This window comes from Scomber scombrus, chromosome 6, assembly GCF_963691925.1.
Source record: "Scomber scombrus chromosome 6, fScoSco1.1, whole genome shotgun sequence".
NCBI classification, from domain to species: domain Eukaryota; kingdom Metazoa; phylum Chordata; class Actinopteri; order Scombriformes; family Scombridae; genus Scomber; species Scomber scombrus.
This window is the reverse complement of record NC_084975.1, coordinates 21462543-21606721: the sequence shown is the minus strand read 5'-3', so window position 1 is coordinate 21606721 and position 144179 is coordinate 21462543. Positions and strand designations below refer to the sequence as shown.

Genomic DNA, 144179 nt, shown 5'->3' with positions numbered 1-144179 from the left:
ATCTTGATTTGTAATAATATTGCCAATATTTACAGTTCGGATGCCTTATTACCTTGCAGAGAGAAGGAAAATTGTATCTGTCAGTGAAATGTGCCTTTGGGCGTGCATTTTCTTGGTTAGCATGCAATCTCTTTCTGAAATACCAGGTGGGGTTGCAGAGTGCCTTAATAACACCATGGTCCCAGACACAATATTGATTTCTAGAGCATTTCTCATCAAATAATAAAATACACCCTGCATGTCATACATTAGATTTTGTGTGTCCTTATAGTGACCTCTGATTGCTTACACGATAGCTGAGATATACCTGAATGTCACATTGATTAGCCTGATTTTTTTCTGTGCATCTCACTGGTGAAATAAGGTGCCGTCGCTGCTGTCCATCATGATTATGTAAAGGATTTCACAGTAAAATGATGGATGTGTGGAAAGCTAAAATACACTCCCAGCCAATCCATAACTTACAGAGTGAGAAACCTTGATCCAGCCAAGAGTTCATTTGTGAATTAAATGTGAGTCAATGATTTTTTTTACAGTAGCACTTTTCACTGTGCAGTTGATCGCATTCAGCTTTCAGGTTGCATGTGTAAATATAAATGCAGTGTATGTTTAATTTGTGCATGACTTTGTGTTTTATTAGAACTGCTGCAGAGTACAATATATAAAATCAAGCTGTGGGTTTATTATAGAATATTGAAAAAGCAACCACAAGTTATTTCATTAGAAAAAAATGAACAGTTTGTCCTACAGTGAAATTGTTGAGCAATTTATCCTAATGATATCACTTGACATTATCTTAACTGGGTGACTGAAACGTTCCATGTCTGTGGTAGTTTCGAAATCGAATTATGGCTTAACTGCAGCTAACCTCAACACAACAGGAGCATATCCAATCACATTTGTGTGAAAAATGAGACAGGCCATATTTTCAATTACATTTCAGCATAAAGGGATTGTTAATCCTGTCTCCCATGCTGCCAGAAGCTGTTAATGAATTTGCTTATCCTCGAAGATACTGATGTCATTGCTTCTGCTTGAGAAAAAATAGAAAGCAGTCTTTTTCTTTGTCCCTCTCACACAATACTGAGTCTGACTCTAATGGATGCAAATCTATTCAGAGAAAGGTTAAACAGTTTGTTTTGCTGAAGCTGCCGCTCTGTTTATGTACAAAGTTGTATCGGATGATCTCATATGCTAAAGCCCCGAGCCATGATTTGCAGAATGCAGAAGCCTCCTCTCCTGACTTTGTCTGCTTAGTGACTTATTATTGGATTGAAGATATTTTCTCATTCAGAAATATTTTTTCTTAGCTTCCACCACAAGGAGATCAAGGATGGCATTTAATTAGTCTCAAAACCCGCACACAGAAATACTAGGCGCATACACACGATACGAGCACACAGAACAGTATCTGCGAGCGGGAAAGCCTTCTCGCAAGGGAGCATTTCAGCTCCATGGGCACAAATGTGGTCCTGCGAGCATGGGGGCTGTGACGAGCGAGCTTGACCCTCTCTATAAAGTCGCAACTGCTTATCACTTTTTCGCTTGTCAAGTTGACTTTTGAGACTTTGAATGTAGGGATGGAATAGACAGTCTGCTCCTTTGACTGGTCACTTGGAAAACTGAAAAGATGATGTGGTAGCCACGCTCATCTGGCATAAAAAAGCAGGAGCGGGACCAAATAACTAAATCTGTAACGGGAGAAAAAGGTCTGCACACTGTAGCTCCCAATGCAGGTATCATTTATTGGGATATCAAGAGTTGGAATACTTGGGATACTGACCGCGACCTTTGATTGGCTGTTTGGCTTGATCAGTCGAAGAAAGGCAGTTACCTGAGTGAACAAAAGAAAACATTATTAATGATACATAGTAGCTGATTCTCCTTTTTTACCACTTACTGCTCATATTTCACTTGTATTTCCGCATTAGACCATATCCAAATAAAAAACAACTATACATAGACTTGTCAAATCTTGATTAGATTACTGAAGACACTCCGGAGTCTCACCAAAACACAATTTCAGATTTGTGAAACCTTTATTGTATTTGAAAAAAACACAAAAAGGACTATTTCACTGATATTTCTCCATCTGGACCACAGTAGACCTGGCATACATTCCAGAAGAGTCTAACCCTTAACTGAGTTAATGAACCCTGAGATGGGAAAGTCTGAGTTTCCAGTTCCAGAGCAGCTGACCTGTTTGTTCAATCAACTCTGAGTATGCTCAGTCTTAGTTAATTATGTGCGTAGTGAATGAAAAAGGCCATCATCAATGGCGCTCCACTAATATGTCTCTCCATTTCTCACTCAACCTACGTTCAGCAGCCGTCGGTCAGCTGCAGCTCTTGGGGAACTGAGAGCGGCAAGACAAACTGCTTTAACCAGGTTGACTAATAGCAGAAATTTACAGAACCCAAATAGTTTTCATGTCAGCTTCATGGAAAAAGCTGACTAACCCTAACCCTAACCATTAAAAAATGCATTAGACAGTTACTGATTCAGTGTGGATTGATGCATTTAATAAAATGGAAGTGTATCTGTGAATTGGTTCAGCCTTCCCCCACCATTCAACAGGAGACTGTCCTGTCCTCACATAGACAGCTGCTCTGATGACTTATTCATGTCCTGTGCACAGGCATGAATGCCACTTGTTGATTGGCTGGAATAGTGTTTTGTGGTTCAAACACTCTCCCATTTACAGAGCCTGTGCTGTGTATGAACACCAGATTTTTTTCAGCGCACACACAGAACAGACAGCTAACGGACCGTGAGGTGATACTCACTGAATTTGACAAAAAGTGTATTGAACAATCTTTCCCCAGAATCACTGACTCTACCTTAAATGGATGATGAAGTGATATAATGATGATGAAGTGTTGGAATCTGTATTCGACTGAAGCCGAATACAGATTTGCGCTATTTTTATAGCGCAAATCTGACCAGGAATAAATCAAAGGAGGCAGCAACTAAAGATGAAAAATATAGTTAAAGATTCAAAAATATATAGTTCAAAGACATAGAGACATGAATGTAAGCTCACAATCTGATAATCCAGCAATAATGTGTTTAATGATAAGCTCTTGAAAAGGCATCAAGGTTAAAAGACAGTAGATTTTACAATTTTAGACATGCTGTTCGTATCCACATTCAGTGATGCTACTCAATCCGGTTCACTCAGAAATATTAAAACATAATCTCCAATATAATATAATTAATTACGATCCATCAGTGCAAGTAATCCCATCATGAGTAATAGAGATAATTATTCATTAATCCTATGTGTCTAAAGCCTCATACCGATTTTTCAGCATTTAAGCTGAGATTGTGCATTATGTGCAATAAACATTTCAGTGCAGGAGCTGCTCTAACAAAAAGAAAGCTGTCTTGTGTGCACATAGTCACAGTGTTTAAAAAAAAAAGAACATGCAGAGATTTTATTTTGAACCGGGGAGCAAAAATCGCTGTTCAAAGAAATGACTGATGACTGTGCATTAAAGTGGTAAAATTATACAGTCCTTGTAACTTAACATCCAAGAAAGATTTTGATTCTGACATATAGTTAACCTTTGCTAATTAATACACTGAATCAAACAGCATGTCTGGCTCTGTAAAAGGGAGGAAATTCAGGGTTTGTTGAATAAACTGAGAGTCACTTACCACGGCAACTGAGCCACAGTTTAAAAGTTACCTCTCTTTCTGGAATTGAAAACTCAGAGTTTCTCCTATCTCATGGTTACCAAACAAGGCAACCTGCATTTTTCCCATCCAGATGACACTAGACAGATTAGAAAATTTACTGTAGAAAGATATTGTGTGATTGTATTTCATAATGTCAAAATTACCTTTCTACCTTTTGTTTTTAAGTGAAAAATAGGAGCTATACATGGTTATAACCAATGAAATAGAGGAATTGAGCTGTGAATTTTAAGCTTCGATATTAGTGAAATCTGCCTTTTTGTGTGTTTTCGCAAATAGATTAAGGTTTCACAAATATGAAACTGTGTTTCAATGAGTCTTTGGAGTCTGCTTGGTAATGTGTGGGAACAAATCTATTTGGGAAGGTCCACAAATAAATTCTGTAAACACAAAATGCTTTTTCCCCTACCATTACTCAAACTCTTTAAGAACATATCACCCAAATGGACAATGAAACAGATGTTTTGTTGTTAATTTGAGTCAAGGCCAGTTGATGCACAGATTGCTGTGATGCATGGACCAGGTCTGGTTCACATTAGGGAGCAGGTCTGGTCCATCTGAGGCCTGAAGCAGTCAATAGTTAGCGTGATGATGGATGGTGTATTAACGCTCTAAGTCCCTTTCTATTGTCACTGTGCATTACACAAATTAGGGCAAACAAATGCCCGCCCCCCGCCAGTCTACCCGCCACCCACACAAACATTTTCCCCATACTAATAATGCTAATAGGCTTGATGTGTATCTGTGAATATGTGTGTGTGTGTTACCTTGTTGTTATCTTTATGTTGAGCAAAGTTCCATTAAATTAACTCCGATGGATCAACAGATGCGTTACATCATCACATCTGGCTTACATCACCAGCTTTTCACTTTTCTCCTAAATGACAAATGGGATTTTCATCAGCAGTGCGATCCTCTCTGCTTGCCGCTTTGTTCTCTTTTCTACACAAGAATAACTAATTTTGAAGTCTGTGAAATTAATGGATGAGATGACTCCTATGTATGCTGAAGGTTTGATACTTGGGTGTTCTTTCACAGTCTGGTGTGCCGTTTGGGTGAATGCGTGGGTTGTCTGTCTGAGACGTTTGCGGCACATGCACACATCATGCATGTGCATATAGACACACACACACACACACAGAGGTGACACGGTCACCGTCATTAGACCTTCACAGGCATCTGCTCATGCTTGCAACGTGATGTGATCCTTCACCTTCTACATGACAGTTGGCCATTTAACACTAAATTTATGCCGCCCATGCCCTTTATCAATGCATTCTGAGGAGGGTGGGGGCAGATAGAGGGTGTCACTCTGCGTCCTAGCTTTGATTTGTGTTACTGCTTTTATTCAACCAGACACTGTAATGACACGTTGGGCTTTTGAGAAGTTCTGATGGATGCCCAAGTAATGCAGATGCTCTGTGGGTACATCAGATAACATCTGAATACATCCCAACTATTTCCATAACATAACGGCCATGTTTGATACCATTTTAGATTTCAAAACAAATCCAGCAATTCAACAGAAGTAGTCACAATCATCGCCTTTCATTTGATCTGGCTGATACTAGATTTTTTTTTTTTTAGAGCAATACCAATATATATATTTCAGAGTTTTAAAAATAATTGTTTATTTACAATATATCTGCTATTTTTCTACATAAATGCTTAACCTAAATTCCTATATCTGGGGATTCCTGAACAAGATAGACTAGCGAGCAGGACATTTTACAGTTGAAAAAGAAACTTCTATATGCAATGGTGTGATTGAGGACCTGTATGTTAGCCCCTGGAATTGCATTTCCTCAAAAGTTAATCCAGACTCAACATTTTCACTGGATAAAACAGATTTTTTTGCTGGTGCCCGTTACATTGGCACCTCCAAATGCAGTGGACACATATTAAAATGAATGAAGGAGCTACAATCTTTCATGTACTATATTTGTGTGAAAAGTTGTGAGAAAAATTCAGGGTCACCATGTGGTTCATTCTTACTGCCATTAGACACATCATATGAAATGATGACAAGCAGTTATGACTTTGTTTGCTTTTGTTTGTTTCTTTGGGAATTAAAACCTTTTCATTATTCAGAGTAAGAGGTTGTGGGATAGGATTCTGAGATGGAAAAGGAAAAGGAAAACAAACACCTGGTGAAGCCTTATTATTTTGTTATCATTGCTGCATGAAGTCCGTGGAGACATTAACAGTTTTTGCTCAAAGACTTTGTAGGTGTCTGAACAGATACTTTTTAAATTTTCCCTGGTGGTTGGACTGACTTTGGCTGTGAATAATATTATAGACTGCCCACTTAGAGAAGGTTTCTTCCCCCCATTTGTTGTCCTCTAAACTCTTCGTGTAACCCAATCTTAAAGGGTTAGTTTGCCCAAATGTTAACCCCAAACTCCTCTTAAACCCTTGTGTTTTTGAGGCACAGTTTACAAAACTTTCTCCACTGGGGAGTGTCAGTGAACTATCTTCAGTTTTTCTTTGCTGAGGTCTCGCTTGAACTGAGCTCAATATCACTCATACAATAGTAGAATTTAAACAATATTATATCAGATTAAGTATCAATACAATTGTCAAGTGTCAATGTGATCATCAAGACATTTAGACACAGGCCTGACACACAGTTTTCTGCATAAATGAAGTCCATAAACATCAGATTTATTTTATGTGCTGTTGTATAGAAATAAGCTTCATCTTGTGTCACTTATACCACTGTCTTCTCTTTTCCTTTACTCTTCTTTGTCTGTTTGGAGCCCTCTTCACCTCTTAACTGAGGGGGAGAAAGTGGGAATGGTAATGGAAACCGACTATCATTGCAGGCTAACGCTGCCATTACCTAACCTCTGATAGATGGGGCCATTGGAGGGTGTTATCAGAGCCAGCTGTGAGGGCTGAGGTATGCATTATACATGGGCAGTAGCCCTGACACCAAGTGGAGACACACACAGAATTACAGATGAGCGTGGCACAAACGTATTTTTTTCCAGACAGTGAGTCACATGCAGTTAAAGCACACATAGATATGGTCAAAGGATTGTTTGACTAAATTTGACACTGGTTAGAATAACATTCAATGTTATATCACCACTAGCATTAGTCAGCCAGGTATCAAGGGTTAGGGTTAGGGTTAGGGTTAGGACCCACCACAGCAAAGTTTCTCAGCTTTGGGTTCAGGACCCCATGAACGCTCACTGGACATATAGGCATGGTCACAGGTCATCGCTAATGCTGATATATTGATATTTGGTGTATTATTGTACTCTGTTTTAAGAGCAGGGAGGGAACATGTAGCAGGAAAAAGAGTGTAGGCCTTTAACACATGCATATACAGGATATTTCGAGTTTCTTAGTTCATACACATTTGGGGATCTAAAACTGGGCTCATAGGCCAGAAAAGGCTGAGCAACCATTGCATTACAGAACTGCAAGAAAATTGAGAAAAAGAACCCACACAAGTACCGAGCTCTCATTGAGGAGAAACTGATGATAAAAGAATAAACACAACACCCGGACTTAACAGTTAATTGGGAAACACGCATGCAGTATATGGGTCAATGACGTATAAGGATTTATTTAAAAATAATAAATATGGGAATATCTATTGCAGTAATTCAAACATTAAGAAAGGTTGAGTACACATAAATACATATGAAAATAGTAAATTAGGTGTTTTATGTGTTTTTAGAACTGACCTTAAAAAAGTCATGTGGTGCGACCATGATCTATCTTAAAATAAATGAATTTAAGTGTTTAGAAAAACAAATTATTTGCATGTCTTATTGTAAATAATAATCTCATATTTATGTTCTATAATGTCACAGTTGCCTTCTTAAATGTATGTAAGACGTATTTTTCCTCTAAATTGCTTAAAAATGATTGAAAAAAATTAAAAATACAATTCAGTTAAGCATACTGTATCAGTGATTAATATTAAAAGTGATATTTTACTCTGAATTGAATACAGTTATTGGTATTATTGGTCGCACCACATGATATTTTGTCACTTTAAATAACAGAAAAATTACTAATAACTTGTGATTTTTGAAAAGTTAAAGTGATTACATATAAAGGAAAGGTACTACATATATATGGTATTTTTTTAATCAATGTAAACCTTTTTCTAACTGAAAAAAATGCAGTTAGACTGAAAATGTCATAGTCACGTCATTGACCCATATACCTACAGTTTATGTGGCAGTCAAATTCTAATAACAATGCTGCATCACTACAACATCCGTACAGTCTCCCTCCATTAAAAATTGTGTTTTGCTTTCTTGTTACTTCACCTGAATGTTTGAGCTTCACTGTGCAGAATGATGTATGCATAGAGTTTGACACTGGAAGGTTGTTTTCATATTCATCTGTTGTTCATCTGTGGTTTTCATATTCATCTGTTGACTGAACATCTGAGTTGAAAGGCACATATGTATGCTACTTACACAAGTGTGATGTGGAAACTTCAATCCTCCAGAGCACATGAACAGAATGGACTTTTCAGTGAAGTAGGAGACATCTTCTGTCTAGCAGTCAAACTTTTTAAACTAAATACATTTGCATATTTATAGATTTTGGATTTTTCAGTCAGGTAGAAGATAGAGATGCCATTTAAATTATTGTAATAATGTTGTAACCTTGTAATTGAAGTTTTTTCTGAATGTCTGGAGGGGCTCCTTAATATTGTTGCTCACTTGGTTCATTGCTACACAGCTACAGTCTCTTGTCAAACAAATACTTCAAGATGTTGTTAAGTCTGAATAGTGAGTTTTGCTGTTTATACCTTTCTGCTTAATTCCAACACACTGGATCAACCTGACAAGGCTCCTTTGGCATGAGGCAGTACAGGATATACATGTGCCACCAGAATAATAAATCTGAATGAATTATTAAGTCAGCATATAGTATTTTAATATGCCTTGTTGAATATACAGTATACCTTGAAGAATTCAAGCATGAAGAGAATAAGGAGTTCCTGCGTGTTCTTGGCTGGTTGTACCTGATAAAGTGACTCGAGTTTCAGTTAAATTAGGTGCTGGTGTGCTTTGATGGGCCACTGGATTTATCTGAACCTTTACCAAGACTCAATCCCTGCACCACTTGCTATTACATATGCATGTGCATGAAAGCACATATTTTAAATAAACGTATAGACTGTAACAGTTTTATTTTATTATTACATTTTGCATTTAATAAATGCAACTGTATTTTTATGGTTAGGGTTAGGTTGAAAATAGGAATTATTTGATAAATAGGTTTTTGGGAGGTATCTTTTTATAAGTCACTCAATGTCTGAATTTCCTGAGTGTAAAAAAAAGAAGTATGCACTCAGTTTTCTATCTCTGCGTTTTGAGTACCCCCCACTGAGAGCTCTCAACCTCCAATCCTGCTTGTAAAGGCTGGAGTGGTGAACAGGGAAAAGTGATATTCAAATCAAAGCTGCCTGAGCGTAATATGGAAATGAGGTCTAGTCATTGACAGGAATTCATATCCAGACTGACATATCACACACACACACAGTGATATCCAGCATATCTTGCAGCATGTGAATACATTGGCAACGGATGATTAGAAATAGATAATCAAATATAACAATTTGCTTCCAGTAAATCAGTAAGTGAATGTTTTAACATATGGGACAGACAGAGGTGTTGTTTGCTGTTTGTTTTGAACATTCAGACTGTTTGGATCATAGCTGCAAGCTTATCCACTAGCAATAAAATTTCAGTGATCAAAAGATAAAAATGGGATTGTTTTCGTTTTTAAAGTCATCAAATGTGCGCGATAAGGACCACAAACATCAAGCCATTTTTATGTCAAGAGCTTTGTAAGTGACTGATTTTGGTGTGAACAAAAGACCTGAACTTGTGGGTCATGAGAATTTGCCTCTACTTTCTGTTTTCTGGGCTGATTGCTTGCTCATTGCTTCTGTGGTCCAACATTTTTTCTGCTGGTTCACAGAAAGCCTTTTGACATCAAGCCAGGTCATTCAGGGCAAAGAGGTGTGTGTCAGCAGCAATTACCAGGCCTTTCAGAGTGCATTTCAATTTGTTTTACAGCTTTAGTTGGCCTGTTGGACACTTTTCTTCAGCTGGTTTACTAGTTGCCAATCTGTTTTGCGAAGCGTGTGTTGTTATGGATGACATTCCCACACCATTTTCTTTATTTTTTCTTTTTTTCTTGGAACATAGATTCCCTATGCAGTGTGGTCCTTGTCACTGTTTGCAGGTTGTCACTGTTTTACCAGCTAGTGGGTGATTTACTTGTGTTCTTTTATTTTCCCCTCTTGCTCTCCAACACTTATTGCAGTAAGAAGGACGTGAACCATCACCAGTTTCCCAATAAACACTGATCGTCATTGATGTTCATTTGATTGCCATCAGGAATTGAACCCCTGGTGCGGTGATGGGCAAGAATTCTGCCCCTGTGCACCATGACATCTCCAGTCCATCTGACCAGCTTGTTACTTTAAGTATTGAACCAAGTATTACATTTACATTTGCATTTAAATCTACTCATTTGGCAGATGCTTTTATTCAGAGTTATGTACAAATTAAGTACAATCAAAGGCATAGTAGATCTAGAAAAATGTTTGAGAAAAAGTCCCTGAGCATTCAGTTCTATGTTACACCTGACACAAGTGTCACAAGCTTGCACGTGCACAGAACCACTAGGGCCAAGCTAATTACTTTTTAAAGTCTTTATAAAAAGAGGTAGAGCATATTTGAAAGCAAGAGAGAGAATGAGCATATTACCTCTCAAAAGAGGTAGGTCTTCAAGCTGTTTTTGATGCTAGAACAGGATTCAGCTGACCAAATCCAGTTTGGTAGAGCATGCCAACGTGGATGGGTTCCTCAGTATCTGGAGCCTTACCTTGCAGTCACATTCTATGAAAGTGGTTCAACTAACTGGTGTTTTTGCTTCAAGACTTAAGTGCAAGCAACATAGAGAGTAGAATATCCTGATATACCTTTTGACTTTGTGGTAACAGTATATCTCCCTTGTCAGTATTCACTTGTCAGGAAAGTGGACTGCCAATGGAGATGAACAGCACGAAGAGTGTCTTTGACAGTAATGCCCAGCTTCATGAAGGGCTTTTGAGCAGGATGGTACATAACATCAGGATTTAGCAGGACTCAAAGGGCGAATTGCTTATCGTTATAGCCCATTGTGAAGATGAGTCTGGCATATTTAGGTTCATTCAGGGAAACCATTCAAGAGTGAAACTGTGCAGCAGACTGAAGAATAAGACTCTTTAGAGGGAAATGTCACCTGAAATGTGGGTGAAATCTTCTTTATAGAAAAATAAGAAAGCCGGAGAGAGAGAGACTGACATAGAAAGTTTGAAAACTGGCTGTGTCGTATGAGTTGCTTGCAGTGCTCACTGTTCAAAGGACCCAGAGGCCGGGGTCATGCATCACTAGATAAGGAGGTCATGTGTAGTTGAAGTTAACCCTGAGGTGAAAAAGACCAGATGGACTGCCCCAAAAACCACTTTCCTTTGTATACCAAGTAGCTGGCATTAATACTTAAGTGACCTCCCTAAAGACAGAAAGTCTGTCGGATTTTTTTACAGAGCTTCTGTCCTCATTAATTGGATCCAAACCTCTACTAAACAAAATAGTTGGGCTGCAACTAACACATTTCAACAGATTTCTTCTTAATCACAGTCTCAATCAAGTGGCATGTTCATAATGCCTGTTTTAGCCTAAGCTGGCCATGCCCACTTAAGGTGCACTGACCTTTAAGGTGGACCAATTATTCTCATTTTAATGTCAATGTCTGGCTGCTGAGTATCTCAGTTTGGCCCAGCTCTTCGGTCCTGCAGAGTCAAGCTGTGCCCTCTGACAGGTGACACCATTTTCTGACCCTGACCTAACAATGCCCACAATGCTCTCTGCAAAGAGGAATAGTGCCACTACACTTGCAAGCTGAAGTGGAACACCACAGTAGAGTACAGTTAAGAAAAGATCTACATTTAATCAGATTTATTTTAGCCATTGAAATACCCCTGGACCGGCCTGACAGAGATCCTTAGGATCGGCTAGAGACATCGCTACCACAAGTCTTCAAGCGAAAGGTCTCTGCTTGCCAGTCTTTAAAGGAGAAGATTGAATGATCATAAATATAAATCAACATTTTGCAGCTTTGGGAATCCATCCATGTTGGGTTTGCTGGACTGTAGCAAGCCTTAAAATACAAAACATGCTAGTTTTTATACCATGATCTCTGTTTGTTTTGTAGGTTTGTGGAATTTGGATGTACAGTAAATGTATGCACACACATGATCTATAAAAAAATCTGATCTGCAACAGATCTACAACATTTTTATTGAACTCACAAATTTTATTTATTGCAATAATATACAGTTCTGCATGTTATTGATTAGATAATGTGAGATAATTGGTGCAAAATGGTTGTTAAGAGGACCCAGCCACCATGGAAGGTCACCAGGTAGAAGAAAATGACCCAGCACAGCTGCAGCCTGTAATCATCTGTATTAATTCTGTGTGAGCTGTTACCAGAGAAAATACATCTGTCCAGAGTGACTTATTGATTTCATAAAAGTGTTAGTAAAGCCAGCAGTGAAGCTCAACAGCAGCAAGCTACAAGTCCCGTGACCAAGATGAACTGTCATTTAGAGAAAAAAAGGACCTGAGCAGAAGTGTGAAACCTTTCAACGATTCTCAATCCCCTAATGCTCCGAGGAAATCCAATTTCACATGGCTGTAATTGAAATTTATTTTGTCAACACAAAGGCGAGTCGACATCATTTATTGGGGTCTGTCTTTCCTGTGCCGGGGGATATGTCTCACACTTCCACGGTGTTGAAGCTGTAATTTGTGTTAATCATTTTTTTGGTCTTCTTTCTTTGGGTCAAAATTAGATAAGATTTATTCAGATTGTAACAGATATTCTAGACCACAAGAAATCGGCAGCTACGACAAATTAATTTGGGTTTGCAGTGTTGTGAAATTTAACCAGCAATCCATTCATCAAACACTTCAATTTTGACATTTTATTTTACAGTTTAATTTGTTACGTTTTCATATATGGTTACATATACCAATAGTGTATGAAAAATCAAAGCCCAGTCTAATACAACCATCACACTTCATCTTGATATATCAACATTAACATTTCTACTGCTGCCTTACTCTCTACGGATCCCAGAGTGTGATGTAGAGGCAGCCATAGGATCGCCCTTCATACCTCTCAGCCATGCTAGGAATGCACAGCATGAAGAGGTCCATTACCTCTAACACCGTACCTCCCCCTCCTCCCCACCCTCTTCACACAGCTCAGAAATACACCAGTAGAAATAACATGGAAAACATTCAGCCATGCTCAAACCAAATGTAGAGCTTCTCAGAGCTTTGGTAGAATTATGCTGCAGATTAAAAAGTGAATGAATCATATTCCAAGCTCATGATGGTTAAGCAAAAGCGATCAATCAAATTAGGGGTGAGACACTTAGCAGAGGGGTTATTGCATATTCTAATATGGCTATTTCCACTCAGTAATTGGATGACTTCGTTAGCAAGCATAGCATGATGGAAAAGACTTATGAAAGCAATCTTAGTCATGTGTATGGATGTGTGTATTATCCAGCTTATTAAAATTGTTTAGACCCTGTTAACCTTGCGACAGCTTGTGCACAGTAAGATTTAAATTTCTGATTTTGTTTTCATCTTCGCCCTTTAATTAGAGTTGTTTTTTTAAGGGTTTCATGACAGCGTTGGTTCAAAATTCTCTTTTTGCTCAGACTAATTGAGAGTTACTGCTCCTGTGTGCATCCTGTGAAACATTGGAAAGGCATGTGGGTACTTGACAGGTGGGCTCATAATGGCTAGCCCCTTGGGGGGGGGGGGGGGGGGGGGGGACATGTGAAGTTGTTGCTGTAATTGCTAATGCAGTGAGGTGGCCTTCCCTTTTGTCTGCATGGGTCCGTCAGAGACAGTGGGGGGGGGCTTCCCTCCTTTGTCTGTGCTGATAACTCGATAGGGAAGTCATTGTGCTTTGTTTTCCACAGCCTTACTCTACATGCGAGGTGTTGTGTATTCAGAAGTGGACATTCCCTTTGTCCAGCAGGCCTAATATTGAATTTAGTGTTCAAAATATCTATTTTTCTGCTATAAATTTTGTGTCTTTCGTTTTTTTTTGCAAAAAAGGACAATACAATATATCACTTTTTTTTATTAACACGCATACATGTGACATGGTTTCATTATGACTAACAATGGCAGCTTTCTGCATGTGTTTGAATGTCAGATTGTTGTTTGTGTGTGTTTTATGTTTGTGTGTGTATGTGCGCGCAGTGCTTTGGCTGTAACATCTGGCACTGGTGTGATTGGTGTGGTGAGCCCTCAGGCCTTTTCATAGGTGATAGATGACACCTATCACAACCTGTCAGCAGGAACCCAGCCATCCAACTAGCCAACCAACCAGCAGCCTGCCCTCCTTCATCTTTCCCCCCAGTTTTTTACTGCAGAGAGAGATGGAGAGATGGCGGGAGCAAAGAGAGTGACTCATTGCCTTTTATGAATATAAAGAGGCATGCAGAGGTGTGCTACTTTTCAGCATTAAGGCCCTAACAGTATATTTTTATATATCGTTTCTGAAATTTCATGGTTTAACTAATGAAAAAAAAGTTGCATTGGAGTAGGAAATGCCAAAAAACAATGTTTGAACTGTCTAGACAGTGGTAAGTTTTCAGCAGAGGACACAGCAGTTTACATGCTTTCTGAAGCTGCTACATGTAAATGAACATCACAGTGATTGTGAATGAGAAATCCATCATCAACCATTCTTATTTCTCCAGATGTCCATTTCAGTGGTTTCCAGGAACAGGCTGTGTTGTAGCATAGTCAGAAAACCTGCCAACCACCTTCTCTCCTGTTTTCTTTGCTTATCTCTTTCTAATTTTCTCTTTTCATCTTTCATTTCCTCCGTCTACCATTATTAGAGATGCTAGTACTGCAGGCAAAGAAATGTGTCGTGAACTGAAGCGAGACTGGTCAGCTTGAGCTACTTGTTTTCTCCCTCAAGTTTCCAGAGCGGTGGGCATTTTTAAACTGCACACCTTCTGCTTGCTGGTGATCGCAGCTCTGCATCATCCAAATGAAAGAATGTAAACACCGTTACTTTACCAGGTAACAATGGCACAGCAATAGCCTCCTGTTCAGTGGTGAGACAAACAAACTTCCCCATCATCGCCTCATATCAGTAAGTGACTGAAAGAAAGTAAACACAATCACTTTGGGGTGTGTAATTAAAGCACAGCATAGCCTGACAGTTTATGACACATTCATCTAGTGTTTCAGCGATTCCAATCCAATCCAACACTGAACTATAAATCAAATCTGACACTGAGGGCTCCTACTGTATGGTGGCCACTAGACACTGTGATGTAGTGTAACACCACCTTGAATTACTAATTTTTGGTATTGGCCTATCAGCCAACTAGAGCTGCAATGGTTAGTTTATTAGTCGATCAACAGAAAATGTATGTTTTTTGGGGGTTTTTTTGGCAATTGATTAATCATTTGAGTCATTTTTCAAGCAAAATGCCAAATAATTCATGGTTTTGGGAACTCAAACGTGATAATTTGTTGCACTTCCTTGTCTTACATTGTGGCAAATTGAATCTATTTTGACTGTGTTGGTTGGACAAAAAACAAAGACATTTGATAATATGACATCGGGGTCTAGGAAATTGTGATCTGGGTTTTTCAATGTTTGCATGTGTTTTTTAGGGTAAACAATGAATCGATAAAGCAATAGTCCTACAACCAACTGTTCCCTTATTTTTTACTGTGTGTCACTACTTGTTATTGTAATGCTGGTTACTCATTAGGAGTTGGGGCACTACAGCTTCATCTGTGAACCTCTAGCTCTGACAACAGAACTCTGACAGGGATGGTACTAGGCCACTTCTTGTGTCGTGTGGAGTATCGCTCTGCCAAGCTAAGAAATTACTAATAGGTACAGGTCAGATGCACAGTGTTACTAGCTCCCATCAAAAACATTGTAAAAAATAATACATAGAATATAATATAGATTGATAATAAATAAAGTGGCAATATAAATAATCTACTGTATATATAGTTATGTTCATCATCATTGTAAACATCAGTAATGAAGTGAATCTACAGAATTAATTGCTTGCTGGATTTTGAAATGCCTTCACTCTGTTATATACTGTATATTCCAATTCACATTGGAGAGCTTTTAATATCATATTAAAGCTACACACACACACACACACACACACACACACACACACACACACACACAAAAGGAGCTACAAGAACACAGTAAAGAACATTCACGCTGCTAAACTCACACATGTTCATGGATTAACCAGGGAGCCCTGGATGAGGTTTGACAAAGTGCCGGCTCAGGGCCACAGTGGCTTTCCTTGTGCCTGATAATAATTGATGGATGACTCTGGTGCAGGACACTGACAGCCTGGTTGCCTGGCCTTTACCCTCTGCCAGCTCAACCCTTACATGTGTGAAATAGCCAATTACTCCGACGCCTATTGAAAGTAATAGGCTGATGAGCAAATGGCTACTGTGGGACATTGTGGAACCTTGTAGAGGGAGGAAGAATAGGATAAAGTTCTAGCAGGAACAGCTGCCACTTCCCCAGCCGGACCTGCCAGACACTGTTCAAGCTGCAGCGAAAAGGGTCAGTTAGGTATTTTCTCCCTCTAACCACAGTATTCACATCCTGTATTGACTTAAAGTTTATGATCCATGATACACCCATGTTATACAGGAGCTAATTTACAGAAATAAATGCTCCTTTTAAAGGGCTGTTAAACGGATAATGGAAACAGCAGCAGGCATACATTCTCAGGGAAGCATTAAACACAATTTTTGCTGGGGAATGGAAAGTCATATGCTGCGTGGCGAGCTAATGCTAGCCAGCCATAGGATATTGACAGAACAATTCGTCTTTATAAAAGACAGTGAACAATTCCAATCTATTTTCTGGAATCACATTATCAGAGGCAATATATGACTGCATCTAAACATACACAGGAGATGTACAGTATATATGAGGAGTGAGACGGAGGGTTCATCTAGAGTAAAGCATCCCAGATAGAAAAGAGAGCAGTCCCTCTTCATAATTGGACAGGTTATTTGTACACGATGCTGATGTCTTTGGCTGCTCCTGACATGTTTAGCCATATTTCTCTGAAGTATTCTCTCTAATTCTCTTTCGCTGTCTCTCCATGCCACCTCTGTCTCCCATCTTCACGAGCACTCTGCCCTCCCACCATCTCATCTCTTTGTTTTTTTTTCGTTCATCCTCTCCCTTTCATTCACTTTTACTCTCTCAATCCTCAGTTCACCCTCATCTATAGTTTTTCCTCTGCAGCCTTTTCCATCTCCCACTATTCAAACAAAGCGTAATTGACTGATGCTTTGGAGGGTCTTACTTGGAAAAGAGACACTGATTGGACACGGCTTGTTCTTCATGTAACCAAAGCCATTCACTTTGTGCTAATTCAATTCCAGCTGGTCTTCCACCCTAATCTATTGGTGTTCCAATTGGAGGCAAAAAAAAAAATTGAATCCGGATATTGGATATAATACAGCATTTTTTATTTATTTCTTGTTTACTTGTCTTTCAATATCAAGCACACACATTACTGTGGATATCTCATCTTGACTAAATTTTAGTTGTTTTTTTTTAATTTGTCTCATTATCTCCCAGGTCTTGATAAGCCAGATTTACATGTGCTTTCAACAAAATAAGCTTTTTAACTTCATTTCCCCTGTGCACAAACTCCTGGAGGCATTTCAAGTCTAATCCAATCATGCCAATATGAGCTCTGTTACCTCCACTAAACAGTTCAAAGACAGCCTCGCCTGCCCTTGGCGTATGTTTGACACATGGGTGTATCAGGCGCTCCTCTGCCGCAGGCCAACCAATGGTGATGGATCACCTGTAATACATCACTGAGCTGGGTGGGCGGTAGACCCTCAAATATTGGCCTCTCCATAAGTAAAATGGAGTTTTAAAGAAGAGACCACATCACTGACGCATATAAGACTACTGCATGTGGTGGTAAGGCTGGATGATATGGTTGGAAATTTATAGAACAATATATTGTTCTTCAGCACACAATGATTCCTTTGTAATGCTGGTCTAGTTTTTAGACAGCAGCTTGGGTCCGGGGGGGGATGTTTGGTCAGTCACAGCTGAAACATTTCGACAACTTTTGGATACATTGTAAATGGTAAATGGACTGTACTTATAAACAATAAGTACAATACATCTCATTCACCCATTCATACACTGATGGCAGGGGCTACCACGCAGGGTGCCAACCTGCTCATCAGAGGGAAACTAGCCATACACATTCATACACCATTGGCACAGCAACGGGAGCAATTTGGGGTTAAGTGTCTTGCCCAAGGACACAACGACATATGGACTGGAGGAGCCGGCAACTGAATCGAACCGCCAATCTTTTGATTGGTGGACGACCGCTCTACCTCCTGAGCCACAGCCGCAACCCTTGCTGTGACATTTGGTACAGATATTTATGGTACCCATGAGATATATGTTTGGTTTACCCCCTGACTTTTCCTCCAATACCACCTTCAAGTCAAAGTTTTCACTAATCCAGTGAAATATCTTCACACCTATTAAATGGATTGGCTCAACACTTTGTAGAGACATTCATTCAGTTTACCGGAGCATAATGCCTGATGCCTTGATTGACTTTTTGCCACCATGAGGTTGATATATGTAGTTTTTGGTTAAACATCTATAGATTGCCATTCAGTACAGACATCCATGTTATCATCAGAATAATTTGTAATAACTTTGGTGATCCCCGACTTTTCATCTAGGAGCCTCATCTGAATAAAATTTCAATTTGTCCAACACTTTCGTATATGACCAAACACCTGCAAAACTACAGCAATAACTCTCCCTCCAGCCTTAGTTGTACTTTACATTGGCAACATGTTGTCATAACATACTAAACTATGTTGGGGACCATGGTAAACATTATATTTAATATATACTTAATATTAACATAACATCAGCATGCTAGTATTGTCAATGTGAGAATGCTAACATTATTGTGAACTCAAAGTGGCCGGTTTAATTTATGCACAGATGAAATTGGTTGTTGTACTCATTCTCAGTTTAATTACATGGAATTCAGACTGTTTATTTAATCAAAAGAGTTCACAATGTAATCATATACATTCAGTGTCTCATTCAACCCTACTTTGTACTATCAAGACTAATATAATGTGATGTGTTGAATAAACCAACATGATAGAGTGCAGTTGCAGAAACATAATTTCCCTGTATACAGTATTTTGATGGCTTGTAAGCCTTTTGGCAGCGTTTGGCTGTACATCATATCTATTACTGATGGAGTGATTGACACAAGCAATGGGCCCTGGGATTGGAGATGGCTGTGCAGAGTATTGGTGTGAGGCAGAGTTGTGTTCCCTTCATTAGACAGGCCAGGGAATGCCCCGTTGACCCCACACTGACCCCTCCAACACAATTACGAACCACAGGCCTGGCGCCGGTTATTGATGCCCATCACTGACATGAGCAGCTGCACAGGGTTACGGTCTCACTCACTAATGTGAGCCACAGCGTGTCAGACTCACTGAGCTGTGGAAACACACATTAAAAAGAAAAACAAGAGTGTATATTCTGTGTGTCTCATTGATTTGAATTCTGTTACTGTGAAAATAATGTTTTTAGTAACAATTTTTGTTAATTTTCTGTTTTGTTCACCTATTAAGGTATATGTTACAAGTAGACCGGGAAAAAATAGAGCATTTTATAGATGAAGAATAAACATGACAGTAGCCTAAAGCTTGTTAACGTCAATAGATTGAACTCAAATCAAATTGTGTCTCCGGCATTTCATCCCAAAGTCCACAGAGACTGAAAGATATTTCATTTGTGTGAATGTAGTAAAAGAGTGAAAAGCTGCTAATCCTCACATTTGAGAAGTTTAAACCAGTAAATGTTTTGTTTTTTTTCTTGATAAATTACTCTGGCGATCAATTTTCTATCAACTAATTTATGTAACTGTTGCATGAATATACATGCTGTATAAAGCATAGTGCCTTTTGGAAATTGGATTGTTCTAAATTCTTAGAAAGATACCACATGATATTGCACCATGATTTAAACCAACACGTCTGATATGGTAGAGGATTCTCTAAAACAAGAAAAAAAGTCCTATTTTTTGGATCTCACATCTCTAATGTCTGCCTCTGTGTGTCTCTCCACCAGCTAGAAGTGTGTGTGTGTGTATGTGTGTGTGTGTGTGTGTGTGTGTTGGTGCGCTGCTCAGCTGTACCTTGTTGTTGTGTTTGTGATGTAATATCCTGGGCTGCCAGTGTAGTGTAAGGGAAAAAAAACCTGCTGCTTTTGGTTATCTACTCATTTTCCCTCAGCAAGTTGGCAATAAGCCAACATTCAGCCTATCGATTTTCTCCACCTCCTCTTGTAAAATGAAACCTGAAATCGTCCCCCCCCCCTCCTCCTCTCTCACTTTGCAGGTTGTAGCTCTCGACCAACTTTGCAGCCTGTGATTTATATAATGCTTCTCTTTTTCTACTGGGGGAAAACAGAAGGTCTATTTTCGCCACAGTCTTGTTTTCATATTGTTGTATTACTGGCCTGGTGCCATTATACCTGCATGTTGGCAGTACCTCTGCATATCTTATGGCCCTTGATTCCAAATTGACCTGAGGAATCCCTATTTTCTACCTCTCGGGGGTAATGGTGGGGAGGCCCCGTTAATGAGCCTTTGTCCCTGCTCACTGATGGAGGGCGTACAGTCCTGGGAAAGTGGCCTGTGTGATTAGTAAATTGTGGTTAATTAGGTAGATGGAAGGGTCAACAGCAGTGATAAAGTCAAGGGAACCACTGAATAATGGGGGTGTCAGCTGATGCTAATAAAGGGAGAGTGCTCAGAATAGCATGTCTGTAGTAGCCTTTAATAGATAGTCATTAAGAGCTATTAAAAATAACCAGACAAAGGCAAAACTGTTCTTAGCTGTCAGTTAGTCCTCAGAACCACTCTAGTCCGTGTGGGAAATGGTGAGGAGTGTTAACTCTTCAGTTCCAATAAGAGGGGTCAATGAGGTGGACAACTAGATATAATACAAGTATGATCTACTGGAAATGTTAATGTGAATGATCTTCTGAATACCACTCTAGTTGGCTTGATTGTTGATGTTTTTTATTATCCGTCCAATCAAAAGGAGATTGGTAGGAGGTTATGTGGAAAGACAGGGGGCTGATGATATGGGTGGAGGGGAAGGAGAAGATGAATCACAAATACGATCCAAAGTGAAGAGATTAGATCCATATCAGGAAGAGCATGCAGCAGATCTATCTCCACTATCACAAGTTCACCTCTTATCTGACTTTGATTTATGTTCCAGCAACATACAGTCGTGGGGAACAAAAAACAAAAAAAAAGATTTGGCGCTTGTATATCTCCAAACAATGGACTGCAGTGTGAGGAATTACATCCGACTTACTTTATATAACTCAAGGAGATTCCTGGTGCGGTGCGTGGTGTCTCCAGCTGTTTGAGGGGGTTTGTGTTGGCTATGGCTGACCTCAATGCACTAGGATCGGGCAATTAGTCCACAAAATGGCTGACTGTAAATCTCCTGCGGGAAGGGTTTGGCAGGGCCACCCTGAGGTGAACACCACAATGAGGAATTAAACACACAGTATTAGCTAACAGCAGTTTTATGATGTGAGGAGCAGAACGGGGTGAGGCAAGGAGCGAGGATGCTGCTGTAGAGAATCATCGAGGGAACTGTATTGTGTACTGTTGTAGTGCTTTTAGAGGTCTCTCTGTTATAGGAAATGTACCATATAATGAGGTTAATTATAATAGTCTGAACACAGAACTTGATGGGTCAAGGCAAGTATACACACAACACAAACTCCTTACAGTAAATGTGAAAAAATACTGTGAGGAACAACATCTAGTGTCGTTGTAGTTAGTGGTGTAGAACACTTCAGTTCATTCACAAAATTGTATTCATTTGCTGTCTTTTCATTCCATCCATCTTACATACAGTATACTCACAAATACAGGATAATGCTAGTTATGGCCAAAATGTAACATTTATATAAACAATTTAAAGATATCCCCTTCATTTGCAACCTTGTTAGAGCTGCAACGATGAGCTGATTAATCGTTTTTTTCAATCAACAGAAAATGATTTGGCTTTTTCTGTTTCACCATCTCAAAGAGAATCAGCTCTACCCAGTGGACTCTTAATTTCTAAAACTTTTCACGTGAATATCAACTCTTGTAATACAGTAGTGTTGCTGCATTCCCAACGGGTACAGTGCTGTATACTGTAAGGCAGTGTCATGGGTAGTGACTTTGTCTTCCTTTACGGTGAAGTCCTTATGAATCCTTTTCTATCATGAAACATTTTTATATACTTCCAAGTATGCATAAATCTCACTTTTTATATGAATTTTTGGCCTCACATCCTCACTGTCAACCTCCTGGAGGTTGTCAGGAAGATTTTCTCTGACTGTTGACATTTTTAGGTTGTTTTTGGGGGGGTCACCCCCTCCTAACATGACATTCTGTGACTTTCTATTTCTTGGCTGCTTGACAGGTGAATTTCTATCTTTCACTGGAGGAAGATGTCAGGAGAAACTTAACACTGATGTATTCCTTCTGTGGTACCAAAACTCATAACATTAGCTAGCAAAAAACTAAACTGGGCAAAACTGGCATACTGGTCACTTGTGTGGCTCACCAACTTTAGCAGACACACTGTAGTTGGACAGATGGGAAACAAGTAGCCTAGCAACATCAATGTTATAAACAAACCATTATACAACCCTATTTAAGCCATTATACACCCCTGTTTAAGTCACTCACATAATGTATATCCCCTTGTCTTAATTTTTCTGTAGCATTGAATATCCAGGACTAAATAAATAAGAGAAAATGAAAACTAACAGAAAAATACATATTTACATATTATCTATTAGAGTTTAACAATCAAAAATCAGCTAATCCGCTTCATCTGGACTGTGTGGGTGTAGTTGTATCAGATTTGGTTGACGGCAGCCTGGCAACATCAGCAAACAATCCACTAACTGTCATCACAATGGATTCAAATGGTGTTAATCAGATGTTAAATGGAAGTATGCAACATCACCTTTTTCAAACTGTAGCTCATCCACTTCAAGCCAGTCAAAAAAGCCCAGACAAAAACACAAATATTGAAATAATCACAATTGTTCTATCTTTGTGTGCCCTTTGTGTGCCCATCACTTAGTGTAAAAAAACAGGTGAGGAAACATGTCTGAAACAGTTTCTGCTATTTGGAAATAGTCCTGGAATAAAATATAACTCATTCTTTTTCAAATAGATTTAACCATAAAAATCTGTTGTACTGTATTCGACCCAGTTTATAATATACAAACAAACTATGATCTGAAATTCAAATGACACACCAGTGATCAATATGCTGCATATACAGTGCAATATTACAATAATTTAATAGGCATGTGTAGGAACAATACATTTCCATAGGAACACTTCCATGCATTACTGTGATTTGATAGCATACGATCCCTCTCTCTTGCCTTGTCAAGAGGTGACATGAAAAATGTATTACGTCCCCTGAAAGAAGAATGGGGGCCCTACCAGTACGTCTCTTGGTGGGTAGAATTTAGATGGTGGTGGTTTCCTAGGACCAGAGAGTTTATTGAGGGGGGTAGAGCGCTCCCTGACAGATAGTTTTGCCTGTTCCCTCATAACCACTGGCTGATTTGTGAATATTGTTTCCCTTTGGTTTAATCTGCAGTGTGCTGTGGGGTGAAAACTATTCCCAGAAGGCTGCTGGAGGGGGCTGTTAATTTATCTTCTGTGTATTAACAGTGTCTTGGCAGGAGAACGTACCCCGACCTTCTCTTCACCAAAGTAAACAGGGCAAACGTTGACCTGTGTTGACCCAAAACCTTGAGATGGACTCCATTAAACGATGAGCCAGGCGATCTGGGGGCATGTGTGAGTTTTTTTATGAGCCACCCTTCCACATTCCCCAGGCCCTGACAGACATTTATCCAATGATACACAGTCCGTTATTCCCTTGTGTGTCGCTGTAGGCCTACACTGATGGGGGTCACCCTTGTAGATTCGATACAGCAATATCTGATCAACAATAAGCTGAGCTGAATTCTCAAGGGTTAGGGTTAGAGTTATTTTGGGTCATTTGTAAAAGGGTGTGAAGTCCTCAGTTCAGTGATGCCTCAGTTCAGGGTCATAGAAGATTTGTTGTCCCACATGAGAGGTGAGGATGCCCTGCAGCTATCGGAGGTCCATCAAGCAGAACAACAGGCAAATCAATAAAACACAGTGTTCAAGATGTATAATCTCATTGGATGTCTGCTACTAAGAAATACAGCCTTATATGATTATGCAGTCGTTTTTATCCTCACTTAAGATTTAGAGCTCTGATTTTATTGCTTGTTGACCATGGTTTGTCTCTCCTGATCAATGTTTTGTTGCTTCAGCTGCTGTGCCAAATGAGTAACTCTAAATAATTTTTGTGGATTTCAAATAGTTTCTCTTCTCTTCTGATATAAAACTTTCTTTTAGTGGCCCACAGTAGAAAAGTCCAGCTTTTTTATTCCGTGTTCTCACAATAGTGCAGTCAAATACTGAAAACCTCTTTGTAAGGGTCATTGGTGTGTGTTTTAACTGGGGGGTTGCCTGGCTCTGCCTCCAGCAGAAAGGGCCCAGATAAAGATGAATTTCTGCAGAACAGTTCTTTGTCTTAAGCTCTGTCAAACAGCCGGGGTTGCCATGGAGACACAGCAAGGTTCAGAAAACCCCTCATTGAGAAATGCCCACAGACCCTCACACTTTATCATCTGACATTCAATAATTTGGTGTTGATTATAACTGAAAAATCAATCCTTTGGGATATAGAGCACTGGGGAGACAAACGGTGACATTGAGGAGACAGGGCTGTTTGTCTGTTTATATGTTCAAAAGTGCAACTCCACAGGGATATCATACTTCTTAACATCCAGGTTCAGTGCAAGTGAGGGTACTCAATGTCAAAGAACAGTTTTAAATTAACCACAAAATCTATTTATATTGGTTTTCACGGTGTATAAATATGAGAGGTAACTGTGTCAGGTCTCAATTGGGTATTCTGATTGTGAATCTTATAACCGTGTGAAATATTTACCTCATTTCATATACTTTGATCAAGATCCAGTCTTTCTAGACTTAGATTTGCAGACTCTTTGTTCTGTCAGAGATAACGGAGAGGGAAACAATACAGTGTTTGCAATCAGACGTTTCAGTGGATTGTGAAATTGTTTTTGCTTGTCTTTTGTGGACACCCTCTTAAAAAAATGCAAATGCATGTTCTTATCAAACTGTGATTTTCCTCAAACAAAGATAAACCGCAATGACTTGTTCAAACCACAAAGGAAAGAGAGTGCGTGTGTGTGTGTCGCTCGTGGTCATTGTTAGAATATAAAGTCAGTCCAGCACACCTATCTATTTTCTGATTAATCTATGAATTGTTCAAATGCCAAAAAAATGTGAAAATGCCATTTCAGAGCCTGATGTGTAGTTTTCCGTGGGCATACGTGGGCCTGAGCCCACCCATTTGGCACACAGGAACACCCAATCAGAAGGCTTCCTTTATGTCTGGAACATCAAGTGAATAGACAGTGAATACTGTTTCAATTATCTGACTACACAACCAGTAAAAGTAAAAAAGTTCTTGTTCCTTGTTAACCATATGATGATGTTGACTGATCAGACTTTTTGAGTGGCAGTGCATTTTGCAAATGTCACATTGTGAACAGTGAGCAGTCCCTCCTCTTTCACTCAGTGTACAGCCTGCGCATTGCACAAAAGGAACAGAAGTCGACTGTCCGCTAGCTAGCTGCTTATAATGTCGTTTAAGATAGAATACCATGTTGAACAAAGCAGTCACAGAAAGATGTCGTGAGGAGCAGGATGAAGAGAATTCAGCTGAAGTTCAGCTATCATTTTCAACCCAGACACCTACTCCCACACCAGTTTTTCCTCAGCAAGTGCCAAGTAAGTAAGCAATGATATGTACGTGGCTGCTAATTCATCCCTTTCCCCATCAGCAGCAGCAGCAACTCTGTACTGTTGAAAGACTCTTTTCAACACTCAGTTGGATAAAAACTGGCATCAGTGCATTAATGATGACACACAGACTGAACTCTTTGTCTCTGTTTTACTTTGAAAGAGAACTGACTGAAGCGCTGGATTATAATGAAATAATTTCAGTGTTCTGCACCAAGCCCGGTTACCTCCTGCTGTAATTATCAAAAGTAAGCAAATTTATAAGTTTGGACTGTAGTAGCTTGTTGTTGGCTATTTCAATATTGCTGTTTATTTGATATCGTTTTTGGTGGGTGAACAATTGGATTCTATACTGATGTTGCTGTGTCTGTTCGTCACGTTCAAGGACACATACAAGTGTTTGTGTATTTGTGTGTATGTGTACGTGTGGTTTATGTTGCCGCTGTGCCAGGCTGTGTTCAAGTGTCATTTTTAATGTTACTGAGCATGTTGGTGCCAGTGTAAGTCTGTCCATATGCTGAGCTGTGTTTGTGTGAATATATGGCTGTGTTTGAGGCTATGCGGTGCTGCTAATGTTTGTCTTGTTGCTTGTAACATTACTGTTGACGAATAGGACTTGTGTGACAAAACTGTGGTGCATTCAGGCAAGTATAGTTGTATTGTTCCATTTCGATTAGCATATGTGTTTAAGATACTATTAAGTATAACTTGTCTTGGACAGACTAGGCCCACCTGATGTTCTCTGTGCACACCCACACTGATTTCTACCTACGCTACTGTTCAGAGCTTGAAATTATTTCAAAATATCTTATTTTGTCCATCCCACAGTTCATACCCAAAATATTTTTTCATACCCAAAAATGTCCGAGTTACAAAGATGTAAAATAGAGAAAAATAGCAAATCTTGAGAAGCTAGAACCAGACAATATTATTTTGCTTGATAAGAGTAAATCTGTACTGATTGAATAATGATTTGAGCACTAGTTTGTTTACATCAGGCAGTATGCTGACCTTCACATTTTGCTCAATAACTCCCTCCTTCATTACTTATATACCTCTTTTTTGCTAATGGTAACAAGTGCACACTCACATCATCTAGATGTGTTATGTATGAAAAGAGCTTTTGAGATAAAGACACATGTAATTAGACATGGTGCTATGAAGTGCCAAATGGATGCAAACACGGCAGACTCAATTGTGCTACAGGACATGAAGCTGTATTTTTAGGAGCCAACACTGAAACATTACCCGTCAGACACTATCTGATCCAGTCCCCTAAATTGGAGTGCCAACACACCAGCATGCGGCACAGCGTGTTAAATCACATACATCTCCCTCTCCCTTTCTTTCCTTTTGGTGGTCGTCTGCTCTTGTTTTCTTATCGGGTACAGAAAATAAGATTCCTGCCCCCTGGGTATCATCATAATTCCAGACTAATCTGTGCACTGAAAAACAAGCGCATGATCCATCTGCAGGTCTGTTATTACCACTGGATATGTAGCCATTCTCATTCTGGGGCATTGCAGTTTAGGTGAAGGTTTTAAGCTAATCCTCAGGCACACCGATGACTTTCTCCCAACCTGCACAACAAGAAATAGAAATCACAAAAAACAGAGCATAGAGGAAATGGAGGTGTGTTTGTGCACCAGGCCAGCTGAAGCGCTTGGAGGAGCACAATGAGCAAGCCTGTCACAACACAAATTATAGAGTACATGAAGGGTGCCAGTGGAGGCCCGCTGCTGCATCGATGTAGAGCAAACACAAATTACTGTGCTGCTGCCAATGTCTGACTAGATTGAGAGTTGTTTTTCAACTTTCCTAAATTGCGTTTGCCTCCCTGCTTTGCAGCAATTGAGAAAACGATATCGGTTGATTTGAGTAAACCTTAATACCAAGGTCATATTACCAGTGCACCACAAATTGCATGATTACTTTAAAACCACAGATTGAAATAAAATGTAAAATAAATCAGTTCATCAGTAAACATCTGTATCAGTTTCCCCTTTTAATCTTTTTCTGTCAGCTTGTTACTTTTATGATTCAGTTGTGCTGCCAGGAGCTCACAAAACACACAATTACAAATGTGTTTATTTTGCTTTGATTGTAACCATTATAATGAGGCTGGTATCAAGCTGTAGACCTTATAAAGTTAGTTATGCAGGAGTCATTGTCAGTGATCTGCAGATTAAAACCATGGCTACTTGGGGGCAGCTAAAAGAAGTCCCCATGAAATGACCTCACATGACTTCTACTTCCTGTTAAACATCATTCTGCACTTGAGGGTGTACATTAAAATTTCAACCAATAAAACCTTCATAAATCTTTTAACTGAAATGTATCCCTTCCTGTGCACTATGTCCCGCACCAACATCCTGTGTTTCAACAAGAAATACATAAAATCGAGGAAGTAAGAGTGTCATTTTGTGGGTGCTTTAACATTCCATTGGAGTTGTGTATCTAGCCAGCTGATAAATGCAATTCCAGTACTCTTTTCCTTTTAGTTCTGTTTTGGTCTCTACCAACTCTTGATAGAAAAATGCATCTCTTAACTGCTTAATTCTCCATTATAACTCTGTCTCCTGTTTGATGCTGGCAGGGTAGTATACAGTACTGTAGGTTTATCAGAGCTTTTTCACCAGAAACAGGTGCCTCCTCGGAAACAAGATTGATGAGAGTTTGAAGGCTAGAAAACCAAAATAAGTAATAATAAAGGCTCAGTAGAGATTTAGAAATGTGTGATAATTCTCTGTCGGTAAACATTTTGAGCAACACCTTTTACATTACAAATCATTTGATCCTTTGTTAATTTGACAACATTGGTTAGTTCAGCTTACGGTTGCGCAATTGCATGCTTGAAAATGTTCTCTCCACATTTGGTACAATATCCTAATGGTTTCCTAATGGGAAAGCAAAATCATCAAACAGCCGCTGAATGTGCTTTATGTGACTTTGTCTCAACATGACATTGGGGAAAAAGAACATGAGGTCACTGGTATTGTGTCCCTGAAATGAGATGACCCGTCTGTGACATTGCCTCAAAGAGGCCTCGGTAGGACACAATGAGAGATTGCATGTTTTTTCTGTTTATGCTAGAATCAGCATAGGACTTAGATGGAGCAGAGTAGATGGAGCAGAACAGGTTGGTATGGAGACTAACCCAGTTGCCCTCTGAGCTGATTGTCTCTATAGATTCGCATTCTCCCTTCAGGAGCACAAAACTCTCATCCACAATCAACGGTGTATTGACTGTATATTGACGAGTACTCGGTCAGCAGTGGGCAAAGTCTGAAATCAATGACACGCCTGTTGTACGCGTTTACTGTTTGTTGTCAGTGTGAATTGCCACCTTGAGCTTCCGTGACAATACGCAAAATTGATTAACCTTCGTTATTTGCTCTTGAACATACATGTTTTGAATATTAAAACACTAAATAACGCGTTGTGTATTTCTGGTTGTCCAGTTATTGAACTTAATGCATGTATTTTAAAGGCAAGAAGTTGAGCTAATAAATAAAGAGGATGATGGAAGGCTTTATTGTTCACTGACTGCACCAAAAGCATTTTTACTGAAAACCAAGATGATATAAAACACCTGCTCTGCTGTTAACTACACTCCTGCCTTTCTTCAACATGGAGATACAAGATCACATATCCAATCTTGGTAGGTGTAAGATCTAAGACCTAAGAATGTATCACTGTATGTCCTCGTCAAAGTATGTATTGTAGTTTTTTTTTTGTGATTCAGTGTTACCTCACAAACCTTTTCATACAACTGCCCAGTGGAGGTTCATACAGCTTTGGGTTTGTTACTGTGTGTCAGATAATGAAATAATAAAGGGTAGAGCCTGATGCACAGAGGGCTTTTATCTGGTCACAAATATCATTAAACACCTCAGGCAACAGGAGCAGAAGACCTGTGGACCTTTAATATGTCTGTTACAGCTACAGATATACCACACAAACTTCAAAGCTAAGCTGTATTTATGCTCGAGTGCTTTGTGCATCTGAAAGGAATACTATTCATCACAGGTTGGCTGGGGAAATTCAACAACCATCAAGGCTAAATGTAAGAGAGCTGACATTTCCCCCTTTTTGCTCTTTTCCTTCGTTTCTCTTGAGCTGCAGGCAGGCAGGCTGCTGCAAGCTGTACCTGACAAGTTGCAGTATAGTGCTGGATGTCCTGAGGGTGTCTTGCTACACGGGTGGTGTCGGGGTCACGGTGTTATGTGGTTGTGAATGTTTCACAGCAGCAGTTAGCAAAGGCCACACACTTTGCAGCCTGGGGTTAGATGAATATGAAAGCAGACAGGTATGTCCAGTGGAGAAAGAAACAAGAGTGTCTTGTCTTTCACTCACTGCTGCTGTCATTCCCTTGTTGTCCTGCAGCATGAAGTGTCAGACTGAATTTTTCCTCTCTGAAAAGGTCACTGCTCTCACATGTGTTAAACTGATGCAGCCTTCACTTACCATGTGATAGGCATTTCTGACAAGGTGAAGAAATGGAGTAGGGCTGCTCAATATCCCAAAAGTTCACAGCTATAATGTGATGAAATTGTTATTCCAGTTAGGGGTGGGTGATGTGGATAAAATCTATATCTAAACCAGTATAATGTAAGTAAAACCACTGCATGTCACAATACAGTATATAGCTGCAATGATTAGTTAGTTAATACTGTAGGTTAGTTGATTGACAGAAAACTAGCTAGCTAACTAGCTTACTATTTTGATGAAAATAACAAAATTCTCTGATTCCAGCTTCTCAAATGGGAATATTTTCTGGTTTCTTTTGTCCTCTGTGACAGCAAACTGAATATCTTTGGGTTATGGACTGCTGGTCTGGGCCAAAAATACATTTTAGGTTGCATCTTGGTTTTTTGGCAAACAGTGAATTATATTTTTCACCATTTTATAGACCAAATAATTAATCTATTAATAAAAAAGATAATTGACAGATTATAATGACAATCATTGTTAGTTCCATCTCTAATATAGTTACAGTCCCCAAACATTGAGTAGATTGAAAAAGGCAGTGTTTTGACCCTTGTCAGGCAACCACCAACCTGTTTGCCTATGATTACCTGGCAGGGTTCAAACATTACTGTTTTTTAATCCAGTACATTTTTTGCAGCTCACATCCAGTGTGCGGATACTCTGATTTCTGCCACGGAACCTATTATCCCCCACATTGCCTAAATATAGGGTAAGATGTGCACACAACTATCTTTCTGCACAATTCAGTAAAAAGCTGAAAAACTATGGCCCTTTATTAGACTGATTTAAATTTCATTACAGCAGCTGCATAGTCCCGCTCATTGACTTGCAGCATTTCCTGTCATAACCTTATACCACCAGAGATATTAAAGGTATGGCAAGTCAAAATTCTATCAACTCACAGTATGTGCAATATAGACATATTTTTCAACCCTTATTTCAATCATTATTTCACCTAGACACAGACAAAATCTCAGATCTGATCTGTAGGTACAGGCAACACCCACTCATGACTGGTATTTCATCCTGATCTTACAGACAGACATTTTCATTTTAGTATTTGACTTTTTTCCCCGACTTACCTGAATGTTTGGCACATGTCATCACTTCGCCATGTTCAAAGTCAAGTAGAGAAAAGCTGGAGCTTCCAGTCTGATGTGCATTTCGTTTCATCTTCACACAGGCAGGGGGGCATCGGGGTTCACCCGATTTCATGTAGAACGTCAGCATCGCGTGGCGTGTGTATGTCATGTGCTGCTTTGTACAGTAGGGAAAGGAAAACTCCATGGAGATGGCGGGAGGTCTCGGTGAAGAGGCTCATTAGCACTTTAGTTAACATATGCCACAAACATGATATTCATAAGAATGTCAAGCAAAATGCCAGTACAGACTTTCTCAATGTCAGGTAAGCTTTGTTGAATTTTACGTTTACATGTCACTATAAATTCATCGGAAAAGTCAGGGATTTTTTTTGTTTTGTTTTACTCATAATTAAATAACGTCATGATTACCAATATCTTATTGCTTATTATTAAGGAGTTAGATAAATAAATACTGTCATATTATCAACAAAAAATGCTAATCAGGGTCATATAGCACAGTAATTCATAATTAATTGATGTAATTTGCATTGTTTAAAAAAAAAAAGCCATACACACTTAGTGTGGGCAGAAATATGCGTTTAAATTGCTTTTCAGGCTATGAATTACACAGTGATTATGTTGATTGCTTGAAAAGCAACATTGCATGTGTTATCATGCAAGACAGCCTGCAATGTGCTATTTATATCCATGGTCATGTTCCCACATGAATTAAAGATGCAAGCCTTTTTAATAATTTATTGTCATTGAGAAAGATGTTTTGGTTGGCTTCCCGCAGTTTGACCACACTGGCTTTGAAGCACCCACCTGTGCATTCGTGTGTGGATGCTGGACCAACTACCGTCAAAGCTGTCATCAGAGGAGCAGGCTGAGACGATGATTCATTCATAAAAGGGCCTCATTTAATTATTCCCAAATCAGGTCACATGGATACCCAGGAGGAGCGGCTGCTTTACAGCGGCAGTTGGCGATCAGATCTGAGCCACGCGTCACATCACAAACCACTCTCAGATCCCCACAGCTCTCCATTCACGTGAACAGGATTTAAATCTTCAGTGCTTACACTGAAGAGATTTCTGCCCACCTGGTGTGTCAGAGCTGGCCTGTTAAACCGGTTTATGTATTAAACACTGTGGGGACACTTGATATTCCTGACAGACATTGCCATAGACCAGTAATCACAGCAATATCTGCTTCTTATTAAATCTCAGGCTCTTTAAGGATGCTTTCTTGTTTGTTGTCTCGGTAACCATAAGCTCACATAAGTGTTGGAATAAAGACATCTCCTCCATTAGCCTAGGATGATCCCCACTTTTCTGTCCCAAACCTAAACTTGGTGTCTGTTAGATGTAATAATATTCATGTTATATGTGCGATATGTGAAATATCAGCTTCTCAGATGATGAGCATCTTCTTTCACATGAGCTGCTGCTAAGAGCTTCCCTGACAAAAACAGTGATTGGCAGCTACAGACGCCTTGAAGAGTTGCCGACAGAATGGAGATGATAAATACACTCCATATTGCCTATTTTAAGAGTAATTCAGATGCGATGCATGTCAGCCTATTGGACCAGATGCAGTGGAATATTGAATTGATCCAACTTTTGTGCTGTGGTGAGTCTCGGCGGTATTTATCCCACGACAAGAAATCGATACAAATATATTTGCGTGTGTGGGTGATTTCATAATGCACACTGGCAGCATTCTGATCGGTTGTGTTTTTGTTGCTCATTTTAATGTTTGTGTGCCTGTCTGTGCTTTGCAAATGTGTGATAAGGCGTACATAAAGAAAGCCTGTGTGAGCATTATGCAGGCATGTTTAAGGGCATGAGGGTTTAAAACTTGGCCATATACGTGCATTACACACTTGGCTGAAGGTTATATCTCCAGGTTAAAGGTGAGCTTAAATATCAGTTTATCACAAATGCAATTGCAGAAACCTCAAAATGCACCCATCATGGTGAGGACAGATCGCTTCTCCATGCCCCATGATGTGAGGCCCATTAACTGAGAGAATGAACACGATTGAGGGCTTGTTTCTACCTGAGCAGGCAAAGAGCAGAGCAAATGATAAACGACCACTGGACAGTAGGAAAGGACAGCCGAAAGGACAAGAGAAGGAGACAGAATCACTTGTCATCAGCATGAAATACACACTTTATACACAAAAGCTACTTTAATCTTATAAATGTTAAACAATACATTTTATTGAGCGGGTATCCTATATTTTTAACAATGATCATAACTTCCACTGAAGCGGTCTACTGGGGACAGGAAGAAAGACAAATTATACATCCAGCAGAGCTTCACCTTGTCAGAAAGTAAATGGTTTTTACTAAATGTAACTATGATGTGCCAATCTGGCCCAAAGGTCGCATTGGAAATGCAGTCTCAGGTAAATTCACCCTGTCACAATGTAAAACCCTCAGCCATAAAGCACCTCAGGAGAGCTTTTATCAGTCTTAATGCACTCTTCAAAGAACATTCTTCACTCTGCATGTCCCATGGAGAGGTGCTGCTTGACCGCAGGCAGAGGCTACTGTATCGGTCTCGCTTCACAGATGATGAGAAAGTCCATTTGGGTGACCGATGAGCATCTTAACCTTTAAGGGTCACTGAGTCCAACATCTAATGGTCGTCCAGACCTAAACACAGAGTACAGTACTTCATGTGTACTACCGAGATTGGTTATTGTCAGTTCATACTGAATCTAATATTTGTCTTTTTATGCAGAAAGCACATTGTGTTTGACCCTCAGTGTTTTACTTTTTCCATCTCTGACAACTAGAAAGGCAGCCCTACTTGCTTACAAGCACTTCATACCATTCAGTCCTTGATATACAATTTCAGAAGACTGCCTCACATTTTTATTTTGTTCCATTGTACCGCAAGCAAACATAGCACCCCTGTTCTTCAAATGCAGTATTATATCCCTGCTCCCCAGTCTCCCAACAAGATCCTTTGATGTCAAATTGACACTTTAGTGAACAGCACTTCATGGATTGATATTGCCTGGCAACTGCAAAAAACCCACTCCTTGTGGATTCTTCAGGTTGAGGAGCGGATGGTAGCGAGGATGGTTTTGGAGGAGACGAAGAGGGAGAATGGTGGATGGTATTAACTGTAATGGTGCTGCATGATGTAGGTTTCTGTTTGGCTTGCCTCCAGGCAGTGGAGCAAAATTAAAGCCCTGAAATCGGATTATGGAGTCCCTGGGGTTGGGATGCCCAGTAGCCAGCTGATGAGCGCTCATCTACTCTTAGCTGTATTCTGCACGACGAGCCCCGCTGTTGGCTGGGAGGCCAATTTGTTAACAATTACTGCTCGTTAGTGTTGCTTCCTGCTATTGAAAGGGGTTCCACGGCTGAGACAATAGTCAAGGTCTACTGTCTTGCAATTATCTCAGTTTGAGGGAAGACAGTAGTTGATATATTGTCTCTGAAGTCTCTGGCTTTGCTGATTGCCAATTTGCTGCAACGACCACCATTATCAGTGACACCTGTAGTGTCTACTGACATATAAACATGGAATAAATTGTTTTTCCTCTTATATTATGCCACTTGTCTTCCCAATAAGTCTGTCAATTCATATTTAACCATTCACATAGTTGGTCATTGCAACATGGAGGTACATTATTGTATGCTGTAGACCAGCCTTATAGCCTGATTTATCATTTCATTGTGAATTAATTAGGAAATGCTAAAAAATCTAACGAGGGCTGTAACTTACAGCTATTTTCATCATTGTCTTAATAGTGGAAATTGTATAACAAACAAATATTTTGTATATACTGTAGTGACAAATCTGAGAAAAAGCAGTTAATTGTTAGATTTCTAAGTACCATAAAATTATTAGCATTTTTGACAAGTTACTTAAGTGACCTATTACAATTGTTTTAACTGATGTGAATGAATCAAGTTATCAATTTCTTAGGCACTAAACCTATTTCTATTATGTCTTTTAATGATATTTACAAATTGATATCTCCTTGGCAAATATGACCTTGTTTCCATTAACAATAAATACACATGGCAACATACCCTCCACTTACAGAGCAGCTAAACATTCGATGAAGAGCCCAAGATGCAGTAGGGTACCCATATGTCTAAGAAAACCACCTCTGCCCACAGTGTCTCTCCTCAACGCACTCTGCCCTGCCCAGGCTCCACAGAGGAGCAGCTCACACAAAGGAGCTTATTGTACAAATGTGCCTCAGTTGTAATGAACCAGCGCTCCTGGTCTCTCAAACTCCTCCCTCTTACCCTGTCTCCTCCTCTGACTCCGCCTCCCTCATGCATATCACAACGCTCTGCCTCATTATTCATGAGCTGGTAACAGCGTAGTCATGTGCGCCAAGACCGAGTAGGAAAAACGGGGGAGTGTCTCTTTGAGCGAGAGTCACAACTACAGCGTGTGAGTGTGTGCGCTTGTATGTGTGTATGTGTGTGAGAGAGAGAGTCTGTGAAATAGAGGGAGCAGGAGAGGAGAGAGGAGACACACCGGCTGATGCTGAAGCTGCTGCTACACAGTTCATGTCTGAACCTTCATCTGTTAGTCTGAGCTGGAGCTTTCGGTGTCTCTAAACTGGGGTTGTTTATGACTGTCTGAATGTGTGAATGGGATGCCTGAAAGAGATGCTTGCTAAGGAGTGACTGATGAGAACCAGCGCTCCAGTGTGGAGGGTGACCCTCTGTGTCCGTACCACTACTAGAGGAGAATTGGACGCCTGGCGTTTCCACGACGACTATAATGGGCTGCAATCTCTGCACTTTACAGAAGCGAGAGGAACACTACAAGCTGCTGTATGAGATTGCACAGGTGAGCAGAAGCACGGCTGACTCTGGCATCGATAGTGTGTGTGTGATGTGTATGATTGATTATGCGTGCTGTGCAGAGAACAGTTCCAGGCTGCTGCCCCTTGTTTTTGGAAAGAGGTTGCAAACCAGTGCAGCAGCTTTGTTGGGAGTCTTTTAGGGAGAAGGTATGAATGAGAGATTAATACACAAAATGAAAGTGAGGCAAAGAGGCTTCTTACTCTCTGGCAGATGTGTTTTGAGTAATGAGCAGTTGCTTAGAGAGCGGCTGGTGTGCAGCCCATTCATCCTGCCTGAGGAGCTGTGCTGAGGGAGCAAGTTTCTTTTATAGAATGGGAGCACCTGAGGACTTGAAGAAATGTTCACATGGTGTATTTGTGCCAATTTCTGAGTCCTCGGATGATGTTCAGTATGTGTTATATTTGGTCTTTTATTAAAAGTTGGTGTTGCTGTGAAACAGCTCAGTGTTGTGCCAGCAAATTTTCTTTACTTCGTAGAGGACACTCTTGATGTTCTTGATCTTATTGTCTTATACATGTATGCAACTCTTGTAGAATTTGATAATAAGTACTTGTTAACTACAAGGTTCACATCTAGCATGTTTGGATTTTTATATATAATAAATTGAGTGTGTTAACAGACAAAAAGGCAGAGGACATTACGTCACAGACTAAGGAGAAGCAGAACACATAAACAGCTAAAAATTCACCTAACCACCTCCAGCACCCCCCCCCCCCCCCCCCCCCCCCCCCCAATCAGCCCTCTTCCTGACAGACTAATAAATGTGAAGCTCACTATCTCCTAGAAGTGGAGTAGTGCTCATCCCCCTCTTCCAATAACGCCTGCCTTCACGCCAATGTGATCACAGCCTCATTAGCCGTTTTATACAACCATCCTGTGCATTAATTAGACGTGAAATGTCTCTCTTTACCCTTGTGAAGCGACAGTATGAAAATACGAGAGGGAGGTAAACTAGCTTGAGTTAACTACTGTCTGTGGCTTTCAGCTCGTGTGCAACTTGAGATGCTGCCAAACTCTAGTGATGGACATTGTCAGTCAGATTTGGAAATGCATAAATGGGTGGAGAAAGCTGTGCTACAGGGTTCTAGATCAGCAATAAACAAGGTTGCAATCACTAATGGTCTGTTTAATATTAGCAAACAGCCTGCATTGTCAAGGGATCATGATGGATGAGTTGGTAGCCACTGCAGCGCCCGCCTCTCCCCAGAAGGACCATAAAAATTGTGCTGTCTTGGTGCTTATCTTGGCTTTTGTGCCTCTCTTCGCACCAGTTGTTAAGAAATAGTGTTGACTCTTTTGCTTGGTTTAACTGAGGGGATCAGTATCCACCAAGTGGGCCATTCTCCAGGGCACACTCGCTGTTGACAGGAGCTCTCTGGCATGTCTGTCCACCCACTGATATACCGAGCTGGTTCAGGCGGGAGCTGCAACATCAGCACCTACTTTCTGATCACCACTGTGGGAGGGAAGGTGGGAAGGATATGGAGCATGGAGGATAAAGACTGGGATGGGAATAGAGTGTAACCGTTAGAAAGGCAGTTGTTAAGAGAAAGTGATAGGGAGGGGGGAAATGTAAAAAAGAAAAAGAGATTAAGGACAAAAGTGGGAGTGAAACTTCACTGATGCACGGAGAAGAAAAAACAGAGGAAGAGAAAGTTAACATGTGGACTTTTGGTTATGAAGTAATGTTTATTGATAAAAAAACAAACCTCATAGAAAAACCACATCTTCTCACAGTCTTGCATGCATGTCCTCGGAGACAACAAAACAAGCAATACGCCCCAGGCAACAGTGCAGCAACTACATAAAAACAGCAACTCAACAGATGAAAAAGAATAGGAAGACAGACAGAGAGGAGATTCTCCTGTGGGTAGCAGAACTGTCCCTGCAGCGACAAAAGTGTGTCACTGTGTCTTTGTGGTCAGGAAAGTGTGTGACAGCGGAAAGCTGCGCTCACCGCTCACACGACAACCTAATCCTCTTTCTTACATATCTCATCTGTCTAGCTCGCTCAGCTCTCACCCTCACTCCATATTTTTTCCACCCTCCTTACTCCTCCCTTCTCATTTCTTTATGCTGTCTCTTTTTACCCCTCTATGTACTGTGCAGAAGCACACACAGACGTACACACATGCTTTCTCTCTCTCTCTCTGTCTCTCTCTTTTGATTATGCAGAGTCTGTGAATGTTTGTATGCAAATGAGATAGAAGTGGTTTGCTGGTGTCACAGCGTGACTGACCGGCCTTGCAGCGGGTTGATTCGAGGAGCAGGAGTCAGTCACAGTGGTTGGTTAGCCACCTTCCTCCCTTTCCCTTCACACTCAGAAACAATTTTGACACTCTCCCCGTCTGTCTGACCCCACTAGCTGTGGGAGATTTATGAGTAGCTGGCTCACTCACTCTCTCTTCATTCCCTCTTTCTCTCTGTTCTCACAGCTGCAGGTGTTCTCCATGGAAATGTGCTCACCTTCCTCAGCTGGGCTGCAAAGCTATCTCACAAAGCTGACATTTTTTATTTATCGTAACAGCTTTCTTGCCTGGACAAGAGGATACAGGAATTTTCCTGTAGCATTGCTCTTTTTCTTACTTTCCAAACTTCCACTGTCTTATTTTTACATCTACTACTGATCATCTCTTGTGCAGTTCTCTTTCTTTGTCTTTCTATTTGTCCTTTTTTCGTCCTTTTTTATTTCTTGATCCTGCTTCTTCTTCTTTGATTAAATTAGTTTCACCCTTGGCTCCAACAAGCTCTCTGTTGGATTCCACTCCAGTTAACCTTCCAATGATTGTCCTCTGTGCGGAAGAGAAGCAAGGCGTTTTTTTTTCTTCTTTTTTTGGTCAACAAGGATGAAACCTTGTTGAACCTATCGACCCAAAGTTCAGCAGCTCTTTCACTGCGGTCAGCCAGACTCTTACAGCTTGCACTCTCCATCAGGCTGCTGCTCAGGCCATTTTCAGCAGACAAAAACATAATGTAGTTGTTTCGCTGTGTGATCCTGCACAGCTTTGTAATTCCCATTGTGTCCGTGAGCTCCCCTCATGAGTGTCACACATTGTCTGTGCTCCGCTGAAACCCAGCGATGTGTGGCTTTTTTGGAGCTAATTAGCAGGATGGCAGATGTTGATGAGTGGAGCAACACAGCGTAGCTCATAGTTATGTGGGTAGAACGAGATTTTTGCAGTCTGCAAGAGTGTGGATGCATTAATGGTCTGCATTATCTTTCAACTAAAGCCTTCTTTTTTCAAAAACAGTTGCGATCAAAACAAAAGGATCCAAAAGAGTAGTCCTTTAGGAGTCAGAACGTAACAGTTAGAAGTGATTGGGAACCACAACTAGGATGTACTGTAGCAGCTAGCCATGCTTTATGTTGTTGAATAATGAGTTTCATCCTTCACAGACCCTGTGAAGAATACACACCCTCCATATTTCATTATCGTGTTTTGTAATTTTCCAATGAGCCTGGCTTTCTTTTTTTGTTAGTAGAAGTTTCGAAAGCAGTATAGCCAGTTTTATTAGACGGGAGCAGAATCACTCTCCACTGCATTTGAGAAATAAATGGAAAGCAGCTTCCCAGCTCAATGAGGCACAGCAGTCTCTGATAACTTGCTGATGCATATGAATGAGAATGAGGCACTCGGAGCGCGCGCACACACAGATACACACACACACACACACACACCTTTCTTCAGGAAACCAAAACACAGTCTTTTAGTGAATATCTTAACTATAAAACCAAAAAGCTGCGTTCATGAATTTTAGAGTGTGACAGCCCTCATAAGTCCAACTGTAATGGAATCTTAGAGTTTCCCGATGTCACGTCTCGAGGTGGCACCAGGTTGACAGGATGGGACAGACCGAGGTGAAATGAAGCAGATCTTGAATTAATTTGTTGCTGTGGTGAAGTGCGATTCCCAGGAGTTCGGTCCTGCCGTCGGGTGAATATTCTGTCCTGTGTAGTACCACCAGATGTGAAACCTGTGGACCGAAGAAGGTCTACGGAGGACACAGCTGACTTGCTGCTGCTTCTACGACACCCTTGGCCATGTGTGTAATGGATATTCAGTAAAAGGTTGAGCAGCTATCACAAGAAGCCAGGCTTTCTGAGAAAAGGGTTGGCAAGCTTCACCGGGCTGCATGGATCATCACATACATAAAACCAGCTCCAGAGGGATGCTGATGTGGTGTTATGTGAGTTTGAGTTTACGTTTGTGTTGTTTGTGTAAGCCAAGGCATTAGTTGTGCTTTCAGTGTATAGAGATGTAAAGTGGGAGAGGACAAATTTTAAGGGTCAAAGTTAAAGTTAATTTTATGCTTTGGCAGTGTTTGTTGACTTATAGTTGGAGCACTTCCGAGGCTTTGATGTTAATGAAACTCTCCCTGTTTAATTATCCCTCTCCCTGTTTATCATTATTATTTTTATTATTATTAGTAGTAGTAGTAGTAGTAGTAGTAGTAGTAGTAGTAGTATTATCATCATTATTGTTATTAATATAAGAGGTACAGGCCTGCATACATGAAAATATGAAGAGTGAGACTATAGCATTGTGGTAACATTCCATCATCAGACTTAAAGTTAATGATCCCATTGTGTGGTGTTCCCAGAATTGTTGTGAATTTGCTGCTGATTCACACCTGGTCTTCTTTTCTCAGTAGAAAAAGTGTCTGATGCTTATGGTTGTCATAGTACTAAGAGCCATCTACACCAACAAAACAGTCGGAAAAAACACAATTTCTTTGACTCCAAATTGAAATAATAACATAAACCCATAGATTTGTTAAATTATCCTTGAGACCACAGTGTTTTCATGTTCAGGGACAATGAAATGAGAATTTACCATCAAAAAAATACTCAGGAAAAGCAGTGCTCCAACTCTACTGCTGTATGAGTATGCATGTGCCTCTGATGGCTTTTGATGGTACATTAAGGCTTTTGAACCTTGCTCTCACGCCCCACCACATCCTCTGCACTATCTCCAGACTGTTAGCTACAAATGTTCTCATCCATCTTCTTGTCCCATTATGATTTTTTGAAAGATGTCCCTCAACCATTAAAATTGATAGGAGAGAAGAAAGAGGTGGAGGAGAGGAAAAAAGACATGCTGCTTGATTGATCTTGTGTCCACCCAGGAAAGATTAGCCTGAAATATAATCTGGGTTTTCAACGCTCCACTCTGTCCATTTCCAAGAAATATAAAAGTCCATATTTTTGAGGCTCACATGAAGTTTTCAGGTAGACAAATGGACAAATGCATATAAACACAAATGATCATTGCTTGCTAATATAAATAACCATATTTAGGAGTCATTCCATCTTGCTCCAGTGCTCTTTGTGCTCCAGTGCTCTTTGTGCACTTCATCCTATAGCTTCTAACCAGATCTGATCTGTCAGCCAACCATGATTAAAACACAGCTGGATTTCTGCAAGCTTCTCCGCTGTCTGTCTCGGGGTTCCCAGCAGCTGAAATTGAGATCTAAATATGCTGAGATGATATTTTTCCACTTAGACTGTTTACAAAGCATCAGTATTTACCTCCTCAGTCTACCAGCTCCCCGCTCAGCATCTAATGCTATTCCCATACTTATCAGGTTGAAGATGCTGCAGAGAGTGTTGCATAACCATATCCTCACACTGACTGTATAATTAAAGATTTCATCATCTAATTCTGTGTGAATCTCAGTCAGTTGCTTGACTGCGTCTGTATAGTGGGTTGCAGCAGCTCAAATAGTTACACATTGGTGTCTGAGGTAAGAGGCAACTAAAAAGGAAGTTAAAATCCAGTTCACATGTTGGGTCATTTTGACTCAGAAATATGCCCTATACTTTTATACATTTGATGCCACATTTTCCATGAGACATGAAGTCAATGGGTTTTATCAGTCAGTCCTCTAAATCTCACTGTGGAGTAGCAGAGGGGATTTAAGAGGGAGCTGATGAACTGACCTTTTCCTTTTCATCTGTTTCTTATCTCAATAAGAACCCAGCTGACCTTTTCAGGCATATATCAAGCCTCTGGTCCCGCTCATCTCCTTACACTTCTCCAGCACAACATGAACATTGCTCTTCAAAATGAGTTTTATCTCCTGTAGGTGCATCCTTCTGCACAAATTTCTTTCATCTCACTCACAGCTCACCACCAAGGAAGAGCCACACAAACAAACCATGACATACCTTTTTCCTGAGGGAACCAAAGCTGTTTAGCAGAGTACAGTTTTCTCTATGTCTCACTGCCGGGTGTCAAATTTGGAGGGCTTGTTTTGCAGTTTGAAGGTATCCAGACGGGGGCTGATGTAGGCACTGAGGTTCATCTCATGTACGTGCACTGAAACAACAAGAAACCAATTATAGAATCTTACAAGGTCCTAGAGGTTATTAAACTTATTCACCTTGTTTTTTTAAATTTCCGTCACCTCATTAATTTATTGGGATGAAAGGAATCTCACATTGGTTAAATTTAACTTTTTAGTGGATGAGGATGACATCAGCGTGGCGTCATCCGCGAGTGATACTGAACCTTGTCTTAGTGCATGTTTTATTTCCACATGCTCATCAAGATCAAAGGCTGTCAACTTCAATCAGACTTGAGGAGCAACGGAGTAAATGAACTACATGCCTGAGTATCTCAATGCCGATCCCCAGTGAACCAGAGCATCTATCTAATGAATTGAACCCGGTGTAAGATGACTCAGTTGTGTCTGTGTATGCGTGTGTGGCTGGGAAACAGCATTACACTCTGGCTTGGGGAATATACAATATTTTCTTTCCGAGTCTTTTGTTTGTTACCATATCTCTTCCAGTAAACAAAGGACAAAGGAGGCATATTTTTCTGCCCCCATTATTATTAGCCATGACTTGTTGCCTTCAGTATAACTCAGAACATGACATTATGCATTTTTTCCTTTACACACACCCATCTCTAGTGAATGCATGCATGAGTGTGTATGGAAGTGTGCGTGTGTGCACAGAAATGTTTGTACGCACAGAATTATTTGTGTCTCTGTCTAAATTGGTTTGTGTCTGTGCTTGATTGCTGGAAGTATATATGTGTGTGTGTAGTATGCTAATGTGTGTGTCTCTGTGTGTGGTTGCTTTCATAGGAGATTCTGGACTGTTTTCGCTCCTAACTTCTGTCTGTTTGTGTGTGCGTGTGATAGTGTTTGTGTGTATATTATGTGTAAAGTGAGAACAGATTTGACAGCTTGTGCTTTTCACTACAAACATTGGTGAAAACAAAGAGCTATGGGATACACACAGGGGGCTGTGCATCTGCATCCAGGGTGCCTCTTAGCTGATTATCTGTGTTTAAGCAGACAGAAGGGTCCTCATTAATTTATTGCCATTCACGAGAGCGCATCTTTCCGTCTCCTCCCAATTAGTAAGGATTGTACACTGGGAGTAAAAAAGAAAAACATTCTCTACATTTGTGTAATAACCATAACAACAGTGAAACGTTAGGTAACTCTGTAAGTTTAAGAACTTACACATTTTCTCAATCAGCTCTTACTATGAGTGATGGAGTCCCACATGAGCAGACAACCAAACTACCAAACTGAGAAGAGATTTGGCTATGACACATTAGAGTTGCTGTTTTGTACCGTGCCGTTCCTAGTGGTTTGAAATGGAGTTCTAGTAATTCCAAGCACCAATCAGTGAAAATTGTGGGGTTTTGTTACCAATGTTAAGACATCAGTAGCAGTGCAGCAATCATCATTGTTACAGCTACAACATTTATTTCCCACTGTATTGTAGCATCTGCTTTCAGACAGTCAGCCATTTAATATTATAGAAAAATAATTAAGATTTGGAACTAGGATTTCAGGTGGGCTTTAATAATGTCAATACTTGCACTTTTTGACTCTAATTCTTACCAACTAATATGTATGACAAGATGACAAATGCAGGCAAAATCACATGAAAAATAATCAAACTTATGTTTTCATTAATTTGTTCAATAGACAATATATTATCAGTTACAGTTCGCATGAAATCAAGAATTTGTACAAAATCATTTAACAAAATGAGAACACAGATATCACTGAAATTAATAAACCGAGATGTCCAAAACATTGCAGATATGTACAGCATATTGTCTAATATTTCATTGCTCAGAATGATGAAGACAACATCAAATTTTCAGATTTACTTGTAAATCAGAGACCTGCATCTTTCTAACTGTGGTTGCTGGATGGTAAGAAAAGCAAGGTCCCCTTTGTGCTGCTGGTGAAATAAGAGGGGACCTGACATAATACATAAGCTTTCTCTTATCTGCGCAATACAAATCAGTTCAGCGTCTAGTTTCCCCCAAGCCGTAAGATATCAGCTCCGACATCGCAGCTGACATTTGGAGAAATAGGCTGGTGTCATGGCAGGTGCTGCCTGGGTGATCTATAGTCGATAAAAGAGGTGGCAAAGCCTCCAGTTCATGTGCTAGATTCTCTCTGTAATGCTTCTTTTTCGCTCTTTGTCTATCATTTACTCTTCCGCTCTCCTTCTTTTACATTGCTCTTATAATTGAACCTTTGCATGAGTCCTGAGACTCAGAAGGTGTGGATTGTATGTGACAGGTGTGTGTGCGTGCAATTGTGTGCACACATACTCCACGCACCTCAGTTAGTGAACAACTGAGGCTGTCGTAGGTCAGGGGATCAGTCTGTGCACTGGGGGTGGAGGAGGAGTGGCATCAGGGGTGTCAGGGTGACACAAAGCCCCCCGGGTGAGACAGCCATGCTGGTGTCACTCCACAGGTCAGGGAGCACCCCCTGCAGCTCCCCTGATAAGCCCAGCCTGACAGGAATTTGATGGGAAGGGCGATACACACTCACACCTCCCCACACCACAGTTCACATGTCCAGGCCCTAGGGGGGAAAGCGTTAAGACGCTCCATGAATGCGACCGCTGCAGTGACAATCGCTATCTAACAGTAATTTCAAAAGGCTCAAATCCAGACAAGACTCAAAACATGAGGAACCAGTTGTATAAGTTATTATTTGCTAGAGTATAATAACCAGCCAGCATGGTCTGAGCTACCTTTTAAGTAAAGCTTGAGGGTTTCTGTTTTCAGATTGCAGTCCTCTTGAGTGTTTAAGTCTGGCATGATGAGCGGAGCCGTGGCTTCATTGTTGCTGCTGCTGTCACTGACACACTGACACAGTTCCAAAGGCCTCGCTTTTAATGAGCTGCATTTGCAATGAGAGCATCACAATGGCTTTTTAAAAACTCCAGCCTTTCTGAAATGAAATCAATGCCATCAATGGAGGGTGAGTTCCATTTGAAACCTCAGTGTAAATGTAATTTAATTAGATTGCAAAATCTATTTAAAAGTCCAATAGCATTAGAATTTGAGGTCAGAAGGTCTGTGGGTTAATTGATTTGCAGATACTCTTAAGAAATGGTTCATATGGAAGAGTTTGTTGAATTCTAATCTCTATATGATAAATTGTGTTTGTTGCAATAGAAAGCAAAATGAAGGTGTCATTTTGCATAGAGTCACATGAGCATGTGAGAGAAAGGAAACTATTTTTACAACACAACACGTTGTTGTGAAACAGCAGCTAGCAGAAGTTCACAGTAGGAAGTAGATGCGATCTTCGCAAGGTTGGAATGGCGACCGTGTTTTCTCCCCCGCTGCACGGCAGTCAATCCAGCACCTCCTACACAACCCAGATCCTCTCACAGTCTCATCACGAGCAGGCAGACTGACACACTAAGGAGGGGGCCATGTGCCTCATCAGCTCCTTGTTCTGCAGACGTTCTGCAGAAGTTGTATTGTAGTTGGTAAAAGCTTGAAAAAATCTATTTTCTTTTTGCTCATAAGTTATCATAACCTTAACATAGACCATTAAAATACATGGGTGTAATCCAAACTCACTATTTTGGTTGCAATCTCAACGATAATTGTATTTTATATTATTGGCAATAGGCTGGTAAATTATATGGATTTGCCAGGCAACACCAATATCCTACATGGCAGAATTATATATATATATATATATATATATATATATATTCATTCATATACTGTACAGTGTATTTATGTAATTATACTTTTTTTTAATAATCTGGTAAATCCACATAGTAGTGGTTGGTCCTGTCCTTTTGGATTTAACCAGAGCAGGTTCTACTGTTGCAGACTAAGTCAATAGATACTCACCTGGGAACTCCCCTCTTGAGCTCCAGGCAGGAGGGCCATGGTTTCCTTAACTAGGGCTAAAATATCAAAATCTGCTTGATTAATCGATGAGTCCATACAATTTTGTCACTTTTTACTTAAAGAATATCTAAATTGGCTAATTGACTTATAGTTTCAGTTTGAATTGCTCTCGATCTGATATTTCATTCGGACAAATATGCCCTTCATCATGAGAAGGTAGTGATTCACAATTAACATGCAACCCCAAGTGAAGGTGTTGAGGTATTGCTTAAACGGTTCAATAGAAAGTGTAGGATCTGGTGCAGCATGTTGGACATTCAAGATGAGGAGAAAGTTGACCTTGAAGATAAAAGCTCTCAATTTATCAGTTGGTTTGTGTTTGAACCATCAGCTCTGGTCATGAGCTCTGAATGCTAGCCAACAGAATGAGATTTAAAATCAGATTACCCTCTTGGGTGGATGGACTCATCCTTTGGAGAAGGGTGATATCTTGTATGGAGTAAAACTACTGCTCAGCTGCATTGATATGAGCCAGTTGAGGTGGCTCAGATGTCTGATTCAGAAGCCTCCTGAAAGCCTTGGTGTAAATGGTGAGCTAACTCATAACACACTAGAGTGATTACATTGCCTTGCTTTGCGTGCCAACACTAAAATCTGGATCGAAGGTAGATAAATGGATGAATGTAGAGGACATACAGTACCAGTCAAAAGTTTGGACACACTTTCCCATTCACATCAATGAGAAAGTGTGTCCATCTTTTGACTGGTACTGTACGCTACGATGCATATGAATATGAAGACTATTTTGACAAGCAGATAATAGACATAAAAATTAATAATGACAACTATTGCTTTCGATTTGCAGAAATATATGTTTAAATAAACTGTTGTGGATGTGCAGACTCCCTCTTGGTCGACCCGCCTATCCTCTGAGGTGAATTGTGTATGTGTGAGAGGGAGAGAGGCACAGATAAAGGACGACGAGACAGCGACTGGATAATATCAGGGGAGTGCTGAGTGGTAGTGCATTAGTGTCACTAGCTCGTCACTAACTCTGAGTATCATCGGTCTATGTCAATGTCTCTCAATGGCCTGTCAAATGTGAAGTGGGAGTGGCTGCTGTCATGACACAGACACGCTAAGAGCTCCCTGAAAAATAACAGAGATCAGTGTGAGAAGACCACAGTGAAGTCCCACAGTTTGCTTCAGCCAAACATACTCAGCAGAAAATTATGCTTTTTTGAACTGTAAACAAGATCTGTGATTTATACAAGTTATATATACACTTTGAAAGGACTGATATTGGCTTGAAATTGCCACCATTTTATAGCAATAGCAGTTAGACAGAAGTGAATTAGATTCAGAAACAGTGTTTTCCTTGGAGGCATGCCTTAGAAGGGAGGGAGCCTGAGGGAATAGCACTGAGATAATCAATACAGGAATGTCTGTTTTTAGACACTGAGTACATTTTAGACTGTTTGTGAATTAATCAATAGCAGAATATGTTTTGAGATAGAGAGAGAGCAAAGGGGGAGGGATGAGGATGGGCTACTTCCTCCTCCTGAGGGCTGCTATTCATCAGGGAACTGACAGAACACGGTAAAAACAGGACAAGGAGCAAGTAGATAGTGCCAACTTGACACTGTGTTTCTGTGTGTTTGCGTGTCTGTCTAGTCTGGAGGGGGGTTTATTTAGGTGTGTGTGTATGTGTGTTTGCACACCAAAACATCATATAATGCTTTTTCAGTTTTCCACTAGATTTCCCTGCTCTAGGGAGAGAGTTGTATTTCAGGAAACACAGAGTCTGGAAATATACCGGTTGCTTGGGGAAAATCTATCATGCTTGCTGTTCTTTGTAGAGGAATGAATTTGGCAGTCACATAACTGAGGGAGTTCTGCTATTGCTCTCTTTCTTTGTCCCACATGTCTACACTGCAGCCCACACCTTAGTGATGGCCCCAGGTGAATCCAGGATATATATGCCAGAAAATGGTCACTATAGCCTGAAGCCTGCAGCAATTGAGAAGTCTCCGGTCTTGTATATGAAACATTATAGAATACAGATGTTGCTTGTTGCAGAGGTTTACTCAAACTGATCAGAAAAGCAAAAATATGTTTGTACCAAAAGCAGGCTATATAAATGTTTAACATGAATACACAAATAAATCAGTTAAGTTCAAATTTATAGTTAGGGTGCAAGTCACTGGTCTCAACTATGTTCAATACTGGAGGTAACATTAAAAATAGATAGTAGGTGAGAGAAGTGGAGCTACATGTCTGAGGTGACAAATCCAGGTTGTAGCATGTGCTAAATTGCTAAAGCAGCATATTTATTAATGGATGCTGTATCTGCTGGGTGAACAGGTGGGCTCATTTGAAAGTCAATTACAGTCAGTTCTTCTGTTTAATCCTGCATGCCCTAAAAAACATACGCTGAAAGACACAGTAACTTACTTAATACTGTTTTCCATGAGGTACCAGAAGGCTAAAATTCACCTACATACATACAGAAAGCCTTTTAAAAAATGAAACTGTCCAAAGAAAAAATTTAACTTAATTCAAACAACTTAAAATTATATATCTGAAAGTTCATTCTTGAACTTGAAAAGAGGAATGGACAAAACAACTTGACCACAAATTAAGTAGCTGTTCTGGGTGTTTTTGGTAGTCTTTGTCAGCAGCTTTTTAGCACTTGTCATCCACGTTGGTTTAAAGTTTAGTCTGTAATTTCACTCTTGATCTTGGAAACAGTAGATGACAAAGCAATTTCACCACAAGGTCAATTTAGCTGTTTTGGTGAGACATTGTAAGCAGATAAAACATTAAAATTGTTGTGAGATGGTTTTGTCATGTAGTTTAACTTTCAAATGTTAAGCAGGTACTAGTAGAGCATTCTTATAATGCAGTGAAGGTTAGAGTGTTGAAGGAGGTGTGGTGAAACAGGAGGTGTGGTGTCATCTGCTGTTTTTTTTCTTATCTTTTTTTTTCTTACTTGTACAACTGAACTTCATAGAGCCATAATTAATTAATATTTATTGATTACACCTGTGCTTTTCCTGCTATGACAGGTGAAACTGTGTGTTTTTGATAAAGAAAATGCATTTCGTGTGAATCAAGTGTTTCCATGAGGCAGTGCTAGAAGTAAGCAGGCTTTAACAGGTTACCCTACTGCTGCTCAGGACCAATTAGCATTTGTCACGACCAACCTCCACCCCACCGCCAGTCTGTATGTTTTGAACACAGATTCCTTTTCACTTGCAATATGGTTCATATTTTATTACCGTCACTAATTGTCTAATTGTCATATACAGCCCTCCCCCACCTATTTCCAAGTCATAGAATTGATATCAGAAAATCACAGTGCAACAGACGCTTTGCTCCCAAGCAGTTGCACTCATCTAATTATAAAACAGTAGGTAAATGTTGAGCAGATGCCCTCCACCAATACACCACCCTCCCCTCTCTGCCTTCCAATTGAGAGAGCCATTTGGTCTCATTCTAGTGTTACATTGGCTCCACATGGAGCGGCGATCCTTGCCAAGCGGCTTCCGTGGTATAAATGAACCTAATCGCTTGCCAACTCTGCACACCGTCCGGCAAACAAGAACAAAAGAAGAACTTCCACTTCAGCTAAAGTGGTCTGCTGCACCCTGCTGTTGCCTGACTTCTCAGCCTTCCTCAGCTTGTGATGTCTGGTTTAGGAGCTTGTGCCTGCGGAGACGGGGAGTGGATGTGATGGTGTCAGAGCACATTGCACTACTTCCTAAGGACAGGATAGGCTTATATTTGACAGGGCCACACCACAATTGAGCATCTGTTAGTGGTGGTAAGAGAAATAAAAATAAGGAAAGTAGACAAGAGGGAATGACTTTTGATGGTTAATGTGGCAAACCTGTGACCTGAGACTTAGCATAACCTTGGAGCATTACAAAACAAGCTTGCTGGTGTATTGAGTGGATTGAGTTTGCTGTGCTGTGATCCTTGAATTTTCCATAATCTTGTTTTTATTCATATTTCCCCTGCACTGTTTTGGCAGATCTCATCCCCAATTCTCACAGTTCCTTGATACATCTTTTCATTTCTTATATTTGCTTTCTCTTCTTCTAAATGCTTATCAAGGCTTTAACATCATGATTCTCCAATTTTTCTTTTTTTTTTTGTTGCTAAAATTACACTTGTCATTGCAGATGCAGCAGTCAGTGTTGATTATTGTTTTGTCTTGTTGTTTTGACCAGTCATGATAAACAGCATTGCTAGCACTGCTGAATGTACCTGGAACTTGGATTTAGAATCAATGTGTGGGGCCAAATGGACAAAATTTGGTTCCAGGAACTTTTTGCCAAAGCAGGCAGAGAGCATAGAAATAAAAACAGAACCCATGACAGTGCCTACATGTTACATTACATTTCATTGTATCAGAACGCTGGCATCAGGCTTCAAGTCCGGTGTCATGCTCTCCCTTCTCCTCCTCCTTTTTCACTGCTCACATCCTTTTCCTGGCTTCATTATGCCTCGTACCACACACTCTGTGCTGGGGAGGCAGAGCAGCTGTCATCTTTGTCTGGCAGGAGTGTCTCTCCTCTCCACTACAGCCACAAGTGACCTGTTCCTGTCTCTGAGCCAGGACAGATGACACCCTTTGCCGCAGCCTGTATGGTCCAGGTGTGGGCGCTGGCTTTAAATGTAAGCTTCATTGGTATCCAAGCCATGCCTGTGATTGGGTTTAATAGCTGATTAAAATTTAATCTTGGCCTTGCAGTTGTAGGGATAAAGCCTTGTAAAACAATACCGACTTTGTGTGCAGGTAGGATGTGTTTGAAGTACACACACAGAGGAACAATCACAAGCACGTGCATACAGAGCATCCATTACACAGTCGGACTATAAATCTACATTGGAATTAGCCAGTGAGTAGAGGCTGATTGCTGTAGCGGCCCCCTCGCACTCTCAGGAATGAGAATAAATGAGCGGCCCTTGGCATGAACAATCCTTTATTATACCCATTAGCCAGAGGAGCCTGAGCCTTATGAAACAAGGGACACCAAACACACAGCCTGGTCGTCACATACGTGGCCTACTTATGGTTCCCATGACAGTGTGAACACCCCCCCTACACCCATCATCACCACTGCCACCACACAGGAATACCATTACCACATTATCCACCACCCCAATCTCCCACCCTCTCGCACAATCAGCGGATGCAGTACAGTTGCCTGCGTACTCCTTGTGATGTCAAAATATTTCTGAAGTGCCAGCTAATAAGTGCAGCTCTGGAGTGCCTCCACAAGCTCAATATGTTCATCAACACATTTTTTTTTTCATTTTGGAGAAACTTCAAGAAATGGCAGATTCATTCATCAGGAACTTCGCTGTGTATTGCTGTGTAAATCATTGCACTCATTCCTGGATGCACTCTTCAAACAACAACAGTGCCAGGTGTTCTTAATCAAGATTGGTTTGTTTGCTTGTTTTTTTTTGCATACATTAAAAGTGCCAGGTGGACTATTTTTTCATTAATGTATTCTCCATCAAAAGCGAGGTAATGTTACAGCTCATTTACTCTGCAAAGCTTGAGGTCATATAAACATGTTTTGACAGGTGTTTCATTACAATCTGAATAGACTGGCTGACATAGTTTGCTGTGTTTTCTATTAGAGGTTACTTAATTCCTACTGTTACAAAGGGACGAAGGGACTCCTGTTGGTCTTTATATCATACATTCAGCAAGAAAATCACTGAAAACTAAGATTTTCTGTTTAATGTGAAGCTTCATTTGTTCCTTTCAGTTATTGCTTGTTATTTGTAAGAAATCTTATGGAATGCAGCTCTATAAAATACTGTTTGCTAATGGTTACCCAAATGTAATTCTGCAATGAAACTTGTCTGAAATTGGTTCAGTCCATTAACATCAATAGGACTGCGGCTATACGCCGATGACTCTCAACATTGTTCAAGAAGCCCCTGAGTCAAATCTGATTGTGTCAGTCAAATCCTTGCACTTTCTTGTTTTAGCTGTGTCATTATACATAGAGAACCAGCAGCAAGATAACAGCTGTAAACTAGTCTTTCCATTCGATGCGTCAGTGCTCCGGTGCTGAATGATAGCTAAGTTGATAGCTTACTTCTGTACCAGATGCTGGCATCGCTTCCTACTATCCAGTGTGATGAAGAGGTTGGATGGCTGTGCTGTCAGAAGTGACACAGTAAAGATGCTCCTCATTGTGTTACTGAACTATGATCAGAGCACACACTTTTTTTTATCTCTGATGTTTTCATATCACAGATGACAATCCCAGTCTTGAGTCTTGTGAGACTTGACATGTTGGATATTATCAGAGTTTAACATACTGTATGTGGGGTGGCTGCTTTGCAGGTGTGCAGGACTTTAGTTGGGCTGCAACCATATAATACAGTTACTTTAACTATTGATTATTTTCTCAATGAATTCATTGTTTAGCCAGTAAAATATAAATGAAGGGATCAGAATGCTTTATAATCCATGTATCATTATAATTTTAATACTGAAAGAAACATTTAATTGTACCATTTAATGTTTAATTGTAATATTAATATTTTAGGTCTGAACCTCTTCTGAACTCATGTGAATGTGTGTCTAAATGTCCCTTTGGATAGTTGGAGAACCTATTTTTTTCTGTGTGATTAAATGATTTAGGAGAAATAGTTATGAAGTGGAATGGCTTTGCAAGTTTGTATGTGATCTTTTGATGGGATTGCCCCAAACATGATGTCAAATTAAGTAAATCTTAAATCTAACATTAGTAACAAAATATCTTATTTTGTATTCATGAGTATAAGACCAAAAACAAGCCAAAAAAACCCTGACTTTTATGTCATATCCACATATGCAATTGATAGACATTGTGTCAAGACCTGAAAAAAACGCTCCTTGACCTACTTAGACCTACCAGCTCTACCTGTTGTGACCCAAACATGGAATACTTTATGTCTGGCAGTTTTAAGCAAAGGACAGTATTTGTTTTTATTAAGTTACTGTATACAGTAGCTCCTCTGAGCATCATTTCTGTCTCCACTGTTCAACACGTGCAATCAGGACACAGTAGGACACACTGAAAATGCATCCAATTTCCTCTCACTTCCCTTTGTGTATTGTCTGTGGGACCTGACAAGGAGTGAGACTCGAGTGGTTTGAGAGAAAACCAGAGACATCGACTCTCCTAACCTCTTTCTGGCACTTTCAATGTGCCATGAACAACACAGCAGGGAGCCTTGAAGTAGATTGATTACACTTACATTATCTCTTTTGAGATAATGTCCTTCCTTTTAATCATGCATTGTGCCGCTGCTCTTTACAAGGATAAGATTATCATCAGCAACTTCATCACTGTCTCATTGTAAATGCCGTCCTAATTGGACAGCCCTGGCTTTCATTGGAAGTTTTGAGGTACTGCTGTGTGTCCTTCTCTGAAATTGAATAACTTTTAAAGAGCCATTTTACTGTCTTTTGGTCTATATGCTGTCCGCTTCATCAAACAGTGAAGTCTTTTAGGTTGTCTTTGATTTCTAAGATCCACGCTCAAGGATTTGTTTACTGCCAGGTGAACGCAATTACGCTACAAAACTCCCTCGGACTTCTAAAACTGCTCTTTGTAAAATCAGAAAGCTTGCAGTGTCTGCAGTATGTTAGTTTGATCCCTGTGATGTAGAGCTTTGCTGAGTGCTCTGAAGTCAATAAACTCGTATTTACTCATTGAGCACCAAAGAGGCTTTGAAATCCTGCAACTCCATAAACCTGATATTTCAGACATTTAACAGCTTTCTCTGAAACATCTAAAGTGCTTGAATTAAGATATGAAGATGTGAATGAAAGTTCAACCCTCGTGGCCAAAGACAGTCATCTATAATCCTAACCTTTGTTCCCTTTGAGATGGGCAGAATTGACCAGATCTGCTCGCTGTCTGTCTGTGAAGCGGTCTAGATCTTACCGGTCCACTCTGTTGTCATTTTCTTTTGTGGTGGTTGACATTTGTAATGGGGCACTAATTACTCTATGTGCCTCTGGGGAAAGGGTTAAAAAGCATCCTGAGGCACAAGATTACTTGCAATCACACACACAATATGTGCAAAATTTAAAAAATTTAGAGTGACTTTTTTCAGACATTTCGTTAGGAAGTAGACTGGAATTTAAAATATCCTTTAGATGAGATTTGCTCTCCTTCTCTTTTTATTATACTTTCTATTCTCATTTTCCATCCTCTTTTCTTTCCTTGACATCACACCTGACCTGGTTCCCAGTTAATGGCTAACAGGGAGATCAGTGGCCAGCTGCAGGGGTCTTGACTGACCTTTCAAACCCTCCCAGTTTATTATTTGCACTGTCAAAGCTCCACGTGCCACCGTCTGACCTCCACACTCATTCCCAAACCAGCAAGCGTGCGACAGCCTCGTAGACAAAGAGCCAGTTGAACAAGCGAGGGATGGGGAAGTCGGACCAGACGCCTTTGTTGTGATCCCAAGTGTGTCTGGAATTATGTAAATAGTGCTTATCCAGTGTTAATTGCCTTTGCTGCTAGGATGAGCATATTAAACGTGAAGGAAACAATTTACTGCTTTCAGATTCTCCCCAGGCCACTATGAATAAGACCAGCCCTGGCGTTCATTGGCATAGCTAGTCCCATCTGCTACCTGTGTCATCTACCTGTGTCATCTCTTATTCACTTTAACAACCTAAAAGTAAAACCCAAGTTGTACTGTCATGAACCAGAATGTTATTTCATCTATGTTGGCTCCTTTTTCTTCTGTAAGGATAAGTATTGCACACAAGGGGGCAACATAAATGAGCTACAGTTGAACAGACAAAGTCAGGAAAGAGCGTTTGTTGTATTCTGCGCCTTTATGGTGTTGAACACTGCCACCAGGAACATTTACCTCCTTTCTGGCTCACTCTCAGCACATAAAGAGGTGTTCCATGACAGTACCCACTTGATTTTCTTCAGTCAGCATATGGATGGCACCATTACTCCTTACAACATCTTTTCACGCCAGCCAGACCATTTTGCTGATCCGTACACCACATAGCTTCATCCAGCTACCCCCCCTCCATTTCCCGCTCCTCTCCTACCCCCATACCAATTACCAGTTATCACCAAGGAGGAGGCTGTTCATCCATTAGTTATTCATCCACCCAAGTGCCGCTTTTACTCTAATTTGATTTTCTCCCTCCGTTTTACATTAAAACTCACTCCAAGATGGCAAAATCTTAAAAGTTAAGCACAGAGATTAAATGCGTATCTCTAAATCTCTTCAACAAATATACCCTGCATGTACCATTAACCTTGAACAAGCAGATTAACCTAGCACTCACTTTCTCCCAACAGTCCCAAATCATATTTAGATTCTAACACAGAATTTCATAATCCAGAGAAAATAAGATAGTACTAATTATCTCGCATTCAGTCGTAATCTGTTAGTGATGAAGATGGAATGCTGTATTGATCTTATTTCATGGGAAAGTGATCTTAACCAGAACAGGAGGATACCGTGGATATTATTAACCGCACAGCTCACAAACAGGGCCAAGTACAATGAGAAATCTGATGAAATGTTTAGCCAACAATCCTTCATGTGTAGCATTGCGAACACTGCATGTGAACACTGCTTTCTGTGTGATTGTGAGTGTGTGTCTGTCTATCTTATATGTATCTGTATGCACATCTTTGTGTGTTCTGGTCATTGGTGTGGCGCTTATTTATTGTATATGTTGTTGTTGTTTATCTATATTATGTATGAACCACGACGCAGCAGATTAGGACGAGCATGTGGGGAGAGGGATGGTGGTGGTAGTAGATGGTGACATTGCACAATCCATTCATGAACTCCACCTGTGCCTGCTGCTCAACACTTGAGTGACATTGAGTATTCAGAGTGCTATGATCTCTTCTTCCTTTGTCCTTTTATAGCAGTTGTTCTTGCACTGAGCGATTACAGCAACAGATAAAGATAATAAACATTATGTAAAAACTTGGTCAATGAATTTTAGAGCAGATTGAATGAGGTGATACACTTTGAATGAGTTGCGCAATAAAGGGAGTACTCCACACAAGACTGATGTTCAGAGAAGAAAATTGGCAGAATTCATCAAATGTTCTGTGGGCATAAAATCCCAGCTACAACGTGCAGGGCCTTTAATGTGAAAAATAGCCCAGGGGCCTTGTGAAGTGTGTTTTATGTGGTTGGAGGGGTTAAAGGAGGCCTGTACATTGGTTCTTGTAGAGATGTTGAGAGGATTGTCAGATTTCCCCAGTGACATGCTTCTCTCTCTCTCTCTCTCTCTCTCTCTCTCTCTCTCTCTCTCTCTCTCTCTCTCTCTCTCTCTCTCTCTCTCTCTCTCCCTCAGTTTCATGTCATTGGAGCGTTTCTTGAGTCGCTCAGACAGTAGCGCTGGTTGCCATGGAATGATTTATGCAGTTATAAGGGCTGTACTGTAGCGGACATTGGGCCGTATTTTATTCTGACACTTATTATTGAAATGAGACATTTGGGCGTCAAGAGGAACCTGAGCGGTTTTCTCACCAAGTGGATAAGGTGGCAGTTGTGCTCACATCAGATCTCAATCTTCCACCATTTTCAATTTCAAGTGATTATTATTATTGTTACTAGGCTAGTCTATATGTCTGAGTTGTGTGAGGTTTCTCTTCTATTAGTACTAGGTTGACCAGTAGTAATATGCCCTCTTGCATTTGCAGAGCATAGCTGTAGCGACTATGCTATGTCCCCATCTACCCCACCTCTGGTTCAGTCACCAGTTCTCATTCCCCTTCCGTTTATTTATCTGAGGGCTCCACACAGCTGACTGGACTCTAACGCTGAGGGGTCATGCTGCCTTTTCCCAAAAGATGAGGAGATGGAACAGGCATGTAATCGACGGCTGTAAGCACCACACTCCCGAGGCTAGATGACCTACATGTTATACTTCCTCCATCTGCCTGCATACACTTAACACCCCACAGGCTGCCACTCAAACCAGCAGGTGACTGCACACAGGAGATACAGACTGTGTGTAACAGAGGCTTGTTGCACAGAGAGATGTTAAGCACAAAACCCAAGGTTACATGTGCTTGTTAAATATGAGCCTCTGATGTTCTTTCTGCTGCATCTGAAAGCCTTGTTTACTTGTCAGTGCAGCTTGAGTAGAAAGTATGACCTTGCTTCATTCATTTCAGTGCATTTCCAGTTCAACCAGGATACGAGTAAAGACACGTTCTTCTTGTGCACAACATACTCTATAAAATTGAAAACAAAAACATTTCATTAAGATTCAACGTGCTACATGCAAGCCATAAAGCAATATATGCAGTTAATTCAAAAGCATAAAAAAGCTAATGGACTATTAGAGTCTACTGCCTTAGGCTGCCTTTTCTCCTTGCAGAAGAAGTACATCAATCACTTCTATCAGTAATCCCCTGCAAGCTGTTGGCAGTGTCTGTGCCTCCTGTCACAGAAACGGTCCCTCAGCAGAAGCAGTGTCAGATGTGGCTGAGGTTGACATCTTAACAGATAAACTGGCCCCACTGTACTGCCACTGTCACTACATTCTGCCCTCGGTCTTTGGCGATATTGGTAGGGGGCTGCAGCAGTCGATGAGACAGAAGCACTGACAGAGGAGAAGCCCGAGGAGTCGAGCTAAGATGCCACTTGTTTGTTCTTTCTTGGTTGTCCTCATACCTGGAGGATAAATTGATAAGATGGGACACAGATGAGAGCACCTTCAGGATTGTGCTTTGCTGTAGGCAGATACAGGCTTGTTTTTGTAGAAACAGTGACTTTTGGTGAAGTTTTCAAGTAAGTCTGTTTGTTTGCTTGTAACAGCTCACAACAGCTTAAAGTGACAGGTGATATTTACTGGAGCGGAGACTTAAAGCACTCAGCTGCGTCACAACTACACAGTTTTTGAACGTCTCTGTCAATATGGGACTCTGCCACAGAGAAATTGAAAGAAAGAGAACGGGTTTCATCCTTTGGTTATACTCCACTAAGCTGGTTTACTGCATTTGTTGTGGGAAAGCTGGTGGTCGTCTCGGGGGCTTTAAATGAAAACACATTTCTCCTCTGGCTACAGCTGCTGCATATCCATGCGCAAACAGCCAGCACATGTGTCTTGGTCCAGCTACTCCATTCCAGCGCTCATTTCCTATCCAGCTTAACATCTCCTGGCCCGAATGTCTAGCAAATGATCTCTCATAAATGATCCCCATCGTTTTTATTCCAGACAAATAAGATAATTTATGTTGACTCTTTCATCACAAATATGTATGATGAAACTTCAAGCTGCTACAGGCTGTAGAAGTGGAGTCAATGAATGTGAGAAGAAATGGTGACAAGATTAAATCTACTATGGAATTTCGCCAATTGCAAAAATTATTCACATAAAATCTCACTATGTGAAGTCACCTTCACCATCTTCAGGTATGCAAGCTGATATTTATCAGAGTAAAGTTGTCACAAGACATCTCAAGGACTGTGCTGAAGGCAGATCCTCAGTGTGAGAATATCTGAGGATTTCTGGCAAGCTGCAGCCAGGCTTAAAGGTACCCGCCCCATCTGTCAGATAGGACTTTGGTGTGCAGATCCCCCACAACTAACTGAAGAAGTGTGTTTAGCTGGATAGATATCAGCCAAGGAACAAGGATGGAAGTCCCTCATGTAGGAGTTAAGGCTACTTAATATTCCTATGTTGATTGGGGATTAATTGTTCCATCTGGCTCTCATGAAAACCAGCGAAGAGAATTAAAAAAACACTCCCTCCTCTTTTTCCTGACATGTTTCCTCTTGTTTTATTATGGTCATGGTGTGCGGCTAGCAAGCGGGGAGGCTTGGAGGAGAAGGAGGAGCCTGGACCGGACAGGCTGTACCAGAGGGAGAGCTGGGAAATGTCATCATTTTTCTCTGGGACTGTCATACAACATAGGCTGCCTCATTTGTCTGCTCCAACTCCTTTGTTTCCACCAGGCTCCCTGTTCCAGGATTAGGCTGCTGAGCGAGAGACAGAGAGAGAGAGAGGGAAACTGAGTGAAAATAGGACAGTCAATGGAACTGTACTGTATGAGCTCATTGTTATAGTGCCCCCATGTTTGTTTAATACAGTATTTACGTCTAATGCACGTGCTACATTACTTAATAACTGCTTAGTGTCCAAAAACCAGAATGAAAGAAGGTTTGTAGTGTGAGGGAAGGATGGATGAAAGATGCTTTTTTTTCCTCCTTCAAATTGCCCTGCAGTTCCACAGGAGTGTTGTTGACCCAGTTTATCTCCTGCTCAGGTGATTAATGCAACATGGCTACAAACAAAGGTCATGTCAGGAGGCAGGGGAGCAGGCCAGAGCACAACAAGAGCTGAGGGAGTTATATATATCGCGACTGTTATCGCTGTGAAAATAAGTTGTTTGTTGTTTTGTAGGGCATCACTTCGTCTCTAAGGACAGGCATCGAGGAATGAAAGAAAATAACTAATATAAACACACATGCACAGAGAGATGAACCCAGAACAAGAGGTTTTATTGTATCACCACTAATGTTATATACATATATATATATATATATTTAACATTATAAATATTCAACTGTTCTGTTATCAGGTAGTGAACATAGGGGGGAAAAACCATCAAACATGTCTTTCCAGTAACAGATAAAAACCAACCCAAAAAAATAGTCCCTAAAAACAGTTTCCAGTAAAACCTTTGGATAATCCATCCATAACATTTCTGGTATGAGATGTTATTGTTAATCTTGTAAATACAATTTGGTGCTTTTGAGGACCACAACCAAATTATATTTACCTCCATTGTTTTTGGTTGGTCATAGAAATCACAGACATAGATCTCCTAAAAACAAAACTGAGAAAATGTTTTATATAATTTGGGTGAACCAACCTTTTAAATTGTGTAATTATATTGGTAGTTGGAAGGTTAGGACATAAGCTAACACAAGGACCCAGCTGAAAAGGGAATATTTAAAAAAAAAAAATCCAATTTAATTTGTTCACATAGTGCTTAAACAATCACATACTTTGTATTATGCTATGCCTGCTGAGTTGAACGACATGTGTTAAAAGACACTAACTGACTGTCATTCTATACAGTATATCTCTGATAGGGAAACATGTAGGCCAACATATCATATATATGAGACAAAAAAACCCATCCATACTGAGCCTGACATTATGGAGAATTTTGTGCTGTCAGATTCTATCAATTCTTTCCTGCTGCTCAAAAACATGTTGAGTCATTTCTCGAAATGCGCTGTGTCAAATTCACTAGGAGTGTGTCTCATAGTACACAGTCAGTCCTCAGCGCTAGAATATCTGAAGCTTTCTCTGTTGTTCCCCAGTGGTTTCTGTGTCTTCAGTGTCCATTTAGAAGCACCACACACACACACACACACACACACACACACACAGCGAGAATTACTTGAGACTGTTGACTGCTCGTGAATTTAGGTCATTTTGTAAGAATTAGGCTATGTGTATTTATTCCTACTTGTGCATTGCATTTTAACAAGAGTTTGCGATTTGAGTCATGAAACACTGCTGCTTTTGACAACTTGGCTAAATTTGTCCACGGCTGACACTGGCGAATATAAATGCCCTCTTTAACTTTCCTAGTTATCATTTTGACTCATTTCAGCTTGCCGTGCAAGCAAAATGCTCCCCTCCAAAACCAAATTTAAATACAACTGCAAGTGTAATTATTCTGCGTCTACATTTTTTCTGTGGTTATCTTTCTGTGGTTATCTAAATTATAATCTCTGGTTTTAGCATTTATACCAAAGTGCATTGAATTCCACAGCTATGATTTCTCTTCCGGAGAAATTACTGGTGCTAAATGAAGCGATGATTTTCTTTATATGTGCCAGCTGTAGTGCAAATGGTTATTAATCTGCCAGAAAATTCAGTCCATGTTGTGGAGATGAGGTTGAAGATGGACTGAGGAGGCTATTTGGGCTTTGATCTAACATTCTGATAATGTTGGATCAAACTGTTTTTGTCTGTATGTGCTCTGTGTTGTCAAAGGGTGCATTCATAAAGATTTCTTTTTGATCATGTCTCTTGAATAGAGAAAAATAGCTATCTGGATGGATCCACACTGGTATACCTATAGATCTGTTGTAGCAACATGGGAAAGTGGTACTGAGGTATTTATATTGGTGAATTTATTTGTATTTCAATTTAAATATTTTATATACTTATTTAATATGTGATTTGTATGTGATATTGTTGTGATATGTGTGCCTGACAAATCCATTTGTAAACCAGTATATTTAGATTAGAGTTTTACATCCATTTATCAGACCCCGACCTGCATTCTGTCACTTTATGAAAAGCTAATAGGAGTAAAATGTAATATTAGCTGTCCCTTTGCTTCCTTTTTTTCATTTTTGCTGGTCATCTGAGTCTGCACACTAAAGCTTAGATGAACCTTTGAGATAACATTTAACCCAAAAGCATTTCTGCTTCCATGAAATGCTTCTACAGCAAAAGCTCAACAAAATACAGATAATAAAAGAAGCACATTGACTTTTCATGTCACATACACACACACACACACACACACACACACACACACACACACAATATACGCAGTATACAGTATATTTGTCTCTGTCCTCCTCAGGTGAATGGGAAAGAGTTGTCCAAGTCCATCCATGAGGAGACTGTGGAGACCTTTCGCACTGCCAAGGACCCCGTCGTGGTTCAGGTCATCAGGCGGACCCCCAGTGGCCGACCCCATGGCCCCCCTCAGGAAATCCATGTGGTGGATGTGTGCACTCAGACTGACATCACCTTTGAACACATCATGGCGCTGGCAAAGCTCCGGCCTTCAACCCCTCCTGTGCCTGACGTCTGTCCCTTCATGCTCTCTGACAGGTTTGTTTGATTAATAATTATACACTTCTGTAAATACATAGAAACTTTGAAATTCTTTGCTTTTCCCATATTACATCAACAATACTTACTAAGACACTGAGTCTTAGTCATTCTTTCTTAGGCCAAATGAATGTGAATCACGATACATAATGACTGAAAAAAAGACAATTTTAAGCAGGTCAGTGATTTGATATATTACATTTATTTCAATTTAATTTGATATGATACAATTACAAATTATTTTGGTTCAGTGCCACAAAGAAAAATGCAGTGTTTGTTTTTGTGTCCCTATTTTGACTTTGGCTGTGACTGATGGAAATTATAAAGGAGGAAAAAATGTGGTGAGGGATGTTAATGAGCTATGAAGCAGAAATATCAGTGTTTGCAGGATTGGCATTACAAGTAAGAAGGTCGCCTCTAAAATACAAATGAACTCTCTAACCTGCTGCTAAGTTTATTCTGACAAATATAGATTTGTTTGATAAATTAGCTTCTCATTGTCCTTCACGTCTTAGCAGACATTTCCCTTTTAGCAATAGGACCCACCAAGTACATACAAAATAAATAAATAAATAAATGGGTATTTTATCCTAATTATAATATATTATACACCACACTTTACAATATATGTGTAAAGTGTGGTGTATAATATATTATATATATATATATTATGTAAAGTGTGGTTGGAATTTCAACATTTGGTTTGTACTTAAATCAAATGTATTAATAAATACAAAACATTAAGTTAGAAAAAGCTATATGATCAGCAATTTAATAGTGCTGAAATGATTAGTTGATCAACAGAAAATTAATTAATATAATTAATAAATAAGACGCACCTTTGACATGATTTTTTTTTTATTTAAAATTGGGGAGCATCTTATACACCAGTAAAATACAGAGAGAGGTCTGATCTGGATACGGTTATAAGTCTGTAAAGGGCCGTCCACACTTACAACGATAACTATATCAATAACTATAACTATAAAGATGACGATGTGAACATCCACACTTGTGCTCTATAAAATCCTGTAAACAGCGGTGTCAAGCAAGCGCTCCCCGCTCCAGCTGTGTCGGCAGCTAATGAAATGGATATTGATGACCCGTTAATTCTGTATGTTGTACAGAGGATTAAAAAAAACAAACAGAAGAATTCACAGGTGGGTGGTGATTCAGTGTGATGCTCAGAAGTATTTCAGGACACTAGTTGCTGTGATGTGTCAGTATTTACAGACCAAACTGATGTTGAAACGTGATGTGGAAAAGCGCACCGCTGTGGCAGCGACACACAAGAGCACAGATCTTAAGCCTAAAAGATTCACTAAATTTGTTGTTTTTCCACTGGCTGGAACAGAGGATGATGTTTTGTTTCACTCTGGGACTGGCAGCTGAGTGAGCCTTACAGTGACTTGGGTGCAATACTTGTGCACAGTGACAGCTATGACAAAGAGTTTTTGGGACTCAAGTAAGTATACAGCTACACACTGTATCAATTATTAAAATTTACCATGTTGTTTTAAAAGGTGTAATTGAAACTCATAGCCTCACCCGAACGAGGCGGAAGTTAGCCCACCCATTAAACCGACACACTGTTTCAGGTGTTTTTATTGTGTTTCAGATAAGAGTAGATTGAAAATGTAACTTGTATAAATGTAGGTGTTTATTAATGAATAGCTACTGATGCATTCAAATAAACAAGTAATAGAAAGCATTTTTGACAACATGACACCCCCCAAAATAGACTGTGTCTTATACACCAGTAAGACTTATTTACCCGTTTGTACGGTAATAATTGATTGATAATTGAATAGAAGTTTTAGTAACTTTTTAAAGGAAAAATTCCAAACATTTGTTGGTTGCAGTTTCACCAATGTGAGAATGTTTTCTGTGTCATGTATGATTGTAAGCTGAAAATCTTTGGGTTTTTGACTGTTGACAAAACAAGACATTCGATGACATCACCCAAGGCTTAGTAAGTTAAACAGGGATTTCACTATTTTCTGTCATTTTACAGCCAAAACAATTGATGGATTAGTTGAAAAAATAATCGGCAGATTAATCAGTCATGAAAAACATTTGTGGTTGCAGCCCTGCAATTTAAGTTCACCACAGATTAAGTCATGTATTTGAAAAATTGTTACTCCTTCATCACTTGAACACATGAGTCACAGTGGGGGTTCAGTAGTCTGTGTTTGAGAGGCAGATGCAAAAGAAAAAAATATTAACAGATAAATCATTAGTTACAGTCTGACTGTTGAGTCAGGTGTACCTACCTAGGCAATTTAACTCCTGCAATTGACTTAAATGCTCAGAGCATGGCACATTCAATACAGACATATACAAAGTTTCTGTAGAGGAGTTGTTGTGATTACTCTGCGCCTGATCTGTTTCAGAATAAAAAGATCACACAAGAACATACTGTTCACAAACATGATGACTATGCCTATCACTAAGCATTTTAACACAAGCATTTATACATATTCATACAATAATTTTCCTTGCATTTCCCCCCTTTTAATTATTCTTAATCAATAAAATCAGAAATTATTGTAGGCTGCATTCATAAGGAATCAGATTTTGACTTTGGATTTTTTAGGCCATTTAGATGGACTGGCCTTGTGGCCTTGTTCTGCTAAATATTTTAGCAGTGTCATTGTCAGTTTTGCCTGCTTCCTCAGTAGCTGAACAGATAATGAAACACTTGTGAGTATACAGTTGGCAAATAGACAAACCCCTGAGGAACACAAGGACATGTATAAGTTTTACCTTGCCATGCGAATACAAACTACTATGATATACATATGTACTGAAACAAACACCCACTTGCTATAGGTAGGAACCTGTGACAGTATGGTATGAGAAACAACAGACACATGCGTATGATTGCTGCGTTCACGGCTTGTTAAACTTGCATAAATCGCCTTTCAGTAGGCTGACTTTTTGCAGTCTCTTTTTGACAGGAAAAATAGGGGTTCTGACAGGTGAGTCAGGACATGGCACAATCACTTCTGCCAATAACAAGCTATTGAACACTGATGTGATCTTCTTAATAGCTTCTAGTTTTAATAGGTATTGTGGCTGACATGGTCGGTAAATGCTTTTAGGTGTGACTCAGAGGGGCAGTGCCCCCTTCACCAATCCTAGTTATTGTTTTTAGGTTACTGTTGGTTATCTCGTCTGTAAAAACCTTAGTCAGTCTATAGGTAATCAGGGACAGACTGTTTGTTGTTGTTATTTGCAATCCTTGTAGCATCCCAACACATGTTCATTTGGAGTGTTGCATAGTCTCTCACACAATCCATCAATAGCCGTTCTGTATTCAGCACCAACCCTCATGTCACAACAATGATCCTCTTCGAGGAATTCTCCCTGAAGTCTCCCCTGTTTCAGTTTTAAGTTCTACCATCACACGGATCTTATTTCATACAGGGTGGGCTTGTCTTGTTTGATGATTTGCCGCAGGACATATTATTGGCCCCTTTGACTGCATGTGTGAGGGAGTTCGCTTGCTTACATATACATTATTTCGTCACCCTTTTTCTCCGAGGGTTTGGGGACCTCTATCATTGGCATTGTAAAGATTCCTCCCCTGTTCCTGGTGATTTGGAGAGGAAGCAGTTAGATTGTGATTGTGCCTGAGTTTCTTAGGGCTGAATCTGTAGAATATGAAGGAGGTGGTGCTGAGGGCGAACTGGCTGAAGACTGTCCCATCAGACTTGTTGGTTCTGATGGATTTTGTGCTGACTGCTGGCATAGAGAGAAGGTGCATTTTTCTGGAAACCCCCACCCCCTTTCACCTGATTCTTGTGTTTCAGGGTGTCTCTTGTTTTCATTGTATCTATATTCTGCTTCTGCTGAAATCAATCAGGTCCCATTGGTAGATTTTCCCTTTTTCCCATTCACCATCTTTCATTTCTCTGAAATTTCTCAATTTAGTGTTTAATCCACAACTGTAACTGCCTGCAAGTCTTGGCCAATATTTATCACTCAATATTGTTGCACATCCTGAGAACTTAGGAACTTCTTTACTTTGACCTTAACCTATTTTATTGTGCACTACCGAAGCAATCTCACCCTTTGATTTCAGTTTGGGTTCATAATCACTTCATCAGACATTCAAATGACATTATTCATTAATTTATTTGTCAATGGGTCATAGCCCCTGTGTGTCTTGCTGTATCATTGAAACCATTCTCTATAATCATCACAGGCAGTCTCTTCTCACCCCGAGTATAGTTATTTTCCTCAGGGGAAGTGGACTTCCTGGGTCCTATGTGACTTGTAGTCCCAGCTGGGCAGATTTGACTTGTTTGGAGAATTGTCAAAGGAGTGAATAAGATTGACATCCAGGATGAGCCTCCACATTGTTGTGGCAATTTACCTCATGCACTTAACTTCAATAAAGAGAGAGACAACTCTCACTATAGTATTTTCACATTTTCTTTGTGTTCCACGATCTGACTGTGCCATGGTTTTGCTCCGTCCTCTGCACGACGTACCAGGAGCATTTCAGAAGTGCAGCATAGCATACTATGGGCAAGCAATCCACCTTTTAAATTAAGTTGTACTGTTAATGCAGTAATTATGGCAGCTGCCTTCATGCTAACGCAACTACTGCGTTAGCAGCACAACCAAACCGCCTGATTTTGTTAACTTGTTAAAATGTGGTTGATTTGGTCATTTTCCTTGATTTTCTTGATTGTGCTTCTACTGTGGGTCAGTAGGCTACGTAGTTAAATGGTCTCTTTATTTGTGTTTATTCCTGAAATACAATCAGGAATCTGCATTGGTTGTTTTATTTTAAAAATTGACAGGATGTGCTATGCTGTTTCTGTGTCTGACTTCCTGTCCAGCTCTATCTGTTCTGTGGAGCTTGACGTGGCTTTGAAGCAGCTTCCATTGAAAATAGCCTTGGTATTTATAGCGCAGCGGAGCATAGAGCCGCTTCTGGGGTGCTTCTGAAACGTGCCGCAGCATGCTTAGTGGGATCACAATCATTGACTAGAGTGGCAGTGAACAGCTCTGGAGGCCAAGTTGATGCCGGAATGCATCCGCGCCTGGTGGAATCAAGGGGTAATCCCCGAACAGTGGGGCAAATACTTCTTAATCTGTTTCACACCAAACTCTAGGAGTTGTTGTGATTACTCTATGCATGATCATACTCAGACATGGCAGGATCTGGTTCATAATAAAAAGATGTTCTTTGTTTCTCTCACACACAGGAACATACTGTTCAGACACACACACACACGATTTCTGTGACTATCACAAAGCATTTTAACCTTTCACAAGTTCATACAAGCATTTATATATATTCATTCAATAATGTCCCTCACATTTCCCCCCTTTTGAATATTCTTAATCTATTAAATCATAAATCATTGTAGAGAGCATATATAAGGAGTCAGATTTTTGTTTTATTGATAAATTTCCCTCACACCGCACATGCAATCTGTTAACTGTCCTGTACAATTTTCACTTATTGAATGATAATGGCCCATCATACCTATTGCATATCACCCATTTACTTAGATAATCATGCACAGAAACATAACTCTCGCTCACTCTGAGTTGAATATGTTCATTAAGCATGCTGTCTCATGAATGTATTCAGTAAAATTGCTCACACACTAGGCACGTCAACACATCTTAAATATATACTGGGTAGTACAATACCTCAACTACGTCTTTTTATTGAGTTTGTGAGGCATAAAAAACTATACAAAGAAAACATTAAGAGTTTAAAGTATCAACCAGAGGTTTTCCTGGAAAACAACAAAATAAACTGGGTTCATTATTTCCTCTTCTGGCATTTCAGTTTATATTTGCTCATCTCAAAGGAGAAGTAAACTGAACAAGAAAAGTTTAGCATAAAGTAATATCTAGGTTTCAGCTCTTGGGAATGAAACAGTAGAGACACACAAGCTTTATTGTGCCAAACTTGGTAGTCAGGACCTTCTTGTGAACCATGTTTGTTTGGTGGAGTAGATCATTAATTCCAACAATGATAAACATCTTGAAGTCTTTGAGTTTCTGTTGTTGTTTGTCACTGGAGACTTGTTAAGGCATTCTGGGATGGGACTTAAGCCAGTTGCTCCATCTATATTGCCTATGATCACAAACATCATTGAAATGTGTATTATTATCAGTGTTACATTCTAGGTGCTATATAAAGCACTATATATGACCTGATCAAAATCATTGCCACATATATATATATATATATATATATATCTCACACAGTATTCCCCACAGGGCCTTCTAGCCATAATTGCAGCTGCTTGCCGTATCAATTTTGACTCATGGAAGGTTTACAAGGTGATTAAAGCAAATGGGCTAATAAAAAACTAGGCAACACAGTGCAACGCGTGCTTGCTGCCTACTTACAGCCCCAGGCCCAGCCCAAATGTAATCAATGTATCCCATAAAACTCACATTTTCTTCTTTTCATCTGAGATCAGGTGCACAATCCAATATACAGCACATTTTATAGGTATAACAAATGTTTGTCACTCTTATTTTTGAGGCTAGGTTGTAAATTTGTAATTGAGTTCTTTGCACCCGCTGCCAAAAGTTGTTATGTGTAATACTGGAGCATTAAAGCATAAAGCATTCTGACATTTACCAGTCTGGTTTTGTCAGTGGACGATTGTTTTGAGACAGTTGGGTTATCAGAGAGTCACTCAATATGTTCAACAGAGTGTCCCTTTAAAGTTTTTCGTCCACCGTGATTATCTTGTGTGGCACTGAAGCTGCTCATCTTGTTAGGCCGTTAAAATGCTGTTTTGTTCAGTGACTGAAGGAAACATAATAGAACTACATTGTTCAATGTTGGGGGGTTTGTCTGTCAAGAGCAGGAAGCAAATTATGTGGATATGCTGTTATTAACAAGGGGCTTTACTTTTATCACACACACTCCAGCTACAGTGAAAGCCCTTGACAAATCCTTTATTCGTCAGATTCCACAAAGAGACAAAGACAAAAGGCGAGGAAAATCCTGTCACTTCGAGGTATAAAAAGCATTTAAGAGAAAATGTGGAAAAAGATCTTGCTTACGCCCAACTCTCCGCCTTTTTCTATTTATCTGCCTCCCTGTCTGTCTGTCTTTCCCTCTCATTCTTCCTCTATCTGTCTCCCCTGACAGCTGTCATTCTCTGCATACAATGGACCAGGATTACTATGAAGGGACAGATTACCTCTCCCCTGTTCCAGCGGATGGAGAGAGGACAGAGGAGTTTGAATATGAGGTAAGAATTGCACTTGACATCTGCTAACTAGAGCCTGATATATTCACCAGCATGGTCAGTACTATCAGCTGATTTTAGTTTCTCACAGACCCACAGTATGTTCTCAGATCCCTTAAATAAGAAATCTCAGTACAGATACAGTATGTTAAATACAGAAAGTAAAATTGAGTCACCATTACAGAGTTCATACACTACATTTGCTTTCTTGCAGAGAGTTAGATGAGAAGATCAATTCCACACTCAGATGAGAGAGTGGTTTCTATCCTGTCATCTAACTCTTGGCAAAAAAATCAAATAAGAGTAAAATGCTAAAGTATTCCTTTAATAACCACATTTAAGACAAGCTTAAAAAACAAATATCAACCTGTGTGTCGTTATGAGGTTTTATTTTAACTCTGTTATTGATTTGGCTGTCCATCCACCTCAAAAATCCATAGGAACAAAGTACTTAAAGTTTTGCAAAAAAATGAGAAATACACACCTAACCCCTGCAACACATGGACACACATTCCCTTAACAGTCCATATTTAATGATGCTTATCATTTATTGGAAGAACTCAAACACTAATTGACTCTACAGGCAGATCCTAGAGTTGAATTACTGACAGATTATCAGCCACAATGCAGACAGCTTGAAAAAGCTCTTACTTCCACTGACAATGATGACACGCCGCCATTTCTCCATTTCACGTCTTTTTCTTTTTATAAGAGAAACCAGAAAAACTGATACCTGAGACTTGCTAATTGTTTTCACAACTCTGGAAAGAAAAAAGTTAGAAAAGTTAACTCTGAGCTTGATCAGAACCAATTAAAGTGAGGTGTGTGCAGCAGGTGCTAATAAGATATATAAAAAAGATTTCGTTGCTTCTGCATCTTACTAGAGTGTAAGTAACAGGAGCAGCTGGATAGGTGATGTTACTAAAGCTTTTGATCTCTCACACATACAGATATACATACAGATGCACTGATTCAACTGTGACAGGAAGAGATAAACAGACTCTGTCTCCACTCTCCACTTTGGACCAGTATTCTTTATTTCCGAGTCATTGAGGTGCAAGCATATTGTAAGCGAGGGCTCTGGCTGGTCTGATCTATGATGATTGCTCACTCCCTCCTCTTATTTGTTTCATTTGAATTAGTTCTGAATGCTTCCACCCACTGAGCTTGAGCTGTGTCTTCACATCCTAAAGAGATTTGTGCACCCACTTGGATCACAGAGGCCCCAGTGTCAAATCGGAACAAATATAATATATTAAAGCCTTTCTTTATGCCTCATTGCTATTAACAAATCCTATTATACTGTGTATGCTTTGCAGCCTGCACCGTTCTTTTATTTCATGCTCTGGGAGTTAGATACCACGCTAATGCAGACCCACTTACTGTATGTCAACTAAAAATGCTATGAAGGGGGATGTGGCTGAAAGCCACTTTCAATGTCGACCTGATCCCTCACTTCCTGTTGAAGTAGAGAAAAGAGAATGAAGGAAAGACATTTCATTGAATTACCTGTGTTAGATGAAAAAGCGCAGTGGGGGACAGCAGTTTGCCATTACATCACAGAGAATTCACCTTTCTAATACACACGGACATTGATGTTTCCTTTTGGGTAATCAGTATTTGAGAGTTCTTTAGTACACTGGTTGATGAGGTGCAGAGATGCCAGATGTCACCAAAGTATACATTCACAGTATTTTTCCATAACCTTCTCCCCATATCTCCCTACTATATTCCTCTCAGCATGCGGATTTCTTATTTAGCAAGACTGGGTCAAAACCTGGTATATGGCTGGACCATGTATGAAACGCTAGAGGGCTTTTAATTTTACCGTCAGACATGGATATCACAGCATTTTATTTAGTTTATTTATTTGTATAGCGCTTTTTCATACAAAAAAACATTAAAAATACTTAAAATACATTGCACCATATTTTTTGGTGGAGAATAGTGCTGTTATGACAAGGGTTGGGTTAAGATTCAGGCTACTTTTTACATGTCTTAGATATTATTTCATTTACTTAATGCAACTAACTATCAAATGAATCATGAATGCTAAGTGTAAATGACCACAATACAGTGTGTTTAAAGTTTGTGTGTAAAGTTTGCATTAATATTCATTATATTGATTTGATTTCTTTTACCGTGAATGTTAAAGTGCTTTACTTTGAGAAGATAATAGACATTTGACAGTAAGCCACACTGGCAGCTTCTCAAATAGGCATCATTTGGAATAACTGACATATTGGGAATATAAATGATTACCTTTTCACCTGAAAGAGTATTAAAACTTGACACACAAAATGACACAGTAACAGTCCTGCAGTTAAAATTACAGCCATTGCTGTTGGTTTGTGCAAAATGCATTCAGGGATACTTAGCTTTGGCTTATCAATGGTGTAACTTCATCACTCAGTCTGTCAGTGTCTCTGTGAGTAAGTGACAGACAGATACAGTTATAGGCCTGAGTCCTGTCTGACTTAATGAGCTAGGTAATGAGAGTTTAAGACTGTCTCTGCCACTGATGGTTAAGACTGAACAAACCCCTAGTCTATAATGTCCCCTTTCTTCTCTGATGGTTGGCTTGTTTGGATTAATGAAACACACATGCCATATCTCATAGCTAGAATTTCACACAGACACATCACAAATTTCCTTGGATCCCTTAATGTGCATATGGCCACAACACCATGTTAGTGACCATTTCTTTTGATTTGTTCTGGTGAGTTCTGAAGAAAAGAAGCACTTCAAGCTCAGAGATAGCCTTCCTTCGCTTCCTGCCTGTGCTACCAATCCATGCATTTGTGACTGCTTTTTCAATTACTGATAATCAAAGGCGTGATTATTATGACAGCATCCAATGTGCTTTGATGGTGGGTGGCAATCTTCCCCCTAAATCACGCCATTGCAGTCATTAATTTACTGTCAGCCCTCATCCGTGGGCCATGCTGCAATCTCCTGAGAGGCAGAGAGCTTGTCGGGAAAATGGAGGGGAAAAAATCAAAAGGCAAGAGCAGGGACAGACATTGGTGATTGTCTGTGTGATAGATCAGAAGACAGCATCCTTTTACTGTAGCATCTGATTGTGAGTGGGTGTTTTTCTGCACAATATTGTCTCAAAACAAGAAACTGAAAGAATATTTGGTAAATAAAAATGTACACGCACACTATGTGTCCCGTATGGTAAACACACAAGTGCATGTTTGATGTTTCATCCAACATGCTGTAATTGTAACAATTCAATTTCTCTGATCATTTAGCCACAAGTCTCCTACATTAGATCTAGTCATTAATTAGTCAGAAGTAACTTTAGGCTTGTTTCTCAGAGCCAGATAGGGATGATGTAGCACCTGCTCACACCTCTACTTTGTCTCAGCATCAGCAATTAATTTGTGTGGTTTATTTTTAGATAGATGTCTTCGAGACATTGCAAGTGGTTTCAATATTTCCCACAACTTCCTTGCATTATGTTACCATGCAAGATGTGTGCGTTCTCCATAGCTCCAATTACCTCCATGACTGCTTCATTGCATCAGGATATGTGCCACTTTCATAATATCTCTACCAAGAATAACATTGGTAGCTCATTAGTAACATTTTAATACAGCTAATGATAATGATTGATGATGATTTTTGCAGTTTACTCTGTTCAGGTAGTCAGCACCAAAGCTTTGCTCGATTGTCCCTCTTTCATGTTGTATCCTTACATATCAGCCAGGATTTGAAGTTGTCATCACTTCCGAGACAGTCAATTAAAGATCTGAGCTGCCCGTCAGGTGGAGGCTGTTGAGAAAGATAAAACGACAAAGCTCAGATGATGCCGTTTTTCATGAGCTCTTTTTCTCTTTGTCTGTGAGAATGTGTGTGCTCTGCTGAGTATACTTGGGTGTGTTTGTGTGTGTGTAAGCACATGGTTTGTGCAGCAGTTACTCTTTTGTGTTTGTGCATTGTACATGTGTGTGTGAGTAGCCCAGCAGCAGCAGGTCCCTGAGAAGTGCAGGGAGGAATGAGTGGCAGGGGAGAAGGAGAAAATGGGAATTGTGTCTGTAGGTGTGTGTGTGTGTGTGTGTGTGTGTGTGTGTGTGTGTGTGTGTGTGTGTGTGTGTGTGTGTGTGTGTGTGTGTGTGTGTGTGTGTGTGTGTGTGTGTGTGTGTGTGTGTGTGTGTGTGTGTGTGTGTGTGTGTGTGTGTGTGTGTGTGAGAGAGGAAGTCAGGGGGGGTCATGAACAGCTTAAAAGGGGTAACCAGAAGCACCAGGTGGTGGCTCTCTGGCAGTGGTATTGGCCTTTCCCCCTCCTCTTCCCCCCCTAAAGTCCTGCCACATCTGACACGTGTAACCAGCCAACACACACTTGTCACAGAGGAAATGAATCTCTCTGTTTCTGTGTGAGACCCCAGTGAGCCCCACCAGAGCCCTCGCCCAGCCTCATTTCTATCTGCCCCCTCCATCCTCACTCTCTACTCAACCACCTCACTCCTGCTGCTGAGAGCCAGCGCGTTTCTGCTCTAATGAAGACCTTGGGAGGAGAGGCCATTTCACACTTGATTCCCTCCAACACCCTTGATATGTTTCAGTATTTGAAGACAGAGCACAGGCTGGGCTGTTTGGTGTTTGGCGTTTGGCTGAACCGCTGTTGCGTTTGGCTGAAACTGAGTGCGAAATGGCTTATGTACGTTAAGCGTCTGCAAGTTTCGGAGACATTTGAAATTGGAATTTGTGTTTGGTTCCATATTCAACACATATTTTGATATTAGATGAAGGGTAAGTGTGCCATTCACTCAAGTTGTTGCTGCAGTTAATCAAGTCTCACTTCCCGTGTGTTTGTATTTATGAACTGACGCCAGGGTACTAAGCTATGTTCCAAGTGGCTCGAGGGAAATTCAACGACCGCTGATTTGTAAGTCAATAGTTTGTTGATCTCTCCCCAAGGGAAGATGAGGAATACTTTAGTGTTGCAGCAAATATGTATATCTGCTAGCATTAGCATAATTATAGTTTATTTATAGTCTCATATTCTATAACTTGGCAGCTCCTTGAAAGAAAAACACTTGAGGTCCTCTGACATTTATCAAAGCCCCACTAGTCAAACCCTGTGAGCTGAGAATGTCTTTCATGATCAAACACTTTTTAGACTCAAAAACTTCAGACGATAGTTTGCAATCTAGACTCAGTAAGCATCTCAAAAACAAGTAGGATTTTTGTGCTTAGACTTGAGTGGAGTGGAACAGACCCTTGTGTTTGTGTGGCCATTATGGTGGCAACATTTTAGTGTTATGGTAACTGTATATAACTGTATACTTTTATATGATTGTTTTGATTTTTTCTTTGACGGTTACATCATGTTTATGAGTCAAGGTCAAATCAAGGATATAAATCTGTTGCAACACCACTGTTTTAGCTAGGCTTTATTTTGTGAGCAGAACACACACCATTAGCTCCATTTATAACCCATTCAACTCTATGACAAGTGGGCAAACTTCATCTTAGTGCTGCAACAATGAGTCAATCGATTAATAGATTGACAGAAAATAAATCTGCAACTATTTTGATAATCAAGTAATTGTTTACCAAAAATTATCTGGTTGCAGCTTCTTAAATGTGAGAATTGGCAGTTTTTTTTCACATATATAACAACTGAATACCTTAAAAGTCTGGGCCAATGGTCGGACAAAACTAGCAAATTGAAGGCATCACAATGGACTGTTGGCAATGGTAAACTGCATTTTTAAACAATTTTTTAACATTTCACAGGCTGAACAATTAATCAAAAAAACTATCTGCAGATTAATTTAGAATAAAAATAATTATTAGTTCCAGCCCTACATCATCTGCTGAGGAAGATTGTGTAATATGAGCGAAAGCTCCACAACGGTTACCAAATTGACTTTGTGGTGAAATTTATGTCCTCTATGTCCAGGTGCACTCAGAGATAATGACTTACCACACTATGCTTGTCATTGCACTTGCACAGTTAAAATAGGGCACTTACCCATGTTTTTACATTTGATGTGTTTTCCCTCTTATCTGCATAGGAAGTGGAATTGTGTCGACTCAGCAGCCAAGAGAAGTTGGGGCTAACTCTGTGCTATAGGACAGATGAGGAAGAGGATGTGGCCATCTATGTCAGTGAGGTGAGTAGATATCCTGACTTATCCTGGATAGACGTCCTATCCTTCATCCAAGACCACAAGTGTTGCATCTTTTAACTTGGCATTACCTTTTCATACTTGCGTTTTTGCAGTGGGAACTCTGTAAACACTGAATCCTCTCTTTCATCTTTTCCCTCTGTGCCTTGCTCCTGGAGATACTGTAGAAAAGAAATCCTTTTTTCCTTGCCAACCAGCAGAATTAGGACTGCTAGCTGTTTGAAAATACTAATACTCTTGGGACAAAAGGTATATGCATATTCTAAAGATTCTTTCTATATTTCAGTTCTTTGAATTGTTCCATTTGCATATAATATGCTATTGAAGTAGCTGATCATAGTGCCTCAGTTAACATGCTTAAACAACTGAGAAAGCTATATTCCCAAGACTAAATCAATACTGGCATTTAATATTCATCTTCCATTTTATGATTTCCTTTAGTATTCATGTGAGCAAAGCAGGTTTCTCTGTTGGGAAGAGTCATATTAAAATTGAACTGTTATCAACCACAAATTATATTATTGAGCAGTTTTGCAGTGTTCTAAATGCATGATTACAACACAAAATGAATGCCAAGACAGAAAAAGAAAGTTTTCACGTCTTATCGGAGTTGTTCATCTAGTCCTTTCATAACAGCTGACATCAACAAACAGGTTGTGAGATACATGTTAGCCAAGAAACTCAATTTATCTCCCACTTGTTGGAAGCACAGGAATTGCTGTTCTCTATTCAGCTCAACTTTCTCTCAGATTCGTTTGAAGTTGACTTGGACCCCGCAAGGTGTTCGCTTTGAGAGCTGAGCGGAATATAAATCACTGTGGTCTGTGGCTCCTGGCAGCATCCTTAAGTGATCGCTCTGCAAAAAAGTAGGGCTAAGAGGAATGTGCTGCATTTAGATGAGGTGGCTAGTGTCACTGTACATAAGATGTGTTAGAGAGGTGTTATGTCTTCTGATCTTGCATAAGTAGTGAGAACATGGAGTAAAGAACAATACAAGGTCATTTTAAAACAAGCTGAATTTCCCAACTTCATAGCTATTGTTGAATGGCCACATTGTGTTTTTCCTGACATTCAAGTGTATTTACCTTTGTATCAATTGCTTCTCACAATATGGTCTTAAATAATTCAGGAGAGCAAGAGAAGACAAAGCACATTTACTCAGACCACCCATAAATCCATTTTCTACACTTGTTAAATTCTACTCAGGGTCACAGGGGATGGAATTTATCCCAGCATGCATAGGGTAAAATGGCAGGGTCCATCCTACACAGGTCGCTAGTCTATCGCAGGGCGACCTGTATTGCGACACAAACACACTCATTCACACCAATGAGCAATTTAAAGTTTTCAGTCCACCTAACATCTGTGAACTTTGGGAAGAAATGGGATCACCTGGGGGTAAAATAAGCAAACTCCACACAGAAAAAGATAGTAAAACCGAAAATCTTCTTGTTGTGTGACAAAATCGTAACCACAGTCATTTCTCCTCTCTTACACAGCTTTATAAATCCTCCATTTCCCTGTTATTTTTACAGTTGTGGATGTTTCAGGGTTTGGGGTAATCTCACCATAATGCATAAATATTGCCCTCAGTTTCCTCTGTTCCCTCCAGTCCTACCCCCATTCCTTTCTGGTGACCTTCCTACCAATTTAATGAATGGTCCCTGTGTGTAGGAGTGGACCATCATGAAGATGCAGTGCTACAGCACCTCACCATCTCCAGAGATCCCAGCTTGATAGGAGAGAGTGAAACAAATAGCCCCAGACACCGATTGATTGGCTGATGAAAGAGTGTCCTGCCTCCTTGTTCACTAGCATTAGTTACAGGAGAAGCAGGTGCATCATGTACTGAGGTTGACTTACAAGCTATAGATGCTATATGTGGAGATTTAGACTCTTTCAACCTGCCAGAATATAATAAGTTCTTAGATCCACCCACCTCACTTAAGTGATAAAAGGTGATAACTCTATTCTTCGCAGCCTTTGTTCATCTTTCAGAATGAGGCTAAACTTACTTTGAAAACTTAGCAGAAAGCTGCAGAAAAGCCTTTTGACATCAAAGGTCTTCCCATGGCAGCACATCTATTGTGTGTCGCTCACATTGTTAATAACAGTCTAGACATGTCTAGCTGGATGACGTCTTCATAATGAGTTAAAACATTTTCAGGCACTCTGTGTTGAATGAACATTGAAAGAGACATTATGCTGTTTTCTCTACCTTTACAGATCAGTCCAAACAGCATCGCTGCCAAAGACGGACGCATCCGAGAGGGGGATCGCATTTTACAGGTACAATAGGGCTCTCTCTCTCACTTGCCCCCTCTACACCAGCTTTCATTAGATTCAACATAAAAACAGTTTCATTTTGTCACACTCAGCCACCGTTTCCCAGCATGAGAGCTCGTTCATTTTTAATGGCAGCACATTAAAGGGGGAACTCTCCCCCGCTGTGACTGTTAGAGGGGGAGAAATGCCCCCTTGGCTGTTTTAGTTACAAACTCAGCACCAACAGGGGTTTTTAAGAGTTCTGGTTCAGGAAGGTGCTGTGCTACAGCTTGCTGCCTCTTGTAGGGTAGCTGAGGGGCTATGACTGTTGTTAGCCCCTAGCCTCATCTTCAGGCCTAAGATCTAGGAGATTTCTGCATTTGATAAGAAGAAGTGGTTCTTAGGCTGAGGGCTGGATCATGTTGCCTCTATGTGTTAAATGTTGTTTTTAATGTAGGTGAGTCAGTGCTACTAATTCTAATGCTAAAGCTGAAATTTTGGTCATATGGGGCCAGTGAAACAAGCTGAAAACTTCTCACACATTAACCTTATTAAGTCAGTACACAATCTGCATACAGAGCAACACTAGTATTCATTTTGAGATGTTTTTCTTGAGATCTAATGAATGCCATGTCCATTCAGAAAGTGCTTCAGCCACATTTTTTAGATGTCCATCTCACGTGTGTCTGATAGAACAGATAAACGTCTGTTTTACTCAATACAGCTATCTACACAGAATGCATGTAGACACTATACATAGTATGCCTCCTATGTAGATCAGCATAACCCCAATATCACTCTTCTTTTAGCTCTGTTTTGATCACTAACAAACTGACAGATTGGTGGACTGGAAAACCAAAACAACAAGCTTAACGATTCTACACGAACACCTCAGAAAAATATCTGTCTATCTCTATAGCTTGCTAGGTGTTTCACTATGTTCACCTGCCAGTCACTTGGTGTGCCACCTGATGCAGTGGGTTTGTCAGGAAATGTTTGGAAAATACAGTTCCTTCCTGCCACGGCTGCTGCAAACAATGGTGAATATAGGGGAGTTTGCAGCTGGGAAAACCAAAACAAGCTAAAAGTGGCTAAAATGGTAAGTGGTAATTTTGAGTGGTACAAACAGGTCATGGGAAATTTTCTTGGAGTGTCATAATGACTCGGAGCTATGAATGGCAGTTGATCTGAAGGTCACAAATAAGCATTAAGTGTCTTTTAATTAGATTATTATAAGAAGGGAAACGTCAAAGGGAGAAGTGTATAATCTGTGTAAGTAATTGTTAGTTAGATGAGGGGGGCGGAGGCAAAAGCGCTGTTCGTCTAATTGTCTTCTGGTGTCTACCACGTCTTGTATGACTGATTTGAGCCAGGAGAGTGGGGTGTGTGTGTGTGTGTTTGTGAGGCAGACTAGTACTCTGGCACTATTAAACACCAGTGACAGGGCCATTACTCTGCCTGCAAAAAGATGGACGCCCCCTGTCAGTGGCCAGTTAATTGTACGGCTAGATGTATGTACACTGCCGGATACTCTGGAGAACACAACAGCTCCCTCGGCCCAGAGCCACTGTCCCATTCATAGTCACTGCTGGGCCTTGCCTCATATTAGAGAGCAGCACAGAATGTTTACAGTTTCCTCAGGAAAAGAAAGCTTTATTGTGGAGCGTCACTTGTACTGTGTTGCTTCTTTTCTCTAAAGGGCTTTTGTATGAATGATTCTGGCCTTGTGTGTGTATGGGCCTGTGTTCAAATGTTTGCATTTGTGTGTACAATACATGTTTGCTTGCTTTGCCGACTTAATATTAAATGTGGTAATCATGTTTGTATGTTTTCAGATTAATGGTCAAGATGTGCAGGACAGAGAGGAAGCAATGGCTGCACTCTCCAATGAAGAGTGCAGGAACATCTTACTGCTGGTTGCCAGACCTGAGATGCAGGTTAGAAATTACCTCACACTGACACACTGTGTCTTTCAGCCACTGACTTAAGCACCTGCTGGGTAAAGGAAGCACGGAATTCACAAATTACAGCCCTGAAGGTTTGTCATGTATAGAATATTTGCTCAGAGTAAACCTCATCAGTCTGTGGTAGATACCCCTCCTCTCTCCCTACTGTCACAACTACTCCTAGTAGAAGCCACCACTGAGACACCTCATCATGTTTTATTTTTATGTAGCGCCACTGTAATTGACTTCCAACGGTAAGCCATAAAAGCTAATGGCATGCTAATGTGGAGTGAGTTCAGGCCCAAGGCCGATGGCGAGTAAGCGAAAGGACTGCCGCAGTGCAGATGAGCCAGGAGCAATAGTAGACTCTTTGTAATTAAATGTGTCTCTAAGTTGTAAATCTGAACTCTTAAGATATGGATCCCATTTGGTTCACATCGAGCAGACAAATAGATGATAGATGGTGTAGAGCAAATAGGTCAAAGGTGACATTCCTGTGACCATTAACCTGCACTGACTTGATTTTAAAATTAGAAAGCATGTTTAAAAGTGGATGGGTAGCATTTTGTTAGACTGATACTGTACAGTAGGTCAGTGAAACTCCAGACCACACTGATGTTTGCAGTTTCTTATTTCAAAAACTAGCTTGATGTGTTTTTTCAAGAAAATCCCATTTGGGCACCCATTTGGAACACCCAATCATTTGTTTTGAGACACTATGTTGCCACAAGCTTTAGGTCTTGACAAATAATACTCGCCCCTTTCAGTATCCCTCTCTCTTCATATTTCCTCCTTCATTCACCCCTAGCTGGAGGAGGCCTGGCTGGATGATGAGCACAGTGAGTTCCTGGAGCAGCTGAAGATGGAAATGTTGGAGGAGCAGCAGAGAGAGGAGATGGAATTGGCTGCCCTTCAGGAGGAGCAGGAAAATGAACAGGTTAGACAGCAGAAAAACATATGCTTTGTGTTACTAGATTAATGAGTCAAGGCTGTGATGTGACTTCTAGAAATTCTGAAAAAGCCCATTTTTTCTTATTTGCTCCATTCAATAAGAATAAAAAAAAAATAAAAAAACTGAGCCAAAAAGAAAAAGATTCAAGTTAACTGTCCCGCTGACTACAGACCATAACACTTAGTTTTTTATTAACACCATACCATCAGCCTGACCAGTAATTGCTTTGACTCTATTAGGTTATTATTCACAGTCAATATTAACTTTTTCCTAGAGATCTAGCCAGTGGCAGGGATGGAATCAAACTCTTCATTGACTTTTCAGCAAACTGAGTGAAAACAAGCTTCGGCCTTTGAAATATGAATACAAAATAATGATTATGAATATTTATGAAAGGGGGCGAATAACTATTTAAATTCCAAACATTAGTAATCATCATTTAAAATTCTGTTTTGTTGGGAGGTTAGCATACCACAAAAATCCATGTAAATGTGACTTCAAAGACTTGGAAGAGAGGAAACAATCCCTGAAGTAACAGAGCTGTATATCCGAGTTGCACACAACAGCAAATGTAATCCTTCAGGAGAATGCAGAATAGGTTTGCACTTCTTGAACACTTAAATAGTTCAAGTGACTTTTTGTTGTATTTTGTCCTCATTCCATATTAAGAAATCTAAAAATGAAAACTAGACTTGCACAATTACAACTACATTACCATTTACATTTTTTATCACTTAAGACATTTTCAAACATACTTACAGAAATCAGATATATTTCACATGATAATAATCAAAACTGGCTAACATGCACAGTAAGTTTCCACTAAATGCAATAAGATAAAACACAATGATAAAAATAAAAAAATCTTCATATGGATCATTCATGGAAAGAAGTGTATCACATTTCCTGAGAAGTGTCAACATAGTATTTCAGGTTTTGTTTCTCTTATTAAATTGCAGAAAGAAGAAGATGACAAGCCCACCTGCTCCACACTGCATCATAAGGACAGTGTACTGAGTATCAAAGACAGAATTGAGAACTCAGAGCATAATGTCCTGGCACACATCCAAAAACGTCTGTCCCAGTGCCTGAGAGACAATCAGGACACACATTGTATCACCAGCTCCCAAGGGTTGGAGGACAAAGAGGATGAAGACGATGAGGAAACAGAGGGTGATCGTTTCCAGCAGCTCTTGGAGCTGAAGTGTCAGATTCGAAACAGCGGTGAGTACGACCTGTTCTACAGCCGCCGCAGCACCATTGAGTGCAGCATGGGGGAGCAGGGTGGCGTACAACACGAGCTACGCATGCTCAACGAGGAGCTGCGCAGCATCGAGCTTGAATGTCAGAACATCATGCAGGCCCACAAGCTTCGTATGGGCCAGCAGTCTCCTACCACAGGCCACTCTGCCCCCTCCACCAAAAACCAAAGCCTCCATCAGCCAACAAAGGGTAAACTGGCAGACATTAATGGGAGGCTGGAAAAATCGGACAAGGACAGCTCCAGTGCCTATAATACGGCGGAGAGTTCACGGAGCACCCCCTTGGCAATGGATCGCTCCCCAGAGCACTCGCTCCAGAGGATGGTCAGTCTCACCAACCAGAGAAACCTCTGCGGTGGCCTTGCCACTGGCCACTCACTTAGCCCGAGCCCCATCCCAGGATGCCGTGCTCCAATCTTGGGCAAGAACAGCAGCCCTGACCACAGCAATCCTTCTGAGTCAGACCAGACACCTCAGGCTGAGGAGGAAAGGAGTAGAAAATTAAAGCCATGTGCTTCCCAGATTCCTTACTTCTCCCCCTCCCACAGCTCCCAGCAACGACAGGTCAACATCCCAGCTCATGCCCGCCACTACCAGAGCTACATGCAGCTGATCCAGCAGCGTTCAGCTGTAGAGTATGCCCAGAGCCAGCTCAGCCTGCTCAGTGTCTGCAAAGAGCCTCAGAGGCCCATTAATGAGCCCAAGATGGAGTGGAAGGTAAAGATCCGCAGTGACGGCACACGCTACATCACCAAGAGGCCTGTGAGAGACAAGATCCTGAGGGAGCGAGCACTAAAGATTAAAGAAGAGCGTAGTGGGGGAATGACCACGGATGACGATGCAATGAGTGAAATGAAGATGGGGAGGTACTGGAGCAAAGAGGAAAGAAAGCAGCACCTGCTCAGGGCAAAGGAACAGAGGAAAAGACGAGAGTTCATGCAGCGCAGTCGGCTGGAAAGTTTGAAGGAGAACCCTCAGAGCAGCAGCGAGGGTCGAAAGGAAGTCAGCATTATTGAGCTCAGCCACAAAAAGATGATGAAAAAACGCAACAAGAAGATCCTGGACAACTGGATGACCATCCAGGAGCTGATGACCCATGGTACTAAGGCCCCTGAGGGAGCCAAGGTTCACAACGCCTTCTTATCAGTCACTACTGTATAAAATAAACCACACACATTCTACCCCATGCGGTATAATATAATTGCCTCGTTCAATGTGGCGTTTTTATGAGGACAATAGTAATATTTTTCACACTTTGTAACTCAAAAAGCATTTTGTAAAGAATTTATCAGTGGTGTCATGACATTTTCTTCATGTTTTCCAGAGTTGTTTTTCACATCACTCTGCGGGGAGAAAAACAACCTTTTTCTATGGAATTATTTTTATCACTTTACTCTGTATATGTTTATCTTTTCAATTGTTATTTTCATATTTATGTTATAACCATGACTCTAGAAAGTATGGGCTTTTTAAGAAAGGTTATTATTTTCTTTTGCATTATGTTTTACATACATACTTGCCAATTGCAAAACAGTGACTCAGTGGGTTTAATGCCTTTCACTTACTGTTTAACATGTCTTCAATTAACACCTTATTATCCTTTAAAGTTGAAATCTGTAAGCTTCTGTACATTGTTAAGGGGTAGCGGAAATGAGTATCCAGGGGTCACATTTTTGATGGTCTTATCAGCAATTAGCCCAATGAAAAATTATTCTTCCTTAGTAAGGGTAATTTATCTGAACACTTAGCTGTAGAATTTAATGTTAACCATTGCTTGTGTTTTGCTGTTGATATGTAGCCACAGGAATGGCAGAAAATCTGTCACTTGCTGTGCACTGGCTCAGGTTTGAACATACCATTTGCAGCAACTGTGACAAAATAATTTTACTCAAAGAACAAGCTACCTGAGCATTCAGCTGCATTGCATAGTTTTCATCAGTTAAGGGTGTCATCACATGACTTTGTCATCGTGTTGTAAGTAAAATAAGTTTAAGTTTAAAGCTTAAAATTAGTTGCGGATTTCAGCTTTAAAGGCAGATGAATATCTCACATTCGAATCAAAGTACTGTATAACCTGCTCCTAATTAAAAGATGAGTAACTCTGGCAAAAATCATTAAAATATAATTCATTTGAAATTAATTATCTTTTAGAATGCAGTTTTGTACTTCGAATACTTCATGCCAACAAATATTGGTAATGAAATTACAACATTTTCATGTATTTCAACAAAAAATTTTCCTACCATTGTTACAATTATATAAATATTGTAATAAAGGTATTCTATCAATTGAAGGCAGACGACGTGCTTAGAGGTTTTGAATCACTTAACATTGTAAATTGTTAATATTTTATCAGCAAATGTTTCTGGTCAACTAATAGTTTATCATCAGCAACTTTGTAAAAGCATATTTCAAAAGTTGGATACCTCATTTTACAGTGAAATTACTTTTATATGTTATTTCTGTAATTTGTGAACTTGAGCCACTTTCCCAACGACACAAAAAACGAGACAAAGCTTAAGAAGCTGCTTCACTGGCAAGATAATGAAAAACTACTTTTTGGGAACAGTCCAAAACTTCTGACTCACTGCCAGAACTTGCAGCTTCACGTTTTTTGTTTTGTCTTTTTTTCTGGTGGACTGTCTGGTTTGCAGCTTTGATTCAAATAATTTTGCATTACTAATTCATTTTTAATATTTCTATTAATATTTAGAGTTTTGTTCTCCATACAGATGGACCTGCTCATAGCTTTTACATACCACTATTTTTACAGATTTTTTTATTCTCCACATACACATTTACTCAGCATAGCCTTAACAGTGAAAACTGAATCAATGATACATTGTAGTGTGGTAATCTGATTTCCTACGTATATCTGTGTGCAACAGAGGGGTATTACTCAACACTTTTCATACATTGTATACATTGACTTTCTACCAACTGGACACATTCATAGCTATTGTATAGTCGTTACTGAAGTATGTTTGCAGTCACATTAAACATGTGTAAGGATGATTGCCACTGAGCAGGACTCAGAACACAGCATATTGGATCAATGAAAAATTTAACCGGTAAAATTATCAGTATATTATTTATCAGCAGTCTCTAAAGTTCAGCTACATGTGAAGTAAATTCATTCTAATTGCCTCATTTTTAACTGAAATATTGTAAATTTGAAATTTTAAAACCAATCCCTGTATTTGTTTTGAGTCAATGTCCAATGGTTTAATTTCGAGTAATGCGTAGTTGGCAAATTTGTAGCCAGTTAAAATGTGTGATAATGGTTATCTTTTCAAAAGAAATGATAATAAATTATTGTTTTTTGGTATGAAATTGCACAGGATCATGTTTTTTCTTTTAAATTCAGCAGTTATAGAGCTCAGATCTGCTGCTACTTTGCAGTTCATGCCACTGTGAAATGTGTTTTACAACATTTAGCTGGTGAACGAGGGCAGACTGTGACCATAAAACTCATCATACGGAGGCTCCAGCACACAAACCTTTAATTAAATAAAGTCATTTTTCTTTTTAGCCTCATAAATTGATTTAAAATGTGTCTTTTTTGTGAACTAGTTTGTGTGACTTGTGCGAAAGTGAGCCACAATAACCATTTGTGGTGTTCTTTTTATCTTTTGTGATGATGCTGAGTGGATAAAAAGGAAGAGATAGAGAGTGTTAAGCGTGGGGGGAAAGTAAGCAGTGCAAAGAGCAGCAACAAAAAAACAGCAAGCCACTCTGGGGGTAAAGATCAGTCTTGTGAAGCTGCTTGAGAAACTCAATTACTTGTTCACTGAACACCTTTTCACCTCAGATATCTTCTCATGAGTGACTCACTTTTTTCTCCCCTCTGTGAATATGTTAAGTTATTAAACAGAAGGAGATTTCAATTAAAATTGCCTTCCACTTGGATGGCTTTGTGTTCATTAAAATGTACCAACCACTTAATCATCTCTATGGCCTTGTCATATGCAGGGGAGAGCTACTGGGATACTCTGGTCTCTGTATTATCTTAAGTTGTCAGTGTTTTATAGCTGAAATTGAAATGCATGGATATTGCCCTAAGACAGTTCTGTACTTCTCTGCTCTTTTGTATTTCCAACTTCAAACTTGTTCTATTTTAAGAAACTGATCAAATATGAAATTAACCAAGTCATTTTCTGACTGTAGAAATTGTTCTTGGTCATCCGTAAACATAATAGCTATGTTTTTGCTGCCAAGCACCCTGTCTTTTATTTTCACTGGTTGGTTTTCTTGTTACTCTTTTAATATTTTCCAATCACTTAATGTGTGCAGTATGGCCTGTGAAGAACTCTATCGAGCTACTTTATACAATACAGTTTTATAATGCAAAGGTATAACATTCAGTGTGATTTTGGGTCTGTACTCCATGGTCAACACCTGCCATTTCCATTAGAGTCTGTGGCACTTAAGTGTCTCCATTTATACGACAAACCAAACATTAACATCCAAGTTGGTAGTGAAAAGCACACTCCTGTCATCCCCCGAGCCATTAGCTCCTTTCCATCATTTGTTAATTCTCACCCTCTGTATAGACAGAGACCATTACAATGCCAATGAAAAGCAACAGAAGAAGAAGCTGTGTGAGTTGTACCAACCAACACCAGAACTTGCCTGAGTACTTGCTAGCTAATTAAGTTCATCCCTGAGTCCCTAAAAGACCCAGTCAGGTGTAATTAAAATCGAGCCTGTGACAGCCATGGCATTTGTCAGAGCTACCCAGCAGTTCAAATACCAGTACTGACAGAAATGTCAAACAGATAGCAGTGGCTTCTCTCTCTCTCTCTCTCTCTCTCTCTCTCTCTCTCTCTCTCATCTCTCTCTCTCTCTCTCTCTCTCTCTCCTCTCTCTCTCTCTCTCTCTCTCTCTCTCTCTCTCTCTCTCTCTCTCTCTCTCTCTCTCTCTCTCTCTCTCTCTCTCACACACACACACACACACTTTCTCTCTCACACACACACACACACACACACACACACACACCACACACACACACACACACACACACACACACAGCCATTGCCTCTATTATGAATGTTTGCTGATAACCTTTAGGATTCCCTGAACAGCAAAAACTACAAATAACTCATTATTCATCCACGGAGACTCATATTTATTGACATACGGATCCACTTGACATGTGACGGTGCAATCTAATTCATAGTGCCTATACTCCTCCCTAATCTCAGAAGCATGTAACAAACTGGTAATTGACTCACATCACACGTCTCTCGAACTCACATTAGAAATTGATGGCATCTTTGATCTTATAACTGCTGTTTTGTGATAATTGACCCTATCATACCAGATGTAGTGGGGCAATGGACAAACTGCTGAATTGAATTGAACTAAATGCTAACATAAACATGCTTACAGCAACAATGCTTATATGTTGACATTTAGCTTTATGTTAATCATTATGTTAATCATTATGTTAATTATGAAAGTTTAAGGCATTAGCATGCTAACATTTGCTCAATAGCAATAAGCACAGTTTTGCAGGTATTAGACAAATGATGACTTGGTACTAGATGTAATTCAGGGGATCCGTGCCAAATTTCATTACATTTTAACATATAAAAAGGACCAGTGTGTAAGATCTAGGGCAATCTAGAAACACTGGCTCTAGAGAGGGTATTTTGTGTTTTTTGCAAGTTTCACGGCAACCATAGGTTCTTCCAAGTGCTTGCAAGGGAAGGGGGAGGGGGTGGTATTCAATTAGTTGCAGTCTGCAACCTCACTGCTAGATACCACTAAATCGTACACACAACCATAAACATCAACCTCATGGTGGGGGCTATAGGAAAAGTCAGGGTATCACTACAGCCAACAGCATTCATCCTTTACCATGAATGGTGTGCAATCAATCCAATAGTTGTTGAGATATTTCAGACTAAAGTGGAAGACCCGACGACAGTCAGACCGACATTGCCATCCATACAGCTATGATGAAAAGCTAGACTGTAAGTGTAGGTGGTCTTAAGAATGACATTTTAACTGAAATGTTAACCACAGTAAAGTGATGATATTTTTGCTCAGATATTCATTCTATACATGGACTATGAACTTTTGAAGATTGCTTCTAGGGCTGCAAAAAAAGTGGCATGCAGTGGTGTGTGTTGATCATTTCAGACTACAGTGGGTTATGTCTTATTACAAAACTACCTACGGTAGTTGGGTAGTGCAGAAAAACTCAAATGCAAACACTGCAGGCCTCAGAGGAAACTACAATCCGCAATGAAATTAAAAAGTTTATTTCACATTCAGTTGACTCTTCATTTCCAGGGTCACAACACCATGCAAGTAAACTTGGTTTATAGCCAAGAGTGTTTACACTATGGCCAACCCGTGAATATAATACCAAAGTTATACAATTAATAGTTTTAAGGATTAGCTGAAATGTCTAATCTTCTGTTTTTTCACTATTTGCTTCATCGCAGCTCTGTGCAATCAAACTCTGCTGGATGTGTTTGTGTGTCATTATTGGCAGCGATCTTTCATTTCTCTGAAAACCATTTGGACTTCTTTTTTCATTCTTACACCCCCCCCCCCCCCCCCCCGCCCTTTTATGTGTCATTTGTTGTTTCATTTCCATCCCAACCAAATGCATTAAGGGGCCAATTAAACTAAAAACCTGTGAATATTTCAGAGCATAATTAGAGCTGTAATTACAATTAATTATTCAGAAAATGGATGAACCAAACTGCAAAGCATACTGCAAAGGTCTCAGGCTTGTACTGTTTGGATTTCAATTATTATATGTGTAATAGTCCCTAAACATATTGTAATACTATTAGTTCCCAACCAGAGATATTCTAGTGTATTGTTGAAGGGCCGGTCACATATTGCACATCTTAATATTCACTGGTGAAAACAATCACTTTACAACAGTAACTAGGACTACTCAACTCAAATGATGCAATAGTTTACTTCAATAATAGCAATTGACAAAATGAGAAAGTAGCGTTCTTTACTAACTCTTGTGCAAATGTGGGATCAATAGTTCTCCGATCTGAGACAAATTGATATTTTCAGTGTTACTGCCCTTTCAGCCACACAGAACAAATACAATATCTAATACAGTTCTTACTAGTATTTGGTCTAAATTCAACTTAAGATCATCCAAAAACATTTTAAAATACCCCTGCACAAATGGAGCTCTAGCCTCCTAAACTGGTTGACTGAAAGTCTTACACCCAGGAGTTTTCCGCCAACCTCCAAGGTGAAAGTGATTGACTTGCGTGGTCAACCATGCAAACTCAGTGTTGTATACAAATGTAATACTTGCCCCATTGTACATTCTCAACTCAGTGAACCATTAACATTCCAGTAAAGGTTTCTGATTTTCTTATTCATGAGCTGTGGGTCAGAGTCTGTATCCAATAGAAAAAGCTAATATGATTCTGTCTGTGATTGCCTTGCTGAGCTTGAGAATTAATAAATAATGTCTGGCAGTCAGTGCATAAAGCCCGTTGCACATTTATTACACAATGGAAACACTGATCCCCACCCCCTTCCCATTTTATTTCAGTGTCAGCATTGTTGCTGAAATGAGGACTCTTTCATTAGTCCATGGTGAGCTCATCAGTAAACATTTCATATTCATGTGTATTACACTGTGTAACACTTATGAAGGAATTTCATAACTGGACCTGTTGTCACATTGATTTAATTGCCTCCTAGTGCGCTTCCTAATGAAATCTTAAGTGCAGAGTGATCTCACACTTCTGCAAGAGTTGATACAGTGCAATGTCAGATTTTCCTTGTTCAGTTGCATTCTGCGCAGCACCTGCACCTGCACTGAAAGTAATGAGAGTCTTGCCAGGAGGTCTTCCTGGTCCAAGCTCAGCTCTTTACTGCTTCCAGGGTTTGCCACAGGCGAGTCAAGTTGAGAAAGATCCATACTGCATTCTGCAGAGAGCTAGCTGGTGAATAATGACTTTATTTTGATGTAGGCCATGCTTCTTCTGAATCATCGACAAATTGCAAGTGCAGCTCAACTTACTTAAAGCTGCATTGACTAAGTTTGCATATTTACAGCCTCTAAATGGCAGTGAAAGTAAATTGTTTAAAGATTTAAATTTTAAAAAGGAAATTTCTGTATTTTTCACCCTGGACCCTATTTTCCCATCATTTTGTGTCTAAGTGATTAATGGGACAACCGTTTTTGGAATTGATCCAGTATTGAGCTAGAGCACTGCAGCTGGCAGACGCAAAACAGGCTGCAATGTAATCCAATGGGGGGCAATTGCATCATGACAGAGTTGAATTATCTTCTCTATTGAAGACCCACTTTGAAATTAAGCCTAAGTGAGTTAATTTTTTACAGAGAAAAAAATAAATTATGCAGTGCTGCTTGATTTGAATGTTTTTGTTTAGCTATTGTTGGCCAACTTTACAAAACTGTAAGTGACAGCATTGTGTTATTTTCCAATGTGGAAATGGTAAAGCCCTCAGCTCATCTGGTGCTTTGTTTAGAGATACACCTGGAAAACAAACCGCATAAAAGCTAAGTAAGTCCATACTCTCAAATTGACTGCTTGAATCAGTTCTGCAACTCATAACATCCTCAGTATTTTATTTATTCATGCACAACCCACACAGTGTAAAACGTAGCCATCTCACAATTTGGGCTCATAAATTGTGAGATGGCTACGTTGGACCAACGTAGTTGTGATACATTTTGCTGTGAGACTGGGTTGTCATGCATGCACCTTTCTCCTCAGTTAGGATGCGCATTTACTATTTTTTCATAATTTCTAAATAATCTTTTCAAATATCATTGGTGGCTACACAGGAAAAGGCTAATAAACTCCTGAAGATGATAATCTGCATTGACTTTGAAGGCAAGCTGAACAAGGTGAGCTGCTGTCCATAGGAGACTGGTGAACTACTGAGGGATTAAGTGAATGCAAAAGGGAGGCTGATGCAGTTGACTGCATCGTGGAGTCTCTTTCTCATAGTGACTGACCTTGAGCCTGGAGTGCACCATTATACTTTATTACAGTACGTTACAGAAGTCTGTGCAGGCTTTATGATTCATGGCTACTGATTTCATAGTGCTGTGCAGCCCATTTGACAGTGCTGAGTTTTATAATGAAAAAAGACTACGACGGAGGAGTGGCCGTAGCCACGAGGATAACTGCTTTTGTTTCAAATTGCCTTTTCTGTCAAAAAAGTAAAGTTAGATGTGACACTTAGCAATTACACACACACTGACAGAATGGGTCAGAATCCCATATAACGCTATGATATAACTATATCCCTGCCCTTTCTTGGCCCTGTCTTTACTCTCTTCTCATTAGTATAAAAAAAGTTGCAGCTATTAAGATATCACTTGGTAAATTTAAGAGAAGGTCACATTTTGAGAGAATGTAGAGCTACATATACATCACAGACAGGCTGCTTCTGAAATACTGCTTATAGTTATAATATCAGCCCTTGCAGACACACTAATAGTGCAGATTCAAAAAGTGGAGCAGATGAATACTCATTGGGAGCAGCATACACCGCAAAATGTCCCAATGCTCCCAATCGCAAATAGGCAATACATCACTGTCACCCCAATCCTCCTTTTTTGAATATCCTATCTGCATGGCACACTGGTTGTGCAGGCTTTGTCTCCGGCTTTATTGTCATGGAGTAGCTACAGCATGCATGGACACATATAGCTATATGTGACTTTGCTGATAATATCAGATTCAGATTCATTTTATTCTTTGTCCCAAAAGGGCAATTAGTTTGCAGCAGGAATACAAAAAAAACAACACAGACCACACAACAGATTAAACACAACAACAAAATTAATTAATTGCAGTTAAAAACATGAATTTTATAAAAGAAAAACTAATAAATACTATAAATATTGTTTGTTAAACTAGGTTAAGGGGACAAGTCATGCATTTAACTATGAGAATGAATCCCACAACAATGCTAACATTAAGTTGTACATTAACAATATGCTTTTTGGGATTTGGATCTTCCCTTTTATGGATGTAAATCTCACTTTGAATCACTGGCTATGTACGTATTCTTCTGCAGTAGCTCTTCTTTTGTTCAGAGAATAATTATAGCGAATAGGATACCCTTGAGCTCAAAACTCCTCAGGTGCGTACTCTGCTCTTAGGCACCTGGGGATATGAACACACCGAGAACAAAGACATCTCATAAAGTATGTTAAGTTATGAGGACCCACTGCTGTGCTGCAGTGTAATCAATAAAAAATGCTTCTAGAGGGCAATATTAGTCATGTTTTAAGGAGATTGGTGTACACAGCCATTACAAAGTAGGGCATTTTCATTATCTTAAGTGCATGTGATTTTGTTTATGCCAGCATTTTTAGGAAACCGGAAACATCTACTTACAGGGAAATATCCCCATATGAGCATCTGAAAGGTTAAGTCAGACTCCGATCAGGCTTTGGTGAGAAAATTAAGCCATTAGTCACAGTAACAGATGTGACTGCCAGCCAAATAAGAATCCAGCCATATATGTGCTTGTGAGCGACTATATTGTTGCAAAGACAGTTTGCTTTCAGCGATAACACAAAATGATGTGTCCTTGTGTAGTAAATGATGAGGCAGAGACGAGACAAGACAGAGTTGAACAATGTCAACAATACAGATTTACTTTTGTTTTCCAGGGGCAGGAGAAACCAGAGGGCATTTTACTGTGGACACTTGGAGGATGTAACTGATTAATAACTACACTAATTAAATGAACAATTGAGGCAGTCTAATTGTACTTGTGGCTCTGCCTGCTTAATCGTAAGTATGGCTAACATTTGTAACATCTATGGTTTGAATGCACTGTTTTCAGGAGCTATCACAATTGATAGCCCCTAAAATCGTATCTAATAAATCAACCAGGCAGCATTATTGCATCATTTTCTTGTTTAAAGATGTCTCTGCTGAATTCTAGCTGGCTGCTGTGCTCCACATGACGTCCTACATTGTTGGCAGAGAATTTAATACAATCCTTTAGCAACTTTACTTTCATCTCTTCATACCTGACCACGGAAACCAATTAATTGGCTTGGTAATGGGCATTCAAGGTGGTGACTTGTTCGAGACACACAATAGACAAATCAAATCTGATCTTTTCTGATCTGTATTCTTTTGCGGTGAAGATCAAAGTGTGTCTTTTGATTTAGTTTAAAGGTGTGTACTATGAAGGTGTGTGCGAAACTGATGTGAGGACAGGTCGTTAGGGAAAAGTGTTTTAACTTGAGGTGTTGACCACATCATTTCATTTGCATAAATAGAGAGAAAAGTAGATGAGTATGTATTGAAATTTTATCAAATGAAAATGAACACAACAATTAGTGTTGACGAAGATAACTACATTTTATCCTTTAAAAAAAAAGTTCAAATCAGTTGAAACATGTTTACTGCCCTACTTTGATTATCTTATCTTTGTTCCCTCTTTCTTAAAAATGAAACATTCTTTCTAGGGTGTTCTGTCCATATTTTAAAGCAAAATCAGCATCTACTCCTCTACTGGATGCTAAAATGTGAGATTTATTTATTTTTTTGCCAGACACCATTCAACACTGACAAGCGAGTGTGCCATTGCAGGTTTTATAGCACAGATTAGCTGTGTTCACTGTTCAACATCCTATTATTTAATAAAATATGCTTGGAGAGTACTTATGAATAGTAGCTTTCTCTAATATTCTATCTTATTCTATTGCATAGTCCTCTATCTCCCCCTCACACGTGCACATGTTCACTTCATATTACTATCAAAAGGTCTTGTAGGCATATTGTAAATTGGATTCCATTCAACAGTGGAGGCTGAATAGCTTAGCTAATATTTCTTTTGATCATCAGAAACACAGAGGGACCTGATAGTTATTCATGTGTAGTCATATTGTTGGACTAATGCAATGCATTCATTCTACCAATGATCCAATGGGCTCAATATTTCTTTCAAATATGAACACCCCGTTTAATTTCCTGTGTTTGGTGGTTTCTGGTGAGAATCAGGGAAAAGTACATCCAAATAATTTCAGCACATAAAAAGGTCAGATAAACATATTGATCTTAATATATGAAGAGATACAAATTTACATCTGCTTGTGTCTTATAGATTTACAATTACAACAATGTAGGCTATATACTGTAGTTTATATACAGGGTGTAGAAAAGGCGCATAATTTCTATGTTTACATTTTTTGATACACTAAAAACACAGGAACAGTTATATGTTTTAGTAAATGTAAATTCAAAGATTTACAATAACAGCTGCATAGTGAGTCATTATGAGGACAGATCAGACTTGTCTGATGCACAATCATAGCACTAAAGTAAGCTAAGCTAAGGTAAACGTTATTGATCCCCTAGGGGGAAATTCAAAATTGACACAACTATTAAAAAGATGTAGTATGGTTGGAGGGAGCAAAACTACTGCACACCTTCCTCACAGTGCATGTTTAAACTTTTCACAGCAAAAAGTACAACAACATTAATAATAGCCTGGCTGCATTACAGTTGTAGTATACATAAGTCATCAGTGGGGCAGAATGCACATTAAGAGACCAGTGGAAATAAATGGAATGTTGCAATTGTTACTGGTAATGAATGAATGAAAGTACTGTTGCCATGGTTACATTCAGTTTAATATACCTTGAGCACAGCGTTAATCTATGAACTTGCTTGAGTTGTCCTGTTAAACAATTATACCACATATGTTCTTACAAGCATATAGTATTGTTATTTTCCCCTACATTTCCATTTTTGTTACACAGTAACTGTTCTCTGCAATTACTAAAATACTAATATATAATAATATAATTTATTTTTTCATGCCTCTCAATCAATCTTTGTTTGTTTTTTGTTTTTTGGTTACTTAAAATTGTTACTTAATTCCTAACTTTTGTCTTCTTCTCTTGCACAGATTTTTGTAAAGCAGGTGTTATTACAGGTTTTATCAGTAACCTCTTATGTAAAATAAAATTACATTGCAGTCTATGGGCTGTAATCCGAAACCATAAACTTGTCAAACATACATTAGTTTATGAAAGACTGCCAGCCACCTCTGTGAAACCTCATAATGTGAAAATATATTGAATAAAACTTTATGTAAATCAGCACATCAAACAATTCCCAAAGGTGGGAGAAGATGTAATGAAGGGAATATGGTGATAAACAGGTATGATAAGGCCTATGAAGCGGGCATCAATACAGCATTATTCAGCTTCAGAGTCGTCAGACATATATATTAGCTGACAACCTGACGTCCATCTGCGTCTTTTATGAGAGTGATGGCAGTTATATCTCATGGTCCATTCACTCCAATGCTTGGTATCAATCTCCTACAAGCTTTGAAACTATTGCAAACGGGCAAACCTAGGGCAAACCTAGAAAATATTGTCTAATTGGAAATATGTGCACTAATTGCATTTGCAATTTTTAAGTGTTAATATTTTTATATTAAGTAAAGTCAATGGAGCCTTGTATATGGTACAGTAATACTTCAAATTCTGCCATCTTTGCTGCTGCTTTACTGTTTGCATAATGGGGTTCATAGTGTTGTGAAATGGAATTCATGTGGCAAATAAAAAGCAATGAATTCTAAGTCCTGTTGTAACAATACAAACATGTAGGGTGATAAACAGTTCTTGCAAAGCTGAATGACCTTCAGCTACACTGAGATGGAGCCTGACATAACCGTGCATCACCACCTGTCACCAGCTATTTACATTTGGCCTCATGCTCAAATGCCGAGGATGTTATGCAACTATAATGGCTTACATTTCACCAAGCCCTGTCATAGGGAAATACACATCTACAAAAAAGGCAATTAGTTTCCTGTGCTGACTGTTTAGCTGGTTTTGCATCTACAGTATGTCAAAAGTACATCCTGTCCCCTAAAGTGGAGTGAAACACACGTTACCCTGCTCTACCATGACATCTTTTGGGCTTTGCTTAAACAAATCCATTGTTTGCTGTAGAGAAGAGATAAAACAGGTCTGTGAGATGTCTATCAACAGTGACTTCCCTGCCTTTTTGGGGGAAGTGTAACAGGCAGTAGTCGTCAATGTGTCTGTTAGAAAACAACACTCAGGAGCTAAACGAGGTGCAAAAACTTGCAAATTAAATTCACCTGTCAATGCGAATCTGTTTGATCCTGTTTCACTGTCAGCCCACATCAACATTTCTCACCACATTATTTGAAGACTATAAACGGAGCATGCTAACTGTGTTCAGACATGTTAGTCTGCCTTCAGCCAGTCGTAAATGGCAAGAAGCATTTCCCTTTTTTTGAAAAGATGCAACATTTTTGATCGTCTCTAAGCTACTTTCTGACTTTTAGCTTATTATTGCTGTCATATATAGCATACATGTCATTCCTGACCTGCAGTTGCCCCCTCCCATGTGTTCCTGCCTCCTTGCAGCCTTGCCTTGATAGCTTCTTTTGGCAAATCTGGTGTCTCATCTGATTTACAGAACAATAGGTTTAAGGCAGTGAGGTCTACAGAAACAATATAACTGTTTGTATCCTCTATGAATTATTTCACACTCTCTCCCTTCTTGGGATGGAGTTGTCTCCCTCATTATATTGTGAGAATGATAACCGGCACATATTTTCAACACAGGGGAACCCCAGTTTTGTCGATATAAAGTTGTGGGTAGAGAGATCCCTCCTTGCGGTCTTTGATGGAAGGCCATAAAATATTAATTTCACAACAGCTGTCTGGGACTCTCTGTTATTTGACGTGGGCTGTCAGCCTTCTAATAATCTTCCTGGGTTTTGCCTCATTTGTGTGTCCCCATTGAGGTGCCTGTAATCTCCTTCATTATTAATCTCACAGAGCAGAAATGTCATGCCGGCAGCCTCGGTGCACACTCGGCATCATTTAATTCTTGTTTACCAGTCTTCCTTTCGCCCCAGTGAAGCTGCCTGCTTCTGCCACAGCAGCACGCTTTCCCCTAAAGAATAGTCTTTTCATTCTGTCAGGAGACTGAGAATTTGCATTGAGATCTATAGTCTTCTTCCTGCCACACACCCCTCTTATCATTGCCCTAATGGATCACAGCAGCCATTGTGCCTTGCGTCTGTGTGCGTGTGTATGTTTGGGCTTGTGTGTGGCAACTGTTTGTGTCAAGATACCTTCAGAACCCCTTGAGGAAATTTTATAAGCTGATTTTACCCTATTGTTGCATGTCCTACTTCCTGTTCCTCCATCTCTTTTCCAGATCCCCAGACTCCCGCAGCTTTAATGTGACATCACAGGGTTGTGTACCTGGGCAGGACCCCCAGTGGAGTGAATACAGATGGAGCCTGCCTGTTTGGCTGTGTTTGGTGTGTGTGTGTGTGTGATCTGGGTAAAGTGGGTTGAGGCTAGGGAAAAGTGGAGCAGAAGGTGACTGATGTAGGTATAAGGTTTAAGCAAGCAATAATACTGTATGCTGCTGGATTTGAGTCTAACATTGATAGTGAATTCTATCCAGGTTTAGCCTCCATTAAAAGATATGTCTGGTTATTCCACTTCACGTACTTAGATATTTGTTATGTTTTCTCAGATGTCAGTTATGTCTATCATATTTAATACTGTACTAAACTATATTATATATTAACAATGGCCCAAATAACTGTAAAAAGTATTGCTGGTTGTGACAAACTCAAAGAGGATCATTTTTTGGTTTGACAGTCCACAATTTTACAGTTTTGGCTCACTTTTCTATGCAACCAGGTTTCCACCTATGGCAGTTAAGGTAAGAGAAAAAACAAATATCTATACAAAGTGAGAAAAATACAACTACCACAAAGGATAGGTAGTATAAATATGAATGAATGATGGCGGCGCGCAGCAGTGCAGTGGCTTCTCAGCTACTGTCGACTCGCGTACTCACTAAATATAATTTTACAATAAAGACTAAGTAGAAATATATTCTGTGTGAAGATAATTGTTGAATTTAAAAAATAATCCATCCATCCATCCATCTTCTTTCCGCTTATCCGGGGTCGGGTCGCGGGGGCAGCAGCCTAAGCAGGGAAACCCAGACTTCCCTCTCCCCAGCCACTTCGTCCAGCTCTTCCCGGGGGATCCCGAGGCGTTCCCAGGCCAGCCGAGAGACATAGTCTCTCCAGCGTGTCCTGGGTCTTCCCCGGGGTCTCCTACCGGTGTTGTTAAAAAATAATGTATAGGATATTGACAAGAAATGTTCAAAAGTTCATAGTATAAACAATATATGTAATGTGCAAGTCTACTAGTACAAAGAATACAAATAATTGCGTTAATGTAATGCATCATGTTAGTTGTGATGAGTGCACAGATGTGCATAGTGCATGTGTATAGGAGTATAGGTTTCACATTAATATAACATGTATTTTCTCTGAGTGGGGTAGAGTGTGTAGGGATCCCAGGCCTTGTTGATGAGGCCATCTGTAGTTGGGAAGAAACATTTCTTATTAGGCATGAGGTTTTGGTCAAGATAGATTGCAACCTCTTGCAGGAGGATAGTGTTTGAACATGTTCATGTCCAGGGTGCGATTGGTCAGCCATGTTCTTTCCTGCTCACCTCAGTGTCCTGGAGGTGTGCAGATTCTGGAGGGATGGCAGCCAATCATCCTCTCAGCAGAACAAATGATATACTGCAGTCTGCCCTTGTCCTTGGCAGTGGCAGCAGAACACCAGATGGTGATGGAGGAGGTGACCAGTGGTAATGGTGTAGAAGTCATTGGTTTTGGTAGGTTGAATTTTTTCAGCAGCCACAGGAGGTTCATCTGCTGTGCTGTGCCTTCTTAATGAAGGAGCTGATGTTCATGTGGTACTTGAGGTCTTGGGTGATGGTGGTGTCCAGGAATCAGAAGGACTCTACAGTGTCAACTGGGGAGTAACACAGGGTGATGGAGGCGAGTGGGCTGGATTCTTATGAAGTCCACAACCATCTTGACTGCCTTTAGAGCACTGATGTCAGAACTGTTTTAGCTGCACCAGATGTTCAATCTCCCACCTGTAGGCAGTCCACCAGAGATGAGACCAGTGAGGGTGGTGTCATCGGCAAACTTCCGGACTTTGACTGTTGACTGGAGGGAGGGAGGTCATGGCTGGGATTCCCCATGTTTAAGTTGCAGAGGTCAATAATGAAAGCACACACACACACACACACACACACACACACACACACACACACACACACACACACACACACACACACACACACACACACACACACACACACACACACACACACACACACACACACACACACACACACACACACACACACACACACACACACACACACACACACACACACACACACACACACACACACACACACACACACACACACACACACACACACACACACACACACACACACACGAAGCACCAAAGGGAAGATGAAGAAAACCAGTAGCTGAAGTTTATGTTGTTTGTTGCACAGTGATCACATGTTAGAGCACCGGCACATTTCCCTCTCCAGTGTTTCAGTGCGTGAACAAAAAGTGAGCACACTTTTTACCTCAATGTCCAGTAACTCCACAGATGGGGTAAGGATGACATCCAACTGCATGCTACTGTAGCTGTATGTTTTGCCTTAATCAGTCCTTGGAAGGAAGTATGGCAACACAGGTGGCAGTGGTATGAACCCAGATTTAAGATTAAGATGGCGAGGCTGTCGGGTGGTCCAGAAGGGGCTGAAGTCTGAAGTTGAGTATGTCTCTGAGACTACATATGTGTGTACCACAGAGGCCTTGGAAGTTCAGTAGGCCTGTATATTAGCACACACCAGCTGTTCTTTCTCATATGCCAACTCCTCCTTTGTTTGCTGACAGGCTCATTGGCAGCTGCATGTGGGACGGGGAAAGGCACCTGTCAGAATTATACATGGGGCCTCAGCAGCTCTACAAACAACCTCACAGCAGATGGAGAATGCTGGAAAATGTGGCCTGTGTGTATCGAATCTCGTATTTTGTTTATTCTGCATACACTGCCGTGACACGTGCCACATTTACATAGGAAATACAGTTTGCATCACTTTTTACTGGGTCAAAGTGATTGTGTACATTAGGTTGATCTCTAGAGTCACATATCTGTTTTCAACAGTGGTGTGCAGTCAGGGGCAGCAAGGCTAGCCCTGTCAAAAAATGTTTTACTGTTTTTTCCATAATTAAAAAGTTAATTCTGAAATGTATCTGGAGTCAATTACTTGTTCAGTATGCAACTTTATCCAGAAAACGAATGGTTATATTTTGTGGAGCTGAAATCTCCTATGTCCTATAAACGCATCACAGTTCCTTTCCTCTGCTGGGGCCAGCATTAGTTGCATTGCTAGCCTCTGATTGAGCTGGACGCTGCTATTGGGTGCGTAACGTTGAGTGACCGTATCATCAGCCAATCAAATTTTGATGTGTTATGGACAGAACGCCCTAAGTCAAGCAGAGTTTCTAGTGCTGGCCTGGGCGTCGTCATTCAAATGAGCTTGGCTGATTGGCCCATGGGCAGGTGCGTGATGACGCACTGTCTGTTATTCTGGAAAGGTGATGGCGGTTGATTTAACAGGAAGATCGGTAGATAAAGATATGATTGCGGACCTGCTTCGGGTGCCTTTTTCATCATGAAGGATCGCAGGATGGATTTCATCTACAAGTAATCGGTGAGTGCTAGTTTTTTTTAAAACTTTCTCTGGACCAGATTGGCGCGGCTGTTGGGCTAATATCTCTGTCTCTCACTCTCTCTCTCTTTGTGAAGTAAATTTAGAATCGTTTTTGGAGCATGTTTGTTTCTGATTGATTTTAGTTTTGAAGTGATTTAGAAGTTTCCTCCAAGGATGCAGAGCAGTATGTGCTGTTGTTGATGTTGTGTCACATGGTATGTGCATTGTAAAGTGGGCAGTGACCTAAGGGAAGATGATCTGATGGCGATGCTGCACGGTGGTGTCTTGATCAGCTGTCATGTTGGTGTCGATTAAGTACTGTTGCATAATATTGGCCTTATATTGGATTCACAATGTGTATGTACTGTAGGACATAGGCCTATATGTGTGCGGCTGCTCTGTTGGCTGTATCGGCATGTTTAATGTACTGTGGATCATCACATAATTCAGCAATACACAAATACAGCACTGCATTTTTTCTCTTCCTGTAAATTTTGTGATACAGTATGAGCAGAAGTGAGAGAAATGTTTTCCCAACATGAAATGAGTGAAGATCAGACTGCAAAAGTTTGTATGATAATGCATGGTTCAAAGTACAGGGAAAGGATTGGCAAAGGATGGCTAGGTTTAATAACCTTACCAAGGAGATTAAGTGAAGCTGGAATCTTTCACTTCATGTTTTACTTTATTTAAATCATTATTAGTTCATGTAACTCATGAACAACAAATTAGTTGATCCAAACAATCTTCAGTCATGTTTGACACCTCTAGATTGTTTTTGGAAATATGAATTTTTTTGTGCTACACTGCTACATGCTATTGTTGCCTGTGCTGCTTAAACCTACTCTCATACACAGCTGTTTGTGGATGTGTTCATTTCTCCCTCTACCACCAGCCTCCAGTCTCCTCCCATCTGGTTTCTTATTAATCACACTACACAGCACCTCTTCTGCAGTATGTACAATATATTTCATATCTCAATGATATGTGACTGCAGGATTCTGCACTGAAAATCTCTGGGGAATTACCTCGCCTCCACTATATCTTTAGAATATGCTGCCTGGTTTAATATTGGGTGCACAATAGAGAACAGAATCTGTACCATCAGATGAAACTGTATTAGCATTCATGCATAGCAATTTAATTTTAGGACAGGGGGGTTCCTGACTGACAGTTTCCTTTAATTTGGTTAAGCTTTGTAAAATCAGTCAAATATGTAGATCAGATTTGAATAACGCAAAAATTGTAGTTTGTGCATTTTAACTTTTAATCTTGTTGAAACAAATAAATAACGCATCTCCACAATTTAATGAGTTGTTTTCAAAGCATGATCTTGATTTGTAATACAAGATGCTTCAAAATGCTTTCGACCATTTATCAATAGTTCATTTTTTCCTCTCTGCATTGATCAATCTTGTTAATTTTTCCTCATTGCATTGATTCATCTTGTTAATAATTAGCTTGCTATTTTGTTGGATAAATGCATAATTAAATCAGAGAAGGTATAATGAATTGAAATGTGTTAATCAAGCATTACTTCAGGTAAAAAGCTCTGGGGAGGAGTTATTAAGGCATTGCCTGCTGACAGGGCTTGTGATTTAAAGTGCTGCTGTCAGGACAAAAGATTGCATGAGGATAATCAGCGCTCCCATCAATATGCAGGTTTGAGTGATGTTATATTTTTCAGAGAGCTTCCCAACACTACGTCAGAGGAAAAACAGTGATAGTGAGTTTTGTGCAAATACTTCACGGATACATATTTTTATATTTACACTACTTGCATATCTTATATCACACACAATACAGAATATGTGCGACACACACATGCCAGTTCAATAAATTAAAATTCATGTACAATTCAATTTTGGTATAAATACAGTTTTAAAATTGTTAGAGTCAAAAACAAAGAAGTTACAGAAATTCACGTGAGGAATTCATTAGTAGAATCAAACCAACAAGTGTAATAATACAAAGAAGGGAAATGCCTTGTATAAAATATAAGCTGATGAAAAGCAGTAAATTGGACTCATCTAAGTCGAGGGAAACCTCTAAATCTGCTAAATAGATGGCAGAGAAGTTGCCCTTGGTGACTGATTTGTCATATCTGCAAAAGTCAAGAGAAGCGAACTACTGCTGCAGCTGCTTCATTCTCTTTAGAAATGCCAGAGAGTGAACATCATGAGTGCTATTTTTATTGATTGTCTCCATTTTCATGTACAAAAAACACAGTTAAGTTGTCAACATGTCTCAAAAAATTGGTAAATACTTTGGGTTAAGTTTAAAATTTTAGCAACTGTCTTTTGTCATCATCGTGGTGAAGAAGGCTGGGTTACTTGGGTGAAAACAGACTAATGGGGTGTTCACATCAGGAGCAACAAAGCTACAAATTGGCCAAGTGGTTGAAACTTCACCTTGTCACTGGAGTGCTGAAAAAAGTTGAGACCAGCTTAACTCTGATCTGTAGTGCATCACATCCTTTATGCATCCTTTATGAAAATGACTTGTAGCCCATTGCTTTGTTACCTTTAGTCTTAACACACAGTAAAAGGAAATACAGCTTTGGATAGTTAGCAATGGGGGCACAACATGTATAGATTTTGGGTGAAAGTTCATATGTGGTGATGTGTTGGTGAAAAAGTTCAGTGAATTCCTCCATAAACAGAGAAAGTTTTCAAGGCACAGAGACATTGTATTTTGCTTAATAGCGGTGTTAACTAGGACACATGTGATTTTGGAGTATCCAGAGGGATAAGGGTAATCTTGGCGAGGGTGTTCAGGCTGTAACCAAGAATAGACCTGTATGCTAGTTGGGTTGTGAATGTATATGTGAACAGGGTTATTGAAATTTACTGCTGTAACCTATGAGTTGTTACCAAAGCAGCTGCCTCGAAAAGGGTACTTATTTTATGTATTTTGGATTAAGCTGTTATATAAAAGTGTAATTGAAGACTCATGCCCAGGAGTTGAAGTTGCAGCCATGTCTGCCAGACTAAAGGCAAATGTTTAACAGAATCAACATGGAACATTCTTTATATTCTCATCTGTAGGTATATTGTTTGTTCACTGGTAAAGGCATGATGAGATTTATTGGACTGTTCTCAAATGCACATTTTGTGCATCAAGAACTTTGAAGGAAGCTAATAGACTGAGATGATTTATGTTGGACTGCAAATGAAATGGAATGCGAAGGCAACAGACCATTATTGAAAATGAAAATAACTATTTCTGTATTGTTAATTTTTTTTCTTTGTCAAAAAAAGTTTGAAGCATTCTCCATAAATATGCAAAATGCAGTTAACATTCATTGTTCTCACTGTACATGTCAAATCAAGTCAGTTTTATTAATTTAGTGTCAAATAGCAAAAGTTCTTAGATTATTTGATGAGCAAGCACTTGACAACAGTAGCAAAGTTTAACACCCTTTTAACAGGAGTGTAATAATATGATAAGATAATAGGACTAATAATGATTATTGTAGCAGTGGGTGTTGATTAGGAATCACAGGGGCAGTGGGTTGCTTGGAATCACAGATCCAGATTGAACAGTTCCAGAGGCAGAAAAACATGCAGAAAGCAAGAGTAGGAGAGAGGAGAGATATGAAAAAGCACACACTATTGGAGAATGCTGAGTTACTACATGCATTAATAGGTCATCAATGCAGTGCATCGTGGAAAGTCCCTCGGCAGTCTAAGCCTATAGCAGCATAACTTAGGGATGGTCCAGGGCAAGCCTGAGCCAACCCTAATTATGAGCTTTATCAAAAAGGAAAGTTTAAAGCTTACTCTTAAATGTAGAAAGAGTGTGTCTGCCTCCTGCACCCAAACTGGAAGATGGTTCCACAGGAGAGGAGCCTGAAAGCTGAAGGCTCAACATCCCATTCCCATTGGGAGAGCAGCGTTCTGGTGGGGTAACAGGGTACTATGAGCATAAGGTTTGGTAATGTCTGGTCATTAAGGGCTTTGTAGGTGAGGAGAAGGATTTTAAATTATATTCTGGATTTTACAGGGAGCCAGTGCAGAGAAATATGATCTTTTTTCATATCACTACACTTGCAGCAGCACTCTGGACCAGCTGGAAGATCTAGAGAATTACTAGGGCAGCATGATAATAAGGAACTGCAATAATCAAGCCTAGAAGTAACAAAAGCATGGGCTAGTTTTTCTGCATCTTTTTGAGATAGGATGTGTCTGATTTTTGCAACTTTACATATGTGAAAGAAGGGGGTCCTTGAAATTTGTTTTATGTGGGAGTTGAAAGACATGTCCTGATCAAAGCTGACTCCCAGATTCCTTATGGTGGTGTTGTAGGCCTGGGTAATGCCATCTTGAGTAGCTATATCATTAGATAATGTGTTCCTAAAACTTCAGTTTTATCTGAGGTTAATAGCAGAAAATGACAGGTCATTTAAGTTTTAATGTCCTTAACGAAACAATATGAACTCCATGCGCCAAACTCCTTTTCTTGTACTATGTAACTTGGGTTGAGCGGGTACAATCACCCACAAAGATATAGTAGTTACCTGGATGTAACTCCATGTCCTGTTGCTGCTCCATATTAAAAGCTTTTCACTGACAAACTAATTGAAGGCTATAGGTAGTAGGAGCTATACTGGGTCAGCTTGCACTGGCTTTTGGGGTCTGGCTAACAGCAACTAATGAAGGTGTGGAGCCGCACTTCTTATTCACTGAGCCTCACCTCCTACCTTTATGTAGCATAAAGAGAGAAAGAAGCCACTGCTAACTGCTAAGATGAAGTAACTAGCAGATCTGAATCCTGTGTAAACAACTATGAGATTAGCAAGAAAAAAAGGTGAGAGTTATGACTGCTTGAGCATGCTAGTGTAGGTTTTAATGTAGGTAGTTGCTGTAATGAATAAAATGTCAATATTTTGCTGCTCTATTAAGATAGAGAGCCAAAAATGCAATTGCAAAAAAGGCAACTGGAAATGAGACTATACACTAAATATTTAGACCTTAGCGTGACTGTAGAAAGAGGCATTGCCTATATCTTCAGTAAGCAATACTGTATATTTTTAACAAACATATTAGCGTTATTGTTGCAGAGAAAATAAATGGAAGTATCCGAATCCATGATTATTATATCACGAGTGTTTTTACAGAGCAACAGGCAAACCTATATTTATGCGTCTATTGCTGAAAACCTTTTCAGATATTTTTTTTAAAAAGGAAGTGTTTTTATGTGCATTTACAGTGTTGTTCAGCCATGTGCACCTCATGGCTAAATTAGGGCATCCATCTGGGTTTTTACAGATAAATATGCCTTGTATGAAACATTCATTATGAACTCCTCAATAGATACTCAACTCTTCATGTTGTACAGCAGACTATGTGAGAATGACCCAGAGATGCTACCGTGTGGGTTATTACAACACCATTATCCCCATTAGCAATCCTCTGAAACAGGTTTGTTGACTGTGAGTGAAAGGGAGATATTAAGGCCTTCATGAATAGATCATGCCACTATTTTAACTGACTGTTTGACAGCCGAAAGATACCCTCTACATGAGGAAGAAGCAAGGGAATGAAGAAACGCTGCAAATAATAAATGTACTGACATTGTCTGGAATAATGAGCCTTTTGATGGGTGGATACGCTATCATTTGTTGTCAGCCATTGCCCTGAGACTGAGACTTTATTCACAGATATCTTTTTATTCAACCTGTCTATTCATATTCAAAAGAGCCGGTAGGCGAAAAGAGCAGGGAACATGTATAAAGTAGAAAATACAGGAGCACCATTGTCTGTAAGAAACAAATCTTCTCCAAATGCATTCTCTGTCAAATTACTCTGATATCAGAATGTAATGAGACAGATAGGCAGTGCAATAAAGCTTGGACAATAAACAAGTCACATCTGACATCCAGGTAGGTGTGCTTGAGTAAATATGGTAATACGAAGGCTTTGATAATCTTAGACTCATAACAACAAAGTCCCGCTGCTTTCATATCAGTGTGTATTGGGAGAGCCATGCATCAGATAAAATGAGCATCGCGTTAGCCTATAAATTGGGTGGTAATCCTTTGAAAGGTAGCACCGATGATTCCACTATGAGCCTCACAGATGGTCTGCTCCTCTCCTGCACTGTGAAGTCTAAAGAAATACGAGCAGCTAATGAAAATGAATGGCCTGGCCCATTCGACTTGATTGCCAGAGCTGCTTTCATCAATACATCTAATAAAAGGAGTCACACCTCCTAGTGAGACAGAATGGCCCTGTGATATAGAAACCATGGAAGAGTTTATCATCTTATCTGCAAGATTACACTGTAGACTACTGCTGTTTTTAGATAGACCAAAGTAGCATAATGAGTCATGTGGGACAGATGTAAAGCTGTTCAATGTGAAAATAAGAGTAGATTGATACATAAAACTTTTAAAATACTTCAAATTCCACTATTCTACCATTACCATGTTCTGCCCCGCTGAATATAATCTCTGCATTAAAAACAGCAATTCTTATAATTGCTTTTAAATTTAAAACAAGTAGCAGACTTGAATAAATATTCATAAGATTAATTTAAGAAAATGTTATGTGTCTATTATCCCACTGGCAAAATATTTCAATCAGTTCATTCAGACCTTGGATCTGCCGAACGTTTGATTCACTGTTTACTACCGGAGGGCCTGCCAGCTGAGAAGCCCTCCTCCATGGTCTTCTATAAGATCTTACTAATACTGAAAGAAAGAGGTAGGATTATGTCTTTCCATTGCAAGCTCATTCTCGCACTTTATTATGAAAGCGCAATCTAAATGCAAATGGAGAATTGCTTGCTGATTTTGTGTTACCTCTGTCCTTGGGCATTATGAGCTGAACTTAATAGGTTAAAGGGTTGTTTTAATGCCCAGAGCTCTAATTAGAGTTCTACCTGTTGTTCTGATATTTCAACCAAGTCAAAGTGAGCAGACTTCATCTGAGCAATCATGGACCATGTTCACTGGTGGTCGGTCACAGCTGCAGTGTTTATTTTATAAGCAAATGCATGACAAATAAATATTTATAACCTTTTCTTACTTCAAAAATGGAACTGAAACTAAATAAAAAGTCCACTTCAAGACAACTAAAAACTAAATAATAAAGTGAAAGACAAATGGACAAATGAATTAATTTCTATACCATAGTATACTGTACCATAGTACAGTAAGTGTAAATGAAGTGTAAAGATGGCAAAAGCTGTAGCCACAAAATGCTTAGAAGACATAAATATTAAAAATGCATGATGAGTATGAGAGTTCAGTTTCATTGGAGAAAACTAGTTTAAAGTGCTTTACATAACAATAAAATAAAACAAGAAATGTGCTCATACACACAAACATATACACATTCATACATATACTGTGAGTTCCTTTGAGAAGAATAGGATGGTCTTACCTTTTAAAACAACACACACAGCACGTTTAAGATCAGCAGGCAGACTATTCCATTCTTTAGGTGCGTAAATGCTGAATGCTATCTCACTGAACTTTGAAAATGCTCTAGGCACAGTGCAGGGATTGCAACCTTGTGACAAAAGACATCTGCTGGGATTTTTATACTGATAGCATGCCTCATACGTATTGTGGAGCCAGACCATTAATTGCTTTGCACACCAAGAGGCAGCTTGTGAATTGTGTTCTAAAGACAATTATATATATATTATAAATAGGTAACCGCTGAGTGTTTCGGAGGACTGGAGTTGTGTGGTCAGATCTTTTTGTCCTGGCTAGAAATTGTTAAGCTGAGTTCTGGATAAGTTCCTTCTCATGACAAATGCAGGATCCCATGATCCACTGTGCCAAATGCTGAGCTTAGGTCTAGGAGTATTAGGACTGAAGTTTTTTTTTTTTATTTTTCTTATTGCTGTTGTTACTGATCCTCATCTCATTAACACAGTTTTAAAAGAGTAGAGTCTGTGCTATGAGACATGCAGAAACCAGACTGGAATGTATCATATTATCTATACAACAGCTTTTCAGTTGCTGATATACAACCTTCTCAATCATTTTACTTAGGAAGGTGAGGTTGGGGCTTTGTATATAGTTGCTTAGTGCATTTGAGTTCAGGTTATTTTAATTTTATTATTTTAGAAGTGGTCTAATCGCAGCAGTTTTGATGCAGTGGGGGAGGATAACAGTCTGGAGAGAGCAGTTTGTTATTGACAATATGTCATCTGTTAAATAAAATGAAAACAGATTTTAAAAAGGATGGTGGAAGTGGATCAAGGGATCTGGTGGAGGACTTAAGATGACTTACAGCATCAGTGAGATCCCTGTTATCTACAGTGGAGAAATGCTTGAAACTATTTATACACAAGGGGGAGGTACGTCATAGTTAACAAGTCGGTAATTAGAATATTGCACCTAAGTGTTGATAATTATTTTCATGATGTGAATTTGTAGATAATCGGCAGTTGAGAAGGTATCAGAGGAAACACCAACAGGAGAGGGGCTAAGGAGTTTGTTAATGGTTGAGAAGAGGTGTTTTGCATCACTTTTTGGGTGTTGATAAGATTTCAGAAGAATTATTTTTGGGCCTGTTTCAAGCTTCTGTTGTGGTTCTGGAGGATGTTTTTGAAAACATCCCAGGTTGACTTGACTAAAATGTGGCTAAAACTAACCAACTAACTAACTAACTAAAACTCAGATGCCAAAATAAACCCTGCACAGTTAGTACGATGTAGTTGTAGCTCATGTTTTGCACAGTGGTTGCTGGTTTAATTCTTAGGATCTTTGGGCAGAATATTTTATTTTCACCATAACATGTAAAATCATTAAATGCACACAGCCTGTCACAGTATGCCATTCTATTGTTATCATCTTTTGGATATATGACATATACTGTAAGGACATAGAACTGTAGAATGACTAGCCTTTAAAGCGACTCTTACCTTTCTTGCGTTTCACACAGCACTTTTTGATAAACTTGAACAGCAACAACCCCTCCTCCCTCCTATGTCCCATCCCCGCACTCCCTTCCCCTCCACCACAACCCCTCCCCCCCGTCCCCCTTCGCAAACACGCACTACAATCATATTATTCGGACCGAATGATATGATTGGTCAGAGTTTTCACAGAATATTATGAGAATGGAATAATGATTAGTTTCTATGCCTGGTGGATCTCTCTAACATTTTAGAGTGTCATTACCTTATTAATAGCATTTTAACCTAAACAAAAACATTTGTAAAAATGTAACAAAAGGTAAGGGTAGCTTTAATGGAAACAAATCCTTTACAACAGCCGTATCGATGCCATGCTCTGCCCATAAGGATAAAAATGCCCTCATTACTTTAAACACTGACACATTTGTCAGACTGTCCGACAAAAAAAAACAAACAAGAAAAAACCTATACATTTTTCTGACCAAATCAGTATTCAGTTACCAGGTAACCATGGGGAGTAGTGTTGTCTAAGAGATAAAGTTCACATCATTATTGCTGCATGGGAATATGGGCTGCAGAAAGACATTTTCTTCCTCATTTTTAAAATGGAGTTATAGAGTTGCTTCATAATGGTTAAATCAAAAATGAAATGCTTGTTATTTTAATAGTTAATGTCATTAACACCAATAGTACACCACAATACTGCTATTTTTGTTCATTCTAATAGAATGGTAGAGAATTATATCACCAAAAAGTTTTTCATAGTTAATCCAAGTGATCTCACAAATGAAAATATGTATGAAATGTGTCTGTCAAATCATTGTCAACTTTTGTTAAATATTGATATGTGCAAGGGTGTCTCAGTTCATTTTACTGTCTAATGAGATTAAAGAGTGGCCTCTCTAAGTATTTTACTCTAAATTTGTAGTGATTCAGATGAGTTAGACAAGCTGCTTTGGGGAGCTGCTGAGGACAGAACATATTGGATGAGTGTTACACCTGTATGAAAGAAACAGATGACTTAGTACTGAGATGAATTCCTTCATGAGGAGGCTGAAGTGGGACTTTGAGCTTGAGATACTCATTTATTAAAAAGCACAGCCAAAGGGGAACACCCAAAACCTGTTTGTAATTACTGGATATTCATGTTTGACCATCTGTCTGTCCATCATTCAGTGTTGATTCATTCCCTGGTTAAAACGCTCTATCAAATGAGTTTCCTGTCTCGTCCGAGCATGTCTGTTGTTGGTTAAGCTACTTGTCGTGACTCATTCATGTTAATTATCTTTCCAATCAATATGAGGCTTTAACCTTTTTTGACCTCTTTGTTGTTGTGATTTCATTTAAGTTAAACTCTAGGGGATATAAAGTTATCAAGGAAGGGAGTAATTACGGTTCACAATATGGAGACAATTGATTTCCTCTACCACTGAAGTGTTTTGTCTAATTAATCCACAATGTAGGCAAAAGGCTAAATATACCACAATAATTGTAATCTATTTGCTGAGGAAAATGTAATCAAGCCATTTCTAAACAGTGGCATTTATTTTCACTGTTTCACCTCCTCAGAAACTTATAAACGTACACAAATAGCTCAGCCATCATCACAAGCTTCATAGTTTAAGATTCTTTGAAATTATGTCAGATCAGCAAACACAACAAAACATTAGAGAGTTCTTAATTAAAATTTCTGAGTGTTTGTCTTCTGAGTTTTCCAGTTTTCTATTTTGACAGAAAGCCCAAGGGCAAATTAGTATTGATCCCCTTTAATCTCTGCAAATAAAATTAAGTTAACTTTTCAGGGAAGTGGCTCAGATATTCTCAACATCAGGTCAACAGCTTCTCAGCTCAGTTAAGAACGTTTGGTCTTCTAATTGATCCCTCTTCCCCATGCAGTTCCCCTCTGAGTAATTACTCTGAATTATATTGGTCTGAAGATTGGGAGGAAGTCCTTATTCTTTTAAAAAGGAAGGACTAATGTTAAAAACCCAAAGATAAAGACAGGCTTTTCTAAGGCATACAATTTTAAGAAGTGCTATTTCTCACACTGACAAAATAAACAGATTTTCTATTAAAAAAAGCCCAAGAACTAGCTTCACAAAAGGTAAGAAATATTAAGCACCTATTTTAGCAGACAAGTGGTTAACAATTATCGATTAATGATTATCTAAAGAAATTATGAGTAAGGGAGCGCAATGTATAATTTTACCAAGAAAGTTAAAAAAGAAAAAGAAAAAGAAATCTAATTTGTGGTACTGTTCCATTGCGGTATAATATAAGAAACCACATGCACAAAATTCATGTAATGAACTTAAGATTTAGATTTAAGTGAACATAAAGCAGAACTTATGCGCATATTGGACACATTCTTTATTTTATTTTTTACAAATTTTCATTTTATACGAATAAGCTACAGTGTATATTCTGACACAAGTACCATTGCATGTAACAAATACATGATGTACACACTTATCTATATTCATATGGCTGGAAAAACAATGATAGCCTGCCTTATTCTACATAAAGTTAGTCATTAAAGCTTATGAGTCACACAAAACACATGCCTCTCACAAGCATACTGCCTTGCTGCAGATGGCTCATTCACAAATAGGTGACTGAAAACAAATAAATGCAAAAATGTAGAAAATCATAGTTGTTCAAAGCATTTCTGTATCCCCAGGACTGCTTCTATGCAGACAGCATGCCACAACACAACACGTCCAGAGGCAAACAAGATAAAGTCCACATGATGTATATAAAGTCAACATGAAAGTAGCCAAGTCTTAAAAACACACATACAAGGAGAGACATTTAAGCAGCAGGAAAGAAAACCAGTGAAGACAGATAAAGAGACATGACTCACGATAACTGATGTCCAGGTCCAATGTTCTGTCTTTCGAGGAGAGGAAATATCCTTGTCATATTAAGTTCCTCTGCAGTTGTTGCTGTAACAGCCATTTAGTTCATTTATAGACATAAGTCCTCTGTAACATTTTTAAATTGATGTTGTTAACTGTCTCTTGTTTGTTGTGAGTGATATCACAATTCACTTGAGTTTCTTTTCCAGACATCTCTCCATTCATGGTTTCATAGTGTCTTTGTTTGACCACACAGGCTGACTGAAGTTTACTAGCTGCAGTTTCACTCAATTTGAAGGAATGAATGAAAAATAGCTTTTTATTTAATGTATTTAAGTCATAAGACCATTGTCATCATAGTCACATTATGTAACTTTAGAGGCTCAAATTTGCAACAAGATGATCAGCAAATTGCCAATCAGGAAAAGGTCAATGAGAGGCAGGTGTTTCCAATCGACACAATCAACTACTTGGAAGGGGATTTCCATGAGCTCATCAGCTAGTTGTGTATGTTAAAAAGATTTCTGAACACACACAAACAACAGACCTATAGTCTTTACATTTCATTCATACACTACAATCAAAAATGTGCAGTCAGGACTAAAACATGGAAATGTTTGTCAAAAATAAAGTATATTGAGTTATCAGCTGTTATGACAGTGTTTGTCTCAACTTTATCAATCAATCAATCTCAACCAATCTTTATTTGTATAGCGCCAAATCACAACAAAGTCATCTCAAGGCACTTTACACATAGAGCAGGTTCTAAACCGTATTCTTCAGGTTTCATTTTAAAGAGACCCAACATTCCCACATGAGCAAACACTTTGCGACAGTGGCAAGAAAAAACTCTCTTTTAACAGGAAGAAACCTCAGGCAGAACCAGGCTCATCTGCCTCGACTGGTAGGGGTAGAGAGGAGAGAGAGGCCCTTAACAAAGAAAGATTGGATGCAAAATACAATGAATCTCATAAATTATACTTAAGATTTTGTTAGAAATATAACTGTGATTGATTTATCTTTGAATCTTTGAAAGTGTTTTAATAAAATATATATATATATATATATATATATATATATATATATATATATATATATATATATATATATATATATATATAATGTAAAAAATATAACTGCATGGTAGATGTAAACAAAAATGTAATAGGTCAATATCACCCTTCTTTTTATAATTTATATAATTGTGTTTGTGATGACTTTGGGAGAGAAAATATTCCAAAACTGTGTAAAAATACAATATGAGAATTAACTGCACAATTACTAGAAACCTTGGATATTATACAGTTTACACACATACAATGTTTGGGGGGAAAGGCACATTTATTTTAGGATGTTTCCAACCCTGACTTTGAACCAATTCTGCAGAAATGACCAGTGCATAGCCTGCAAACGATTGTAGTCAAACCTCAGCTGACATAAGAGGAGAAGAACAATTTAAAGACTTAAATACTTAAAGTAGGCACAGACCATTGCCAAGTTCTCAGAAGTGCAACTGTGTGCGAAAAAATCCCCATGAGCAACTTTACTCATATTCTCCTTTGTTAAACTATGGAGTTTTTTTTCTGGAACACAGACTGTCGAAACTCTTTTGTTATAGTCAGCTCTCTAAGAATGAGGCAGCCCTTTGTTCCACTGTCTTGGGGAAATCAATCTGATACTGAAATATATAAATGTAATGAAATAAAAAGGTTAAATTGGCTTTTTGCTCATAATCATTTGCATGTGAATATTTCACTGGGGCAGGTGTTTAGGATGATCATTAAGCCAGCACATGAGGATTAATATTTCAGGAGTCAGGTTTAAATCAGATTAGAGCCAGGGAATAAAAGCATTATTTATTCAGTAGCTATCTTTGTCCTCTATATGCTGTGGGATTTACAGTAGCTGTATTAGTTGCAGTGTCCATTGCCAAGCATATCTAAAGCCAGTGTAGTGCGTGAAATTTTCTAGAGAAAGCTGCCATGAAGAGGTCCCATCTTGAATATTATAGTCAAGCTCTGTATGCTGAATCTTTTATCAGCAGAGCCATTCAGAGTTCATTGTTTTATGCACTTTCTCCCCAGATATTCCACAAACCCATTAAATGGTTCTGGCTTTAATATGTTAGTTTTGTGTCCTGTTGAGATTTTTTAACATTCATTCACCACACTTCTATCCTCATTGGAGCACGACTGAGAGAGAGCAACACTGTGAGTACAAAAGATCTACAAAAGGTTTTCTGGCTTGAAGGCATTTGTACAGAGATAACTATGCCGTATCTCTCTACTTTGAATGTTTGTAGCACTTGCTGAATACTTCTACATGGGGGGAAAAAGGCATTTTATAGAGCAAGTCAGAAGTCTAGTGCTTGACTTTGCCTTTTGCTGCAAGGCAGTACCTTTATTGATTAATTGTGGATTAAGAAGTTGTGGAGGAGATGTTTTTTTGTTGAAATCTTGGACAGCTCCAGTACAGTACCACAAGTAATACTGTAGTCATCCCATTTTGCACTCCATGTCATTTTAAGGATACATTTCGTAATATTCTCATTTTTATATCTTCCTAGTGCCATTATATCTCACAAGTGAAACAAATCAGCAGGTAAACCACAACAACATTATTTACTCCAATTTGAAAAATGTATATTTTAAAGTACATATTATTAACCCATTTTTAAAGGCCCAATGAAAGGGAAGTTAGAGCATCTTTAGATTCTGCACTGTGACGTATTTCCCAGTGAAACAGAAAATCTGAGTGGTGAAGAGTTACAAGAGGGATTTAAATCGAATTCTTCACATTTGATTGGATCGCTAAAAGTGGGCATAGCTTAGAGTTTAGGATGATACAGCTACAGAGGACTGTTGGGCCCCCACACACCTCTACCTGTTGTTAGATCAGGAGGAGGACGAGGGAGAAATGAACAAATTACATTTCAGTCACATTGTTTTGGAAATGAGTTTTTCCCCACTGACATCATACACACATCGCTTCCTATCTTTCTCCATATTGCTCTGTTAGATACTATTACCCACAAACGACGAGGTGTGCTTTATATGACAAAAGTCACATTTGATTGGATGAACTTTTGTAAATGCCCCTGACTGCAGGATGAGTCAAACATTTGAAACCATTTGAGAGAAAACACACAAATCACAAAACACAAAAATACTCTGATACTGATTTTGTGACATATATTTAGCATAAAACAAGAGATAAATGAACAATTACTCAGGGCCAAAGGGTTAAACTTCAGCAAGAACCAATGGGCTTGGGAATGAGAGCCACAGACACGCTGGGAAAGTTGGATAGTATTGAGAGGTTTAGGTCTTTTCATGGGATTTGTTGATAATAACAAACATATAGAATATTGCCAGCTCATCCTTTAAGAAAAAATGTATGTGGGTTGAAGCAAGATTGTTATTTTAGCTCTATAGTAGCAGCCTTCTGTGCTTTCCAATTTACTGTTTATAAGTACAGCGTTTTCAAGGTGAACAAAAGATAAAGTACCACTTCAGTAAACATTATAATCATGTTTATCACTGCAATAAGGCTTTCGTGCATTATTGCTTTGGTTACATTCCAATCACATATGTTAATATGCATGTAAATGTGTCCAATGGCTTACACAGCTGGGAAATATCCAACCCTAACCTTCCATCTGATAATCACTGTTAGCACACAGATGCCCTGAAACAGATTTGCTGTGCTTCCATAGGTATTGTCATTCCACATCAATAGATGAGGATTTCTATTCAACAACTATGCATGTTGTTGTCACAGACTGCAGGAGTGGCCAGAAAAAAAGAAATAGTGAGAGATAGTGATTGTTATTTGTATTCACTATATAAAGAAGGAGTATGTGGGGAAAAAAACAGAGATGTAACCTCTGGGAGGATTTCTCATGGGACGTCAACACCTGAATGATAATGACAACCTGACAGCTAAGGAGAGAGGAGTGGTTTCTGTAAACCAACTCTGTCACAACAGAGACAAAAAACTATTTAAAGTAAAAGGGATTACAGCTTTTAGTTATTGTGGCAAGACTGGTAAATTCCCAGAAGGCAACATGGGTAGAATAGAGGTCTTAAAATGTGTGGATCCTTTTATTCTTCCACCAGAAAACTGCAACAAGTGAGGAGACAGAATAAACAACAGAGTAACATGCAAGTGTAAAAAATCGAAACGCAGTGCAAGAAATAAATATATGGCTCACAAGGCTTATCATAATAATAAAGCTTACACTATTGATTATCATCTGTCTATTCAGCTGCGTGTGCTCTGCATTTCACACCTTTAGCTGAGTTGATGGTGAGAACAATCATGTTATATGGGCTGATGATTGCTCTTAACTAGTGTGGAGCTCCCTTACATCACTTGGAGTCAGGGAACTATCACGACAATGTGCTGTGAAAGATTAAACTGGACGTTGGTCTTTGTGGACAAGCTATATAAATGCCAGAGCATATACTATAATTATGATTAGGAAAAAGCATCTCCCTCAAATGTTAATTGAATTAGGTATTTGGATAGCGCCCTGAATAGCTCAAGATGAATGGGTGATGATTTAGAATTGTATCTTTTGCTAACGAGGGCAGATGCTGATTTGAATTTGATCAAAAGCATGGGGATGCTAAGTAGAGAGTCCTGCTGAGTTGTTCTGTTCACATCTCCTCACATTTACACATTTTCTAATGAAATTAAAGGAAACTGCAGTGGCATGAAAGGTTGTTCACAATGCGGTAGCATTAAGCCAAATGATACTTTTATTACTTTCTGCTCTGCTGCTCAAAAGTGCTTTCCATTAGAAAGCAAAGCAGGAAAGACTGCAGCAGAGATCATTGAAGAAAACTCATATGATAATACATAATCAGAGAGAGTGCCATCATTTCATGCATGACAAGCCCATCTAGACTGACACCTGGAAGGTGATGTCTACATCTTTAATCTGAATTTCAATGAATTTGCATTTAATATATAGAGCCCCAGCAAGGTTTCCACTTATGATTGAGCGCAATTTTTTGCCATTACTGGTTTGTTTTGTGAATGAGCAGGTGGCTTAACATGGTTTGCAAACAATATTTACAAGCAAGATAGATCAATTCTTCACTCCTTGTCTTACTCAACAATGGATGTAGCCGATGTTTTTCTATACACTTAAATCAGCTTTACACAAACTAACCACTAACCCTAACCTTAACCACTTAAACAGCTGTGCCGAGCACATAGAAAATAAGTCGCCTTTCATGTTTTCCTACAGTGCAAATAATGAAAAGGCTCCACTGTTATGGAGCTAGATGAAAAACCACCCAGCCTGTACATCTCTTATTCTTATAACAAAAGTTTTTTCAAAATTTAACAAAAGGATGTAAAAATCAGTATAAGGCCCCAAAGCAAGTACAAACTAGAAAATGCATTTCTTGCTAGAAAATGCATGTGAATGCTGAGAGCTGAAATATTTGCAAAGTATTGCTGAAAATGCTACAGACTTGTTCAGCATCCCCATATACATCTTTGCAGAATTTGGATACCATGGAATATTACATTCAAGAGATATGCCATTTAATATAGTGGTGTTTCACTAATGGCCACAAGGGGGTACAGTGCTTTGGTACAGTGCACATTCTCATGGAGAACTTAAAAACAACAGAATTGCAGAGATATTATGTTATAATATTACAGTAGTTAGACATTTATGCAGTGTGGCTGTATGTACAATATTCCCAAATTTGCTTGCAATCTAATTTAGCATTGAAGAGTTATGACCTGTAAAGTGCATCAGGTCACACCTTCAATTCACGCCTTCAACCAATTACTGACAAAGGTTATGTGATACCCAAAAAAACCTCAAGTTTTATTTTGGGTAATCTTCGTTCTTACCCAAAACATAAAACACATGATAACTGACCACATGGTGGCGCTATTGGTAACATGTTATATTACATTAAGCATTTCTACATGTGCACCTGTTCATAAAGTATGAATGCTTCAGCACTTTTAGTTTTTGAGATATTAGCTTTCCAACCTTCCTCCCATAGACCTTAAATACAATACATATGCATATGCAAGAAAGAATAATAATAGCATAAATGTTCTTAAAGAGCTGAACATTTTGATATTTGAATGATTTCTGTTGCTGAAAGTGCGCAGTAGTTAGCAATTGAAAAATGTACAGAAGAAGAAAAAATAAAAATTTGAAGAACAAAAGTGTGAATGCTTGTCAGCGTTCCCACTAAAAATGCTGTTAGAAGATTTTCAGGGAAAGATCAGGGAAATATATACTAAGGTCACCATGCAATTTCAGCCCCTCTGCAGTCTACTGAGAATAATTCGATGAAAGGGATCATAAGGAAGGTCTAGCCAAAAGAATTGGTTTTGCTGCCACAGAGCCATCGGTGTCACTGATGTGAGAAAGAGGCTGTCAACAGATGCAGAAGCATTTATATACCACCTGTCATCCACAATTGCAATGCACAGTGAACAAAGGAGTCCAAAAATTATAACCCCCCCCAAAAAAAACCCCAAAACAAGCAACCCAAAACAACTACAAACAAGAACAGACAAAAGGACAGACCCATCCATCTATCCATCCCTGTCTATGCTCACTTATTTTGCACAGTTACAGGAAAAAAGATGACAACAACAAAATAATATTGTTGTCACCAGCAAAATAGTGTAAATTATATTTGTAATAGTATGTATTTCACTTTTAAAGTTGTGTATCTTTTGACATCTTCTGATGCCCTCAGGTTCTCCAGAAGTGAGAATGATGCAGACACTGAAAACTTCTTCTCAGAGCTTAAAGCTATGGCGATGAACTTTTTCTAACCTAGTTCAGGCTGCACACATGCATGTATACACTTTTCAAATGTAACCTCATGCCAATTTCTGTTTTTCTACCTAACAATCTCAAACTTTGGCAAAGACATTTTAAACTAAAACTGCAAGGAGGCTGGTACGACCTGTTTTTAAAAAAAACAAAACAGTATTTCTAATGATGATGGCCAATTCGTGGTATATAGAATAACCACATTCCTACACACTCAATCAAGAAAACATTAGAGCAGGTGCATAGTGAACAGTGCTGACTTTTGGTTCTGTGGCTCTTTAATAGTTTACCCTGTTGTCTGTTAGAATGTGTGAGAGTTACTTAGTATTTGAGTTATATATCCTCAGTCAGAATAATAGCTTAAAGGATTACTATATCAGAGTTGGTAATATAATTATTGGAGAAGAATCCTGGATTATCCGTCAATGTCACAGAGTAGTTTGGTGATCTGCAAAAAGGATTATAATGTAATCTTGTTATTAATTTGTCATTCACATGTTATATAAAGTTGCAACCCCCCCTGCAAAAAAAAATCAAAATCTTCATTAGAAATGTCAAATAGCTCCTGCTTTATGCATACTGTGGTTCAGAGGTTGTATGGTAGTTGTATCCTGTATGTCTTCAATGAGACTATGCACAAATAATTTATATTGGTGGTTATGTGTCAAATAGTGACTCATCAATATTCAAGATTAGTGGTTTAACAGTCTGATAGGAGTGTTAATGTAATAAAAGTAATCAATTTATAAAAGATTTGGGCACCAAGTGTAAATGTTTCACTCAGTGTGACAATTCACAATCGACTTGACATCACAGTTTTCAATTGATTTCTCCTGAACAAATATAGGTAGAATATTGAACAAACGAAATGCGAATGGCCGCTGGGTAAAGGTAAAAGGAAATCCATGCATGCAGCACAGAGATAATGAAGTAGAGTGAAGTCAGGCCCTTAAGGCATATGCCAGTGACTCGCTCTGGGTCCCATGACAATAAAGATTTTCCCCTTTAATTGAAATCTGGTTATTCTCTAGTCATAATGGACAACTTTTTAAATAAAGGCAGTGTCCTCTCTGACACTTCATTTCCCTTTCCATGACAGCTGCTTTATTATAAAGTCATCTGATTTTTCTCGTATTTTATTGATAATATTATGCTGTATACCAAAAAGCAATTTAACTATGAATGCATGTTATGAAGGGGAACATGTTGGTTTTGGGAGAAAATAACAAACTCACAAATAGTAGCACAGTAGCCTTAAGGTGAGGAAAGTTGACACTGAGTCCTGTCAGAGGACTGAACTGATTGGAGTAAACATTTAATTTGGAAATTTTTGGACCACGGCAAACACTTTTCCTGGTTTCTAGTAGGAGCTGAGTAAGGAGCTAGTAATAGCATGAATGTTGTTGGGTTTTTTTTTTTTTTTTTTTAAACAAAATGGACTACAAAATAATGTATAGTGATAATGCTACTGGTTTACAAGATCAACTTTAATTTGATGTTGCCTGAATAAGGTTGTTGAATAAGGTTGTCTTGAGAAATATTCTAGCAAATCTTCTGTTAATCTGCAACCACCTACTATCAGTCATATCATATGACAAATGACTCCAAGCATGCATAAATAATGATAATGATGTTGAGGAGCTTTGATGAGGAACCATCTCTGTGTTTTGGTGGTCAAAATGCCCTTGAATATAATAAGGGGGTCTGAAAAATGAGTTTCTTGGAGCAATTTGTGTTATAATCCTCAATTGGAAGCATACAGCTCATTATGCATTTTGCAGCTTGGTAACCTTAAATTGCATTGTTGCTGTAATGTGTCTGATTAATCTATTTCAGTGTTACTGTATGAATGCCTTAGAGTGCTAGAAATAGAATGCTAAATTAGTTTGAGATTAGGTTTTTTTTCTTTTAATACATTTCACATGAGGGGCATGTCTGCATTTTTCAAGAAACCCGAGCTCATTTAACACTTTAACACTAACCATCACAGCCAACATTTCATGAGGTAGAAAGAGATTTGCGCTGAATTGTGGAGTTTGTCGAACAGCCCATTTAGCCATGGGGATTTCCTTGTGGGACTTTGAGTATACTCTCAAATCTAAATGAGAAGGACTTCCTTTGGTCTAAAACCAAGCTTGAAAAAAAACATCTGTTTGCACTGCACCTAGTTTAGTATATTCTTGTACAATGACAATAAAAGGCTTTCTATTCTATTTCTATTTCTATTCTATTCTATTTTGAAGAAGTTCTCATTTGACCGTGAATGTTTTTCAAGGTATACATAAATTGCCCTTTTCTGTGTCAGAGATAAGTGTTCTGGCAAATCCATCATGTGTCATCAGCTGTCAGACTTCGGGAAAAACAATTAAAGGTTCCACACACAGGTCGAGCTGCTCCAATAGTCAATGACAAAACATCTGTGTGTGTGTGGGCCTTGGGAGGGTAGATTCATTAGGAATGCCAGTAAAGGAGGGGTGGGTGCATGTGGAAGACAATTAAATGACCTACAGTATGAGGCTGGGGACTCAAGGGACTGAAAAGATGGAGGGAAAAGACAATTCATACTGAAGAAACAAGTGCAAAGAACAAAGTTTGCTCAAGTCATTGTAATTATTAAGCAATTAGAAAAACTTGTGTCAAAAACAAAAACAACAACACTGAAATTGAAGTCACTGTAGAAGGCATGGAAGGCATACAGTCTACAGGGTATCCAGGAGAACTTCAGTAAACAAACTAAAAATGCAAGCCAGAGCTGGCCCCATGGGCATGTTCTCCAAAAGTCAACAGACACAGACATAACCATACATTCATCTGCATGCAAACAGACAACATAAACACATTTTTGGCATTTGGCCAGTCACAGACAATTTATGGTCACTGATGCTGCTGTCATGCTTGTGCATGAGAGTGGATACCCGTAATAGTACACACAGTCAATTAGTTACCGTGAATCACATGCTCAGTCCATTAATGCTGCTTGTCAGTGGTGTCTACAATGCAATCAAGAAAGTGCGTCGCATTTCATCATGAGGCATATTGTTCACTAACAATACTTGGCACAGCATTGATTTCAACCAATAGTCCTTTAGCCCTCAGGCACCGGGATGTGGCTCACTGATGAGACACTTTATCAGGGGGAAAAAAAGGTCAGCTGAAGTGATTGATACCCTCTTTTATGAGTGGTAATACAGACAGACGGTATTACTTGCGCATTTTGAATGCTCAATCTTAATGACATTTGCTCCAACTGAGCCATAAAACGCCAGTATAAGAGTGAGTATGAGTAATAACATCCTTATTTTGTATGTTTGAATGTTATGCATCTATAAAACATGACTTGGTATCACGTACATGATGGCAGCGGAGGCGAGAGCCCTTAGGGGTCAATGTGGAACCTCTTTGAGCTGTTGTTTATGGCTGCTGAGTGAGAAGAGGGGAGCCGCTACGGTAGCCGGGGTATAGATTATTTGTTGAAACATTGATCCACACAGTGTAGCTTTAAAGCGATGTGCCATGAATCTAGTTCACCTTCTGTTCTTTGAAGAGTAAATTTAAAGAATTTGTTATAGACAAATGATGAAACATGCCAAATCCCACACTGGATATTGATATGAAGGGGATTGGAGCTACAAAGCTTAACTGAAATTAGGCACAATCTCAGTTTTTTTGTCCATCACTATTCTTTTTTGTCAAGAAGATGAATAAAGTGTGTCAAGAGCTTAGTCAGCATACAAACCACACAAGATTGCCTTGTCATAAATTGATTTAAATTGAACGTCATGATGACATGATATCCATATCTGACTATAGGCACTGAAGTAGCGATTTCATTTTATTTGCATATGCATATTTCTCATCTCGTTCTGCTTACAGTGGCAAATTCACTTCTCTGCATGATACCGACAGGTCCATGCATAACTAATGTTCAACGGTAAATTACATTAATTGTTTTAAACCCTGACATATCAGCACTATTATACCTGTCTCAACAGTGAAGGCAAATGTATTATTGATCGAAGTGTTCACTTGTTAAATGATATCCTTCTGCATCAGGAAAGGTAGGGAGCAGAGAGATGGATTAGGTGCATGGTGGAAAAACAGATTTTCTACCTGGTCCATTCAGCTGTGACAAACTTCTTACTTTCTTCTCAGCACTTTAGTCTTCATTGTTTTCCTGGAAGCCCTCAAAACAAATGAAACTGTAGGAAGCCTTCCTTAAACTAACATTTTGTATTAATATTCAATAAAAAGACTTTGCTCCTATGCTGAAAAATATATCAGAGTGTGCATAAAATGTCCTTAAAGTCCGTGTAAAGTAAGAATAAATATGTGTTCTGAGTTTGACATACCACAGAAAAGTGTGTTGTTAACCACCCTGCTAAATTTGAATGATTAAAAAAATCGCCAAATATATGAGATTAGGCTTCAACGTTGTGTAAAAATTAGCCTCTGTCTCTGCTCCCAAATGCTGTGGGCGTGCCCGCAGAGTTTGCTGAAACCCCCGCCCCCTACCAAGTGTCAGCTGTCAATCAAAGTCACCACCTCTACCCAAAACATGGACCCTACGTCTGAGAGCTTTCTGCGACTAGCTCAGCGGCTAACTGGCTAACTGTAGACTGTAGTAGTAGTAGTGTGCGCTGAATGTATTTTTACCAGGCGGGGAGTTCCGGTCCTCTGAAATGATGCCAACGCGGAAGTAACTTAAAACTGCATTCTATCAAAAGGCCACCAGGGGGCGACCGTTTTGGTGTCAAAAGGACTTCCGTCTCTATACAAGTCAATGGAGAATTCACCAACTTCTCACTTGATTTCTAACCTCAGTAAACGTTTTCAAAATGTGTTTATGGTCTCAATCGCTAGTTTAAAGCCTTCTTCAATGCAGTATTATGTTCATTTGTGAAATTTTATCCTCCCTGATTTTATATTTGACGATAAAGCCGGGTATGCATTAGGGCGTGGCTACGTCGTGATTGACAGGTTGATTGGTTCACAGGTTCAGGAGGGCGCCTCATGCTCTTCCTGATGCCCATATAAGTAGAATCCGTGTTTTTATTTTTCCCAGCATGCACAGGAAATTTTCAAGATGGCGCTGCTCAGATCCTAAACTATTGGCCTCCGAGCAGCAGTCCACAAACCAATGGGTGACGTCACGGATGTTACGTCCATTTTATATACAGATTTATACCGCCACAGCAGCAAGGGCGGGTTTATGCCAATCACCGCCACAGTGATTTTCAGACCCGCCCACTAAATCCGGAACACAGAAATTTTGAAACAGTTTGTAAAGCCTTGCTCCACAATTCAAATCTAAATGGTTGAAATACTTTTACACATTTTTTTTAGAAATAAATTCATGACTTATTTAATGTGTTTAGAAGAAAATGTCTGAATTCACTTTACACGGTCTTTAATATAACCTATATTCACGTCGCTGAAGTTAGCTAACAATTCAGGGTTAAACAAGGTAAAAGGTAAGGGAAACATAAATAGGCTAATGATATTAACTGAGGATTCTCTGTTTTTTGCTCCCACACCTGTGAAAGAGTATGATTAGTATTTCCAGAATATCTGGATGTCCAATGATCAGGATGAAGAGTAGGTTATTGATTAATGGGGAAACTGATCCTCTACATTTGACCCATCCTATACTATTTTTTATTTCATCTGACAGTACTTTGCTACAGCAGAAGATTCAGGCTACTTGGACATAAAACAAAATCTGAGATTTCAAATAACAACTTTAAGTTGTTATTTGTTGCCTGATAGAACAGAAGATGAGTGGCTCCAGAAAGAAATCCAAATGTAGGGGGAGTTCAAGCTCCTTAAACAGTAAAATGCTGAACAGCAGGTACATCACATCAGCAGATTTAACTTTTGAACACAGAAAATAATAAATTATATGTTGTTGTTGTCTTTTCAGGAGCTGGCCAAGAAAACTGACAAAGAAAAGGCCAAAATGAGAAAGATTATTATTGTCATTGTTGTTGCTGTGCCTCTCTGTGTCTCCCTCTCTCTCTTTCCGTCTTTCTCTCTCAATCCAGCCGGTCGAAGCAGATGGCGGTCCACCCAGAGCCCAGATCTGCTTGAGGTTTCCTCCTGTTAAAGGGGAGTTTTTCCTTGCAGCTGTCGCTAAGTGCTTGCTCATTGGTGAATGTTGGGTGTCTTTAAATTAAATTAAAGAGCACAGTCGCGACCTGCTCTGTGTGAAAACTGCCTTGAGATGACTTATGTTGACACTATATAGTAAATAAAACTGAACTGAATTGATTGAATTGAATTCTTCATTCTGTGTATTAACTCGGCATCAATGTATAATAACCAATGTTTTATCTTTAAAAAATGAAAAAGGGAAAGAAAAAAACAACAAAGTGATTAAATTCCCTTTATGAGTGAAAGGAGACTTGGTTTAACCATTAATCATTCATTATATGAGGCCTGCAGCCTCTCCTGCAGTTGTCCACTGAGAGCGACATCATAATTGACCATAACAGGGTGATTAACCTCCTGCAACCCTGCATCCTCATATGGGAACATTATATTTTTGGTTTGCTGGATCTTATACTTTATTCTGCTTTGACCTGTTGACCTCATTCATACAAATTTATTTTGTGCAACCTAGTTTTAACAAAAGCACAATTCGATATGAAGAAATCAGTGTACAAACCCGGTGGCAGGCATATTTGCCAAGTCAATCAACAGCTGATCCTCAGACAAAAGTGGATCAGGTATAAACCTTATCAAATTTTTATGGTTGAAACAACAGCAACAAACTACAACACTGCTAATCAGATAGTACTTGTTTAGGGACATTTAGGACTTTATTACCGTTCGTGCAAAGGGAAGGTGTAAATGAAAGGAAATAAATACTTTTAAACATATACAGACAGATCTTTTCTCTCACGTTTTGGCTTTACTCCTGTTTGGGTGAATTCCTACTTTTTCATCCTGCTCTAATCTTTTCTGTCACCTTTGCTTTCTCATGCTGTCAAAGTCCCTTTTTATTCAAATGTTATGACTTTTATCTGACCAATAATCTTTCTGCCCACAATCCTTGAGCCAACCAGTTTATGGATTCTGTTCTACAAATATAATTGTCTTTCACACCAGCTCTTGCACAATCCAACACCTCCAAATCACCACCTTTAGGTTGTTCTAGGAGATTCAGATGAGTGGTTTGGTCTTCCTGTTGCTACTTACTCCATCACCAGGTCTAGGCTCACATATCATCTGCCCTCATGGGCTTATTCTTAATGAAGATGCTTCACACTTATTTTGGTAGATAAAAGATAAAGTTAAATTAAAACTGACTGGACATAGAATATACATACAAATCCTGTAGCTATCTTTATAATTTACATTATTCTATCTCTAAATCTCTCTAGGGCACCACAAATTTACAGGGCCCTGAGAATTTTGGTTAAGGTGTGACAAACTTAAATCATAAGACACAATATGCAAGTTTCATAGAAAAGACTAAGCCTAGTCCTAGACTAAAATGCATGCTGTCTTAACTAAAAGTGACTTGAACAGGTTTATCTTAAAATAGTCATAGATTTATCCTGTGCTGGCTTAAACTAAACCAATTGCAAGGGGGAGAATTACATATAGTCTAGACTTCTGCTGAGTACTGTTTGTGAGGGAGTGTGGATTACTTGGAATAGCTAGCTAACTTGAAGACCAACATGCACTACAGAGGACAGCCAGACGAGTACTTGTGGATCAGAGTTATCCAATAAATTACTCTGATGAGATAACTTTCATGACTGCTTTTGTATGTACCAAGATAATGCATTGGGGATAATACATTCACTTCAGCCTATAGACTTTCTTCTCTGTAAGAGTAAGGCCTTTACCCAATGCTCTCCAAGTTTTGATCACTTTAAGGTTTTTGGCATCTGGAATCTTTCATTGTGAAACTGGTGATTTGTGTGGTGCCAGTGTGGTAACATTGTGTAGAATAGTTCACCAAGTCTGCAGGGCCATTTGTAAATGGAGGAGTCATTACATCAAATTTCCTGATACTGCTGGCCAAGCCAACTATGAAGTGCAGTTTTATGAATATGGGCACGTCCCAGGAGTGATTGGCTGTATAGATGGATGCCATGTTTCCATCAAGGGTCCATCAATGGTCCATCATGATGCTGAGGAGTACAGGAACCATAAGAACTGCTTTTCCATCAATATTCAGCATGTACGCACTCCTAATTTAGAGTTTTCAAACATCGTTGCCCGTTGGAAAGGTGCAACTCACGATTCAAGGATGTTTCTCATCTCTTCATTGTGTACTCAGCCGCTGCACAGCAGGCTGTGTGGCTGCTCTAACATGTTAACATGGGCGCTGAAATGAAATCAAATAAATTACAGCCTTAGACTATAAAAACTAAATTGATCATATGTACATATTTTATGAGCACCATTAGACCAACAGCATGTGCTCATACTTAACCTAATGGGGCTTAACCCAGGTGTTCTCATTTAGGACTTCTTACCTTAGTTCAGGAATCCATAGTCTCTGACTAACTAAGCCAAATTTAAGTGACAATCATGAAAGCTACTTAAATATAGTTTAACACATTATGGCCTACTCCTGGCTTAACCCAAGCCCTAACTGTAAAACTGGTCCAATATGTTACATACTCATCTCTCTTTTTTCAGAGGTAAGAACAACTTTATTCATTTAATATTTAAAAACCAGCATTGCAATATTCCGTATATCATATAGTTGACTTGCCCTAGTCTATACTCACATTTTCTGTGGACAGTTATCATTTTCAGTTTATGAGTGCGTATTGTTTTTGTGAGTATGCATACATTATACATCTGGCCCCAGGTGTGATGCACTGTGAAAAACAATGCTATCTTGAAAGTCTAAGTGTCCTTTTCACATAATTGCTGTTGATGCGAGCTCCATCCTTACTCCTAAAATAAAGAGGATGTTGACGACGTTGAATTGCCTAATATTGCATAATCCTTACTTTGTGACCATTTTTACTCTGTTTTGGGCCATTTGCCTCCAACTGTTTTAATTTATGCTTAGGCTTTAAATTGCTATTGAACATCACAGAGGCCAAGTGGTACAAGCAATAACATGAATAATCCATTGGCAGTTCCTGTTAGACCGAAAGAGAATGAGACCTCAATCACCATTATAGTCAGTGGGAGGGTAACCAGGCAGTAGCAGCATTAGCCTTTCTCCCTAAAAACTGAATATGCTTTGCATATTGAAGTTGTATGCATCTGTCTTACTATGGGGTGAGCTTTAAGGTATTCAATAATATCTGTTTGCAATTTTATGCAAACATTTCATTACTCAATATTAGACTGGAACTGACCTTGTGTGGTTTTTTTGGGTTCTTTTTTTTTGTGTAAAGCTTTTTTTGAAACCACACAGCAGACCCAATTATGCACTTGCTTAATCCTTTAAAGTAGTATGTTCCCTGATAAAAATATGAAATACTGCCAATTTCTAAAGCCCCTTAATAGCCTGTAGCAATAATAGCACTAATGTGCCCTAAAGTTTGGAATAATCTACCACAGCCTCTGCCAATGACATAAACTAAAACTTGCTCAGTAGGTTACAATGCAATACAACCATTTACTGCCTAATATAAAAATATCTTGGAGTCACTCAACTGTGCAGGGTTTGTACTGACTTCAAATCTGTTTTGAAATGCTACCAGAGCTTAAGATGTAACTTATAAAACCTCCGAAGGGCTCAATCTTTCTTAAAAAAACAGCAACAAAAAGACAAAAAAAACAACAACAAAACCTTTTCCCACTCACAGTACACTTTCCAAATGCTGGACAAAAATTGATACATCTAACCGCTTCTTAGCACAGAGACCATTTTTAATTCATCACGCAGAATTATTGCCTTCTCTAGGCACGTCCATCAATCTGCCTGTGAAATGAAGAGCCAGAGGCTACTGACCCAGACACATCAGCTTCTTTTTGGCCATGTAAGAACACTTCTGAAGTCTTCACACTCACACATTGATTTCTTATTATAAGCTTGCCACTGTCTTCTAGTACATGGCTCATGTTCTTTTCTTTTTTGTGTTTGTGGAGTGAGTGGGCAACAAGTACAGTTTATGCAGAGTGGTTATGATAGCTGATGCAAAAGACTTAGGAAGGAAACAGAATCAAATGGAAGAAACTAAGAAAGCATATTCTAAATTAAAACCTTTAGAAATTTCAATTACGCATAAAAATAATCCTCATTACACCAGAGACTTAACACGCACCTCATTAGAAACATAATTAGTTGTAATTCCTTCTTTTAATCATAATATTTTAGCAGCTCAAAAAGTACTGTACATTCTTATTTTACATGTATCACTAACATATATTTTAGACATAGTACATTGTGTCACAGGCACCATTAGAAATGCTTTATTCATCTGAAAGTTTGCAAAATATTTGTTTCTCCATAAAACATTAATATTACTGATATGATTTTATATTGTTACAATCCTAGTTTTTATAAATCAATAGTGCACATTTTTGCATTTCGGAGTAAATGTCTTGACGCTAGCTGCTGGAGTGGAAAATAAAGGCTCTGTATAACATTTTTCCAGTTATAGGAAAACCTGTTGATATTGGCAACATTGTGAATAAAATGACTTAACTACTAAACTGAACATCAAACAAAAATAGTCAATAGTCGTTAAATTCTAACCGTGGACATCAAAATTGCTTTCTGTCACAGATGTCCATCTATAATAAATACTGATATTTTGAGATTTAATAAGTTCAAAGTATTCTTAATGTGCACTGTGACGTGAGAATGTCACATTAAATAAAAAGAACATTCTTGTTTAGCTAAAAAAGTACCTTTATAAAGAACAACAACCCTTTTTCATGATATACTGCAATGACAAAAACATGAAAACAAAGCCTATATGTAAAATTATATTAAAAACATCTCTAATAAAATAATAGTGTATTTAAGGACCCTGATGATATTTTTCTTTCCTGAAGACCTTGGACAACTATACAAAGTGATTGTAGGTTCTCTCTTTAAAAACAACAAACATTACAATGTGATTGTCTGGAACACAACAAGTGTCGTACTTATTATCTTTCTGCACGCTAAAGCGGACTCAATTCCTTTTCCACCATTGTGACACAGCATTAGTGACCTGATGTGTGTTCATTGGACAGATATATACCAACATTGGCTTGATTTGAAACAATAAGAAAATTAAACTCTTCCCCATTTCCACAGTCTTGATATGCAGTTGTAAACAGATGATGACTCAATGTAGGCCTGAGTCTGTTTGTGAAGTGTCTCTTTTCCATCAGAGACATTAGATAATAATCATGGAAAGGTATTAGAGTGGTGACTGATCATCCTCTCTGTTGAACTGACATGATGCTCTGCTTTAACCTCTTGGTAAAAAGGTGGCTGGCCCTTCCACAGTAGGTATGCGTGGTGGTCAGCAGCGACGCCTCCAGAAGCTGAAGCAGTGACGTCTCCATGTTCTCGCCAAAGGGGTACTGTGATGAAAAGGAAAATATGAGGGTGTCACATAGCTGATTTCAGATATTAGACACTGAAGATCAGGTTTTATTATAATGTTGTACATTCACAGTAACATGTCTCTGGTAGCTGCACCTACTTCAATCCATGCTGTAATCCTGCTCTTGGCACTACTCACAAAACACTTAAAATAAAATTAAACAAGTGTGTTTTTACACCTGTTGCTTCTGCATTCATATCATACAAACTGAGTGCCACATTTGTCACTGTCAGTTCAACACAATAACATTTTGCATTTGATTTATATCTGTCAATTCAGAGTGTGTTTGGATTATGAATATCAATTACCTCAACAATTCAAGAATGGGCTTGGTAAGGCGTGACAGTATTGCTGAAAAACTACAGCTGCAGCATTCAAGATACGCATCTTTATTGTATGCTTTTGTGCCACCAAATAAACAGCTAAAGGATGAAACCTTCCAGCTCCACTTCAAGTTAACATTAATAGCCAAGGCTTTCACCACATACCGTATTTAAATAAAGATGCAGACCTTTTGTTTTCATATTAAGATATACCATTCTTTTACTGCTCTCTTGTTAATAAGAAATCACATTTTACAACATCTCATTTGACTCCAGTTTGGTTGAGCATTAGGTTACTCAAAGCACACTTTCTTTATTATATTTAATATACTGCAGCAGGCAATAAAGCACCATTAACAGCCTCCTATCGATTTTTATGTGGATGCTGCTGGTGCGTTGTCCACACAGCCATCATGATGTCTCAAACTAGCATCAGCACTAAAAATTTTACAACTCTTCTGTGGGCTTGGCTGGGTAATGGTAGTGCCCTTTATTGCAAAGTCCTCTGCTGGTTGGGAGAGCCTGCCTTGGGAGACGGACTGGCTAAGGAGCTCTCGGTGGGCTGGAAATTAGAGCTTCCGCCGGAATTGCCTGCTCCAGGTTTTAGGATGCTGTCCTCCAAGGTCTGAGTGGGAACAAACTGGGAGGGGGCTTGGGGAACAGGAGCCATAGGGAATACTGATAAAAGCTTCAAGAAAAAATATAGCTAATAACAAGAAAGGAAGAAATGCTCTTCAGTTATATGAGTCTCTATTCTAGTAAGTTAACTGAGAGTACATAAAGGCTATAACAAAGCCTTGTATATTATATCAATCTACATCATACACATATTATGTTTATTTGAGAAAAGCCACATTCCTCCTCGACATCCTAAAATCAGGTGGAGTACGGTATGTGCTGTCTTGGATTCTGTATGTGTGTTTGTGCTGTCGGAGAGACTGATGGAAGCATGAGGGCCGAGTGCTCCATAATGAAGCCTGCTCGTTTACTTAATGGCTGAGAACATTGCCCGCACTGATAGTGGCCAGGCTGGGCCCTGTGGCGGTAATGGATGGAGACCAGCTAATGAAGCTTCCCTTACTCCCCCGATTGCTGCATGTTGACTGGTGTGCTGAAATCACCAAGAGCAGATCGAACGCGAGCCACCAATGCAGCAGCGAGAGAGCTGTCCAACTGACCTGCTGCATCACTGGTGATGGACATATAGTGGACAGTAAATGGAACTTGTATTAAATCCAAGTTCTGTTTTCATTTTTAAGTGCCAGCCGTGCACTGATAGCGCTCTTTAGGGTGTCATACCAATTTAAGGAGGTTACAAGTGTGAAAATCTTTAGATTTTACACCAAGTGTCAAGAGGCCTGTGCACAAACCCAAAAGGAGGATATTAAAAGATTAGGATGTATCATTTTCAATAAATCCCATGAAAAGACCAAAAACATCAATTACTTACAAAAAACCGTATATATTCATGACCTGATTTAAAATGTTCACCAAGAACGACTTGACATGGGACTGAGTACTGCAGACAGGATGTCAGCAACTTTTGAGAGATAGACTAACACACTGTTGGTTTCAGTAAGCGTGTATGTTTTCTTTTAAGTGTATCTTTGTAATATTATAAAGTATCCATCTATAGTAAGAAACGTGGACAGAATAAGCCTGTTTATTTTTGTCACGTGATTCCCGGTCATGTTGGTATTAAAGACAATTTAAAGTTGGCCACCTGATGATAACAGTTTTTATTAATTCTAGAGATTTGATACCGTAAAATTAGTAAAGAGGCCATGGAAATACTAGAACGAATGCCTCAAATTATAAAAAGGTGCCTTAAATCTGTAACAACCTTCATGAAATTCAGCCTTACTGTTAACACCGTAACAAAACAACCATTCCACTGGTGGAAGCCAGGTGGGGTTGAATTGTCTGCTTTGGGGGAGAGCTAAGATAGGGTGGCGGAAATGTTTAACAGGTTATTGATTGAGCACTGGTGGACGGATGCATCCATAAGAGAAAAGCAATGGCCTGGAGTGCCTATTGATAATGTAATGACTAGCCTATGTTTTCCAAATAGCCTGGTCCACCCACACAACTAGCCTTTAAAAGGAAAAAAGGCACAGGTAAAGACGGTCTGTAAAAGCTAAAACAAAACCATTACTATTCTTTCCTCCTGTTGCAGAAGCTTTCATACAATTTCACAGTCAGCTGTGCCTGGAATGCTCTTTCATGAAAACTTTTGCAAGAAAAAATATACTCAATTCCATTTAGAAACCACTTGCAAAGCAAGACGTTTGGTAATAAATCAGCCTCTTTAAGTAAACACAGGTCTTTATTTTACTGTGGGAGCTCAGAGTTGAGGCTGTCTCTACCTTTTGGATGGCTTCGTAGACAGCTCGAAATGCTGGCTGCTTGTCATCATGGTAAACTCCCCTGTTTCCATGGAGAATAAAGACACCTTCTTGGTCAGCCTGTTGACAGTTGCTGCCATAAATACAGTGGTCTGGACGGTAGTTCCACTGGCAAGGGAACACATAGAGGCTTTCTGCAACACAGCAAGAGTGGATTAGTTAAATAACAACTCATTAGAAACCTTGTTTGCTTCTTTAATGGTAAATGTTTCAAGGAAGACATTTATTCAGTGAAGTCTTGTTAGTGTGTGACATCCATGACTGAAATGATGATGTGCATGTGGTTTAACAAACCTGGATTTTGGTGAAATATGATATTTAGAAGGTCCTGGTCCCCCCAGGTGATATTGAGTTTATACTTCTGTAGAAGGGGCATCAGAATTTCCTCCCATCTAAGTGCAACTGTTGTCATGTCATTCTTGAGGGACAAAATTACAACAATCAGAGAGCATTCATATTATTTTCCATCAGGACATCATTAAACCTGCAATTCTGGAAAATGAATCCCTTTCAGTCTTCACATTAACATTTCATAGAAACGTTTTTGTGTGCCAAACAATTGTGCTTGTTCTGGAAATTCAGATGGAATTACAAGAGTGACCTCAACTGGTCAATTGTGGTGGTGCAGCTATTCCAGGGGTTGCCCTCAATATTGTCAACAATATTTCCATCATATACTTAAAGGTATAAAGGTTGATGTTTAATATGAATATATAATATGATATGTCTCACAAACAAAGATTATTCCTTAATACAAATATCAAAAGATGTTAACTGACACAACCTACTATATTAAATTTGTAGTCATGTTTGCATCAATAAAGCAATACTTAGCATAAACTGTTTTGTGGAATTGAGAAGATTTCAGTCCTGGAAATAATACATTTAAATTTTACATTTACAGTTTAGATGCTTCACAACTTCTTTGTAATCCTTGCCTTCATAGGCAAGTACTCAAATCTGTATTTTAATATCAGATGATGGTCATTTATAATGACCATCATTAAGCACTATATGAAATTGGTGTTAATCATTCCAACTTTACATACAGAGACGGGGGACAAATATAGAGGAAAAACCTGAGGAGAGGAGATTTTGATCTCAATGAGTCCTGAATAAATAAAGGTTAAATGAGGGAATATCTTGTGGGGGAATGGTGTTCGTCCCTCCAACAGAGTTACACAGACTTGGCAGGGAGCAATGTAGCTGTTCTCTAGGCTTGTGGTGGTCTGACTCCATACTAAGACATTAATGATCATTATTCTTTTAATTTGTCACCCATTTGTATCATGACAAGATGAAGTACAAATTGTCAGTGATTAAATTTAAAAATTACAACATAAGCCTGTCACAGAAAAGCATCTATCTGACATTTACCTTAAAGAATTTCTCCCTGAGGCGCGTCATGTTCATGAGCATAACCCCTGAGTTGATGCCAGTCTTGCCATAGTAAGGGTGGCGGGCAAAACGATTATACCAGCCGATACGTGGCTCTTCGTGCTCTGGGGCCATGGCAGCTAAGTGGCTCGCATTGAATTGAGAAAGGAGGGCCCAGATCTCCTCTACTGGTTGCAGAAAAAGGATATCCGTGTCCACGTAGAGCAAAGAATCCACCTCCTTCAGGATCAGCTACAAATAAGACAGCAAAGTCTTAATGAGGAAAAATGTATCACTGCTACAGGCCATATGCATGGAAAATGACTCTAGACCTACTGGCAGAAAGAGCCTCTGAGAGGCACAGGGTTTGAAGAGCTTCTTCCACTCTTTTGCATTCTCCCTGGGAAAAGTGATGGGGTAGATGGTAAAGTTAAACTTGGTGTGAACCGTCCTGGGCCAGGAGTCCAGCTGTCAGAAAAGATTAGGACAAAGAAAATTGTGCTTCAGCAATATCCACATTTAATCAATGAAACATTATGATATAAGTTGTTGTCATTCATGAATGATGCATCTAATCCTTTGAACTTAAGAGTGATAAATGTTTTAAAACTGTATGATCAAATATAATGGGAGAAGTTTTATGCAATTTATTCATGCAGGCTGCCAGTTGATCAGTCATGCCTAGTGTTTGCCTGTGCACACAAATTGTACTACTACTTTGGGAAACCGTCTGTGACCAATAAATACACAATTACATCAAAGTGTGTATGCAGTGTTGTTGGGGTGGACAATCAGAGAACTTACAGCATTTCTGAAGCTGTCATGTAGATCATCCTCTGCAAAGATGTAAAAGTTCAGAGGCTTTTTGCTGAACAGAATGGCAGACTTCAACATGGTGACAGTCTCCTCTAGCCTGGTGCCACAGGCCACCACAGCCAGGTGACTCCTCTCATCACTACGTTCCTTGACTGCAGAGCCTGGCTTCTCTCTAAGAGCCAAAACAAAATTAAATGATGCATTAATGAATCCATCCCCTGGCTTTTACACTTACAAGAGCATTGGTACATTGACAAGTGCAGGAAAAGCAAAAATTAATGAAGATATCAGCAGGCAGGCTCAGCTGACTGGTACTCAGCCCTGTAGGGTTTGAACTGTCATTACGTTTAATGAATGGATGTAGAACAAGTCCCTTATACTTTGTGCTGCCTCTGAGCGTTCCCTGTAAACTACTACTTTCAAATTTGAAAATCGGTCCCACTGTGCCAATTTTCTATCCCATCTCTGCATACATGTCATAGTGTGACAACCCTAGGATACATCAAGCGGGGTGCAAGACAGACAAAACAACGCCCCAAGACTTCTATTATGATTCTCTCTAGCAACCCTGATATAACACTAGAAGAACTATAGCTATTGCTCTGCCCAGGACTGCATTATCAAGTGTGGGATTAGAGATGATGAAAAGTCTGTCAGTGACATATTGGCAAGTGTAATGGTGTATATAAGAATGTAAACTTATGACAGGTATACAGAGATTGGTATTTTCTTTTTCAACAAGTTAATATAGTCTTTACAGAGTAAGGCTTGATATCAAAGTAGTACACCAAAGTAGTAAATGTGTTAGCATGTTGAACATGAGAGGTGCATGAACTTATGACCACAAAACCTCAAGAGTAGTCATAGGAAACACTAGAAGTGCAGCAATAGGCCCAGCCTTTACTCTGAACTGTAGACTTAAGAATGGAAGTTGAAAGCAGAAGGCCACTGTATCTTTTTATAGAGATGCACAAAATTAGTCATACCTAAAAGTTGATTCCAATAAGCAGTTCACTCCACAAACATCAGCAGGCAATCTCCAATATGGACTCCAGTAAGTGACTGACAGTGACTTACACCTGACAGTATAGAAACATGATCTTTTGGATCCTCGAAGTTGAATTGTTCTCCAAGACATTAAAACTGTGTGCTTTGGATTTACATCTGAACTGCTTCTTGGGGTTAACGCTGGGTGATAAACAGGTGGCAATCCTTTAAACCCAGCCAAAAGCTAAGGAGGGCAGCGATTAGGAGGCAGTAATGCTAATGGATCATCAATAGACTGGTGACCAAACAGGTGATGGCTGTCAGATTAAGACATAGCATTAGCAAGCTATTCTGAACTCGCAAAGACTGTGGATACCAAACAGTGAATTACATTCTCGAGTTAACCTTCCCAACTATAAAATACTATGATTCTGGTGGCTAATACATAAACTAATACAGTTTCTAGTATATGCTGTCAGTGGTAACTAGCTCGTTAGCTGGCAGTAGTCACCTGAGGTAGTCGCCAACAATATGTTTTAGCTCATTTCAGTCACTACTTACCTATACTAACTTAAATAATAACAACAAATGTAACAAGCACTAATTGCTGCAAATGTGTTTAAGTTACATTATAAACTAAATTAGGTGACATAGATAACGTAGCTAAGCTAATTTACCTGTCAAGCCCATCTTCACGGTCTCGACGGCCTACCAGTCCGGGCATTTTCCTGAGAAGGTTCCCGGCGTCATGACTACTTCTGTCGGATAGACTCTGTTCTCTAAGGTTCCACTCATCTCGGTCCTCCAAGGTGGAGGCTAGCTGATTGAATACATACAACAGTGAAAAAAAGGTGAAGACCATGCACAGGAGAAATGCGTGAAGGTAGCATCGCATTTTGCGTTTCCAGTATTTCTTTTAGCGGTAACTAAACATTTTTGTTGACCTTGTGATATATTGACTTGCTAGCTGAGCTATCTCATAAGTCAAGTCAGAAAGTAAACCGAAGAGCACAGTTGTTGACAGTTTTTCGCCCCACCCACGTCTGTTAACACGTGTGTTTCGTTTGTCAACCATCTGTCAGTAAGTTACAGTGCGGACATTCGACAGATAGAACATCGACATGCAAAAGCCAAATCAGTACCAACTAAAGCTTTCATTCACAATATGTCACTCAGGATGGAAACCATGCAGTTTTTGGAGGGGACACATGATCAAACATCCTGAGACACAAAAGTGAAACTAAAACAGCACTGGCCCAAATTCAAGAGAGCTTATTGACATGTAGTTGTTGGATTGTTTAATTTATAACAATCCATATTTTGCAAGCACATCACATTTTGCTCATAAAATCTGTCTTATGCAAAAAAAAGTATATCAATCAATTTTTCTCTTTGAAATATAATGTAGCTGAAAATGGAAATACTGAAATAAAAGTACAAGTGCCTAAAACTTGGTCTCTTGAACAATATTTGAGTAAATGTTCTTAGTTCCACCACTTCCAACTTTCCAACTTATATTATGACCTTCCTTATTCATACACCATAGAGAAAAAAGATTTGAAGGAAGGAAGGAATATTAACACACACATGCACGCAGTGTTTCAACTCATCCATTGTTCTACACTGGCCTCTTGATGATAAAACTGCAACATGTCGGAAACCAAAGTAAACCTAATGCTTTTTGCCTTTTCCTGCCTTTACAGAGTCATACTATGAAAATAAGTTGCTGACAAATTTGTAAGTACCAACTGTTAACAAGTCCATCAACTTCTGAGAACACATTTCTTAAGGGAAGTTTTTTTTCTTTTCTGAGCAATTTATCAAATCTTAGAAAATGTGTTGTACAGTTCATAGTGAAAAATTAAGGATAAAAACAAATCAAAGTATCTACAACTTATTTTATTTCACAATATTTTACAATATAAACCATCCTATAGATTAAATCATGCTCAACTCTACAAAGTGAAGTAGAAGCATACTTAGAATAACTGTTCAATATTTTTTACTCAAATGTTAGACAGTAAAACATTTATTGCATCAAATGGCAAAAATGAGAGCTGGATAAGGCCAGAAACCAACAGTGTTATGATTGGCTGATAATGGCAAAGTGAAAATAACGTTAAAAAAAATATTATGAACAAAGGATACCATCAAGTGCAAATAATGATAACAAAATTCAAGAATTAACTACAATTCTGAGATGATTTTCACATTTCTTTCATAATGCATCACGTATTCTCTGCAGCTATCACTCTGAATACTTTCAGTAGTCCATAACAGGAACTATCAACTGTGTGATGGTGACGTCACACTGAAGTGCTAAAACACAAGCCACCACAACGTCTGGCACAGTTCCGATGACATCCAGGATTTAATGCTACTGTTGTTTTTCAGTTCATCACGGTAGATTTTGCTGCAACAGTTCTTTGAATTCAGCATACAGCATACATCTTGACTCCTGAATGCTTTGTCGTCATGGGAAGATGGTGAAAGATACAACCCAAAAATGGAAGTGAATGCTATCATATTGGCTATTATAGTATTTTTTATTTTATTTTTTAAATGTACATGTTGAAGTTAATCTCTGGTTGAGGCTGTTGAGAGTGCAGAGGAATGGGTTGTGCTGCTACGGGTGAAGGTTAGTGAGTCTCTCCATTGACTGATGAGCCTTCCCCGCGAGGTGAGGAACATCTGGAGACTCCTCGTTCAGTGTTGTCAGAGCTTGAGCCACTTTGACTGTGTAGGTCTGCTGAGGCGGCGCTTGCTGAAGTGGACGTAGGTTTAGCTTTCTCCTTAAAGTCTGTGATTATTACTGTCAAGTCTCCAACTGTGACCTCTAGATGTTGAGCACTGCTTCTGTCTATGTTTTTTAACCTGGGCCTGGTGAGGAAAGACAAAAACAGAAGCAGGATTTGAAAAAAAAAAGGGAGGATACTAAATATTCCAGTGGTGGCAAAGCACAGCAACAATGATGAATGTGTTGAGCATGGCTTTTCCATGTGAATTCATTACCTCATCTTTTTATGGCTTTTCTTCTTCAGCGTCAGTTCTTTCTCACTCTTGTCCTTTTCTGATTTTTCTTTCTTCTCTTTTTTAAGGTGTGTGGGTGGTGCGAACTGCTGATTTACTTGCTGTGCAACCAGCTGAGAAACAGGCCGTGGTTTTCTGAAAGACCAAAAAAGGTTATTGGCTTCATAGTTACATTTATATCACTGCACCTATTAGTACTATTAGCTGATGTGACTATTCAACCACAAAGAGGAGACTCAAAACAATCATTTAAAAAGGGAACTTTCTGACTGAATCTGAAATCTCCAAAACTCCATAAAACTTTTCAAAAAGTGGAAGTGTGAATGTGACAGTCAATTCACAGTTCCTTTTTTTTTGCAAGCAATCTCACATTAGTGGGGTCAGACTGAGCTTTCATTAGCACTAAAGACATGCAGAGTGGAAATACTAAAGATCTGACAGTGCAAATACCAGGATAACACTATCTGCTATCACTACCACTATCAGACATGAAGTCTCCAAATTGATTGTTATTTGTCTGCATTGGTGTTGTTTATTTTTTGGACTTTCTGTAGCATTATTTGATACGTTCTAGTTGTAATAAAGTGTCTCTCCACTTAAAAATGTCATTTTGCCGTTTGACTTTCACTTAAACTTTTTTAAACATATCTGACACATATTCCAATCAGAGTAACTTTTGCATATCTTACAACATGTCTGGAGGGGATCTTTAAGTAGTGTCCATGTATTTTGGATCTAGTTAGTATTAATTTGTAGTGTCCTGTAAACCCATGTAGACTTAAAGTTTATTAGCATGATACAAAAATATACTTCATTTATGGAAAGCTTAGTGCAATGCATATAGCACAGTCTTAATAGTATTTCCCTGTCTTTGTCCTTTCCTTTTCCTCCCCACCTTTCATCTCACGCAAGTCACTTCCTGGTGAGGGACAAGAGGATAAAAGAAGAGGAGAAAACTTTCACACTGACTGTCCTAATTTTTGTGCAGAGGTTGAATTTACTACACATGTTAGTGTTATTCTGAAGTACAGTTCAATGGATAGAATAATTCTCTGTAAGTTCAGGGTTCTTCTCTGCAGCTATTGTGCCATCATCATTCTACTGGCATGTATGTGCACTGAAATAAAAAAGGAAGTATGCAGTGTCTTTTATTATGGTGATTCTAAAACACCACCAAGGTCTCAAGACTCGATTAAGTACATAATTTTTTGAGTCAAACATGCCCCACTGTTTCTATGTAATCTAATGAAGATGTCCTTCCTAGGTTGAATGTGATACAGTGGATGTGTTGTGTTTAAACCATGACTTTCAGTCACTAATCAATTCTTTACCATCAACAAGTAGCAGCATGAGCTAAAACATTCATATCTTTTCTCGTGGTGCTCTGTATGAAGTATTAATTTTAAAGGATAGGGTCACAATTTTACAAGTCTGCTTTCAGTGTAAGTGATAGGGGCAAAATCCACAATGTGTCCACAGTTTTGTGCAAAAATGCATTACATTTTTTTTATCTGAGGCTTGTATGAGGCTTCAGCAGTCTGAGTTAGTCATATCAAGTGGATATCTGCCACATTTACAGTCGTTTTAGCATCAAATTCCCTCTTTGTGTTTCCTCAGACAGTGTTTCTTTGATGAGCTGCGGTAGTATTAGTATAGTAACAAAAAGAAGGACACTGGCATTTGGCATTAAAAAGACTGTGAGACTGAAAGATATTAACATGATTTGACAAATTTGGATGGCTGAAACTTTATATTAGCTTCAAGCAAACTTTTAAATACATTTTTGATCAAACAAGGTTTTGGATTGTGGTCCCAATCACTTACATTGTAAGTGCATTGTAAAGAAATCTTCTAATGGCCAGTATGAACAAGAGGAATGTTTTAGAAAGAAAACCCTATTGTAATGTTCATTTGGGCACCTGACTGATGTTTTAACACGGACTTGAAACAATAATTCGGATCGTGTATTTGGCTTGAACGTGCATTCACATGGTTAGGGTTAGAAAAATATTAATCTTGAACATGTTAAAAATTAAAAAGCTTGAGTTATTCTCACCGAGTTGACGTCCCCTTCCTGACATCACACATCATGCACTTAAACGCCTCAGCGGTGTTTCTGAATGTGCAGACGCTACAGTCCCAGTAACCATCGTCGGAGGAGGGCTTGGGCTGCCGTTTTGGCCTTCAGACAAAACAAAACAAAAACACAGCGACAGCGGGCAAAATGTTTCAATGAGAACGCCGTTTGCGAAAACTAATAGTCGGACAAAGATTACCTAAACAGGAAGAGAAACGACTCAAGAGGAGATGTTCTCACGTAAGAAGCCATTCAAGTCAATGAGGAAAAGGGAGCTTTCAGTTTACACAGCCAGTTGCCCCATATTAAACTAGCTAGCCGCCATGAACACTTTAGTAAAACAGCTCCATCCATTGACCACGCTTTCTGCCCATGAATAGCCCAGTAAAGTCTTCATTCAAACACACCGGCGACAGCTTTACCTCGTGGGACTCTTCTTGTCTCCCATTTTTACGCAACTTCGTCTCAGTGGAGTTGAACAGGGCCAACGTTACAGGTGAAAAAAAACGCATTTAGCTGCTACTCAGCTGTCGTGGAAACTCCTGTCGAGGCGGTCACGTGACAGGGGCTCACCCAATCGCTAGTAACGTAATCACAACAGAGGACAGCTATAAATGTGACACAACACTGATGTAACAAGGCGCTTTGTGCAGTTTTACAGCGGTGTAAAAGAACGGTGAGACTCAGGTTTTAATGAGGGAAGTAAAACTGAATATTAAGATAAAAGGGTATCTCTCATCATATGTGCGCTGCAATAAATACTCAGGAAAGATCAAGTTGTTCTACCACATTCTACCGATTTGTAAATCGTTTTTATTGTATTGTGTTTTACTTTTTGATTACAAGAAGCGCCGGGTAATGGGCATTTTATGCATGTACTGTAGCCTATATACACCCATTGGCCTCTTTATTAAATACACATGTGCAATCTAATGCAATCCAATACAAATTCTACATTTATGAAGCTTATACATTTTCAGATTTTGTTGACTCTGTCAAGAAGGTGGTGATTCTACTTCATGTTTATAATTGAGGTCATAGTGGGTGGTGGTCATGTATTGGGGTGCGTTGTATTATATGCTGTTCCTAATATTTTTTCCACTCCATTAACACATGAGAGGGGCAAAATATTAGGAACACCAGTCAATATAATGCACCTCAGTACGCTACCACCACTTAGTACGACCTCAGTAATAAACATAAAGTAGAATTATCACCTTTTTGACAATGTTAACAACAACTGAAAATGTATAAACTGTTTTTTAAAAGTAGATTTTACAGCAGAGCTGTTGTATTGGATTGAATTAGATTGCACCTAATGAAGTGGCGGTTGAGTATATAATGTATTAAGTAGCATTTAGAGGTATTTGCTGCTTGTATTTTCCATTTTCCACATAAGATATCCATTGCTGCAGAAAAGAAGTTACATGCATCATGTAAAGCAACCTTAAAGATAATCATTTTGAATACTATCTAAATTATGAACCTTTAGAATATAAAACATGGACACGGTACTGCATACACCACACATAAAGAGAAACTACAAAATGTATTGAGATGGAATTAATCACAAATAAAGTGAGGAGGGAGATAATGAAGTTGCAATAAATAATTAAATCCACAATGGCACTTGAAGGAATTGTATTGGATGCTGTGTCTGGTATTGGGTGATGTGTCTCATGTCTATAATGTTATATTAAAATGTGTTATATGTCTACTGCTTAATGCACATATCAGATGCAAACCCTATACTTTTCATTAAATGAAATGACATACAATATATGCTTGTATGGAAACTAAAATATTTAGAGGATGTTTTAGAAATCTGTAATGTACATTGTGAACAGAGATACATAGGTTTATGCATGTGACAATAGTCAGGTGTTAAAATGAACATTGAAGCTTGGTTTTCTTGCTGTAATCATTCCTCCTGTTCATACTTGTCTTTAGAAGATCCCTTCATAATGAACTTACAAGTCTCTTATACGATTTAGATACACTTTTAAATGCACTAAACATACATGTATTTTTTTTTGCTTAGCCAGTATAAATTATTTGTCTGTAGCATTGCTAGTGCATACTATCAAGAATGTGTTTGTATTTACCATTATATTTTGTTATAGCTACAAAAATAGGAAATTCAGATGATCCAAAGATAATTATACAGCATTGATGCAGGTGCTCTCTAGAGCTATATTATATGTGCGTTGGAAAAAGCTAAACATTGTCACACTACATTAAAATCCTGCATGAAAAATACAACACTGATAGGGGCCGTTCTTCTGCCTTAAATATTTCTTTTGTGATTTACACTGCACTATTTTGCCAACG

At 39.2% G+C, this 144179-nt stretch overlaps 3 protein-coding genes across 3 annotated transcripts; 1 reads left to right on the top strand and 2 right to left on the bottom strand.

The window, feature by feature from the left end:
- The first annotated feature begins 36177 nt into the window (after positions 1 to 36177).
- On the top strand, positions 36178 to 83288 carry LOC133981396 (PDZ domain-containing RING finger protein 4-like). Its single transcript, XM_062420050.1, has 8 exons — positions 36178 to 36246; positions 62062 to 62315; positions 69460 to 69562; positions 75589 to 75687; positions 77929 to 77991; positions 79803 to 79904; positions 80722 to 80850; positions 81825 to 83288. Exons 1-8 carry the CDS (start codon positions 36178 to 36180, stop codon positions 83286 to 83288), a joined length of 2283 nt encoding a protein of 760 aa, XP_062276034.1.
- A 45946-nt stretch (positions 83289 to 129234) lies between these two features.
- Positions 129235 to 137742, bottom strand: LOC133981741 (glucoside xylosyltransferase 1-like). Its single transcript, XM_062420584.1, has 7 exons — positions 137419 to 137742; positions 135743 to 135926; positions 135275 to 135406; positions 134939 to 135190; positions 133856 to 133979; positions 133523 to 133695; positions 129235 to 130810 (listed from the first exon to the last, which is right to left on the bottom strand). The coding sequence occupies exons 1-7, from the start codon at positions 137634 to 137636 to the stop codon at positions 130661 to 130663; spliced, it is 1233 nt and encodes a 410-aa protein (XP_062276568.1). The 5' UTR covers positions 137637 to 137742; the 3' UTR covers positions 129235 to 130660.
- An 883-nt stretch (positions 137743 to 138625) lies between these two features.
- On the bottom strand, positions 138626 to 142398 carry LOC133981768 (YY1-associated factor 2). The gene is made up of 4 exons (XM_062420617.1): positions 142271 to 142398; positions 141828 to 141953; positions 139754 to 139906; positions 138626 to 139621 (listed from the first exon to the last, which is right to left on the bottom strand). Exons 1-4 carry the CDS (start codon positions 142294 to 142296, stop codon positions 139381 to 139383), a joined length of 546 nt encoding a protein of 181 aa, XP_062276601.1. The 5' UTR covers positions 142297 to 142398; the 3' UTR covers positions 138626 to 139380.
- Between the last annotated feature and the right edge of the window lie 1781 nt (positions 142399 to 144179).

Bases quoted from the DNA above. Each gene is read 5' to 3' on its own strand.
- LOC133981396 (XM_062420050.1), top strand. From the start codon at position 36,178: ATGGGCTGCAATCTCTGCACTTTACAGAAGCGAGAGGAACACTACAAG. The intron at 75,688-77,928 runs GTGAGTAGATAT...CTACCTTTACAG, and splicing joins TGGCCATCTATGTCAGTGAG to ATCAGTCCAAACAGCATCGC. The intron at 80,851-81,824 runs GTTAGACAGCAG...ATTAAATTGCAG, and splicing joins AGGAGCAGGAAAATGAACAG to AAAGAAGAAGATGACAAGCC.
- LOC133981741 (XM_062420584.1), bottom strand. From the start codon at position 137,636: ATGCGATGCTACCTTCACGCATTTCTCCTGTGCATGGTCTTCACCTTT. The intron at 135,407-135,742 runs GTAAGTTCTCTG...CTTTTCTGACAG, and splicing joins ATGACAGCTTCAGAAATGCT to CTGGACTCCTGGCCCAGGAC. The intron at 135,191-135,274 runs GTAGGTCTAGAG...TCTTATTTGTAG, and splicing joins CTCAGAGGCTCTTTCTGCCA to CTGATCCTGAAGGAGGTGGA.
- LOC133981768 (XM_062420617.1), bottom strand. From the start codon at position 142,296: ATGGGAGACAAGAAGAGTCCCACGAG. The intron at 141,954-142,270 runs GTAAAGCTGTCG...TTTTGTCTGAAG, and splicing joins GACAAGAAGAGTCCCACGAG to GCCAAAACGGCAGCCCAAGC. The intron at 139,907-141,827 runs GTGAGAATAACT...TTGGTCTTTCAG, and splicing joins AGGAAGGGGACGTCAACTCG to AAAACCACGGCCTGTTTCTC.